At 36.5% G+C, this 144,179-nt stretch overlaps 5 protein-coding genes across 9 annotated transcripts in view; 4 read left to right on the forward strand and 1 right to left on the reverse strand.

Annotated features, from left to right (window-relative positions):
• Nucleotides 1-11,687: 11,687 nt before the first annotated feature.
• LOC117315084 (aminopeptidase N-like) lies at nt 11,688-54,425 on the forward strand. 5 transcript variants are annotated; one of them, XM_033869229.1, is made up of 20 exons: nt 11,688-12,205; nt 16,694-16,849; nt 20,225-20,342; nt 25,618-25,738; nt 32,241-32,395; nt 33,537-33,650; nt 34,251-34,385; nt 35,381-35,446; nt 35,711-35,776; nt 35,915-36,099; nt 36,577-36,677; nt 37,002-37,135; nt 38,613-38,668; nt 39,332-39,479; nt 40,032-40,108; nt 40,637-40,750; nt 42,401-42,568; nt 43,742-43,882; nt 45,395-45,464; nt 53,650-54,425. In XM_033869229.1, exons 1-20 carry the CDS (start codon nt 11,772-11,774, stop codon nt 53,794-53,796), a joined length of 2,706 nt encoding a protein of 901 aa, XP_033725120.1. In that variant the 5' UTR covers nt 11,688-11,771; the 3' UTR covers nt 53,797-54,425. The 5 variants fall into 5 exon arrangements, with proteins under 5 accessions (XP_033725120.1, XP_033725119.1, XP_033725117.1 ...); XM_033869228.1 differs by lacking the exon at nt 45,395-45,464 and adding an exon at nt 47,066-47,147; XM_033869226.1 differs by lacking the exon at nt 45,395-45,464 and adding an exon at nt 49,673-49,754.
• Nucleotides 54,426-61,201: 6,776 nt separating this feature from the next.
• Nucleotides 61,202-66,256, reverse strand: LOC117314941 (collagen alpha-1(X) chain-like). Its single transcript, XM_033869049.1, has 7 exons — nt 66,082-66,256; nt 65,423-65,512; nt 64,302-64,353; nt 62,997-63,032; nt 62,568-62,782; nt 62,103-62,289; nt 61,202-61,349 (listed from the first exon to the last, which is right to left on the reverse strand). Exons 1-7 carry the CDS (start codon nt 66,229-66,231, stop codon nt 61,294-61,296), a joined length of 786 nt encoding a protein of 261 aa, XP_033724940.1. The 5' UTR covers nt 66,232-66,256; the 3' UTR covers nt 61,202-61,293.
• Nucleotides 66,257-67,207: 951 nt separating this feature from the next.
• LOC117315856 (MAM and LDL-receptor class A domain-containing protein 1-like) lies at nt 67,208-92,701 on the forward strand. Its single transcript, XM_033870261.1, has 17 exons — nt 67,208-67,414; nt 67,871-67,999; nt 68,950-69,001; nt 69,334-69,369; nt 70,039-70,254; nt 71,782-71,868; nt 72,578-72,838; nt 73,749-73,898; nt 74,179-74,336; nt 74,612-74,810; nt 75,483-75,740; nt 79,499-79,642; nt 80,744-80,901; nt 81,568-81,764; nt 83,775-83,912; nt 86,422-86,582; nt 92,488-92,701. Exons 1-14 carry the CDS (start codon nt 67,208-67,210, stop codon nt 81,664-81,666), a joined length of 2,154 nt encoding a protein of 717 aa, XP_033726152.1. The 3' UTR covers nt 81,667-81,764; nt 83,775-83,912; nt 86,422-86,582; nt 92,488-92,701.
• Nucleotides 92,702-108,120: 15,419 nt separating this feature from the next.
• On the forward strand, nt 108,121-118,530 carry LOC117315857 (solute carrier family 23 member 2-like). The gene is made up of 13 exons (XM_033870262.1): nt 108,121-108,126; nt 108,928-109,065; nt 110,042-110,199; nt 111,503-111,597; nt 112,459-112,532; nt 112,789-112,970; nt 113,724-113,844; nt 114,340-114,496; nt 115,065-115,318; nt 115,800-115,929; nt 116,129-116,272; nt 116,673-116,768; nt 117,962-118,530. The coding sequence occupies exons 1-13, from the start codon at nt 108,121-108,123 to the stop codon at nt 118,186-118,188; spliced, it is 1,782 nt and encodes a 593-aa protein (XP_033726153.1). The 3' UTR covers nt 118,189-118,530.
• Nucleotides 118,531-127,346: 8,816 nt separating this feature from the next.
• LOC117315709 overlaps nt 127,347-144,179 on the forward strand; it is a 17,918-nt gene continuing 1,085 nt past the window's right edge. The window contains exons 1-4 of the mRNA XM_033870064.1: nt 127,347-127,636; nt 142,286-142,552; nt 142,857-143,058; nt 143,469-144,179. The exon at nt 143,469-144,179 is cut by the window's right edge and continues 1,085 nt beyond it. Of these exons, the coding sequence (XP_033725955.1) occupies nt 127,621-127,636; nt 142,286-142,552; nt 142,857-143,058; nt 143,469-143,703 (720 nt within the window). The 5' untranslated portion in view covers nt 127,347-127,620 and the 3' untranslated portion in view covers nt 143,704-144,179. The remainder of the gene's footprint in view (nt 127,637-142,285; nt 142,553-142,856; nt 143,059-143,468) is intronic.

Below are 144,179 nucleotides of genomic sequence, written 5' to 3' on the forward strand. Positions count from 1 at the left end.
CTAAGGTTACGGTATACTGGGTCCCTAGTTAAGGTTACGGGATACTGGTTCCCTAGTTAAGGTTACGGTATACTGGGTCCCTAGTTAAGGTTACGGTATACTGGGTCCCTAGTTAAGATCACGGTATACTGGGTCCCTAAGGTTACGATATACTGGGTCCCTAGTTAAGATCACGGTATACTGGGTCCCTAAGGTTACGATATACTGGGTCCCTAGTTAAGGTTACGGTATACTATGTCACCTATAGGGTCCTCAGGTGTGAATCCCTCAGCAGAAGTGACGTTATGTTTTAGTCAAAGCAAAAGAAAAAGGAAAACAACAGAAAAACATTTCGGATAATCAGCTCGGGGCCCAGTATTGCGCGTGCTTCCTATTTTTATCCCGACATGTACGGCGAGTTGATTACTATGTTACGTGATAGACATCTGAAGAATGCACGAGAGCACACGCGTAATTGTGTATTATTTCTGTGTGTTGTTTATGTTTTTGTTCGTGGACTATTATTTATAACGAAGAAATTCGGCGAATAGTAGCGCTACGTTAACTCGTGTTCCGTGCTAAATACCGTCTCGAACACAGGGACCTGGTAATTTGTTGAGTCTATGTGTTTCTGACATTCCCTTGTGTGTTTAACACAACGAACATCGAGGGGTGTCAGTTTTATCGAATTTTAATTTAGCCCCCAGAAAAGTCTGAAAATGTGCAATACTCACTAGTAAAGGTCAGTAAAAATAGACTGTAACAAATTATCAGGTCCCTGTGTTACACACTAGGGGGTCAGATACTCGTAGACTGTAACGAATTCACAGGTCCCTGTGTTACACACTAGGGTAGGTCCAAATACACGAAGACTGTAACACATTCTCAGGTCCCTGTGATACACAATTGGGAAGGTCCGACTACACATAGCCTATTTAAAATTCTCAGGTCCCTGTGGTCCCTAACATTCACTCTCCAAACGAACCTTCACCTCTTGGTACCATATTAACCAATCAGAAATCCTTTCAAAGCCCGCTATCAGCTGTTAAACGTCACATAATGACCCCACTTTCAAAACGTCACATCCGGGTCCCACTTTCCATGTTCCTCACACGTATCTGCCCATTATTTCCGGTTATCTTTCTAAACCCCCTTTCCCATCCCCAAAATTTGAACTCAACCTCTCCACACAGCACTGCGTACAATTCTTCATTCCGTCTCTCATTCTCTAAATCATTGCTCCACAATACTATCCCCCACAGTTGCTTGGTCCTACCATTCCCCGACATCATGTCGCTGCTTTCGACTTCCCATTACCGAAAAAAAAACATTGAGCTGATTTTATATATAGCTTCGGTTGTCATTTTGGTAACATTCTCTTTCAGTACATAAAGAACTCTTATGGCTTATTGAAAGCATGTCATATCACAGCTATGATCACCAGAACTGTCAGCGGCTGTGAAAGTTCAAGAAAAAAGAATATCACGCGCCATGATGTAATGTACTCGGGCGCGTGTCAGAGTAGGGGATTTGTTTTGGAGGAAATAGGAAAAATGTTTACTAATTATTGATTAAGAATAATTAAAATCGTAGTCATTGGTGAAATTGATTTTTGAAAACAAAATCAACGTGAAATGTCATTTGAACAAAAATTGCTGCATAATTCCCTCGATATCACAACTTACGAAACTATGGCTACAGAACTGATCCTCAAAAATAATTAAATTAATTAATTAGATAATTCTTCAAAATTATTTTTGACATGTGATTACCAAACCTCTTCTAGTATTCGTTATTTTTACCGTGTATATGACAGTAAACTAAACCAATCATTATTTTTGCTGCTGATAGGACGTTAAACAAAACTAAACCAATCATTATTTTTGCTGTTGATAGTATGTTAAACAAAACTAAACTAATCATTAATTATGCTGTTGATAGGACGTTAAACAAAACTAAACCCAGAACAAATTTTCTACGCTGAAACTGTACGCTAAGATAGCAGTCGTACGGGAAATGATTTACATATATTTGATATCCCCTGAACAAATGGCGTCTTTCTTTATTTTCATAAATTGTGACGTTCCGGAATGTTTCACAATAACATGTACTTTTAAAATAGTCATCCCTTTAATGCACTAACGGGTCGAGTTTCATCTTTCGTGAAATTATGTAAAAGCCTGAAGTAATAGATGGCGTACATCTGTAATACATCACGAGGCGATGGGGTCCTATGGATGAGTTGGCTATCGTGCACCAATTTGAATATTGTTTCCTAAGATGAAGCTTTCAAGTTTTTTTTTTTTTTTTTTTAAGAACTGCGTGATAATCTTATATAAAATGTTACATGCATATACAGCTTGTTTGTTTAAGTGTGAGTTTATTGTGTTAGGTGCCGCTACAAAGCGAACCTAACCGTCGTTTCAATACAAATAGGACAGTGATACATCACGGGTTTGGACCGGCGTCCCTACTATGTCCCCCGTGGGAAGATCGAACGCTCGCTATGCCATCTATCACACTCACCGCAATCACCTGAATTATTCATGCGCGATCGGTCTGTGCCGCGTGCTCATAGTCAATAGATGTTTGAAACCCGGTAACTTATCGGGTTACGTTGTTATACTCATTCAAAGTGTTGGCAAACATGTAAAACATCTCAAAGACCAAGATAAAAACATTTCAGGAACTTACATAATTTTGCTGTCATTGGGAGCTCTTCAGAAGTCTCGTCAATTTACTGAACGCTAGGCAATAAATGACTGCTCCCTGTTACTAATTATATCATAATTGCATTGAAGTGGGTTGCCTAATAACCCTTATTAAAGGGGAGAAGTTATTGCGTGTGTCTACAAATAATAAAGTAATTTGGGTTAAGAACGCGATATAATTAAGCCCTCGTGTGCTGCCAATGAGCGTGATTGCCATGTGCTTGCACGTGGAATGTGATCACGTGATGTAATATATCACCAACATGACACAGATGAGTATGGTGACCTGTAAAAAGTCAAATTACTCCGGAAGACAAGGCTAACCCTAACCCTGGCAAGCGTTCCTTTATGGGGGTCGTACCAGTTGTACCAGCATTAATCTGCTGTTTCTAATGGAACTCGTCGTACTAGCAGAACTGAACCTATTCGTGTAGTTCGTTTTCTGAAGCGTACAACTTGTATTCAAGATGGCAGAAATATGATGTTTCTTTCGACTGGCAAATAAAATTCTGAAAACCAGACAAGAGATCTTCATTTGCTTTATAAAATTGTATAAAGGATTAAGGTATTGATTTTACATTCGTTCCGTTGTTAAAATTAAAACAAAATTGATTTTTATATGTAAAGAGTGTGTTTTGTTGAAACTGTCGCCATCTTGGGAACTTACTTAAAAGTCCCATTATATGGTTTCGTACTATTTCGGTAAAACTGGTACGACAGCGATAAAGGAATGCTCGCAAGGTTTCGTCACCTAGCGAACTAAAAATGTCAGCAACAGAACAGATATATAAACTCTCTCTCTCAAAAAAAAAAAAAAAATTAAATAAAAAAAAGATTAATATATTAAAAAAATCTATTAATAGAACACAGAACTCGTCATTGTGAACTATTTCCTACTTCGTTATTAGTTCCAGACCAGGTGGTCCAGTGGAAGAAGCGTCTTTTTCATCAACGACTTTTGCCATGGAATTCTTGGTCGAGGTTAATGTTAATGAAATATTTTGGCATGTCATCTTAAATGGAACTTGTCAAGCTCCATATCGCAAAAGGAAATAGAATATTTCCAAATGAATCAGGATGTAAATTATGAAATGTTTTAGTGATTTTTATATCGTCACAGAGTGATGTTATGACATACGTGTTCTTCACGATTTAATCTTCATTCAGAAGCATCACAACGTACATGTTCCCCGTCAGTGAGAACTGTTATGACGTACATGTTCCCCGTCAGTGAGAACTGTTATGACGTACATGTTCCCCGTCAGTGAGAACTGTTATGACGTACATGTTCCCCGTCAGTGAGAACTGTTATGACGTACATGTTCCCCGTCAGTGAGAACTATTATGACGTACATGTTCCCCGTCAGTGAGAACTATTATGACGTACATGTTCCCCGTCAGTGAGAACTGTTATGACGTACATGTTCCCCGTCAGTGAGAACTATTATGACGTACATGTTCCCGTCAGTGAGAACTATTATGACGTACATGTTCCCCGTCAGTGAGAACTATTATGACGTACCTGTTCCCCGTCAGTGAGAACTATTATGACGTACATGTTCCCCGTCAGTGAGAACTGTTATGACGTACATGTTCCCCGTCAGTGAGAACTATTATGACGTACATGTTCCCCGTTAGTGAGAACTATTATGACGTACATGTCCCCCGTCAGTGACAACTATTATGACGTACATGTTCCCCGTCAGTGAGAACTATTATGACGTACATGTTCCCCGTCAGTGAGAACTATTATGACGTACCTGTTCCCCGTCAGTGAGAACTGTTATGACGTACATGTTCCCCGTCAGTGAGAACTGTTATGACGTACATGTTCCCCGTCAGTGAGAACTGTTATGACGTACATGTTCCCCGTCAGTGAGAACTGTTATGACGTACATGTTCCCCGTCAGTGAGAACTATTATGACGTACATGTTCCCCGTCAGTGAGAACTATTATGACGTACATGTTCCCCGTCAGTGAGAACTGTTATGACGTACATGTTCCCCGTCAGTGAGAACTATTATGACGTACATGTTCCCGTCAGTGAGAACTATTATGACGTACATGTTCCCCGTCAGTGAGAACTATTATGACGTACCTGTTCCCCGTCAGTGAGAACTATTATGACGTACATGTTCCCCGTCAGTGAGAACTGTTATGACGTACATGTTCCCCGTCAGTGAGAACTATTATGACGTACATGTTCCCCGTTAGTGAGAACTATTATGACGTACATGTCCCCCGTCAGTGACAACTATTATGACGTACATGTTCCCCGTCAGTGAGAACTATTATGACGTACATGTTCCCCGTCAGTGAGAACTATTATGACGTACCTGTTCCCCGTCAGTGAGAACTATTATGACGTACATGTTCCCCGTCAGTGAGAACTATTATGACGTACATCTTCCCCGTCAGTGAGAACTATTATGACGTACACGTTCCTCGTCACTCAGAACTATTATGACGTACACGTTCCTTTTTAGTGAGAACCATTATGACGTATATGTTTCTCGTCAGTGATAACTATTCCGATGTACGCGTTTCCCTTCAGTGAAAACTATCTGCCCCCATTATGCCATATTCTGATGTTTCTAAGTGACAACCGTTTGGAATGCAATGACTTCACGATTCCTGTAATCAGGAGATAAATATCAATTCCGTTTGAGCAGAGCGGAACATTGAGGAAATAAGAAAACTAATTCAAAAATTACACGAATGTGCACTGGAATTATGTGTGTTGGTGTAGTGATATTGAGAGGAATTTAATGATTAAAAGATTGGTATGAGAGAGAGCAAATATGTTGGAAATGATGGGACATTAGGAGAGATTCTCAAACATTAGAGCTATTTCAGAAATGTCACGAACTTATTCTGAAGCAGACATAATGGCATTCTACGTCATGTTGAAGAAGGCGCTTCTCTGTAGCTTTATGTGTCTTTATAGCCGACGGCCGGTGTTCGAATACCGTTGCTTTTTATAACATGTTCTATACCTCTAATGTACACTTGTCCTGTAGTTGGTTACAGGCAAAAAAGCTCCTTTGTTCCAAAAGCTCTCTATGTGTCTTTCGAAATAATTCGTTAAAGTTATGAGCAACGTCTTTATGGACTGATGAACTGCTATGTAACACGGTTCATGGACTGTTGAACTGTTATGTAACACAGTTCATGGACTGTTGAACTCTTATGTAACAATGTTTATGGACTGTTGACCTGTTATGTAACACAGTGCATGAGCTGTTGACCTGTTATGTAATACTGTTCATGGACTGTTGAACTGTTATGTAACAATGTTCATGGACTGTTGAACTGTTATGTAACACTGTTCATGGACTGTTGAACTCTTATGTAACAATGTTCATGGACTGTTGACCTGTTATGTAACACTGTTCATGGACTGTTGAATGTTATGTAACACGGTTCATGAAATGTTGACATGTCATTTATTCACTTTATAAACTGACGTCAGTAGGTGTAAGACATCTGATATCAAATGTGTTTTTCTTATTTATAGAAGCTTTCAGTTCTTTCTTTCGTTCTTTTGTGTGTTTGTTATTTGTTTGCGTATTTTCTCTTTTTGGCACACTGGCACTTTGGTTTGTTTTGGTTTTGTTTTCATTGATTTGCTTTGTTTTTAGCCCACCATCATCAGATGGTGGGCTATTCAAATCGCCTTGCGTCCGTGGTCCGACCGTCCCTCTGTCCGTCCGTCCGTCCGTAAACAATTCTTGTTATCGCTATTTCTGAGAAAGTACTGAAGGGATCTTTCTCAAATATCATATGTAGGTTGCCCTTGGTGCCTAGTTATGCATATTGCATTTTGAGACCAATCGGAAAACAACATGGCCGACAGACAGCCATCTTGGATTTTGACAATTGATGTTTGTTATCGCTATTTCTGAGAAAGTACTGAAAGGATCTTTCTTAAATTTTATATGTAGGTTCCCCTTGGTGCATAGTTATGCATATTGCATTTTAAGACCAATCGGGAAACAACATGGCCGACAGGCAGCCATCTTGGATTTTGACAATTGATGTTTGTTATCACTTTTTCTGAGGAAGTGCTGAAGGGATCTTTCTTAAATTGTATATGTAGGTTGCCCTTGGTGCCTAGTTATGCATATTGCATTTTGAGACTAATCGGAAAACAACATTGCCGACAGGCAGCCATCTTGGATTTTGACAATTGAAGTTTGTTATCGCTATTTCTGAGAAAGTACTGAAAGGATCTTTCTTAAATTTTAGATTTAGGTTCCCCTTGGTGCCTAGTTATGCATATTGCATTTTGGGATGGATCAGTAAACAACATGGCCGACAGGCAGCCATCTTGGATTTTGAGAATTGAAGTTTGTTATCGCTATTTCTGAGAAAGAACTGAAGGGATCTTTTTCAAATTTGATATATCTGTTGCCCTTGGTCCCTAGTTGTGCATATTTCATTTTGGGACCAGTCGGATAACAAAATGGCCAACAGACAGTCATTTTGGATTTTGACAACTGAAGTTTGTTATTGCTATTTTACAGAAGGTACTGAAGGGATCTTTCTCAATTTACACAGATTAGTAAGAGGAAGGTAAAAAGAGAAAAGATCAATTTGACATGGAACCTATAAAGATCACTCAATGGTTGGCGCCAAGATCTTGTTTATTTTTTGCTTCTAATATTTATTCATCTTTGATGTGGGTTTTCTTTTCAAACCTGCCTTTTGAAGTGGAAACTAATATACATTGTACGATTCAGCCCGCCCTAAATACTATACTACAGGTAACATGGATATCAGGCGTTGAGTTCCAAACACCATATTTCACTCGAGGCCTCTAGAACAATGGGATGGTAAGTGTTTACGTGGCGGGTAATGTCCGACTGATAGGCTGTTTATTGGCTACTTAGCGGCCCTGTGTCACACTTCAAAGGTTTCGCGGGATCTGTTTGGGCCAATGGCTGGAATATGGCGGCCGGGTTCCTCCTGGTATATACATAAAATAATGGGGTGTGCTCGTTACGGTTTGTTTACGAGCTCCTCAATGGTTTAAGTGTCAGGTAATCCGGAATTTATGTTCCGCTATATGACTCTAATTTTGTAAATAAGAAAACTTTATTGCAGCTTAATATCAGTAACATGGCGTTTGTAGTAGTTTTCAAACTGTAATTAGATAAATGTGGATATTTAAAACAGGGATATGTGAATGATCCCATCCGGATTTACACATCCAGACACACCCAATTAGTATCGCCTGATGACATTTTCCCGAGCCGCTCATGCGCCTAATCTCGCCTGTTTCCGATACCCGTCTTCTGCCGAGAATGATAACGGCTGATTTGTTTGGATTGTACATCATTTTATTTTTTTTTTTTTGCTTTAAGTAATTTTTCGTCAATAACATTTTTATGTAACTCGCAGTGTCAGTCATAGAATAATGAATTTCTGGACATTATCCCCTACTCACAAAAAGACGCCATCTTGACATATTGGCAGCTAATCCGGACAATCACGTGATATTCCGTAATATACTTATGAATATATTTGAAGGGATTTCTTTGATCTACAACTTACAGGAGAACATCTCTATAACAGCCCAACATGTCTATATAAAATATTCTCGAAACTGTAAACATATATATATATATATACATAACTGTATTTTTTTGGGGGGTGGGAGGGGGGTGGGGGTCCAAGTGACCTTTAGAGTTGGTGCGCCGTTAAGTATATAAGGAAAAAAAATAAAAACAAATCAAAAGCACACCGATTAATCGAATAAGGCGGTAAACGTGTGGTGTTTATCCATATTGGTGGGATTAAATTTCAAAATGTTTTATTGGTACTTAAGACATTCCGTCAAAAATATTGTGCCTTCGTTGAGAAAATAGTCCGAAGATACAACCACAGAAAATCTTATCATGTTATTGATCAAGTTTTGAGAACCTCAATATTCATCTTCTTTCTTCAACGAAATCTTCGACCTTGAAGTAATACATTTGATTGGAAGGTGATTCACACAACATGGTGCAAAACAAACAGTCACATGATCCGTAAAATTGCGAGCACGTTCGTGCATATCTCAGGTAGACACAAGCCTCTCTCTTCGGCGAACACATTCCCAAATTAGATTACAAAAACAGAAAACTTGTATGTATATATGTATTTATGCAAATTAGTGGGGTCTGTGTGTTGATAGATCGTAGACTTACGTGTCTCGTGACGTCTCGCTCTGACCCGGCATCGTGACCTTCCAACCCAAGGTCACCTCTTGAATAAATTACCATAACCTGTATTGATGTTTTCATTTTTTGTACTTGTTTAAGAGTGTAGAATTCTTAGAGTTGGTGACTTCTGAAGTGTTTGTCTTATAATATTAATGATTTGTACATAATCGCTTTGCTTTTCGACTATAAATATGTTTGAACTTGATATCCCCTGTTTTGCATGTCAAATTCAGGAATGATTAAAGAGAAATGAATGTCGTGTCAGATGTTTTGAAATCAAGTACACGCACTTTCATATTTTGTTTCACATGATTTCGAATCTAAGACATATTAATGGTCTGTGTGCGTGTTAAAACTTTCTTTTTAATAGAATATATTCAATAAATATCGTAGATATCTTTGAAATGTTGAAACACATACCTGTAATTGTCTCGGTGCAACAGAGAAGATGATGTGGGTCTTTAAAAAAAGATAAACGGCATAGTTTTAATGCCGGTGTTTATAATGTAAAACTGCTGATGAAATAAATTAACGAACTAATGCGTTTCAGCACGGATAACACAATTCTATCAGTTTGAATCATTTTTGGTGATAATAAGACTGCATTTGAATCAGGAATATAATTTTATTAATGTGTCATTTGAAAAGATACATCCACTTATTCAGCTTGCATTCAATCTTAACTATGTTTCGTTTTTAACTGCATATCTGCATTTTGCATTTACCACTACATTGACCAATCACATACTTCATCTTGACCAGTAACGCCACCTGTCACGTCATATCCTGGACTAAAAGAATATTATACGGCTTTGCCGAAGAAAAAAAAAATTGTATGGAACATTTTTGTCAGTTCCCTCAGTGCAAAATAATCTACAACGGCATGTAATATGCAAACATCGTCACAAATGGTGATACGATGAATGACAAACAAGGTCACAAACGAGTCCTCCGTTCCGGACCCGCTGGTCACTATAGAGAATACCCACCTAGTATGTTACCATACAAACCCACGTGGAGCAGTTGCCTGGTACTGACTGTAGGTCGGTGGTTTTTCTCCGGGTACTCCGGCTTTCCTCTACCTCTAAAACCAGGCACGTCCTTAAATGACCCTGGCTGTTAATAGGACGTTAAACAAAACAAAAATAAAAAATTAACCAAACCAAACAATGCAAGTTTTATTTTACGAAAGCCGAGAGCACAAGGCTTTATTCTGTATTTCTACAAGTTAACGACATTCAAAACAAATACATTTTCGTTTATGTTAGTTACCTTTCTCGGGTACGAGTAACCCCGAGTGAAGTGCACAGCTACTTCGCGCAGGAAAATATCATTTATTGATATCATTTGTGTGTGAATTTACTACAACGAAACTACCAATGTGCCATTGCCAAATAGTTCCAGGCTTTACATGTAAATCGGAGTTCAATTTGACTTAAACCTGTAAGGAAATATAACACAAATACAAATTATTCCCGACAAATTTATTTTTGGCGATTACGACATAACACTTACTCGCCTTGTTTACGTTCTATTTAAAGTATTAAACGAAAATAAGTTCATTACAGACAGCGTGATTTATAGATGGTGATGCCATTTTGGTCGGCGAAATATTTTTGTTCCTTGACGACAGTTATGACGTCATATCGTACCAGCACTGGATGGCATTCATTGTCCTTTAAACCACACTTCTTGCTATGTAGTTTATATCGTGGTATAGACAAAATTCCAAATATATGCAATATATATGCAACTTATAATACCGTTAAGGGTGTATGGTGGTCTTGATTCCCTCTGTGGTCACGTGGTTTACTGTCCGATACAATGTAGCGACAAAGTGAGATCTAACAATTGTAATGACGTCACCATCAGCACGTGTAAGTAACACACAATGACAATGACGTCACCAATAGCACATGTTTATAACATATAATATTTACATCTCCCTTTAAAACTTAAACTTTAATACTCCGTTATCATAAAATGCATGAAGTAATCTGTATATGTATATGTAAATTATTTTGTCAAATTTTGCATTCGGTTTATAATTCTGACTGTGTGATTATGTCAGTATGTGTCAGTGGTTTATAGATCAGATTAATTTATTACTGACTAAACTGTTTACCACAAAATAACTCGATATTACCGCACAGTCACGACACTTCAATCAATGATTCTTTAGCTGCAGTTCCGGGTTCATCATAATGTACAAGTACATATGTTCTCGTTTAGCGGAGCATGCCCGCTATCAACTCATAATTATTTCAATAATGCAATAAATGGTTTGACGTAATACACAATACTTATATGATGACGTACTACACAACACTATAGAATGACGTACTACACAACACTGTATATGATGACGTACTACACATATGATGACGTACTACATAATACTGTATAGGATGACGTATTACACAACACTATATAGGAAGACGTACTACCCAACACTGTATATGATGACGTACTACACAACACTATAGGATGACGTACTACACAACACTGTATATGATGACGTACTACACAACACTCTATAGGATGACGTACTACACAACACTGAACAGAAATTATATATACTATAGTACACTGATTGGTATCTACAGTCGTTATGAATGACACCGAAATACTGTTCAATTTGCTGTAGAACTTTGTGACGTATCACGCAATATGACACATGTGTTTCCCGTTTCTCTTATTGATATACAATGTATGTTACGTGTCCCACTATAAATGATTAAGCATTACAATTCACTTATTTTTAGTGAGGGTTTCCTCTTCAAAATACATATACAAACACAATTGTTCACTTCCTTTCGTTCTGTCTTTATAGGTTCCGCGTGCCCATCTGTGACGTCATCTCCAGATACAACAATGGCGCCTTCTGTCACGACGGAAGCGCCGTCTAAAACGATTGATGTTCGGTTACCGACTTCACTAAAACCCGAGTTGTATACTGTTGAACTCCAACCTAATATGTACGAGGGCGACCCGACGGCCTTCACCTTTGATGGATCGGTCAACATACGCATGGAGTGCACACAGCCCACGAGGAATATTACAGTTCACATCAACCTTCTCAATATCACGGACGGAAGTATTATGGTTTCAGCGGAAGACACCACTGAGCCTGCGCTATCGATGACGAGGTTTGAGCTGGACACGGAACGTCAGTTTTTGATTGTCCATGTCAATAGGGACCTAACCCCAACAAAGTTTTATAACCTCGCCCTGAGATTCGTCGGCCCACTCAAGGATGACCTTCACGGATTGTACCTCAGTTCCTACAAAAGGGGAAATAACTCTGTGTAAGTAACATTTAATAAGTTACTAAGAATTACGTCCCTTTGATTCCTTAAAAAATGGGGCTGACGTTAGGAACAGTCACTGTTTATCACAATATAAAATAAATAATATTGGTTTCATACAAAACGTCACACCTTTCAATCCTCAGGCTTGTTCTATTCATAGTATTTAAAGAAATCATGAAAAAGATCACAAAACACATTATGTATGGTTATCAATCTCCATAACTGTTAAAAGGAGCAAGAAGGAAAACATTTGAAATACTGCAAACGTACCTATTTTAGCGTACTGAAATTTTCGCGGATAACAGAATCTAAACACATTCGTGCAATGATGAATTATCGCACTATAAGTACCTTCCACAGAAAACAATGTACAGAAAGTTCAATTACTACAACCATAATTTAGCGGAAGGTTTCCAATGTTAAAAGTGCTAAAATAAAATCACCGCTAATACATGTGTGTTAACAGTAGGTTGGTATAACGATAAATACTATACATGTGATTGACAGGTAGAATATTGTTCCAGGAATCTAACCCGTACATGAGTGCATTTATATAACAATATCAGCAACACCATATTCCCTTTCAGAATTTTAACTTATGATTTATTTTTATGAAAAGTTTCAGTTTGTATTGAACTATTCTATCATTTATATTTGTCTGTGGTTTTTGAGACATACAGACACACGCTTTGTGGTGTTGACTCGTTGAATGATTCGCGGGCATAGAAAGTAAGTATGTACGAACGGAACAAAGCCTGTTTATCGTATTGTTGTGTCAAATGACAGACTAAAAGGTGTGACGTTTTGTATGAATGTACTTGACGATTTCCAAATGTGATGATGCAGTCATCCTGAAGCGTTTTATAAGCATTGAAGTATCAACCGCCGCCATATTTGTTGACACAGAGTTTACCACGAAAAAGAAAAGCAAGCGGTAATTGTTTTTACCGTGATGTCAGCGTACTTTGAACATTTGCTTTCACTGTATAAAAAATGAAATTGCATTTTGATATTCAAATGGCGCTGTCTTGCCGTCCAGCGGAGTATCCTAAAAATACAACATCAATGATATATAATATGGTTAACGCGCTTTTTCAGGCAATAGATTCTTCTCCTATTTTGTTGTCTTTGAAAATAGAAAAAAAAAAAAAAAACGAAAATCTTATGACCATTTAATATCACATATTCCAAGAGAACGTCAAAATATTATGCAATTATAGCCCTTAGCAAAGGTCGGTACATGGATTGATCAACCCAAGAAAAAACATATTAACCGAGGGCGTAATCCGAGGTCAATATCTTCTTTTCTTGGGTCAATACATCCAGGTTAAAAGCGAAACGAAAGGCAACAATATTTTTATTATTTTCAAAACGTAATAAAATACAAGACCTGCATGTAATATAAAAGTAGTTTTCTTTAATAACCATTTTAATATTGTATTGATAAAACAATTTATTATATCTTTACGTTTTTTCACTATATAAAAGTGATGTGATAATTTGACTATCAGCCTCGAGAGGATTGTGCATGTGTTTCCATGACTATCACACCGTGTGACAATTCGAAAAAAACTGTCACACGGCGAACTGTCACACCCCTGCTGTAACGGCAGAACGCTTGAAAGACACAACGACATGCAAGCGCTTAATTGACACAGATTGTTTGTTGTTGCAGACGGTAGCCTAACATTTTGTTTTCTCTAACCTGGATCAACACACGTGTTTTCAAAACGCCACTGACGTAGAGATTGAGTCATCATTAATAGACAGAGATAGCCAAAACACTATAAAGGCGTTATACAACAGATTTTAACCTATTTCTTAGAAAATTTTACGCAGATATTCGAAAGGCTAATGGTGAGTTTTATGCCAAGAAAAAACGTAAAGGTATAATTTAACAGTTATCAAATGGGTATGAGGGTGATAGAAATTTTGTCAGCCCTCATTAACAACTGTTGCCCTCGGGCTACAGCCCTCGTGTAACAGTTGTTGCCTCGGAATAAACGGAAATTAAAACAGAAATTCTGATACAAAATTACTATCACCCTCATACCCATTTGATAACTGTATAATAACAATGTTCAGAATTTAGATAATTTTTTTTATTTATTACATTATAGCTTTAGGCCTACAGATATTGTAATTGATTTTTGGCAATTGCAAAAATAACGATGTATCCTCTGTATGGAGGTGTTGTGTCGATGGTCGGGTGGCACAGTGGTAACACACACTTGTCTTCCACCTTGAGGACCGGGGTTCGATTCCCCGATTGGACATGGAAAGGTATGGGGTCACCTTCAAGACCACGTGGGTTTCCCCGGGTACTCCGGTTTCCACCTACAGTAAGACCCCTCACGCGCTCTAATCTAGGCCAACAAGATGGACTAGTTTAAGTTGATATAACTTGTTTCGGAATTTTTGTAAAATAGAATAAAGTGTTTATATGATATTCAATCGGAAACCATGCACTGTTCTCTAAATATTTTTTCATTCTCGTGAAAAATATTTATGTGATGTTCAATCGGACACCATGCGTTCTCTATATGTGTGGTATCAACATTTCCTACCAAAGGTCTGATATCGTAAGTATGAAGATGCCCTTACTACGATGTAGAGGAGGCCGTTTGCATCCTGTACGCAGGGGCTAGCTAAGGTCTGAAGGCCCAGAATGCATTGCTTTCTCTGCCAAGAGGACTAGCCTAAGGTCAGAAGGACCAGAATAGCTTTCTCTGCCGAGTGGACTAGCCTAAGGTCAGAAGGTCCAGAATAGCTTTCTCTGCCGAGAGGACTAGCCTAAGGTCAGAAGGTCCGGAATAGCTTTCTCTGCCGAGAGGACTAGCCTAGAATTCATTGCTTTCTATGCCGTGAGAATTAGCCTAAGGTCAGAAGGTCCAGAATTGCTTTCTCTGCCGAGAGGACTAGCCTAAGGTCGGAAGGTCCAGAATTGCTTTCTCTGCCGAGAGGACTAGCCTAGAATTCATTGCTTTCTCTGCCGAGAAGACTAGCCTAAGGTCGGAAGGTCCAGAATTACTTTCTCTGCCGAGAAGACTAGCCTAAGGTCGGAAGGTCCAGAATCCGTTACTTTCTCTGCCGACGGAACTGGCTTAAGACCTGAAGGTCTCGGAACCATCTCCTCTTCGCAGGGACAAGCTTAAGGTCTGAAGGCCATGAATCCATTTAATCCTTTGCCAAGGGGATAAGATTAAGGTCTGGATGTCCAAAATCCATTGTCTCCTCTGCCAAGGGGACTAGCTTGATATCTATGAAGTGCCGAAATCCATTGTCCCCAGTGCCGAGGATACTAGTTTTATCTTCGATTTCTCCATTTCGAGTGTTATCAATGTATCGTTTTTATAAAGCTATAAACGTACGTTAGACTGACTTTCAACATTAAACAAGCTTGGATTTTATTACTCAAGTATTTATGTCAGAGGTTTTTTGTCATTAAACGACAGTCTTGATATGTTTAAGTAGATAATACAATGGGAAGGACAGCGACCCAGAATGGCGTGGAGTTTTGTACTGTGTATCATCAACAAAACTGTCCCCTAAACGTCCGTCATATTAATTTGACAAAACCATGAAGGATTCACGTAGCATACCTTAGATAACCTAACGAACCCTATCTACTCCGGATAACTTGTTTTGTGTTGAGCCGTCGGATATCCGTAAATCTCAGATTAAACAGACTAGTTACTATCCCGTTATTTTGTGACATAAAACCCCAAGCTATGTGGAATTCGTCTAGTTCATTTGAAGTTTGAGTAAAGTTCTCTCCACAATTACAAATACCTCATTTTTGTAAAATTAAGTAAATAAATGAATAAATAAAGGTCCGGTACGGAGTAATATTTGTGCCTTTATAATGTAAGGAGCGCCGTCAGAACACGGATTTTAGTTGGTGAGACAAAACCTAGCGATAGGCAGAGTCATGAAGGCGGTAAGCAAGTAAGTTAAGTCGACTAAACACCGACTATAGTTGGTGGGGCGAAACCTAAATGTAGCAATACGTGGAGTCATGTAGGCGGTAAACCAGTAACTAACTAAGGTCGACAGAACACTGACTAAAGTCGGAGATAGGTAGCCTAGCAATACGTGGAGTCATGTAGGCGGTAAACCAGTAACTAAATCAGGTCGACAGAACTCTGTAGTCGCTGAGACGAAACTACGGCATAGGTGGTAAACCTGTAACTAATTAAAAAGATATGTAACATATGAAAACAATCATATATGAATGAAAATTCAAAAAAAAAAAAAAAATTAAAAATTAAAAAAGAAAACAAACTTAACAGTTTTTAGTTATCTTGTACCATTCCTGTTCCGTCGAATCTAAACAGAGTGTTCGTCTTTGGCGGTTCCGGAGTTTGCTGTCTCTCGGAGATTATGGTTAATGCTTATAGCTATTGTTGGTTATCTGCTCTTCCTTATAGCGATGTGTTTTGTTTCAGATAGATGTCGGTTCGAATAACTTAGTTTGTGTTTTAGGTATATAGCTACGACTCAGTTCCAGCCGACAGACGCCAGGAAATCTTTTCCTTGTTTTGACGAGCCTGGGATTAAAGCCAGATTCGACATCGTATTGGTCAGAAAAAGTCACATGGTATCGCTTTCAAATATGCCAATTAAGACAACGGAGACTAGGTGAGATCGAGTTGCAAACTGAGTTCGGAACACCTCTGCTATCTTGACCTTCCTAACAAAACAAGATGCGAGATGTTCCGATTGTTACTTGTTGCCTGTTTGTACTGTCTAATTCATACCCGACTATAAAGCATTGCGTTTTAGCTTCTAACAAAACCCTGATCCCAGAAGTTCCTGCCAAAAACACCATGCGACAAACAGGAAGTAATGGAGTTATCCCCTTGTATATACTCTCCTCATAGCCCGTTTTGTGCCTTTCAGGTATCTGTCTACTACCTTCCTTGCCCCAGTGGCCGCTCGAAATGTCTTTCCCTGTTTTGACGAGCCCGCTTTGAAAGCCCGCTTTGACCTAACAATATTGAGACAAGGATCTGTTAAAGCCATATCTAATACTCCTCTCAAATATTCAGAGCAAAGGTAAGATAAATGACCTTGACCTTAACAATTTGACCTTAACCAAAATTCAGTAACGTTTTTGCTTAACCCCATCTTAAAATCGAGGACACTGTGGAAGATTAGCTTTGCCAAAAAAAAAAAAAAAAAACTAAAAAAAAAAAAAAAAAATCGTGGCTGCTTTGCAATGACATTATATTATTTAGCAAGGCTTCAGGCATTACAACAATGAGTTGTCTCCCATGAAGCTATTTTTGGAACAAAAAACAAATTGTTGCATTCCACATAACCAAATAACTTACTATCTGGTCAGGTAGGAATTGTCTTTGTTCAAAGGTCAGAGGGTCAAGGTCATGAATTAATGTTTAAATTATATTTATTTCCTATTTACGCCACTGAATGTTTTTTTGTTGGATTTTTGAGCCGGAGTATTATATATGTGTATTTACGTTTCCTTGAGTTTAATTTCTCAGTTTTATGCACAAGATTCTGTGTACTCATTGTTCCCTTCCTCTGCACTAATACCCAGGATCCACCCATTGTTAGAAAAAATAATGTCAGTCAAACAAAACCATTGGCGACAAAGCCCTGACGCTGTTTGTCTTTCTTTAGACCATTTACGGGGATGTTTGACATTTCTTTCCTTTTGGCAGTCTCTCCGTTGTGTTTTAAAATATTATATGTTCCTCTGACGTCATTATCGATGTTGTCTCCCTTAATATATATAATCAACACTGTAGTATTGTGTTTTTCCTTTTTATGCATATGGATCAATATCGTTTCAAATGTTAAAAATTATTTAAGTTACTAGTATAACAAATCATTTTGATGTATAATGTATGATATATATGCTCATTATCTCACGACATGAGGAGTCAGTGAGCTTATGGTATCGTTGCAGCGTCGGTCGTCTATCGCATTTACTCAATGGCACTTTTGGGTGAATTTGCGATTCATTCCGTCAAAATATCTTCGTCGCCTATAGGAGACGGATTTAAGTTCAAATTAATTTTTAACCACAATTTTTTCACAAAATCTCACTGCACATGTGCTTTCAGGAATGAACGGAAATTAAAACGGAAATTCTGATTAAAATATGAACTGTGACTTCCATGGCTCCCAATACAAAATCCTACACTTCACTAACCAATCTCATCCGTCCATATCAACTTGCTTCATCTTGACAGCCACTCGAATTAATGATATAGGGTCAATTCATCAATGTGGAAAAATTGAAATAGTTAAGATAATTGGATATGTGCAACTTTCGAAAATCTAATAGATATAGATTTAAAAGTTCAATACTTGGAGGTTATTTGGAGGATGAACCAAGCCTATTTAGTGTTGAAATTAAACGTACATTAGGTGAAATTTGACTTATCTATGGAGAAATTTCAGTTTTATCTCGTGAAATCGAATTATATTGGATGAAATTTAACTTATGATGAGTAAAATTTAACTTACATTTGATTAAATTTAACTAAGAATGGGTGAAATTTAACTTAGATTTGATAAAATTTGACTTATAATTGGTGAAATTTAACTAACATTGGATGGAAATAAACTCATAATGTAGCTTCTTTATGCCAATTTAAACGTCACTGACACCAGATGTATTCGTCAATATACCCAAGAAATGTACTTTACATCTAGCCAGAGTAAATCTCTCAGGAACATAAACGCAATATTATATATTATTCTGAAGAAGTCGTTTAAGCTGACGTCTACAAATTTACATAATCATTGGGGTTTACGACATCTGACACATCTCTGGAGAGGCCCAATAATAATACGACATTTATATAACTATTTTTAGTCCCACGTGACCATATCAGTATTATAAAGTGTGTGACAGTAATATCCCCCTCTGTGTCCTGCGATGGAGTCAGCCGATACCGGACACGGCTCACGTTGGTTTTCGAGCAGAAATTGATTTTTTTACTGATTGGGGAGAGTTTAACGTGACAGGGGTACCATTAGTTCCCTCGATTCAAGACAATTAGAGACCATGATCAAATAGTGTGTCAGTAATTAACGGATCGGGGAGTGATAATCAGAGCCGGAATAAGAGGCACAGAGGGGGTATCTCGAGGTGACCAGTGTGTATCTGTGTTAGATAACGGGGATACAGAGGCTCTGTCTGTTACTAGGGAGGGGACGAGACTGGTCTGTAGTATATAACGGGAGGGGACGAGACTGGTCTGTGGTATATAACGGGAGGGGACGAGACTGGTCTGTGGTATATAACGGGAGGGGACGAGACTGGTTTGTAGTATATAACGGGAGGGGACGAGACTGGTCTGTGGTATATAACGTGAGGGGACGAGACTGGTCTGTAGTATATATAACGGGAGGGGACGAGACTGGTCTGTGGTATATAACGGGAGGGGACGAGACTGGTTTGTAGTATATAACGGGAGGGGACGAGACTGGTCTGTGGTATATAACGTGAGGGGACGAGACTGGTCTGTAGTATATAACGGGAGGGGACGAGACTGGTCTGTAGTATATAACGGGAGGGGACGAGACTGGTTTGTAGTATATAACGTGAGGGGACGAGACTGGTTTGTGGTATATAACGGGAGGTGACGAGACTGATCTGTAGTATATAACGTGAGGGGACGAGACTGGTCTGTAGTACATTGTATATAACGAGAGGGGACGAGACTGGTCTGAAGTATATAACGGAAGGGAACGAGGTTGACCTCTATAAAACGACAATATCTTATTATTATCAAACGAATAAGCCTAATGTAAGAGTAGTGTTAATACGCATCGATAGTAACGTGTCGTCCAGTATAAGAATTCTAACAGGTTTAATCTAAATATAAAGTTTAGTGACGCTGTTGTGATATCATCTCTATATATTGTCTTTATATAACACGAAATATGATTGGATATTAGTATGATAGCTGTACTTATAATGTGTATTTTAAAGATACTTTAACAGAGGAAATGATTGGATGACTGTTTATGTTACAGAGATAATGGTTGGATAGCCGACGTGTTCGAAACAACACCTGCCATGTCGACATACCTCCTGGCGTTCATTGTATCCGACTTTCAGAAAACGAGTAATACAACAAAAAATAACGTTCTGGTAAGACTTCAGCCAATGGGAAGCGACATACCAACACAAATCTTCGAGATCGACTTGTTCTGACGTATTTAAAACTACAATCGCATCTTCTCGGCAAATTCCGTCAGCTTCCGGGCTTTGGCGGAATTTACCGAGATGTTACGATTAAGGTCAAGTATTCATTAGGGAATGGAAGCTGTTACGAAAAGTACTAGACCTATCCTGGCCGCCTTTCTGGCGCTCGGCACACAGAGCGGGCTAGGTCACGTGACATGACAATCACACTATTTACATTGCTATTTATAAATCATTGTATGTCACTTGAAAACTAATGTAATTTTAAATAATTGTATTTACCCTTGTACTATTCTCGTTATCTCAAATGTGTGAAATAAGGGACATGGAGCAATTGGCTATATGTATGAAGAGCCGTCTATAGGGGCCACGAGCGGCTTGGAAATAACGTGTTTGTCGACTAATGAAAAGTACAATCCGGTTTCTATATTTAATTATATAGCACCTAAGTGTACTTCTTTGTTTCTTAACGAGCGATTTGTTGATTACCTTGCTAATAAGGGAACTACGGATCAATGGCTTTAATTAACACGTAGTAAAAGCGCACGTGTTCTTTAGGGCACGCTCTTCGGTTCGAAAATAATATCCAAGCACGTGTTCTTTAGGGCGCGCTTTTCTGGTTCGAAAATAACATCTAAGCACGTGTTCTTAGAACACGTTCCCCTGTTCAAAAATAATATCCAAACATGTGCTCTTTAGGGCGCGCTCCCCGGTTCAAAAATTCAGACAAGCTGTGATAGGGGCCGCATGAATGTCCTCTTCTATAAAATGGACGATGGTTTGAAATGTAAATCACAGGCGCAACTGGTTTAATTATCTTGCCGATCTAACATAGCATTTTGATACCACCGCATTTTCAGAAAATCCCTTTTTTATATAGAATTTCAAAAGCTTATAAACGTTATGCTATTTTTCTTACAATTGCAAAACTATTGACATCATCATATTGTAATCACACTTTAAAATCCGTATGAAAGCCAACGAGGGATTTTACTGTGCGATAAAATCTACAGCAGAATACCCGTAGAGAATCCACGTGATCAGGTACATTGGTAGGTGACCCCTTACATTTTACGTCCGATCAGAGAATCGAACCCCAGCCGCCTAGGTGAAAGACGAGAGCGTTACCACTGCGCCATCCTGAATGATTTCGATCGAATGCTTATTTTTGACGCTCTGGTAGACTAAGATATTTTCCTCGTAATCTACTACATTTTTCGAATACAAAATGTCAGTATTTATATACACGTAAATAAAAACACCCGTTTCCTAATTGACGTTAAGGATATAATTCGTCGTCGTCTTCATCTCATCTCAAAATCGAATAGAAAATCAAATTTGATAATTTTCTCAAAAAAAAAAAAAAAAAAAAAAATAAAATAAAAGAAATAGAATTAAATAATGAATAATAAATAAGTAAATAATTATAGATAAATAAATAAAAGATGAAGTCAATAAAAAGTGACAGTAGAACCATTTTCATGAAAAGCGAGACAGACAATATTGATTGTTCTCAGTAAAAAAGGTTGTTGTTTTCATTAATTAATTTCTAAAATAAAGATTACATTTTGTTTGGATTTGACAATTAAATTCTTCTCATCATGTGCCATTAATGACTCTCAAATGAAAAGTTAATTACTTCGTAACGTTAAGATAATTAAGATATGTTACTACACCGTAATTGTGATAAGTTAATGTGGTCGCCCTGCGTTTACGTGAAAACAAGAACCTGTATAATTAATCATTGATTCCTCAAAATGAATCGCAATGACAAATAAATAAATAAACAAATAAACAAATAAAGATTTATTTAATTTTTACAATTATAGATAGATCTATACGGTATATATATATGATGTATTTCATATTGAAATTAAAAAAAAAAAATGCATTCTCCACTAAACGACCGTCATGACAAAATATAAACCAATAAAGATTTATTTTATTTTTACAATTATAGATAGATCTATACAGTATATATAGGATGCATTTCATATTAAAATAAAAAAAAAAATAAATAAATAAAAAAAAAAAAAAAATAAATAGATAAAAACAGATTGAATATTTTCCATAAAAACAGTACCTTTATGAAATATGGCGTGTCAAATGTTGCAATATTAAATAATTTTAAATATATGCGCAACAATTATAGAATAAAAAGTCAAACACAGATCTGCTGTCTCCCTAGTACTTTCGCGGCTTCATCGTGCCGCTCTTTGGGGGATTATGCTGTGCAACAATACATGTATATATAAATATATATAATGTATATATGCAATAAAATATATATATGCAATAAGATATATTCATGAGCAACATTTCTATTTGTGTAAAACAATAACAAATATATATGCAATAAAATATATATATATATGCAATAAAAATATTTACGTGTAATAAAATATATATTTGTGCCATAAAATGTATATATGTGCGATAGTTTGCATTGTGGGATATACTCTGTGACCTCATCTGAGGTTGATGTAACGGCGTGTTTGATTGGATGAGGAAATCATCCTGACGCTTTAACATGCTGTCATAAAAATGTAGCTGGGAAGCGACGGGTAAGACTGGAATCTGTTTCGCCTACTGTCAAGACGACATTCATCTAGAATTTAAAAGCTGGTATTCTTCTGAAAATATCGTAAATCCAGTCAATAGAAACATAAGTGTTTCCGATGAATCGAGTCTGTCCTGTGGAATACCCGTTCAACGCCGCATCACTTCTAAATGTTAACCGTATAATTGCGCAGAAAAAACGGCTTTGATTTTAAACAATAAGAAATTATGCATTTGTGAACAATTTGAAGGATATTTACAAACGTATATGAAATCAAAATCAAAGCCAAATTTGTGTAAAAACCATTTTATGTGTTTGCTTTTAATAACGACATGAAGGACTATATTATTACTTCTGGAAATATCGGCTGTTCCGGTGTTTGAACTTGATGACGTCATTGATAGGGTAAGCGGCAAACTTAAACGCGTCATAACCTACACTAAAAAAACAATCTTTATGAATGTAAGTATAAGCATTGAACTGTTACCAAATGGTAGTATACAGTCGATATGAATACAATTTGGGTGACAGATAAATATTTCATTCTATTTATCTGCCATCCAAATTGCATTCATGTCGACTGTATACCACCATTTGGTAACATTTTAATGTTTAAACATGACTTTAAAACTAAGCGCGAAATTGTGTGATGGAGGAGTCGCGATGGCTCAATGGTTAAGACACAGTAGGCCCAGGTGAAGATCTGAAGTGAAGATCTGATCCCAACCCGGAGCAGTTAATGTTTCTCAGCTGAGATCATGGATCTTTGCTGCTGTGGTTTTGTCTTTCGGCGAGACAATCTTCTCCAACAGCTCTGGTTATTTTCATTGAAGTAGTCACTACCTACTACAATGAAAACCTTGCCTCAAAAAAGTCCCGGATGTTCAAGGGACGATAAGCGCGGCAGACAATCAAAGCGAAAAGCGATTTTGTAATCTCGCTTTAATTATTAACACTTGTGAACGTACAACATCACTTTGTTGTCTGAGATTTTCAAACTGATTATTTCTGATTTAAGTGTCCTATATTTAAACATTCTTGTGTTTATATTATTTTGAAACTTAGATTTGACGTTAATGTATAATGCCCTGTGGACTGGCGGTTCTTATCTCAACAAGGAGAACGCTCAGTAGGCTACGCGTACTTTAGATGAGGGAGATGTTTTGTCCAATGCTCTATAAAAATCACTGTTCATCATGGAAACTTTTATCTCTGTGCTAAATATACAGTTTCCATAGCAAAAGCAATATCTTAGTAAAGTCCGTAATTAATTTCAAAACTTGAAGCAGGTACAGAAAATGATAATATTAAAAACAATCTTGATATTAACACTTGGGAACAACTGTATTTCATAAAACATTTACAGAATAGATTATCGTATACACGTCGTAAGAACGACGGCTAGTTTAGCTAGAACAGCTAAATATTACCGGAAGTACTAGGTGGCGCTGCTGGGAGTGTTAACGACGACAATAGAAAACAAAATAGTTCGAATTGATACAGTTTTTTCATAATGATGTTTTTTATAGTGCATACATTGCAGTTTATCATAACTGCATATTCTAAGATAATACTGCATGAACATAGCGCAGCTACACTCTGTAGGGACGAGTACAAAATGTACAGGTGGTGACGAGACTGGACGTTAGAGGCTCGGGAGGTCACGGGTCTCGGCCGTCAGACTCTAATAGTGCCCTTTCAATAGTCTTCCAGTCACTCGAGCTCTATTCAATGAAACTTCAACATTTCCGGTAAATATCATCTTAAGGCCCTGCTAGCTTAGAAAATTCGTCAACATCTGGATTCACGAAGCCATATAGGTTGCAGACGACACAATGTCTGCTCGGGCGCGTTCATGTGACCTGACGTGATCACGCGTCACACGGGAATTCCTAATGCTGAAAATTGCCTTCTCCTGGCGTCAACTATTTACTATAGTTAGGCTGTTCCGTCTAATGTGATTACATATGTGTATAAACAACAGCCAATCGCTGTCGTTCTTCCAAATGGTGACGCATGCTCAAACGAAGTCTAGTTGCTATAGTCGGACCAAGTAACGGAGCAAAGTCGACTAGACCTGCGCATTGTAACTTCTTGTTTCTCTACACATTACATGTAACCAATGTGAGTTCACTTCTACAATAGTTAGATTATAGTCACTATATAAGACGCTCGAAATAGGCCCATATTTGACCGCATAATTAACACATATGGCCGTGAAATGTTTGGAAACTCAGAGTTAGATTATGGACCGTATGCCCATATACGGCCAGGATGTTGAAAATGTTTCGTTATATGTATGTGTTTCGAACCACACGACTGTATTGAATAATTGAAAACCGACGACAAAGTGCCGACCCGAGGTCGGGCCTTTTTCACTATGGCAGGACTGGAGCGCTGACGTTAGCCAGCCAATATTGTATGTCTAAAAGGCCGAAAAAACATCAGAAACAATCGGGTTACACCGTCATATATAATATGTATCATTAAAATATTTGAGCCTGATAACAAAATGTCAATTAAAGCAGGAGTGTAAGTATATGGTTGTATCAACCTGCTGGTGTAATTCTCCTAGTGCTATTTTCAATAACTTCAATGTGGATCTTTATGTTTTGTTCGGATTTTGATATTTTCTTTCATATTATTTTTTTCCCTTTGCAGTATGGAACCTACGCCCGACCGGAAGCTATCAACCAGACATACTATGCTCTAAAAACGGGCACTGAAATTTTGACATACTTTGAAGACTATTTCAATATATCATTCCCACTTCCTAAACAAGGTAGGTGTTACTGAGGTTGATAAAAACATGTTTCCGAGACTGACTGTGGAATCTATATATCGCAAGTAGTAGGCAGGATAATGCAGTAGGTAGGACGCATTAGGAACGATTCTGTATGTAGGTCACATTAGACAGGATTCTGTATGTAGGACACATTAGACAGGATTCTGTATGTAGGACACATTAGACAGGATTCTGTATGTAGGACACAGTAGGTAGGATTCTGTATGTAGGACGCAGTAGACAGGATTTTGTATGTAGGACACAGTAGACAGGATTCTGTATGTAGGTCACAGTAGACAGGATTCTGTATGTAGGACACAGTAGACATGATTCTGTATGTAGGACACAGTAGGAAGGATTCTGTATGTAGGACGCAGTAGGCAGGATTCTGTATGTAGGACACATTAGACAGGATTCTGTATGTAGGACGCAGTAGGCAGGATTCTGTATGTAGGACACAATAGACAGGATTCTGTATGTAGGACACAGTAGACAGGATTCTGTACGTAGAACACAGTAGACAGGATTCTGTATGTAGGACACAGTAGGAAGGATTCTGTATGTAGGACGCAGTAGACAGGATTTTGTATGTAGGACACAGTAGACAGGATTCTGTATGTAGGTCACAGTAGACAGGATTCTGTATGTAGGACACAGTAGACATGATTCTGTATGTAGGACGCAGTAGGCAGGATTCTGTATGTAGGACACAATAGACAGGATTCTGTATGTAGGACACAGTAGACAGGATTCTGTACGTAGGACACAATAGACAGGATTCTGTATGTAGGACACAGTAGACAGGATTCTGTACGTAGGTCACAGTAGACAGGATTCTGTATGTAGGACACAATAGACAGGATTCTGTATGTAGGACACAGTAGACAGGATTCTGTATGTAGGACGCGGTAGGATGGATTCTGTATGTATGACAAAGTAGGATGGATTCTGTATGTAGGACACAGTAGACAGGATTCTGTATGTAGGACACAGTAGACAGGATTCTGTATGTAGGTCACAGTAGACAGGATTCTGTACGTAGGTCACAGTAGACAGGATTCTGTATGTAGGACACAATAGACAGGATTCTGTATGTAGGACACAGTAGACAGGATTCTGTATGTAGGACACAGTAGACATGATTCTGTATGTAGGACACAGTAGGAAGGATTCTGTATGTAGGACGCAGTAGGTAGGATTCTGTATGTAGGTCACATTAGACAGGATTCTGTATGTAGGTCACAGTAAACAGGATTCTGTATGTAGGACACAGTAGACAGGATTCTGTATGTAGGACACAGTAGGTAGGATTCTGTATGTAGGACACAGTAGACAGGATTCTGTATGTAGGACACAGTAGACAGGATTCTGTATGTAGGACACAGTAGGTAGGATTCTGTATGTAGGACGCAGTAGACAGGATTTTGTATGTAGGACACAGTAGACAGGATTCTGTATGTAGGTCACAGTAGACAGGATTCTGTATGTAGGACACAGTAGACATGATTCTGTATGTAGGACACAGTAGGAAGGATTCTGTATGTAGGACGCAGTAGGCAGGATTCTGTATGTAGGTCACATTAGACAGGATTCTGTATGTAGGACACATTAGACAGGATTCTGTATGTAGGACGCAGTAGGCAGGATTCTGTATGTAGGACACAATATACAGGATTCTGTATGTAGGACACAGTAGACAGGATTCTGTACGTAGGACACAGTAGACAGGATTCTGTATGTAGGACACAGTAGACAGGATTCTGTATGTAGGACACAGTAGGCAGGATTCTGTATGTAGGACACAGTAGACAGGATTCTGTATGTAGGACACAGTAGGATGGATTCTGTATGTAGGACACATTAGACAGGATTCTGTATGTAGGACACAGTAGACAGGATTCTGTATGTAGGACACAATAGACAGGATTCTGTATGTAGGACGCAGTAGGCAGGATTCTGTATGTAGGACACAGTAGACAGGATTCTGTATGTAGGACACAGTAGACAGGATTCTGTATGTAGGTCACAGTAGACAGGATTCTGTATGTAGGACACAGTAGGATGGATTCTGTATGTAGGACACAGTAGACAGGATTCTGTATGTAGGACACATTAGACAGGATTCTGTATGTAGGACACAGTAGGATGGATTCTGTATGTAGGACACATTAGACAGGATTCTGTATGTAGGACACAGTAGACAGGATTCTGTATGTAGGACACAGTAGACAGGATTCTGTATGTAGGTCACAGTAGACAGGATTCTGTATGTAGGACACAGTAGACATGATTCTGTATGTAGGACACAGTAGGAAGGATTATGTATGTAGGACGCAGTAGGCAGGATTCTGTATGTAGGTCACATTAGACCGGATTCTATATGTAGGACACAGTAGGAAGGATTCTGTATGTAGGACACAGTAGACAGGATTCTGTATGTAGGACACATTAGACAGGATTCTGTATGTAGGACACAGTAGACAGGATTCTGTATGTAGGACACAGTAGACAGGATTCTGTATGTAGGACACAGTAGACAGGATTCTGTATGTAGGACACAGTAGGCAGGATTCTGTATGTAGGACACATTAGACAGGATTCTGTATGTAGGTCACAGTAGACAGGATTCTGTATGTAGGTCACAGTAGACAGGATTCTGTATGTAGGACACAGTAGACAGGATTCTGTACGTAGGACACAGTAGACAGGATTCTGTATGTAGGACACAGTAGACAGGATTCTGTACGTAGGACGCAGTAGGCAGGATTCTGTATGTAGGACACAATAGACAGGATTCTGTATGTAGGACACAGTAGACAGGATTCTGTACGTAGGACACAGTAGACAGGATTCTGTATGTAGGACACAGTAGACAGGATTCTGTATGTAGGACGCGGTAGGATGGATTCTGTATGTATGACAAAGTAGGATGGATTCTGTATGTAGGTCACAGTAGACAGGATTCTGTATGTAGGACACAGTAGACATGATTCTGTATGTAGGACACAGTAGACATGATTCTGTATGTAGGACACAGTAGACATGATTCTGTATGTAGGACACAGTAGACATGATTCTGTATGTAGGACACAGTAGGAAGGATTCTGTATGTAGGACGCAGTAGGCAGGATTCTGTATGTAGGTCACATTAGACAGGATTCTGTATGTAGGACACATTAGACAGGATTCTGTATGTAGGACGCAGTAGGCAGGATTCTGTATGTAGGACACAATAGACAGGATTCTGTATGTAGGACACAGTAGACAGGATTCTGTACGTAGGACACAGTAGACATGATTCTGTATGTAGGACACAGTAGACAGGATTCTGTATGTAGGACACAGTAGACAGGATTCTGTACGTAGGACACAGTAGACATGATTCTGTATGTAGGACACAGTAGACAGGATTCTGTATGTAGGACGCGGTAGTATGGATTCTGTATGTATGACAAAGTAGGATGGATTCTGTATGTAGGTCACATTAGACAGGATTCTGTATGTAGGTCACATTAGACAGGATTCTGTATGTAGGACACAGTAGACAGGATTCTGTATGTAGGACACAGTAGACAGGATTCTGTATGTAGGTCACAGTAGACAGGATTCTGTATGTAGGACACAGTAGACATGATTCTGTATGTAGGACACAGTAGGAAGGATTATGTATGTAGGACGCAGTAGGCAGGATTCTGTATGTAGGTCACATTAGACCGGATTCTATATGTAGGACACATTAGACAGGATTCTGTATGTAGGACACAGTAGACAGGATTCTGTATGTAGGACACATTAGACAGGATTCTGTATGTAGGTCACAGTAGACAGGATTCTGTATGTAGGTCACAGTAGACAGGATTCTGTATGTAGGACACAGTAGACAGGATTCTGTACGTAGGACACAGTAGACAGGATTCTGTATGTAGGACACAGTAGACAGGATTCTGTACGTAGGACGCAGTAGGCAGGATTCTGTATGTAGGACACAATAGACAGGATTCTGTATGTAGGACACAGTAGACAGGATTCTGTACGTAGGACACAGTAGACAGGATTCTGTATGTAGGACACAGTAGACAGGATTCTGTATGTAGGACGCGGTAGGATGGATTCTGTATGTATGAGAAAGTAGGATGGATTCTGTATGTAGGTCACAGTAGACAGGATTCTGTATGTAGGACACAGTAGACATGATTCTGTATGTAGGACACAGTAGACATGATTCTGTATGTAGGACACAGTAGGAAGGATTCTGTATGTAGGACGCAGTAGGCAGGATTCTGTATGTAGGTCACATTAGACAGGATTCTGTATGTAGGACACATTAGACAGGATTCTGTATGTAGGACGCAGTAGGCAGGATTCTGTATGTAGGACACAATAGACAGGATTCTGTATGTAGGACACAGTAGACAGGATTCTGTATGTAGGACACAGTAGACAGGATTCTGTATGTAGGACACAGTAGACAGGATTCTGTATGTAGGACACAGTAGACATGATTCTGTATGTAGGACACAGTAGACAGGATTCTGTATGTAGGACACAGTAGACATGATTCTGTATGTAGGACACAGTAGACAGGATTCTGTATGTAGGACACAGTAGACAGGATTCTGTACGTAGGACACAGTAGACATGATTCTGTATGTAGGACACAGTAGACAGGATTCTGTATGTAGGACACAGTAGACAGGATTCTGTATGTAGGACACAGTAGACAGGATTCTGTACGTAGGACACAGTAGACATGATTCTGTATGTAGGACACAGTAGACAGGATTCTGTATGTAGGACGCGGTAGGATGGATTCTGTATGTATGACAAAGTAGGATGGATTCTGTATGTAGGTCACAGTAGACAGGATTCTGTATGTAGGTCACAGTAGACAGGATTCTGTATGTAGGACACAGTAGACATGATTCTGTATGTAGGACACAGTAGACAGGATTCTGTATGTAGGACACAGTAGACAGGATTCTGTATGTAGGACACAGCAGACAGGACTCTGTATGTAGGACACAGTAGGAAGGATTCTGTATGTAGGACACAGTAGGAAGGATTCTGTATGTAGGACACAGTAGACAGGATTCTGTATGTAGGACACAGTAGACAGGATTCTGTATGTAGGACACAGCAGACAGGACTCTGTATGTAGGACACAGTAGGAAGGATTCTGTATGTAGGACACAGTAGGAAGGATTCTATATGTAGGACGCAGTAGGATGGATTCTGTATGTAGGACGCAGTAGGCAGGATTCTGTATGTAGGACACAGTAGACAGGATTCTGTATGTAGTACACAGTAGACAGGATTCTGTATGTAGGACACAGCAGACAGGACTCTGTATGTAGGACACAGTAGGAAGGATTCTGTATGTAGGACACAGTAGGATGGATTCTGTATGTAGGACGCAGTAGGCAGGATTCTGTATGTAGGACACAGTAGGATGGATTCTGTATGTAGGACGCAGTAGGCAGGATTCTGTATGTAGGACACAGTAGACAGGATTCTGTATGTAGGACACAGTAGACAGGATTCTGTATGTAGGACACAGTAGGAAGGATTCTGTATGTAGGACACAGTAGGAAGGATTCTGTATGTAGGACACAGTAGGATGGATTCTGTATGTAGGACGCAGTAGGCAGGATTCTGTATGTAGGACACAGTAGACAGGATTCTGTATGTAGGACGCGGTAGGATGGATTCTGTATGTAGGACGCAGTAGGATGGATTCTGTATGTAGGACGCAGTAGGCAGGATTCTGTATGTAGGACACAGTAGACAGGATTCTGTATGTAGGACACAGTAGACAGGATTCTATATGTAGGACGCGGTAGGAAGGATTCTGTATGTAGGATGCTTTAGGCAGTACGTTGAAAGCAGGACGCAATAGAAAGATCGCTTTGGGCAGGACACAGTAGGTTGTTCGTCGAGGTAGAAGGCAGTAGGCAGTAAACAGGAAGCTGTCTCTTATTGAATTCCATAGACAAAATTCTTTTGAATGTTGGCTTGTTTGAGGGGAGGTAACTCTCACGAGAAATGGGTTATTACATCGACGGTATTACTTCAATCGTATTTCTATCAGAAATATTTAAATACTAATTTTTAACCAAGCATGACAGAGTAACCTGCCTGTTAAATGTCTTCTGGTCTTTTCAATTATATTATTTGATATTGAAATTACAAGTCCCGAGAAGCAAAGGGAAGTCAGCGACCAAGAGGAAAACAACACTGGAAATGTCCAACAACTGACAAGAGCTTCAGCGATTTCAGTCAAAATGACATAATATTGAGGATAGTGTTCGCATAACTTTATATCATTTCATGAAATTCTTCTGACCTTTAAAAATTCCGAAGATTGCCTTAGTGTTTTCGCCAGATTTGATGGTAGAGTGCTCGAATATTATGTAGCGTATGTTCTCTGAAAAAAAAGACATGTTGAACAGTATTTTACAAGATGTTTACCGTTGGTGATATCTGATTCATTATTTTGTAGACATGATCGCTCTTCCTGACTTCGCTGCCGGCGCCATGGAGAATTGGGGGTTGATTACGTACCGGGAGACGGCCATGTTGTATGATCCCCTGGAATCCTCCGAGGTCAACAAACAGAGGGTTGCTGTAGTTGTCTCCCATGAGTTGGCTCATCAGGTAAACATAGGGGGCGCTCTCGTCTCTTTCAACCAGACTCTTTTTGACTGCCATGATTCGCGACACAAAGAACGCCAATCGGAACCCCTCGTCATTTTCTTCGAAACTAGTTCGCAGACGGAGGCGTGGTGTTCCGATTGAAAGAACGCGTATAGTAATCAAGCGTTTGGTTGAACGAGACTGGGGCCGCACCTCTCCATACTTTAGGAAATTGGAGCTACATTTCAGATCATTCGGAGAAAAACAAAGTGAGAAATGTCTACAGGTTATCAATCAAAATCTGATTTATGTTTTTCTGATATTGATCGGATTTACATATATCAGATGATTTAATCATCATACACTTTTCACATGGAGTTGGCACAAATTATTAACCGTCGTATGTCAGGAATCCCTGTCCACCTTTCAAGGTGTTATAGTGACATTATAACAGTGATGGTAAGCTTATCTCTGAATCCATGAACAGCGTAAAACATAGAACTGTTAATTTTCCATTTCTTAGTAGTAACATTCCAGCAATACCTAGTTACATTAGTGGATTTCATTAAAAGTAAATAGCGTGAGTATTGATATATCGTATCTGTGTCACGATAATGTCAGACAGAACAGCAACAATTGGAAATCTTAAAATTGACTGGCCTGAGATCTAACTCAAAATGTTATTAAGACATGTAATGTAAAAGTCTGAAGAATTTCGGGTAATAACTATCAGGAATCTTAACCTTAACCTACAGTGATCTTTCGTAACATTATTTACAAACCAATGCTTTTCTAATGTTCCAAAATTTGTTTTCACATGTACTTAATCATACATAAATGGTATCATATTGAACCGTGTTTTCGTAAATATTGTAATTTACCGAGATGTTTCAGTTATGAAAAATAACACCATGACCCACTTGATTAGGTAAAATCTCATTTCTCCTTTACTTCAAAACCTGTGTGCGTTCCTTAGAATAAACAGGAAGGAAGAAAATGTTCCGTAAAATTGTCAAATTTTGTCAAATTAGGTGTACCAGAATTTTTTTTTTTTTTAAGGATTTAAATTTGTTATTAAATTGAGATTAGCCTCATCACCGTTTGTACAACTGGGCCCAGATGTCTTGTTTTGCTTATTATAATTGCTCTGCGTTTGTTGCAGTGGTTCGGGAACCTGGTCACACCATCCTGGTGGGATGATCTCTGGTTGAATGAGGGCTTCGCCAGCTTCGTGGAGTACATGGGAGTAGATTTTGTCCATCCGGACTGGAAAATGGTATTTATGACTATAGTACACAATCTAATTCATTACATTTTATTTTTGATATTAAATTCTATTGAACACCGATTATGAAATAAGTGATATTATGTCATACCAATCACTTTTGGTTGCTCGACTGGACGCTCACGAGGAACTTTGTCGTGGGGGTAAACCTGATTGCCAAGAGAAATCCCACGTGACCTCATACATTTTCAAGTCCTGTTAAGCTACCTCCATACTATAAAAACAAAAATGTATCTGTAGGGGTATCGAATCACATACCAATATTTACCCGTAATTTTATATTAGGTGACATTTGATGCTATATTTCATTGTCCAATTTGCAATCTTAGAGCGTGCATGTGTGGGTATTTAACGATCTAGGGTGTAGATTTGTTGGTGTATGTCTTTGGCGTATTCGTAAAGATGTGCTAGGTAACGCGATTCATGGGACATGTACAGACGCTAAGGTTGTTATGACATCATGAATGTTGAAAAATAAATTGTATTCCTTAACATAACTGTTACTTTCACGTATATTTACTTTATAAATCATAATTATTTATTTATTAAATTAATGATGTGCTTACCAAACATTTTCTTCTACACTTTCAGTTTGATCAATTTGTCGTTGAGGATATACAGAGTGTTTTCAACTTCGACGGTCTAGTGACGTCACATCCGGTTTATGTTCCTGTATCGCATCCTGACGAAATTAATGAAATATTTGACCGTATATCCTATGGAAAGGTTTGTTATCACAAGATTAGAATTACTTACTGTTGCTCCATTTCTAATACTTAAATATTTGTTTACACACCCGCGTTGCAAGGATAAATGTTGAACGAAATATCTGATAGGTGAATTTCAACACATACATACTTCTGATATTTAAAGCGGTCGATTTCACACTCCATCGCTGTAATGTAATGACTGACGTCAGGTGGTGTAGATACGTAACCTGTAGAGTTGGACGCTAGGTGGCGTGGTTACGTTACTGTATTTTGGACGCTAGGTGGCGTGGTTACATAAGTAGTTGTTGGCGCTAGGTGGTGTTGTTACGTAACAACTAGTGGTTGGCGCTAGGTGGCGTGATAATGTAATTCTAGTGATGGAGGGTAGATGGCGTCTAAATTCAAAACTCGACGCTAGGTGTCGTGATTGCGTTACTGTATTTTGGACGCTAGGTGGCGTGGTTATGTAATTCTAGTGATGGACACTAGATGGCGTGGTTATGTAACTCTACGCTAGGATGTCGTGATTGTGTTACTGTAGTACTGGATGCAAGTTGTCTTAGTTACATCACTCGGATGTATGATTCAGGAATCTGTCGTAGATGTGAGTATAATATGTCCGGCTGTTTTCAGGATGGAGCCTGCAACATAATTGGCTACTCTGACTTGTGGCCGGTCTCCAGCATATGGCCCATATTATTATCAAACGAAAAAACAAACATACACAAAGTATTTTATTGTGACGTCATGTATCCATGACGTCACACTATTATCTCGGTAATGAAGGACATGTAGATCGTCGCTATGTACAAGTACATGAGAAGTCTTGCTACACATTTGTGAAAACAGTTATTGACTTAAATAAAACTAACACTCGTGTTCATGGCGTATCAAATTATCTAAAATTCATTAAAATATTAATAATGAAACTCGTCGAAGACTCATTCATGATAACTCTCCGTTAGCCTTTATTATCTTCCTCCTAAACATGTCAATTCCGAATATTCACAGGGAGCGTCTATAATACGAATGATGCGGTTCTTCCTTGGAGAGGACACTTTTAAACGAGGCCTTACGGTAAGTCTTCACTACTGACAAATATAACGGTAAACTCACTACCTTATCGCACACGTGTGTTGATGTACACGTGTGTTGATGTACACGTGTGTTGATGCGCACGTGTGTTGATGCACACATTTGTTGATGCATACGTGTGTTAATAAACATGTGTGTTGATGCACACATTTGTTGATGCATACGTGTGTTGATAAAGCGTCATCCTGGCATATAGGATTATTGCCGCCATTGTTTTTCACTACCACACTGTTGTCTCTTCCACAGACTTACCTCAGCAGTCTGGCCTATGGGGCCGCCTTCCACGACGATTTGTGGTTTGCTCTTGGAAATGTAAGTTTGCTTTTGTTATCAGCAAATTAAAAATCATTATAAATACATTTCATCGAAGGAGGTATAAAATATCTCTTCAATTTCTATTTTTTTATATTTTTTTTTTTGCTGTTAAAAACATGTTTCTTGTTTCTCTAGCAATCTATTAAGGAAAACAAGCCCAGAAGTGACGTCAAGGAAATTATGGATACTTGGACACTTCAAATGAATTTCCCTCTTGTGACTGTCACCAAAAATGGCGCCACAGGTCTCAAGGCAACACAGAAACGATATCTCAGAGACTATAACGCCGTAGATCCGGGTACCTACCCCTCACCGTACAAGTAAGTAGGACATCCGGGTACCTACCCCTCACCGTACAAGTAAGTAGGACATCCGGGTACCTACCCCTCACCGTACAAGTAAGTAGGACATCCGGGTACCTACCCCTCACCGTACAAATTAAGTTTTACATCCGGGTACCTTTCCCTCACCGTACAAGTAAGTGGGACATCCGGGTACTTATTCCTCTTCGTACAGGTACATAATGTAAGTAGGACATTCGGGTACCTACCCTCACAGTACAAGTAAGCAGGACATCCGGGTACCTACCCCTCACCGTACAAGTAAATAGGACATCCGGGTACCTACCGCTCCCCGTTCAAGTAAGTAGGACATCCGGGACATTTTGGCATTACATTTTACCCAACATTCATGCCTTCATTTCAAAGAGTAATATGACATTGTATTACTTCAGTGTCTTTACCGCTGAAAATGTCCCTCCTACAATAAAGTGAGGTCGGCTTTTATTCTATATTTAGCTACCGTTGGGAGATCCCCTTCACCTACACGACGTCATCGAGTCCCATGTTTTACCAGACGGACGCCGATGTTAAGTGGATGCGGAAAGATTCAGACACAAGTATGTTGTGTAATCTCTACATTTACTTCATATTTCTTCATATTTTTTATTTTCTCTTTGCAAGATGAATCGTTTTGCCTTTCTTCAACGTTCCCTTTCTTTGTCCTGCACGGACAATCTTGATTCTCTAACTTAACACTGTGCGACATATTATAAAAAGAGTCACGGGGATAATTGCTAACGTTAAACAATATATTTTAGCTTACAGTTTACATCGCTAACGCTATTAGCAGTAGCGACACGTGGGTTATCGCTAACGTCAAACAATATATTTTATCTTACAGTTAACATCGCTAACGTCAAACAATATATTTTATCTTACAGTTTATATCGCTAACGCTATTAGCAGTAGCGACACGTGGGTTATCGCTAACGTCAAACAATATGGCTATTATCGAGTTAACTATGACTCGGATAACTGGGCGGCACTTGTAGACCAACTCAAAACTGACCCACTGGTGAGTATGTAGAAGGAAGGAGTAATGGCAAATACCCTGACCGCGTTGGGACTCAAACTATTGGCCTTTTTAATGGGCATCCTTTTACCAGTCTACAGAAAATTTCCTGCTAGCATGGGATAATATAAGCAGACCTATACTGTTTATTCTCATAATTTCCAATATCGCTCCTTCGACATAAACGCGAAGGAGCGAAAACACGATGGCGAAGAAGCGGAAACAAGGTAGCGAAGGAGCGAAGACACGATAGCAAAGGAGCGAAAACACGATGGCGAAGGAGGCAAAATAATGTGGCGAAGGAGCGAAAACACGATGGCGAAGGAGCGAAAACACAATGGCGAAATCGCTCCTTCGCTATCGTGTTTTCGCTCCTTCGTCATCTCGTTTTTGCTCCCTCGCGTTAAGGTCGAAGGAGTGAAGGAGCGATATTGGAAATTTGGCCCTAACGGAACACCATACCTCAGTGTTTGGAAAGAGCTATCCAAATCTTAATGTTATTAATACTAGTTTAGCTACCAAAAATTGGATATATTATCTGGAATTTTAGATCCCAGAGACTAAAATCAAATGTCTTACCATTGTTTATTTTAGAGGCAAATATGTAAGGAGAATTTTCATTTGTTAATGATTATGTATCGATTTCAAACTAACCAATCACTGACAAGGTTCTTCCAATTTCTGCCTCGTATTGTAATGTTAAGAACAAGGATATGTTACTTGTCTAGGACGATATAATTAATTTCCCCTTGAGGCGATATTTATAAACTTTATTTAAGCATTGATGTATTTTTTATAGTTTCATCGGGGTATGAAACAGATTTTGTTTGCAAACTGTATGAATCCGCGTAGCGGATTCTTACAGAAGTTTGCAAACAAAATTTGTTTCATACCCCGATGAAACTAAAAAAAAAAAATTGACATCAACGCTTATAATTAATTTTTGAAAATGATTTTCTAATTTAAAACATGTTTTATGTACAATTTTACTGGTTATAAATGGGATTCTTTTTCTCAAATCAATACGCAACGTCAATTGTCGCATTGTGACGTCACATTTTTGGCGCCATTCTCGGAATTTCTTTCAAAGAAGAATGAAAAGAATTTTTCGACCAATCAGATTCGAGTATTTACCATGAAAACAAAGAAAAAATAATTATTTTCCTATGATTTAATGTGTCTCGATCTACATTTTCATGACGTCACTACGATATTTCGTTAGCAACAACTGATTTAATTTGTCACGTGTCGTATTTATCATTCGACCTGCAGAGTTGACGTTTCTGTATATTTTACATCTCTTTGTATACTGTTAACAATTCAAATTTTATTGTTCTGTCCTATTTTAGAACGTCGATGAATTACATTTGATACAATTTTACTAGATTGACTATTAATCAATTTCGTCCTACATTCAGTATCTGTATGTTTTACTTAATCCATATTTAAAGATTTATTCCTTTTCTTATAATCATTTTAGGTCATAGATCCGGTAAACAGAGCGCAGATTATAAACGATGCATGGAACCTTGCGAAGTAAGTTTGAGAATATCAAATTACTAGATCAGAAAACCACATTTTGTTTAAAAGTTTAAAATGCTATAGTGCCAACACTTCTTTTCATAAAAAAAATAAATGTCACACAAGTAAAAAAAAATATAGACGACTTCAGCAATGATCATGTCAGGGTATCGGGCCGACCATCACTGCGCCATTGAAACGTTCTTTTTTAAGAACGCCGATGTGGCGCAGCGGTATAGGCTGCGGGTACTTCTGGCTAGGCGATTGGGTGCCGTAGATCGTGAGTTCGAGGCCCGGTCAGGGCACGAGTCAAAAAGTTGTCTTCCTTCCTCATTTGTGTTGCTAAGTTATATATATAGAGCATGATAGATGTTTACCGGCAAAATCAATTATGTATTTACGTTAAAAATTTAAACGTAGCGTCTTTGATATTCGGGAATTTTCTTATCCAGCATGCCCAGTCCAAAATGCTGATCGGTAAGCAAGAGTAGTAACTACCACTTTTAAAGACTTGCCAGGGGACAGAGTCCATGGGCTCCCTCCTTTACCTCTTAGGTATTGGTCCGATGACCTCTGACCTCTGGTGGTATAGTGACCTATAACCTCTGTAGTGGTATTGTCCTCACTGGGTATTGGTCCGGTGACCTCTGACCTTTTTTGTCTCTTTGTATTGTATAGATCCGGTGACCTGCCGATAGAGACCGCCCTTAGCACTGTAGAATATCTGGACAAAGAACCAGAATATATCGTATGGGACTCCGCCATTGGGGAACTCGGCTACGTAAAGTCTATGTTGGAGAGGACCGAGTTGTATGGGCCTTTTAGTGTAAGTACACTGTACGAACTATATAGATCATAGGCCTAAGGATGATATTTTCATCAATAAATTTCAAAACAAGATCTTTGATAATAATGTTGTTGCAGACAAAGAACTACGGATTTTTTTTCGGGATAAATTGTTCGATTGTCATGACAGAAAAACACAAAGCATAACAATTATAGAGAACAATTGTTTGATAACATTGGCATGTACAGAGAAATATCTCTCCATAGAGGATAATGCATGTTTTGAGACTAAAACTTTATTTGGCCAGTTGACCATTTTTGGGACGTCATAGAATTCATTATTTCTTGTTGGTCCTGATCAAAGTATGATAGGGGTCTTTACTAAGACAGGAAACCCTGATAAAATCCACTGGGTTGGGTAGGTGAAACTCATACCTGTTCAGGGATAAACACAATACAAATGTAATGAGATGTTCACATACGTTGTATTAATTTCATAGCTCACACTTTCATTAATGACAGGCTCACATCAACAGCAATGGAATTTCCTACACGTTCGTTGCCTTATATGGCTATTGATGTTTTGTTTCAGAAATTTATGAAACATAAAGTGCGTGAACCTTTTACGAAAATAACACTGAATAATACAGGCGCAACACACTTGGAGTCGTAAGTATGACATAGAGACCTGAAATCACGATATGAAATTTACTATGAAGGTCTACCATTGTGAAATAACTTATGCTGATAGGTTAATTTCAAATATCTTTCGACATTTGTTTACATTTATAACTTAACCTGTCTAAATCACATACACCTTGATACTGTGAACGTACATATTTTGGCGCGCTTAAATTTTAGCAAATTCAAATTTAAAAGAATTAGCGGTATGGCGAATAAGCTCACCAACAATGCTTGCCATATAAAGCATTGTAGATGAACAAATCGAAATCCTTAAGCGAAATTCTTCTACCGCGAAAAACGCTACAAAAGATCACCGTTAAGCCTTGTATGTTTACAGTAACTGATTAGATAAAAGTATATTTACATTTCGAGGGACATTTTGATTTCCCTAAATTTCCGTCTGAAAAATGAAATTTCTGTATGATATGGTTTGATATTGATTATAAGATATTTTCTGTAACCTCATAGTTAAATTTGTTAATAACATGTCTGTTACATTTAATCCTTTTCTAGATACTTACGAGCCACTTTAGCGTCCCAGGCGTGTGGGTATGGTATCGACCAGTGTGTGTTGGAGTCTAAACAGTTATTTGCATCATGGTTACAAAATCCGAATGCGCCGAACCCGTAAGTATTTTCGTTATTTTAGACTTATTTTGATTCATACAAGGTACATTATAGCGGCAAAGACTGAAAGATGCAAACGCCGATAGGACACTGACTTAAGATACAAACACTTACAGCACACTGACTCAAAATACAAACGCCTATTACTGAATTCAGCCGACAGAACACTCACTATAGCTGGTCCGACAAAACCTAGCAATAGGTGAAGTCTAGACTGGCCCCCTGACTCTAGAATATTAAATTATGAATAAAAGTGAGCTGGATGATTTTGGTCCCCATGATATGTCTGATTCACGACCAGACCCTAACTTTTAAACTAAGAGCAGATAATCAAGTATTAGAATTTAGCGTGGCAATTATCAACAAAAAAACCTTAGGGTCTCGTGGTCAGTCTAGGTGAAGTCCTGTAGGCGATAAATAAATAGCTACCAGCTAATCAAAATGCAAAATGTCTTTCATATTCTTTCAAAAAAAGAAAAAGAAAAAAAAGAATGGAATTAATGCACGTCACTAGAATGTAATATTTATTCAGGCCCTTTTTTATTTCACGGCTTCACTTATGACTATTCAATGGTCGCCGTTTCATATTTATCTCTGTATCTATGATCTATGTCATATTTGAAAGTGCCATCCATAAACACTCTGAGTAGGGTTTGGAATTAATAGTTTATTCTTGCTTGTTACATTCATTGTCATTGGCCTAAAAACTTATTCTATCAGCCAGTAATGTTATCATATCAGCCCATAATGCAACTAACGCTTTTGATTGGCTGATTCAGCGGCGTAAACATTTCTGAGAGAAAAGAGTCCATCAATAAAAGCGGAATTTTCATGGGAAAATCTGAGTGTACTCTCATCGTAAACTATAACAATTTTTTGTTTGTTTGTTTGTTTGGTTTTTTTTTTCGTTTTATCGCCATAACATTAAAAGGTGGTCAAGTAAATTCTTAACGAACACAAAAGAATACGGTCCTTATCATAAGCTACAGTTTTAGATTTTAGGGGATTTCAGATCTGTTATTTAATAATTATCCAGACTTTTGTATGTAATGCAGTATCAGTGAGACAATTTCCATGTTTGTTTTAACAGTGATGTTTTGTAGTTTTCAGAAGCTTTCCTTTTGTATACAGCGAGATGGTAGCATTTAAAAAATCATATCTCTCGATTATTATGAGACACTTTCGAGTTCACTGTATATTCGGTATAAATAGTCCTGTAACGTAAAATGAAAAGAAGATTAAAATATTTTGAATAATTTTAGTTATTTTTTTTTCTTTGATAGAACGTTGATAGTTGTTCCATTTCCATGATAGAACGCAGGGGATCTTATTTTTTGTCTGAGCCCATCAAACAATTCCGACATATCCGTCAGTGATTATTGTGAGACACTTTTGAGTTCACTATAAGAATCATAAAGTGGAATGAAATGCAGATTTGAAAAAAAGAGTAAACATGCTTAAGTTGTTCCGTTTCCATGATAGAACGCAGGGAGACCTTAATTTTGGTCCGAGGCCATGACACAATTCCAACATTTTGGTCATTGAATCGCTAGACAACATCATGTATCCTCTATGTACAAATCATTGTAAAGTAATTACACTTGTGAATTAGATTTTTAAGTTTATTTGAATGCGCACAATTTGTTTCAGTATTGACGCGTCACTGAGAGGCACAGTGTACTGTACGGCCATAGCCCACGGCGGAGTAGAGGAATGGGACTTCGCCTATCGCATGTTTAAGGCGTCTAATGTGGCAGGAGAACAGGGCCGACTTATGGCTGCTTTGGCCTGCAGCAAAGAGACGTGGATTCTTAGCAGGTAAAATATGTGTGGTCGTTAATTTATATACAAATATGAGTGGGCGTTAATTTATATACAAAAATGCGTGGGCGTTAATATATATACAAATATGTGTGGTCGTTAATTTATATACAAATATGCGTGGACGTTAATTTATATACTAATATTGTTTTAATGACACCTGTATTATCCTCAAGTTGTTATTAAACCGATAGTGTCACTTTATACTGTAACTAATTGGGTTTGCTTGGTTTATCAATTAACAAAACAATCCTGCATTATTTATTTGAATTTCAGGGTTTATTATAATGTTCACCAGTCGTAACAAAGAAATTTCTAGAAGCTGAAGGAATTTGTTGGATTACTCATGTGGCACAAGTGTATGAATTTGGCGTGCATTTCTGTTGTGCGACAAATATTTTTTTAATATTCTTGCATTTTTACTTTGGGAACAATATGTGACGTAACACTTTTGTGTATGGCGTTCATTTATTGTCTTACGTTATATTTTCAGATATTCATATATATACATAGACTTACATTATTCAAATTCCTTAACTTTGCATATTCAAATATCTATAGATAGACCTGTAAAAACTTGCATTAATCAAACGCCATAACTTTATATTTTCAGATATTTATAGATACACAAATGCAGAAATCATGTACCTTTGTATTTTCAGATGTTGATATATTTGCGAATTTGCATTAATCGAATTCCCTAACTTTATATTTTAAGATATTGATAGATTTGCAAATTTTATAATAATCACATTCCCTAACTTTGCATTGTAAGATATTTATAGATTTGCAAATTCATATTAATCAAATTCCCTAACTTTCTATTTTAAGATATTTATAGATTTGCAAATTCATATTAATCACATTCCCTTACTTCATATTTTAATATATTGAAAGATTTGCAAATTTACATAAATCAAATTCCCTAATTTTATATTTGAAGATATTTATAGATTTGCAAATTTACACTAATCAAATTCTTCAATTTTATATTTTAAGACACTGATAGATTTGCAAATTCATATTAATCAAATTCCCTCACTTATATTTTCAGATATATTGATAGATTTGCAAATTTGCATTAATCAAATTCCCTAATCTCATATTTTAAGACACTGATATATTTGCAAACTCACATCAATAAAATATCATGTCTTTATATGTTTTCAGATATCTAGTTTATTCTATAACACCCGATAAGATTCGTAAGCAGGATGCCACAAGTGTAATCGTCTATATATCTAATAATCCAATCGGAAGGGCTCTTGCCTGGGATTTCGTCCGCGGACACTGGGATTTCCTCATGAACGAGTAAGTATTAAAGGTTTAAAACATCTTTCTATATAAGCTATTTAAATTTATAAATTTGATACAAAGTTCATACAATTTCCATAAAAATATTTGTGTAAACAATCTTTCCATATTATACTTACTGTAAATTCACATATTTTAGCGGTAGCTTTTATTTACGCGATAGAAATAATCCGCTAAATTATTGTACAAATGATAGTTTCTGTATAATGTCATCATTTTGATCATAATTGATATGTTTGAATATGGCTATGCGCTTAAATATGAAAGTGCAAAATTTAGTAAGTTTACAGTATCGATATCCAAAACTGAAATCAATTACTTAATTAGCGACCACAACGCAAACATAGTATCTACATATTTTACTGGTTTTAATCGATGTCCCTAATGCGCTACACATCAACTATGCTTTAATATCCTATCGCGCCTATAAACTTATGAAAGGAGCATTACTGTAAACCAGTTATATTTCACTGCGATTAATTTTAAGGGTTTTCCTAGAGTAATTTGCAGTCGCATATTTTCAGGAAGCTAAGGAGTATTCCAAGTTACCATTTGAAAATGCTGCATCGCCGACAAAAGAATGATTATGATTGATTGTAAACAAGAAATGTGTATTGTACATAATGCTAAACGTTACATACATTACCCTTTTACAACCTTCCAAAAGATTGAGTTTCTTTTTTTTTATCTTTTGAATGCAAAGTAAATGAAGACTGTACAGTTGGTACATTTCACGGTGGTAATATTTCGCGGTTTTCTTGTCAAAAATATTTTACCGGAATTGCATTTTGCGCAACATCACCTTGTAAATATTCTACAGTGAACACTTAAACATTAATTTGTATCTGTATACTAGTATTTTTTCGACTTATGTATGCTTACCACGATTAAAAGCGAAATTTAATCTTCAGTGAATATTACCAACATATTAGTAGTTAATTGCATCCGAAATACATCCCCTTTACCGCCTCTATATCTGTGTTATTTTCCGTGTAAAAAGAGATCATTTTAGGGCTCTGTGTTAAATTGTTAATTTGTTTTTTGGTGTTAATTGAAATTGTATGAAATTACATAATTTTTATAAACGCTTTGTATATGGTGTCGGCGCTGTAGCATTTTTGTTAAAACATAATATGATATACCTAAACTTTCCAGCATCAAATCTGTCCTTGTTATGGCCTTGTTGACCTTCACCCGTATTTCGATATACGTTTTAGAACAGATAATGAACAGCCATCTTATCCTTCCCCTGAGCCCATTCATGCCTAATTGTTCTGTTATCACCCTACGGGTTCTCATTGAGATGACGTCACACAACCTGAATTGCTTTAAATGGCGGACGAGGAAGACACATAGGACGCTTACTCTTCCTGAACACCTGAACCTATTCTACTTTATTCATCGGTTTTCATTTTGATTTTATATTTTCTTAATTTCAATTTCCTTTCATTAATTTTGCGGTTCCTTTTTATATCAGTTCCTCTGTTTGTTTTCCATTACGTCATACAGAGTTGCAAAGTTGTCCAAGTTAGTTAGCCGTGTTTTGTCAAAGTTCAACACAGAGATAGAACAACAACAGGTAGGATGACGTCACATATGTTTATGACGTCACATCCGTTAGATGCATGGATAGTTGTTTTTATAGTATAGGTGAATAGTTACTGATGTTGTTGTTTAGCGACAGGTTTTCAATAATCGTAAATACAAATGTGTAACTGTCTTATTTTTAGTGATGTTAGTTAGTGCTCCGTAAATACAGAACAAAAACAAAACGCCGAACGTTTTATTTTATTAAACTGTTTCCGATCCCTTTTTTCATCAGTGTTCCTTAAACGCATTCATTCTGATTGGATGGCATTATTGAGAAAAAAAAATCCTTTTATTGTGTAAGCTTTCCCATAGAGATTTTTAAGTTTAGGATTTTTCAAGATAAGAAATATTAATGAGACATTGGTCAGTTTAAAAAAAAATGGGGTTCAGGATTTATTACGAATTGAAAAAATAATTTTGCTTTAATGCCTCTCTACAAATACATGTCGGTCTTTAAACGTTGTGACACATTAAACAAGTATATTCTTTGTGTAGAAATTAACATTTTGATATCACATACTGTATATCGAAACCGATTGAAAAACGAAACTGAACATGAATGGTCTTTATGTTACTATTCCTTTTTTTCCACTTCTGCTCTTTTTTCTGTGCTTTCTCTCCATGAAACCTTTCCCCAAACATAACTTTTTTCTTCTTTTTTTTCATATTTGCTCTTTGTTCCATGCTGTGTCCACAAGATACTTGTCCTCAAGCATACCTTTGCCGTTGCGATAAGATCAATACAAATCAAAACCATCTCTTCGGATATGGCTATATGACCCTAGCTGATGACGTTATACCCCGGACTAAAATATCCTATATGCTTCAACATGAAACCTATTGCATATGCGCGATTTTTGTTTACAACACACCACTCACGTGTCCAGAGGTTTATATAAATATACTAATGAGAAAATAAACTTAGGTGGTCTGGATTACGTATACCTGAAATGGAAGTCGCCAGCACAGAAATTCATGTCAACGGTTTTCTTAATTGTATGACAATGTTGTAGAAATTAAATTCTTGATTGTTCGACATTATTACAAAAATCTGGTTGAAAATGTTATCAATTGTTTGATATTATTACAAACCGAGTTTGGGTTATTCTAAATTGTTTGACATCGTTGCAGATCTGGTGGGAATAATTCTAAATTGTTTGCCATCATTGCAGCACATTTTTGGGAACTATTCTTAATTGTTGACATCTTTACAGGTCTGGTTGGTATAATTCTGAATTGTTTTGATATTATTACAAAGCAAATTTGGGGATTATTCCAAATTGTTTGACATCAAGACAGATCTGGTTGGTATAATTCTAAATTGTTTGACATTATTACAAAGCGAGTTTGGGGATTATTCTAAATTGTTTGACATCAATACAGATCTGGTTGGTATAATTCTAAATTGTTTGACATCAATACAGATCTGGTTGGTATAATTCTAAATTGTTTGACATCAATACAGATCTGATTAGTATGATTCTAAATTGTTTGACATCAATACAGATCTGGTTGGTATAATTCTAAATTGTTTGACATTATTACAAAGCATTTTTGAGGATTATTCTAAATTATTTGACACCATTACAGAAATTCAGGTGGATTATCTAAGTTTGGAAAATTGATAACTGGTGTAACGGCAAACTTCAACTCAGAGTTAGAATTACAACAGGTATTATGACGTCATTTAATGATATGCATGGCGGACAATCATTTTACCTTTCCATCTCTCATATTGATTTATCAATAATTATTCGTTAATGATTAAATAATGTCATTTTCTTGAGATCCTCTTAAAATCAGCTGTATTTTCCGCGACTGCACTTTGTTAACAACAATCCTATTCAGTTGAATGTTTGAATTATTCATTATTATTCATTTGGAAGCACGTCATAAAAATACACTATAATTGTTAGTAAGGAAAAGTATATTATCAAATGAAAGGTCTATATTATTCAAGACTAGAATATACTATCAACTAGTAAGTATTGAGGGTTTTTTTAATTGAACATGAAATAAAACAAGAATATAATTGGCCAAATTCGGAAATCTACATTCAAAATGTATAAGACAAAGAGACTGTCGCCTTAGTAATTCCGATGAATTATGTTCAACAAATATGAACCATTTGAAGCATAAACCGCCTAGTTATTTACCTTTGTCGTCCCGAACGTCTGAGATACGAAAGTGACAATGAATTTCCTTCCTTATACATAAAAGCATAACCACAAATCTAAAAATAACCAGCGGCCTATAAATAAATGATGAATAATGAATACTATATATAAGAATTGCATGGCTTATTTTAGGAAAAGTTTATTCCTAAGACCGGTTTATTTAAAGATACTCTCCCTGCAATCAGCACATAATTTAGTTTTGAAATCGACTTATTTTGAAGACCGACTCATTCGCTACAAATCAGGGTATGGCCATTTGGAAAATGATAATTTTTATGCAATAAGCATTATGAGAGCTGGATAGGTTTGATGGCTTTTTATGTCGATATTGTAGATATCTTTGTTGATCCGGAAATTTTTCTTTCTTTTTTTTTGGTTCGTTATCGTACAGCTTTATTTTTATATAAAAATGTCGCTCACTAAACAGCTTCTTGCTCTTACAGAACCTTTTTTAATTAAGCTTTCGTAATGCCTCTAACATTAGACTGAAGGGCATCCTCGAAACTCCAGGGAGGTTACGACAAGTTACGTTTACTTTCACTGTGTGCATCCCTGGGGTATGTCCATCCTCGATACGCCGATATTATGCCAGGGGTGTAAAGAGCGAGTGTGAAGTATCCCTTGGAATAACGATGATGGACATATTCCAGGGGTTGTAGTGAGCGAATGTGAACGTATTCTATGGATGTAGAGAGTGGCAGTGAAGTATTCCCAGGTGTGTCGAGGATACCACTAAGAATACTATCACACATCTACACAGAAACACACGATTGAAGCGCCGGACGCTCTATAACAACAAGCAAAGCCTACTGGTAAAGCCCAACTAGGTGTGAGAGTTTATATTTCAGGTTCGGCGGCGAGTTCTATTCTTTATCGAAGCTCTTACGAGGAGTAACTTACGAGTTCAACACAAACGTTGATTTAGTTCAGGTAATCAACACTGGTCAAACTGCATACCGATTAGCTACTAGTCAAGAATGATGGCGTGACACCTTCCTTTCAGTAGCAGTTATCGCCCCTTACACGAATCCGTAACATTTCTGTAATGCTTGAATTGACAATAGACCAGCATTTTGATATCTTGGACAGGTTGTTTTGTTCTACATGTATACCGACATATATATTTCAATATATACCACCCTTCAATACAGAAGGAATAATACCAGAACTTGATTTTCTAAGACCTAATTTATTTAATATGAAATAAAATAAACAAATTGAAAAGCTGTTTGCTCTATATCCTTGTATGATGGGAATCGTGTCTAACCTAGAAAAATAACATATTACCAAACTAAAACTAAAAATGCAGTAAAAAAATGCGGGACGTGTTGTTGTGTAATTGTTACCCAGAACCTCATTTCAATATGTCTCTGAATTGATGTACGCCCGGCGGAAGTAGTAATCTTAAATATAATCCTATACGCTTGATGTTATTTTTAGTATTCTGTTGAACATTTCATTTCATGATGCATGGCTGTTTTATTGAACATTTGGTTCTGAGTGTTCTGTTGAACTTTTCATGATGCATGACCAATCATTGAACATCTGATGATGATTAACACTTGCAGTATACAGTGTTTACAAATGCCTGTGACGTCGCGTTGATATTGTGTTATTCAGTTTTATTAATTCTCGTTTTTTCTTTAGATAATATGATATCGTATTAGATTCACATTTGAATAAGTGAATGAAAGATACTGTGGAGGTATAACAATATGCCTAATTAATGTTAATTAGCATTGGTCTTTCAGTCGTTAATCAACTAATTGATATCAATATTACAGGTACGGAGGGGGATCATTCTCCTTCAGCCGCTTGCTTTCAGGCCTCAGTAGTAAATTCAACACTGATTTTGAAATTGCACAGGTAAAGTTTACCAGGAACTTGAAATATGATAAAAAGCTAGTTAGTTCAGCCAGTTAATGAAGCTAGTCAGAAACATATTACTATGAGACTGTAATATATAAAACAGTATGGAACATTTTTGTCGTTTATCAACGAAATAATCTCAATATTTCAGGTACGGAGGGGGATTATTCTCCTTCACTGGCATGATTTCAGGTCTGAGTAGTAAATTCAACACTGGTTTTGAAGTTGAACAGGTAAAGTTGACCAGAAACTTGGTATATGATCAAAACCTGGTTAGCTCAGCCAGTTAATGAAGCTAGTTAGTAAAGTTAGTTAGTGAAGCTAGTTAGAAATATATTACATAGAGTCTGGCATATATACGACTGTATGGAACATAGTAACATATCCCGTGGAAGCAAAGACATTATATCTGATCTGCTCTTTTCTAGCTTCGCTAGTAACTGATACTCCAAGTATTTCTCGGAATATCTCTCGCTTGAATGGTAACTGAAACACCAATATTTTTCTCGGATCTTTTGTCGCTTCGCTGGAAACTGATACTCCAATAGTATTTACCTGTATCTCTTTCGTTTGGCTGGTAACTATGATAATCTAATATTATATCTCGGAATATCTCGTTTGGCTGGTAACTATGAAAATCCAATATTATATCTCGGAATATCTCGTTTGGCTTGTAACTATGATAATCTAATATTATATCTCGGAATATCTCGTTTGGCTGGTAACTATGAAAATCCAATATTATATCTCGGAATATCTCGTTTGGCTTGTAACTATGATAATCTAATATTATATCTCGGAATATCTCGTTTGGCTTGTAACTATGAAAATCCAATATTATATCTCGGAATACCTCGTTTGGCTTGTAACTATGATAATCCAATAGTATATCGCGGAATATCTCGTTTGGCTGGTAACTATGATAATCCAATAGTATATCTCGGAATACCTCGTTTGGCTGGTAACTATGATAATCCAATAGTATATCTCGGAATACCTCGTTTGGCTTGTAACTATGATAATCCAATAGTATATCGCGGAATATCTCGTTTGGCTTGTAACTATGATAATCCAATAGTATATCTCGGAATATCTCGTTTGGCTTGTAACTATGATAATCCAATAGTATATCGCGGAATATCTCGTTTGGCTTGTAACTATGATAATCCAATAGTATATCTCGGAATATCTCGTTTGGCTTGTAACTATGATAATCCAATAGTATATCTCGGAATATCTCGTTTGGCTTGTAACTATGATAATCCAATTGTATATCTCGGAATGTCTTAGTCGCGTGACAGGTAAGTGGTACTCCAATATTATTTCTCGGAATATTTCTTTATTTGGTTCATTATTGAAAACTCAATAGTTTATCCTGCTATTTCAGAGTTACCTCTATTCTTTCACTATAGTGATTGGTTGACAGCCGTTGGTGGCCAAGAATATAAATTTGAGATTGGCTCCTGTCTGTAGAATATTTCGTTTTTAAATAAAATTGTGCTTTATAAGTGCCATCTCTCAGACTCTAAGTTTCAACATAGGGGTGATAAATCAGCATTATAATTCAACAGAGCTATTCGTTACAATGCGTTAGGGATGGTTGGCCAGTCTACTTCATTTTTTAAGCCAAACAATGTAAATATAACGAAACCAGCAAAAAGGCCATATAAGTTAAACGGGTAGGATATATAAATGTAACATTCATGAAAACTTGACTGGCATACCAGCCAATTTTGTATATGATGTCTCCTTCTTTATTAAATTCTAACCTATTATAATGAAAAGACATGGACTGGCGTGTTCTTTGGCTCAATAACAAGCTTGCTGGAGCGTTCATTGCGCCAAGTGTACCAATACGGTATCGCTCTCGTTGTCCTAGTTCATTAATGAATCTTAGACTTAAAATAAGACAAATTCTAATACACATCATCAATAAAATCTTCCTCTGCTCAAACCAATAATGTATACGAGAAAAGTACATAATTAACCGGTAATCTTATTTCAGTGGGTTTTTTGGGTTTTTTTTTTCAATCTAGAATCATTTGATTGAAATATCATTGCGCTAAGTGCAGTATCTATATACTGTTTGTATATACAACAATCTTGGCGCACCAATTCAGCAATGCCCTAATCTGTTAAAATTCGCGAATTCGCTAAGATTTGTTTACGCGAAATTAAGTACATTTACAGTAAAAGATCAATCGCGAATTCGCTAAAATTTGTGTACGCAAAATAAAGTACATTTACAGTTAAAGATCAATCGGGAATTCGCTAAAATTTGTGTACGCGAAATAAAGTACATTTACAGTAAAAGATCAATTGCAATGTATCACTAAGCCTTATTTGATAAAACCGGTTTGAAACGGTAGTAGCATATGACCTACAATTTTAAAAGTCCAATGACATTACAATAATGTCGAAGAGAAGATCGAAACGATGGTAATGGAAGAATGCAAAACTTGTTATCCGATTTTAATGTTGGTCGGGCTTTTAATGCAACCATCACTTTTTAAGTTTCAGGCTTTATTCAACAATTCATGATTAGACACTTGAGTGCATGAAGGCATACACAGGTGAACTGGGAAAAACAAGAGGTGGACACACTTTTAAGTGTTTACCTGTTAATTTCAGATTGGGAAGTGGGGTGTTCCAGTTTGCAAAACTTGTGTCGGGAGCATTGAAAAACTTTAACGCGAAAATCGAGCTGGACCAGGTAGGACGCTATGGCTAAGAAGGGATCTTATAGAGGGTATATGCAAATGTGGTTATCTGGTGTGGGAAATAGACGCTGCATTCACTGTCGCAATATATGACGTCATCATGTTTCGTTATGACGTGTTAAGTGAAGTATTGCTGGTTTATCAAAACAATTCGAGAATAATAATTCATTTTGTTATTAACATAACTGTTATCACATATCGAACTTTTACATAGAAATGTGCTGCTTTAAATGCATACGATATTGTGAGGAAGGGTTGTGGAGAGGGGAGTGATGTACCAAAACGTGTACGCTTGCTTGTGTAACCGTCCGCTGCTTATAACTTTGCATGGTTATCTGATACTTTATGCACCAACTAGCATAGCATGATTGTTGATCTATCATGTCAAGCATGCAATTATATTGACACAAATATAATCAGTATATATTTATAAGAATGTGTTTATTAGTATATATACTGAGACTACTGGTGACCAAGGTAAGAAAGAAAGAGAGGAGTTACCTCCCTTTTTATCAGTGGCATATAATTTTTTCAATAATATCACTGGCTTTCTGTATTTGAAGCCATTCATAGCGGAGTTATCTCCCTTTCTCATCAGTGTCGCTGATTTTAATTTGTCGCGATTTTATCTTCGATATCTGTATTGAGACTCAAAAATAGGTATTGATTTTGTTTGTATTATGCGAACACGTGCAAATGGGACAAATATAATTCATCTAGTATGTTTTGGATTATGTACTGGTACACAGGCAATATTCCTTCACGTGAAATTCACGTGAATTTCACGTGAATTTCACATAAATTTCACATGAAAAATTTCACGTGAAATTCACGTGAAGAAATATTGCCTGTGTAAACAACATTAAATCCTTTCTTGTAGTATATTTGATGCAGTCCCTACATGTTATCGAGGCAATATCTGTATTCGATAAATAATTATGTTAGATCTTATATAAAAAGAAGACTTAGCGAAATTCATTCATAAACCGATATTTACATAATATCTGCATATATATATTTGTAATAGTTAATATAATTTGTAAGAAGATATTAATATGTATTATTATTGTTATTTTCATAGTATTGTTTTAAGTAGGGTGACATTTGTTTGTTGTAAATACATAATTCTGCCAATATTAGTCATACGAAAATATAAAACTTCAGTATTACTGTAATGATTTCATATGTGTGATAATTGGAAAATACGTAATGTTTGCAAATTTAAGAAAGTGAAAGTATTGTACGGTGTTTGATAAAAAAATCTTTCTTGTAATTTCAATAACTGAGTCCTTATTTTTGTCAATATGTAAAATTGGAACATTATCACTGAATAGATTCCGTTTTTATATAGAAAATAATATATACAAATGTTGTATGAATATTCATCAATACTCTAATCTCTTATTAGCTCAATGACTTCCTGGAGAAGAACCCGGATATGGGGTCGGGCACCCGTGCCTTCAAACAAGCCATCGAGAAGACCAACAGTAACGTCAAATGGATGAACGAGAACTACGGCAAGGTCGAAACGTGGCTAAGAGATCAAGGTTACTGAGCCAAAGTTCAGGGCGAGGAAAGGTCAATGGAACTACACATCCGCGAGGAGGATAATAAGCCAAGAGACAACAAACTCTTCATGATGAAAGATGTAGGACCTGAATAAGTCCAGTAAATCTATACTTATCTATAATATATATTTTATAAGATTTTAAAATCGATAGCAACAGTCGTGGAGAATGATATATTAGAGGACTCGTGCAAGTCTATGGCGTTTGATGTCATATTGGTCCGGTTCCTTTCTTTAGGATGATGCGGCTAAAACGCATGGAGGGCAAACTTATGACTGATTGCCATCCGTTTGACCATTGTGAAGTATATTTTATTGGAACTGGACGTAATGATGACAGCGATAATAAAAACAAGCACATGAAATTGTTATTAGACCGGAAGTGAAAGTTAAAGCTTAATAATTTTCACGGAAAGATATTTTACGGAATAATGTTATTCACGATTTACAATTAAATTTTGTGGTGATACAGATGTGTGAGCTAAGGTACACAACCAAACGTGATATTTTGTTTAAATATTTCAAGCTGTCATGAACATTCTTTAAATAAACTGACTAAGAATTAACGTATTTCACAACGCCAAAATTACCTATGAAATTACACACGTACCGATGTGGTTTGCATATCAAGGGAAAATATTACAGTGTGTATGGATTAGAAAGAAACGTATTGTTTTATAAATTGTTAAACAGATGTTTATGTTGATATCACCAATTGTCTATAACGACTAAAACAACATTGCAAATATGTTTTTTTATGATTATCGTTTATATAAGTGTTTGTCAAAATTGGTTTTGAAGACAACAGTTCTTTAGGTGTATTAAATAAATTAGTTAATCTAATTTAATATCCTATGGCACGTGGCAGTGATTGTGACGTCATTCGAATGCGTGATACGTAAATAATTATTATCATAGTTTCATTAGTAACGAGAAATTGTAAGAACACCTTTCTGAAGTCACGCGAGGCAATGATTGTAGGACGTCATTCAAATTCATAATATCGAATTGTGATCTTAGTTTCATCAGTGACGAGTATTCGCAAGAACCACGTGACTGATAATTGTCATCACGCGGCCTCTAACATAACATATATGTGAATATGACGTCAGCCGATTTTCAGTTACAAGTGGTCGCTCAAAATGCTCTTCATATGATGTTTAAGGGTTAACTTTGATATGTTTTTTTTTTGTTATGGAGATACAACACCGAAAAAACGTAGTGTACTTTATATAAATTTAATCCGGATTTTGTGTGAATGCTCCATAACATAAAAAAATTAATTATTCAAATTAATCCTGATAATTTGATATACCGTAAACAATCCCTGTGGAAATCGACGGACTATTTTCTGTAAGAAATTATTACACCACTTTATCAGCCAATGAAAAGCGACGTTACAAACGGCGAAGTCATTTTTTACGTTATGGGCTAAAAATATATAGCTTAAGCCAATGAAAATGCGTGTAACATGCATGCTTAAGCTATCATGAGATAAATCCAGACCTCAAATTACAAGTGTTTGAGGTTAAGATACGGGTTTTGATTATGTTGCTATATTACCTTCAGGTCCCTAATCACCGGGTTATAATTGTACGACATGACCAGCTTGGCATGAATATAATTTTCAAAGTCAAATGATACCTAACATCAATGTTATATACTAAAATGAATATATATGAATATGTATTAGTCTACTCGTACAACAATACATCGCTTTACGTAAACGTAATTTTCTGAATAGAAGATAATCGCATAATTGCGTGAATACAACAATGTTTGGTGAATTTAATTTAAAAAAAAAAAAAAATTGGCATTGGTATAAAGATATCTTGAATTGGGAGAATATAATTGTATAACGTAAACACAATTTTCAAATTAAAAATAGCTTTAAAGGTTTTACATATTGAAAAACGTGAATACAAGTAGTATATGCCGTAAATACAATATTCAGCTAAAAATAGCTTTAATGTTATTTCATATTGAAATACGTAAATATAACATTCAACATAAAAACATAATCAATATTATTCTTTATTGAAATAGTGGTATTTCTATTTATTATAACATTTTAACTTTAAAGTAATGAAAAAATATTTGAAGGATAAGCAGAACAGTTTATGTCAAATGGTGAGAATATCAAACAACAGGCAAAAATGATCACTTCTTTTTTTCTTTCGGAAAATTGTCTTATTACATGTGACCTGTTCCCAAAGTATCTGAAAAGGTTTTTTTTTTATTACGATTGGGAGAAAATACGTTTTATTCTCCTCACGTATATTTAGATGTAATAATCTAAATACAACCTGAAAGTATTTCTGCCTTAATGATCACTGACACAAGAAATAACTGTTTTCCGGAATATTAAAGGTCCATCGTGGACGGGTTGGCGCTAATGTTCTGTGTGAACTATACACTGATTTACACCTTCCGACAAAAAGAAAAAAAAGAAAAAAAAAAAAAAGAAAAAAAAAATCAGAAAGAGAAAACATGCAAATCATTGCTGGCAGTTGGACTGAACTATAGGCTATAAATCATTACAACTTTTGTTTAAATATGACATCTAAAATATACACAACGAGGAAACATAAATGAGAGTTTCTTGTATTACCTTCTGAAATGTGGATGTTCATTAACGGTTTAGGACGATTGGAACAGCTGCCAGTATTGAGAATTTCATGCGTAAAATTATAAATAGATTTTGATATAAATATTTTGAAATCGTGATCTTAGAAAATGTTTCACTATATCAATAACTAGAATTTATATGTCTGGCATATCATTATGTTTATTTAATCAGGTGTTGTTTACGTTTTTTCATTGTGTAAAAATAGAATGTTATATATTACATTTATACATATATCATATCTATATTGTAAACAAAGTCATATATTCCTGAGAATTTCGAAAGCGATTTGTTCTTCATCGTTTTTTTTTTGTTTTTTTTTATTTCGGTTTTAAACAATAGTTTTCCACTATTAGAAGTGATTGAAATGGAATATCCTGGGAACGGAAAAAAAGAAATCTCTTTTCAAAATGATTTTAATTCATTATATTTTAAAGTTACTATTTTATGAGGTTACGATAAGGAAGGAAACGGAAAACATATTCTTTTCATTTTTTTTCATTCCGGTTGGAATCACTGTTCCGATGACCTATTACAAATTACAAATTATTAACCAATCAGTTTTTCCTTTTGTTTTTACCCTCGGAATATCAAAAAACAAAATGGCGACAAAATGTCTACATATTCTTCTGAAGTTTGCATTTCTTTTTGCAAAAACATTTGATGTAACATGAGCGCTGTCCTGTAAAATTTTCCTTTTTAACAAAAATAAAATTTGATCATGCATGTCATGAAAATCAAAATCTAAAATACCTATTTTCGTTGGTGTTGAACTTGGGTCATGCAAATGGAATTCTACAGGTGCTATTTCAGATCTCTAAGATAAGTGAAATGTGAGATATCGTTTTCATTATTTTGTTTTCAAGTGTTGGTTTCCAATGCCCGGAACGTAACATCAGAACTTTGAATAGTACGTTTTTAGTGTTAATCATTAGATTTTTCATGATATAGTCTTTTGTAGAAATATTATTTTTTTCGGTTTCTATATACAGAATATTGTATTCTCATATATCATTAAAAACCATTCTTATCTGTGAAATCCACTTAAATAAACGGAATTCTATTTACAAGTTCGTTTCCTTAGTTGTTTCATCAGATATCATAAACAATTATTGTATTGTTTAACCTATTGACAGGTACGGTCGTTAAGGACGACCTTTTAGAAGTGGAGAGTGTATGTGTTTTGTACGGTGGCTGATTTGTGCCATTTCGTTATTTCGTCTTTTCGCCCCGAAAAGACGAAAATGAAATATCTAAATTCTCGTTCTTTCGTCTTTTCGCCCCGAAAAGACGAAAACACGACAAGTCATACGCGAAAAGACGAAATTAATGCACGCTAATTAGTGACCTTAATTCTCGTCTTTTCGACTCTTCGCCCCGAAAAAACGAAATTTAACAAACCTTCATTCTCGTCTTTTCGTCTATTCGCCTCGAAAACACGAAATTTAACTAACCTTCATTCTCGTCTTTTCGCCCCGAAAACACGAAATTTAACAAACCTTCATTCTCGTCTTTTCGTCTATTCGCCCCGAAACACGAAATTTAACAAACCTTCATTCTCGTCTTTTCGTCTATTCGCCCCGAAACACGAAATTTAACTAACCTTCATTCTCGTCTTTTCACCCCGAAAACACGAAATTTAACAAACCTTAATTCTCGTCTAATCGTCTTTTCGCCCCGAAAACACGAAATTTAACAAACCTTAATTCTCGTCTTTTCGCCCCGAAAACAAGAAATTTATCAAACCTTAATTCTCGTTTTTTCGGGGCAAAAAGACGAAAGAACGAGAATTTAGATATTTCATTTTCGTCTTTTCGGGGCACAAATCAGCCACCGTAGTTTTGAGAAGCTGTGGTATGTTCGTATTGTCTTCTTGTGACAATGCGGAACTGATTGCAACTTTATAGTGTTGCCTCACTGAAGGATACTGCCGAAGATACGCAGCAGAACATCTCATGTGGTCAAATACCGAGAACGGACGAACCAGTCGTCCAACTCCTAAAATGCTGAGCGCTAAGAAGGAGTGGTTTCTACCATTTTAAAATACTCAGGTATTTCTTGGCCAGGGAACATATCCAAGAACTTCCCTACAGGCCAAAAAACGAGGTGATGTCAATCTAAAGTGGGACATCAGGAAGAAGGAAGTTGTTTAAAAAAAAGATTGATGAGCTACTAGACGTTAAACTGAGCATCATCTCTGGAACATTTTATTTATTTCATCTTTATGCTTATCACTCTTGTTGGCATAGACAGAAGAGCGTGAGAGAAGACGCAAAACACATGGTTGGACAGGTGAACCCCATATGCCTTTTCATATTAATGCAGAAAATCGAAAACATGACGCCTAGATGTAAGGACTGTGCCAATTGATTACCAATGAAATGTAAGAAGGTTGGATACAAAAATACTGGATTATTTACAGCATGTCGGGTATGCTATATAATGTATAACACGATAGAGTCACAAAATGCCCAGCCAGTTTGTTTACTTTTGATACACGAGAAGTTATGGATTTCGATACGATACAACCTTCTACCCACACTAACAACTCGAAGTGCTGCTGAAAGAAGTCTTCAGTCCACTAAACAGCAAAAGGCAAAACAAAAAAGCAAAGCAAAACAGAAATAGAATAAAAAATAAACAAAAACAAATAATAATAATAAACAAAAGCAAAACTAAACAAGTTAAAAAAAATAGGACTCCACGTCAGTCGCTTAATATGTGAATCCTATAAAGCAAATTGTCACTAGATAAAATATAGATATCTGGTCAATATTACGACACCTGAGCACATAGATATCTGGTCAATATTACGACACCTGAGCACATAGATATCTGGTCAATATTACGACACCTGAGCACAGAAAATCTGATTAATATTACGACGCATGAGCAAAGATATATCTTGTCAATATTATAACAAGTGTGCAAATACATATCTGTACAATATTATTACAACTGGACTAATAGATATTTGGTCAATATTACGACACCTGAGCACATAGATATCTGGCCAATATTACGACACCTGAACACAAAGATATATGTTCAATATTACGATACCTGAGCACAGAGATAGTTGGTCAATATTACGACACCTGAGCACAGAGATAGTTGGTCAATATTACGACACCTGAGCACAGAGATAGTTGGTCAATATTACGACACCTGAGCACAGAGATAGTTGGTCAATATTACGACACCTGAGCACAGATATATCTGGTCAATATTACGACACCTGAGCACATATATATCTGGTCAATATCACATTTGAGCACATAGATATCACACAGTATATAAATAATTGAATTGGAAAAAAGACCAAGCAATGGTTAACAAGATATATAGATACATATGATAAATTTAAGGTTTGAATATTTACATGGAAACTAATATTATTTTGTTGATATCTAAATATTTTGAGTCTATTAAAATTAAGGTTGGAATTCAATTTATCGAAATAAATATTATCAAGTTCAGTTTTGAATTATGTATATAATTATGAAAATAGATATTATCAAGTTAAGATTTGAATTAAGTATATCCAAATAAATGTTATCAAGTTAAGATTTGAGTTATGAATACATAGAAATAGATATTACCAAGTTAAGATTTGAGTTATGAATACATCGAAATACAATGTAGATATTATCAAGTTAAGATTTGAGTTATGAATACATAGAAATAGATATTATCAAGTTAAGATTTGAATTAAGTATATCCAAATAAATGTTACAATGCTACGATTCGGAAATAATATTATCAAACTAAGATTTGAATTAAGTATATCGAAATGAATATAATCAAGTTAAGATTTGAACTATGTTTATCGAAAAAGATGTTATCAAGTTACGATTTGAATTATGTATATAGAAAGAGATCAATATAAAAATGTCGAACACGTCCTACCTGCAACTTTTTATTTTTTTATTCTTCTCAACTAAACATAAAAACAACTTCCGGTGATGGACGGACACAAATTACGGAACAATATACTAACATAGAAAGATGACATTGTATAATTCCGAATACACACTTGATGGTTAATATTATATATATATATATGTATGTGATGAACACACATTTGTTATATATATAACGGACGAGAGTCTGAGTAATAACCCAGGTCATTTAATGTCATACATATGGATCTAGCTAGAACCCTAGGCACGAGTGATATCATGGGTATGACAATATTGTTGTGAAGACGAGTAATGTGATATGACCAAAATGAGTTATTGTATCTGTATGACGATCATATCAGACAGGAACAACCGATAATCTGAGGGCTAAAACAAGGGTAATATAAAGGCACGAGGCCTTCCGGAGGATATCTACCCGGAATCCTCGGAACCGTACCTAAAATAAAATGATGTTTCACAACATTATCGTCATGTAGATATAAACCCGGACGGAAGGAAAGGCATGACCGAAAATGACGTGATTCAGGCCTGTACGTGTCAGATATGGTGTATGCATGTTCTTATGACGCCATTTTTAGCCAATTAGCTGCTGTTTCACATTGAAATCAAGTCCAGAAAGAAAATGGCAATTCTGAAGTTTACATCAATTTTCATAGTAATTAGCATTTGAGATCGGTATTTCCTATATGCAAGAATAAAGAGTCAGCTCTTAGATAAAAAATAATTACATTTGTTTTCATGTTCTTTATCGCAACAACGAATAAAATATTACTTATCTCTCTGGAAAGTGCTGGTCTGATAAAACGACACCATTACTAGTAGCAGACATAATTTTTAAGACATGTTATTTGATAAGACTTTATTAAGCAAAGTGTAGAACATTTGTTTGTGTTTTAGTCAATATTTAGATATCGATGTATTGCATATACAAAAGTATCATATGATATTGAAACGCTTTCGGTAATTCGTAACTAAAGGAGGTGGATTTTGACCTGAAACGAGAGAACAAATATAAGCTGACGATATTGTAAGTAAACATGTACGTGCCAATATAGCAAATGCAGAGAGCGTCTATAGCCTATATCGAAAATACTATGAAAACAGACAATGTCTTAAACAAGCACTCATTTTTGTCCTTTTTTTGTTGTCTTTTTTGTCTTTTTTATCCACTTTTTTAAAGACAAATGTCATTATTGTATTTTACCTATTGTTTGTTTTAAAGCGATAAATAATTCGCAAACGGCTTTCGAAGGAATGATGCAGTTCAGAGGAAACATTGAATTTGGTATTGTTGTACTTCACTGTAATTTCGTTTTTAGATTTTCCCTCTAATTTTGCAGGAACAACGAGACCCTGCAAAGGAATTTCAAACTAGAAGTTTTATTTTTGATTTTATCTATTTATTTATTTATTTATTTTATTTATTGTTTTTTTTTTGTTTTTATTTGTTTTATTTTTTATTTTTTTTTTTTGCTATTTCCTATGAGATATAATTGTTATTATATATATAACAAGAAGTAAGCTCTTTTAATGCCAAAGGCGGCAGAGCTAAGTTTTCCGGAAACATGTACGAACATGTTACTAGAAACGATTTTTTCTCGTCGTTGGCTTCACTGACGTGGACTGCTCTCGTAGTAACAAAACAGCCAACACATGGAGAACTGTTTTTTTGTAAATCGAACTTGTGAAAGTGTGAAGCAAAATTTTAACAAAACGGTATAAAATTAGTACAACAGAGTGCTTACGTAAGCAGGTGCATCCAGGCTGCAGCATTCGTGCGTCACTTCCGGCGGAACCTTGTACTCCTGGCGCTCCTTTAGAACCAGCAGGGCCCGCAACTCCAGGCTGCCCTTTATCTCCTTTCGCTCCAGTTTCACCACGATCACCATGACTACCCTTAGCTCCGGGTAAACCTGCACTTCCGGTCTGTCCCTACAAAGTATTATTTCTGTTTTAATATTAACATAAATTGATAAAAAAAATTAATTGACATACAATAACAAACAACAACCAGTGCTATCGACATTGTGTCATTGAGAAAGTCACAATTCGCTCGTAAGTGATGTAGCCATCAGCATCAGGGGGACCCCGCTTCAAAATTTCCCAGTAAACGAGCAAATATCATATCGAGGAAACCATCAGTTACCTTCAGGAAGCTTCAGGACGCTCAGCCAATATGAATTATGATTTACATGAAGACGTCAACTTACCTTAGCCCCTCGAATACCATTTTGACCTTTATCACCGGGTTGACCTTTTTGACCTTTGATTCCGTGAATTCCTGGTAATCCGGAATCACCTGGTAATCCAGAGTCTCCCTTCATGCCCTTTGACCCTTGCTGACCCGGATTTCCTTTAGGCCCTTCTAGACCCGGCTGTCCCGCCAACCCAGCTGGTCCCCGGTCGCCTTTTTGTCCATGGTCGCCTGCATTATATGAAAAATGGCTAACGTGTGTATATGTGAGCGCAATTCTTACGCCCTACCCGGAAGGAAGATAAAATGGGAAGCTCTTCTATCAAACAGCAATATTGTGAAAGAAAAAAATGTGAAAGATATAGAAAAAAAAGAACATTGGTATACAATTGGTAAAGTAAACATTTAGATTTAAAATTCAGTGACTTTTTTCTGGAGATCTTACCTTGTTCACCCTCGGCACCTGGCCGACCAGGGGCACCTGTAACAACAATCATAACAAACGCTTCAGACTACAAACATCCGTCAATATATAATTCTGGTTTATTTTCTGTTGTAATCTAGATTAACACAACCGGAAGTACGTCATAATAACTTAAAAACAGAGAACTAAGTATGACAATATGACTGCCAGAAAAAGAAATGAATCCAGTGAGACGAGTGGTCTAATTAAATGGATTTAGCAAAATTCCCAAACCTGTATTATATAGAAAGGGTTGTGTGGAGAACGAAATAAGAGTTGAAGATTTGTTTTTATGTTTTATTATTCAAAGATTCAGATTATTAAGTGTAAAGCCTCCTTAGAGAAGTCAACAAGACCTTTGAGATATGTTCAGAGATTTTTAGTCGTAAATCCGACATTAACACACTTTGCATATAAATGTAAAGAATTATTTTTTTTTATCACCTCAAGAAATCGGACATAATTTGAATGAAATAAGGTTATGTGTATATTTGGATGACTACGTGACCGGGTCGTGGGTTGGGGATTTGTGCCGATTCCTCTAAAATCAAATTAACATCTGACTAACCCATGGCTATACACTGTGTCTTACTCAGATACTTAATTAACGTAAGTTGGTAGAATGTAGAGGAGTTTTCACTTCGTCTGCATGAACATGGATTGCGAACAAGCAGGGGAAGTACACTGCCCGCTTGTTTCGCTTGTTCCTGCCAACTTCTGACACCAATTGATAGTTTACACATGTGTATACATAGGAATTCTGTTGTGTCTACTACTACTGGGTCAAAGTTATATACGGGTGAGAGAGGAACGGTCTACTCAGGAGAATGAACCCCTGCTACCTACTGACTGAATCTAGTTCATGGTTAAAGATAATACACCTCTTACAAAGATAAATAAGTTTGACAGGAAATAATCAATAAAGTTACATAATTTATGATAAACCTTCAAAATAATAATAAGAGCATGAATCGCAAAAATAACATCACCGCTAAAATATACTAGTTACAGATAATATTGGTATTAGTGTTGTAAGTCATTACTGACTGGCTGTGAGAAGAAAAATACAGAACTCCTGGATGTGAGGATCAACGTGTTTTCTCCATTTTATTTAACTAACTTCTAAAACATATACATCGGACCAACGTATCCGGAATCAAGTACAAACTAATAAAAAAAATAAATAAATAAACAACAATATCCGGAATGGAGTTATTTCCCCTTAGATCGTAATATTATAAGATATCTTATAGACCAGTAACATCATGTACATAACAGATGGTTTACCTGTAGGGCACGTCTTATTGTGATCCAGACAATGCTGCTCGAGAACTTGGGCCTGTAAATAAAAAAGGTCATAAGGTCAACTGACGTCACGATGACTAACGTAATGACGTTATATACACCCGGGAAACGGAATACTCTAAATTTCATTTGCAAATTGGCTGTGCTTTAATATAAGTAGCTGTTATTTCTGACAAAGGAGTAAATCATTCGCTATACACGGTGAACAAAATTATGCGTGTAGATATTAATATCATTTGTACCGGTAATCTCAATCTTCGTATAATTTCATATCAAAATAAAAATATAGTTGGTTTGGCGTAACCCGCCCGACCCGGGAAAATGCGCTTACTCAGAAAGTTTTATTGGGAAAAATCAAAAAAAAAATCAAAAAAAATCTGAATGACTTGACCATTCCGGATATTTTTGTCCTGAAAATGTTTTGCAAGTTTGAAAATACGTCTCTCAAACCCAAATAAGCTTGGTATGTGTTTCTTTTGTTTAAGAGCACAAAATGAATAATGATTTCCATACATTTTATATTCTGGTTCGATTTGTATTGAAGGTTGAAAATCTGTTTTCAGGACTGATTGAAAAAAGTTCAGCACTACCTACCTACCCGTATGTAAAACCCCTGGTCGGGTTACAACAAACCAAGATATTTTTTAAGATGGCTTTAGAGAAAATAATCTGCTACATCACGTGATTGTTGCCATTAGACTATTAACTAATTTGTACATCAATTGGAGAAGCATTATCTAAATGATCTAAATGCCAAATTTTCCTGAAGTGAAATGTTGACGATGCCGCCATCGCCGGCAGTAAAGCATCGCCAAAGTATCATTTTCCGGTTTTCATGGCTACAAATATGTTGCATGCGAAACAATGGATATTAATAAAACTGTTAATAGAAATTTGAATTACATATATATTTTTATTGACGAATTGTTTCATAATTCATTAATTATTGAAATATGTCAAGTTGAAAGTCAGTACGTTAAGAGGCTGTCAATTACAAACTGAAAATTTTTTTTTAAAAAAAACAAACAAAAAAAACATAAAAAAACAGCAAAAAACAAAAAACAAAACAAAGAAATCAAATAAAAATTAGGTCAACACTTTACCTGTGAGGTGAGTATATCAGTGACAAAAGATGAGGCCCGTTTGGCCCTAGCGTGGACATTGGGATCCTCCTCGATCTGACTATACAGGTCCTGAATAAAGAAAATACGTTTTAAAAAAAGTTTCTGGAAAGTGTATTCAGATCGTTCACGTTACGTCCATAACTTATCGACTCCGTCTACTGTGTTTCTGACTGGAATGGCAACACATACTGTAAACGTGGAAATTTATGCGAGGGGAAAATTTACGCTAATTACACGGAGTCCTTTTGATCGCGAAAATTTCCCCCACGCTTATTATTATGATATCAATTGGCGTAATCTCGAACTACAAACGAATGCGGATCAATAGCGAAAATTACCCCAAGGCGTAAAGTATCCATATCGAAATCGCGAAATTAACCCCCCGCGAAAATAGGCCACGTTTACAGTATTTTATAGGCAGTTAAGTTCTTTTGTAAAAAAAAAAAAAAAAAAAAGGAAAAAGGAAAAAATCACAAATATATCAAGGTAAGTTAGACAAGGTCAACCAACACGTAATGATTACAAAGCAATTGCTATAAAATACAGCTAGTTTTGTTAATGCTTACATCCGACAAGCAGTCCAAGAATGAAGACTTTTGACATCTATTTCAGAAATGAACACCAGGACAAACACATACCTGAAGTCCAGTTTTTAAAGCGCTGTCCAGCTCATGTATCTCGTGGAGGTTGCTTAACTGGATAACTGTCACCGCTACAAAGGAGAAGGTATGGAGACAAGTCAGAATGAGTAAGGTGGGGAACCATGGAGAGGTTTGGTTGTCCGCCATTTTGATTCCTTATCTTTGAAATACCAAGACGCAAGGACACGCTTATCAATGGACAGGTCAAACGGCGTGCTTACATATATAGATATTACATGACTAGCGTCTTGAAATAGAAGATATATTTTGGCGAGGCAAAGAAAGACCAACATGTCGAGCCTAGGCGAATCAGGGCAAGCAAATCAAACTGTCTTTCTGTCCGGAACCAAAAATACAGCTTATATCTTAAGAGACTGAACATGTATTCTATTTATCCTGCAACAGTCATAAAAAATAAGCATTTTGAAGAGAAACGGTATCAATAATGCTCTAAATATGTTCGCCTTTTAAACGTTGTTTCACTTTGAAGTAGGTCAGTCGAATGGACGCACGTGCTAAGATTCTAAAATACAGCTGTTTATACATATGGTGGGTGTAAGCCGACAATGAGGATACCAGTTGCAGTATAAACAAATTGAGATGTTATGGTGATAAAATTTCTTCTTCGGAACGTAACTCTCCATCGTGTGATACAATGCACATTAAAATGATTGACAGCTTGTCACGTAATTAAATCAAATGCTTTCCTAAATGCTTTGCTAAAGTATATCTCATGTTCTTAGCCTTCGAAACAAAATATCATTAAATCATATCAAGTTTTCGTACAAAAATGAAAATAATAATAAAATACAGTATGCACTGCATCATAAGTACAACGTAGTGTATAATGGTGATCTTATTTGATCAAGAATGTTCTATTCATAACTATTATTTTTTATTCGAATAAACACACAAACTGATTCTGTGACGACAAAATTATTACACAATTAATACAATAAGCGATCTGTAATCAGTTCATGACGTCATCATCGTCATTGTGACCTCATTGGTTGCTATAAATAGATGTAATATTGTGACGGGCTCAGAAGAAGATAGTAATGACCCAGATATGGGACTAGACAGGACGTTCCATAGAGATAAGAATCTACTGGAATACGTCAGGATGACAGAGAAGAAAAGTGCTGGTAAAATTCCCTCAATACTCGCTCTCCTCTTCGTCACGCTTCACGTGTCAGCGTTCGTAGCCGTCACAGTTCTGCAATATCGTCATGTGCTTGAATTGGAGCGTAACTTGTCCGTGAGACAGGCGGACATTTCTGACCTGACGGATTCGTGTGGAAGTAAAAGTCGCCAGAGACGACAGGCTCTGGTACGTTGCACTTTTAATATCAGTAAATCTGATGACTATTTGTGTCACATTTTGACGTCAGGGCAACCAAATTCGACTTGATTCGTGACGTCATGATGCTATCTGAAATGCTTTTCGATTATCCAGCCATATGAAATGTTACATTTGAATTATGTCGGAATTCAGTTCTGACTCAAAGAAACTATTTAATACTTAATGGTCGTCCAGTGATCTGTTGGCGTCTAAAGGGTCACAGTATACTTGTCATATCGTAATGGCGAACCCCATCAATGACATTTATAGTCAGATAAATGCCACTCCTCATTGAGAGATAACAAAGGAGAACTATCATGTGTAGCAAATATCTCTACATGTTGAATAACCCAATGTTTACGACTTCAAACTTTTCAATGCAAACTTGTAGCTACCTCGTATTACTTGGATCAATTTAATGCCTTTTATTCAAATCTTATTTAGCATGTATTCAAACGTTCACTCGACGAACTTGCCAGGAAAAACCCCGACTTCGAAGTCACATGGAAGCTTGTAAACTCAAGGCAAACCTCCTCTGTGTCGTCGTTGATGTCAAGCGTTCTACATGCACAGGTAAGTGATAAGACAACATTGATAAAGTTGTTGTTTTAACTTAAAAAGAGGGAGAAAATAAAATAAAGAACTAGACTGGCATCATGATTAATTTGGAATATCGACACCAATGATGTATTAGTTAATTAAGATGATAAAATCAGAGCAGAGTTAGAAAAATACCTCAGCTCCAAATGTCTATTAATAGTTTAGATTAAACATATTTTATTTGAAAAATTCAAATGAAATTTTACACGAGTTATACAACTTAGTAACGCCCTCTTTCATAAACTATTATACAATGGTAAATACATGGCAGCATTTTATGTGGATATTTGATATATACATATATTTAGATAGAGCAGGAAGCTATTTATAGTTAAGCCTCGTTGGCATTAGTGGTTGGGATTAGTTAATTAGGAAAATTGGTAAAAGCACAGTGGAATTAGTAAAAGAGCATAATTGCTAATAACTGTTTATAGTCAAACTTCCTAGTCAATAGGATAATTAATAACCTTGAGATCTCCCGAGTATTCGAGGTATCCGAGCACATTTTATGTGTAAAGACTAGTTTGTTTTTATTGATACCGAAATGGTTAGGGAAATAACCCACACGATCTCCAACAAACCTTATCTAACTGATATCCCTAATTCTACCATTCTCATCTAACCTATTCTTAAAAAACATAACAAATGTGTTGACATTTGCATGAACAACTGATTTTGTACTAATTAAATTGTAATAACTTTTGTTCATACAATTTGTGTAATTGAAATAAAAGTTGTTTAAACTAAACGAAAAAAAAACACAAAAAAAAACCAGAAAAAAACTTATTTTAATAAATGAATCGGATGCTATGTCATATTTCATTTATGTTTCTAAAAACACTTCCGCAATGCTAGTTATCCGCTAGTCGATTTAGAATTTAAAAAAAAGTAACGTTAATGATAATTGTGAATTTGTGTTTCAGGAGCAACAACTACTTCAGAAATGTTCTGGAGATGTGAAAATATGTCTTTCTGGTGAGTAGAGCAATTCATTTTGTTTTTTGCCATCGTTAAATGACTCTTTTCTCAGAGAAATCACTACGCAGATAATCTAGCCAATCAAAAGCGGCGTTGCAAACGGCAAATCAATTTTATGTTACGTAGTGAAATAATGAACTTTAAACAAATAGAAATGTTAGAATTTTTTTTTTTCTTTGAATTATAACCTTAGAATAACATTTTCGTGTAAATAGTCTTTGATGAAACAATTTGTTTGTAATAAGAACTGTAATTTATATTAGTATAATATATTATTATATTTTTTATATTTTATTATATTATTATGATATATCATAATTCTGATTCAGGTATTGTCGGAGATCTCGGAACGAAAGGGGACAAAGGTAATATACACATAATTAATCACAATACCTATATTCATTGTTTTCTAAATAAGGGAACACTTCATGTATCCTATGCCAGACTGACAAGAATTAATACGGCACAGTTTTCAATAAAACGTAACCAATTTGCCGTCCCCTGTGAAAGAAAGGAACCATGATGCAACACAATTAAATGTTTTACATACATATACACATATATATTACAGAAACGTAAGTACAAAACACCAACTGACCTAATGATAAGTATTTTTAAGAAAAAAAAGAGTAAAAACAATATATGCATACTCTTCCCGTTGTGTCGTCTAATACAACCGTGTCTTGCTGCGAATTGGTCGGATTGAAGAGGGATGTGTCAATGTGACCTTCCAAATATGTGTAACTCTTTAAGGAGCCGTGGCTTTATTCCGACTTGTTTTTTGTGTGAATTCAAATAATATTTGATTTAACTCTGATTCAACATACAACACGACCGTAAGGCGTTTATTAAATAGTTCAATGCAAAGCAAGTACAAAGTGCCACACCGTAACCTTAACCTTGTCGATGACCTTGTCCTTGATTTTCAAATCACAGGCGTTCCTGGGTCTAAAGGCGATCCCGGAGCTCAAGGCCCTGCTGGCTTACAGGGGCTAGTTGGGTTAAAGGGGACCGTGGTGTCATTGGCACTCCAGGTACCAAGGGACTCCATGGAGCGAAAGGTTCCGAGGGACCTCAAGGTTGGAAAGGAGAAACCGGAAACAGTGGGCCGAAGGGACTAACTGGTCCCTCTGGGGCTCAGGGTCCAGCAGGTGGAATAGGTGACGCAGGTGACCAAGGAGAAAAGGGATCAAAAGGTTTAAAGGGGAATCCAGGTCGGAAAGGGGAGCCGGGAGCTGACGGCGGACAAGGTAATATATGGAATTCATCAAGATATCGACTCAAAATGCAATGTAGGTAATGATGAAAACACCAATATCTAAAAAAAAAATGCACTGTAAGTAGTTTAAACATTGAGGAGTTGCCTCCCCTTTTGTTGCACCATTGTTAATCTTAATTCATGTGTGTATATATGTTTGTGTTTGTTTGCCACCTATTATATAAGGAGAGGACTAATATAGGCAATGCCTGATGTCTAATCCTATTGACAAATTACATCTTATGTCAATAAAATATGTTGAAATTGAAGTAGTTTAAAATTTTCCGCCTGGATCATTAAACTGCGCAAATGCCTAAGCATACATACAAACTCTCAGTACACAATCATCACTCTTGAACTCATTAATAAAGAATGAATCTGTTAATTAAATCAGAAGGCCACAAAAAGGACGTATACAAAGTTAGGCACTTAAATGGGTTAAAAATGCCAACAAATGGTCGTATATGAACCCTAAGGAGTCATGAAGGCCCAAAATCGGCCTTATACCCACCTAAAGGAGTCACGAAGGTCCACAAAAGGCCGTATAGACACACATTAAGGGGTCATGAAAGCCCATAAACGGCCATATTGGCATCCTATGAAGTCTTGAATGTCCCAAAACGGCCGTATATACATCCTAAAGAGTCATAGAGACCCCCAAAACGACCGTATTGGCACTCTAATGAGTCATAGAGACCCAAAAACGACCGTATTGGCACCCTAAGGAGTCATAGAGACCCCCAAAACGACCGTATTGGCACCCTAAGGAGTCATAGAGACCCCCAAAACGACCGTATTGGCACCCTAAGGAGTCATAGAGACCCCCAAACCGACCGTATTGGCACTCTAATGAGTCATAGAGACCCCCAGAACGACCGTATTGGCACCCTAAGGAGTCACGAAGTTGAGGCAAGGTATGTGTATAGTCATACGGCGGGAAAAATAAACACTAGCATATGATCATCTCATATGTTGACTCATGAAATGTACTGGTGGTATTTCGTTATCATCACAGAGAAAGAGTGTTTGAAGTTTCATTGTCTGTGTATATATCTAAACTAGTTCCCAAAAATTCAAGCTAATCTTCGACCAGAAAGGTCGGGAAAATGTACGGCGTCCATATATAACGTCACTGAACTATATGAAACATGAAATCTCTTGATAGAACAATGTCGTCAGGAAGCTGTCATTGTTATAATTAAAAATCAAAACTTTGCAGTAAAAAGAGCGAAATAACAGACAACCCTAATGCGACTTCGTATCGTTGTTTGCACACAAAAGAAACCGAAACTTAAGTTTGAATCTAATATTTTATCCAAGCATGGTGGATACGGTCGACATTTCCGGATCCCCGGGAACAAATCTGGCGGACATTATAACACCTTTTAGATCAGGACTCAAATACAAAATTTCTTCAGAATGAACAAAATAAATAGATAAATAGATAAATAAAGTATTATCTCTAGACACCACAGGAGTTCTATTGAGAGTTTTGTTTTGAAAATCAAAATCGTTTCAGGGCCTGCGGGTTTGAAAGGAGAGACAGGAGACTCGGGACCCCAGGGAGTTGCTGCGGTTTACACTGGACCAGTATGTGACTGTATAGGTACGTCCTAATCCCAACTGTTCATTATCAATATGTCGGTAGGGTTATATTAGATTGATCTCTGAGATTTGTATAAATATTTGGAAGTTTCCCATCCAAAGTTATATAAGGACAGTTGTCAAAAAACATCAGGAGACGAAACGTAGAGAGCAGAAAGGAAAAGACCCCTAGTATTTCAATGAGTATAGTGACCGATTTAAGAATCTCCAATATCCCTTAAATAGGAAAGGCTAAAAAAAACATGTTTTTTTTTTTTTTTTTAAATAAGGCTGGCCTTATTGAAGAGCTCTCCCAAGTCCCTTGAACAGATGACGTCATACACAATCCCTAGAGTTAAATAAGACTTTCCAATGTCCCCTAAGCTGGAAACAAAATCATCCACGGTTTTGCAAGGATTTTGTCATTGGTTACCTTTTACAGCATATAATGAGATACAGTTGGGACACTGTCCAGGTTAACTACAATGTCGTGTAATATGTCGCATTTACATTATAATAATGTCACATGAAACAGTTCTTAAGATTCGTGGGCATTCGCCAAAGTATTGTATACATTACATCGTACATTTATATGACTACTTTATGTTTCCATTAAGATATCCCGTCACTTCTCCTAAACGTTTGAACTTTATGCTAAATCAGCTACTCGAGTCAAGCACATTTTAAACTACGATTTTTCACTTCAAAAGTTCTGTGAAATTTTGCTTCAGATAAACCGTACCTATCTTCGTCACCTAGCGTCATTTCCGGTGACATCGGAGCAAGCCTAAATCTCTCTTGTCTAGCAGACGGAAGTCCACCTTCCACTGTCACATGGTACAAGATCAGTGAGCCCGGATGTAAATTTAACGGTACTTCCGGTAACGTGCTTTCGATAGCAAATCTTGAGCCGTCTGACCTCGGACGGTATGTTTGTGTTGCCTCAAACAGCCATGGTAACGCATCAAAAATCATTGACGTTACAACAACAGGTGGGAATCAACAATACTTTTAGTTATCTTATTATAACATAAGTTGATTTGCATTCTTTATGTAATTGATTGGTAGGAAAATTCAATTAGTATATACGATGATTTGCAAATTCTCTTGAATTTAATATAATTTAGATTTGAATTGCATATTTGTTGGATGGAACTTGAATTAAATAAAATTTGAACTTTGTATGTATTAGATAAGATTTTAAATTTGTATATTCATTAAATCAAATTTGAATTTTGTCATCATCAGATCAGTTTTAAAAGAAAATTTTCATTGGATCAGATTTTAAATCTGTTTTTATCACATCAGATTTAAATGAAATTTCCATATTGGATCAGATTTTAATCATAATAATTCATGGACAAGATTTAAATTGCATATTTATCAGATCATGGTTTAAATAACATTTTCATTGGGTCAGATTTGATCAATATTTTCGTTTATTAGATAGTTCAATGCAAAACAAGTACACCGTACCACACCATAACCTTGACCTTGTCGATGACCTTGTCGATGACCTTGTCCTTGATTTTCAAATCACAGGCGTTCCTGGGTCTAAAGGCGATCCCGGAGCTCAAGGCCCTACTGGCTTACAGGGGCCAGTGGGGTTAAAAGGGGACCAAGGTGTCATTGGCACTCCAGGTACCAAGGGACTCCGTGGGGCGAAAGGTTCCGAGGGACCTCAAGGCACATCAGATTTAAATGAAATTTCCATATTGGATCAGATTTTAATCATAATAATTCATGGACCAGATTTAAATTGCATATTTATCAGATCATGGTTTAAATAACATTTTCATTGGGTCAGATTTGATCAATATTTTCGTTTGATCAGATTTGAATAATATATTTACTTGGTCGGATTTAAACTGTTCATTCATTAGATCAGATATTTACTTACAGATTCACTGAACGTGTTAGATTGCAACTTTGAGAATCAGACTTTTTGCCATTGGACACAGTCAGGTGCAAATAAGATGAACATGTTGATCCAAAGTGGAAATACTAACACTCCACTATCTGGCCTAACTGTTGACCATACGCTCGGTACAGGTGCGGCCTATCTCTGTCACATAATTAAATTTATATGCTTTAATGAGAAATACAAAAATAAATTTATTTGAACTAATGATTTCTCAACAATAGACAATTTTACTGCTAAAGACGCCTAAATGAGCAGTCATCATATCAAAATATTGGCATCGACATCTGTGTAAGTTTTAAATAAAATTTGTCATTATATTCAAATGCGCCTTAATAGAAGGCTGTATTTAACGTTTCTGTCTATATTCAGTGAACGTTTTCAAATATAATGATGTATTGGTTGTTCCAGTTTCGGGCCGGTATTTATATTTTGACACATCCCTGACCTCAGCCAATCAGAGCTCTCGTATCGAGTCTATGACCGTACCAGCCAATCAGGACCATTGCTTTACAGCTTGGTACAACATGTACGGCAGGGACATAGGAAGTCTCCAAATCTACAAAAAGGTACAGTCGTCTTAGTGACGTAAATCTAGGTACACGTATACTGATGACGCAAATCTACATTTAGTTACACATGTACTGATGACGTATGCGTAGGTACACTTGTATTAATGACGTTTAAGTACGTACATATGTACTGATGACGTATCCTCAGGTACGCTCATATGTATGACGTTTACCTACATGTAAATACACATGAACTGATGACGTATCCCTAGGTACACTTGATTTTTAAATGTCATTGTATGATAAGATAATTATAAAGCCTTTTGTTTCAGAACTGTGATAATAATGTAGAACAGCTTTTGTGGAATAAGGCCGGAAATCAAGGGAAAGGCTGGCACAAAGTCTCATTTTCACTTCCGGCGGAACCCGGAAATGGTATCAAGCTCGTCATACAGGCGACTGCTGGGGTCGGTATCCAGGGGGACATCGCTATAGACGATCTGTCACTAACAGACGGCCCTTGTGCTATCCGTACGTCCTGATTTACCTTTACAAGTTGAATGTTTTTTCTTGGATTTTAAAGTTGTAATTTACGTACGAAAAACCGCGTTTGTCACATTACTCAGTACATAATAACATATTAATGTGTTAAATATAAAAGGTCATCTGCTGATAGTTTTTATCGGCCCAACCAGTTCATCTGTCACCAAGAAATGTAGAATATGCCTCTTATTTCTGTCATTTGTAATCTGATGTCCGTTTTTGTTTGTTTTTGTTTTTGCTTTTTTGTTTTTGTTTTTTTGTTGTTTTTTTTGTTTTGCTCAGAAAATAAAATTCAAATTTTCAATTTTCTTAAGTATCAAAGAAAAAAAAGCGCCAGTAAACTCAAATTAAATTTTAAACATTTGAAAGCAATGGTCCTTATTTTATTAGAAAATAATAATATTTGCTAAAACGGGAAATTATCAAAATGCCAATTCCTCAACTTTTTCTGATTTAGCTAAAATACCCAAAACCTCTTATCTTAATTTGTGGATTAACACAGATTTTACGCTATCAAATTAGACACATATTCACACGCAGAAGCAATGCTAATCTCGTCAAATACAAGAGGATATGAGACAGGCTCTACTAAATAGTGACATTGTGTCCAACTTGAATAAAAATCTAAATATTAAATATTTTATTTTTGTCCAAATATAGCACTTCCTGTTATTGTCGGACCTCCAAGCGTCTCGATAACAACGACGGTTGGGTCAGACGAACTCTTGAAGTGTAACGCCACCGGTGCTCCGAGTCCAACTGTTGCGTGGACCAAACCAACTTCCTGTCGCCCTTTTACACAGGCCGGGACCTCACATTCCATAAGTCATACTACATTTGCTGACGGAGGAAAATATACTTGTACAGCGACCAACACAGCGGGGAATACCACGAAGGAGATCATACTAAAAATAAACGGTAACCTCATGTGACGTCACGCTTTCCTCCAACCACAAGCAAGATGGTATAGTTGATCACATAACAGAGTGATGGTGTTTTAGTTTAAACATATTTTATTGTATCAAATATATACAATAGGATTGGGCACAAGTTTTCCAACTTATATCAAGCCCTTTCCATACAATATTATATAACACATACAAAATATACAAGATGACATTAACAATAAAATAATTATTTAGTGTGGGAGTGTGGATAAGTGAAGGGTAAGGATGGGGTGTAAGAAGGTGCAAGTATGTGAAAAGAATGTGACATCTCCTTCATTTTAATTCTTTTATGAAATAATTTAGACATTTCCACTAGTAATTGAAACATCTTTTTTTTTAAGACTGCGTGAATGATTTTTCTCGACCCAGATGGCACAAGTACACAATCCACTACTCGTAACTTTCGGCTTTTCAATGTTCATCATATCCCCTGCCACGGTTTTCTTTCGCTTTGGTCTTTCCTTTCCTTCTGATATTTCCGTTTCCCAAGTGCCATATGAGTCGAGAAAGATAAAAGACGCAGACTTTGATAGAGTTAAAGGGGTTAAACAATTTACATATATATATATGATTTTTTTCTTTTTCCCTTTTTCTAAAAACACAATATATCAAATATATTAAGTACTGAAGAGAGATATGTTGAAAATTTTTTTTTTTTTAAATGGGGAGACTTGCACGAATGGAGTGATAGAGAGAGGTAGGTGGTAGAGAAAGTACAAATGTAAAATCAAAATCTATTTGTATCGTGAATATATTTCTGAGTGTGCAGAAATATTTTTTCGTTGTCTGCTTTGGATAATTCATGACTGCCATGTAGAATAAGCTGTAGGTCCAGTGGGATGAAATCATTTAACTCACGGTACCACTTTATTCTCTGATCTATGTACTTGTTGCAAATAAAAAAGAAGTGAAATGCATTTTCAATAGAATGTCCACAATGACAAATTTGAAAATCAATTAAGTTAGCATGAAATAAGTCGTCGTTTAGAGTACTTGAATTAGTTCTTAATCTAGCATGCAAAATATTAGATTTTCTGTCACCAAACAAATAATAAGAGGGGATATTTATGTCATTAAGCTTACGAAGAGAGTTTTTAAAAGCTGGGGCTGACCTACTCTGTCTTATGCCAGGGTCTAAATTATTCCAAAGTCGAATAGTAGAGGGGAAAAAAGAACTATTAGAAAGTTGAAGTCTGAAGTTAGGTAAGGAGTAATGGTTTGCATTACGGAGGTTATATTCTACATTTTGTGACACTAAAGGAGGTAGTAAAGCTGAAAGATAATTCGGCGTGAGGTTAGCTTGAATTTTGAAAAAAAGTTGTAGTTTTCTGTTCTTTCTTCTATTTACTAGTGGTTCGAGTCCACTTTCTGAATATAATGAAACCCTACTTGCATAAGATGGTAAACCTGTTATAATACGGATAGACTCTAACTGTAGTTTTTCTAGATTGTCTGCGTCACCGAGGGTACATCCGTCCCAAACTTCACAACAATATTCTAGTAAAGGAAGAATATATGCTCTGTAAATTTTGTCTAAAGTTCGTCTATTTAACAAATACTTCAGTTTTCGTAAAACACTTACCTGTTTTGACACATTTTTACAAATATTTTCTATATGCATACTCCATTTACAATTTTCACTTAATACTACTCCAAGGTGCTTATGATTTTCTACAAAGTCTACATTTACATTATTAAACTTAATTTCAATTGCATATTCAAGTTCAAAGTTGGAAACAAGTAATGCCTCTGTTTTAGAAGGGTTGAAATTTACTAACCACTTACTAGCCCAGTGTTTAATTTTATCTAAATCGTTATTTATTTTTCTTACAATAGTTTGAGGAGATGTATCACAGTATAATAAGGAGGTATCATCTGCGAATAATTTACAAAGACTTTCCAGGTTATCAGCTATGTCATTAATATATAGAATGAATAAAAGAGGGCCTAATACAGAACCTTGAGGAACTCCGGCATTGGTAGATTTAACCAAAGACTTCGTATTTCCCACAAAGACTTGTTGTTGTCTATCACTAATATAATTTTTGAACCACGCTAACAATTTTCCGGAAATGCCATAATTTGCTAGTTTAACTTCCAATCCCCTGTGCCATACACGGTCGAACGCCTTTGAAATATCACAAAAAACTATACATGAAGGACGTTTTTTTTCTAAGTTTTCGCATAAAGTGTGATATAATTCAATCATTTGATGTACTGTCGAATGACCTGGCTGGAAACCAGACTGATATTTATATATTAATGAATGATCTAATAAATAGTTGTGCAAATATTTCACTACCAATCTTTCAAAAACTTTACCAACAGTGCTTAATAGTGAAATAGGTCTATAATTTGAAACTACCTGTTTATCCCCCTTTTTGAATATAGGCATTACTAATGCTTTTTCCATTGTTTGGGAAAGATACCAGTTTCTAAAGAAGATCTAAAGATAAGAGAAAGAGGAAGAGCTACTGATAGTGCTGTGTTTTTTAACATATGATGACTTATGGTATCAATACCTACAGCTTTACTAATATTTAACGATTTAAGGATGTCGATAATGTCGTTCAAATTGAAAGGTATGTCAGATAGAGTAGCGTCCGTCCTAAGTTGTACAACAGGCACGTCGGTATTGGAATCGTCGATAGTAGAAATGGAAGCAAAGTAATCATTTAAAGTGTTAGCTTTACCGTCTTCTGTAATTTCGATTTGACCAAATTCATTTCTGAGAGGAGGTATAATGTTGGCAGTATCAGTTGTTTTAATTAGCCTGCGGACAATTTATTTTCCAAAAATTTTTAGGGTTCGAAACAGAGTATTGATCAAGAATGCCATTTATGTCCGCATAAAACCTTTCTTTAGTGCTTTTCTTAAGATTATTCACATGATTACGTTGTTTCCGAAAGTTAGTGAGGTTAGCGGAGGTTCGATTTGATTTGAAAAATTTTAAAAGTCTGTCTCTTTTTCTAATTTCACGTCTTAAGTTAGCGTTAAACCAAGGTTTGTCATTTGGTCGTACTGTCACTATTTTTGTCGGTATACACTCCCCAGCTATATCTAAAAATCTAGATGTAAAAATATCACACATGGTGTACTATCAAATTTATTGAATTAGTTTATAAATTTTACATGAAACTAAAATTATGCATGTAGAAGCGTGGTAGAATGTCATATAAACGTATTATCTTCTATTCGCTTTATTACAGCGACACATTCTACTTCAATAGTACCGTGACGTCACATATATGACGTCATTAAAGCGTTTTTATAGAGATAAGTGTAAATCGCAGTTCATTGGTACGTGTGCCGCATGCAGAGTGCCATAAATACACGTGCAGTCTTTGCATTGTCGTAGCTTCTCGTATCACGTTATAATGGGTTGTTTTACAAAGTTGATTATATTTCTGAAAGAAAGGAGAACATTTTGTGCCACGCAGTAACGCATGCGCACTTTGTGATTGTTCTATATACATGTGCAGTGTCATTTGTGTGCTTTGTGACTGGTTGACACTGAGCGACGTCGATCAGAAACTTTCATAGTTATAATGTTACTTACGTAGGTGAGAACAGAAACAAAAAGCGACGATGCGCATGTCTAATCTATTATAACTCACCCAATGAATTTCTTTGGCCCGACGACAGCAACTAGACTTCATATGCGCATGCGTCGCTTAAAAATACGTATGCGCTTCTGACTATAATACGAAGTATCTTTTCTTTTTCCAGGAAGTCTGAACTGTGACTTTGAACAACATGACCTTTGTGGCTGGACATCTGAAACAGCAAACCATCCGGATACCTGGCTCTTCCACTCCGGAAACACAGCCTCCAGTCACACGGGACCGAACAACGATCATACGACGGGCTCGAGTAAGTCTACCATGTCAAGTATATATCACCAGACGATTCGAGTAACTTTTGCTTAGTCGCCGAGTGTTATATCATTTACATGGAATGATTGGTTTATATGAAAGAATGTGACTGTGGTCATATTGTGTAGACTAATAATATACTCAAAATAAATCTGAGTTATCATTTTCAATGACATTTTCTCGTTCACCATCTAGAACATTGTGTTTTATGAAGGTAACACGGCAGTACCGAACACGTCATTAATCCGGCTAAAATTCCCCGGGGGGGGGGGGGGGGGGGGGGGGGGGGTATTATTTGAAATTTGTAGCTGTATAAGTGTATAGAAAGTAACCATGTCATTCACCTGAAGCAACCTTCTGTTGTGTTGTACAATGACGTAGTTTCCAACTACTACGAGGACTTCTTGTCTCGAAATGACCCTGGCTGTTCACGCGAGCATAAACACAGCAAAGAAACAAACTGTTATGCTGTGATCGTGTATGATTTTTGAAACCCTACTCCATTTTTTTTATCCACGTGCGTCTTTTCCTGGTTAATTTTATAGTGCAGCAGGCCGGGTTTTAATTGTAAATACTGTACATAGTTGTATGGTCGCCTTCTAGCTTCCGACTAGGGGGATTTCCCATTAGCTCAGTCGGTAGAGCGGCGGACCTCCCTTTAGCTCAGTCGGTAGAGCGGCGGACCAGTAAGCCGAGGGTCGCGGGTTCGATCCCGACTGGCTGCACACTACTACTCCTATTAGGCCCTACTCCTACTACATCAACAAGGTGTAACACTTGAAAATCGTACGTTGCATCGCCGGCTATCAAAACCGATTTTGATCCATTTTCTCATATTAAACTAATTGTCAAAAGAATAACATTCGTTGACAGTCAAATATTCTTTACCAAGGTGCGTTATTGAAGTTTGTGTGCATTTGATTATGTAGTCGGATTGAACTAACGTTCAAAGTGAATTGAAGCTCATCCCACTTCCGGTTTTTCGAGTGTTGCACACCTTGTTGATTCAGTAGGAGTAGGGGCTAATACTTTTGTTGATATATCCTAACCGGAAGTAGACGTCTGTTACACAACTGACGTCTTTGATTGGTTTATCTAGGTCGTGGTGTTTACCTATACATGGAAGCATCTGGCAGATCCCCGAACGATACAGTGGTGATGGTGTCACCAAATCTCCCGGCTTTGAATGATGTCTGTCTCAAATTTTGGTACAACATGAATGGTCAGGAAATTAACAGCCTAAACGTATATACCAAGGTAGGGGGCGCTACATGTATACCGTCACCACAGGCCCTCGCCTTGTCTGTCAAAACATCCGATATAATTGTACAATCAAGATTAAGAACTCTATTGGCCTGGTGAAACGACCCATTTTCAAGAAAAATGTGATTGTCGATAAGCTGTTCAAAAATATGTCATTGGGAATGGTTTCAATGGGCAGGCAGGTCATTATTCTTTAATTTGGTATATGATGCTATATATATCATGCCGTTGATTTGTCGCTTGGCCTGATGGAAAATCGGAAAGTAGCTAGAATTCTGTAAGTCGTATACCTTCATGCCCGGCGAATAACATGCGAAGTCTCTAATGGGTAGCTTAAAAATACGGCTTGTCAGCACCTCAGCATCGTCACGATGAAACTTTGGTAGGAAAGAAACTTACCTGTACATATTAGTTGATATCTGTAGATTATTCTGTTGCTCGCCCCTGCCTATCGAAATCGCTAGTCACTCTCAAACTTGGCCTTATTTAAACCAGTATAACACATTTGTAATCTAAAAGCTGATTGGCTTAGGGAAATAACCAATCAGCATTTTGATAACTATTACATATTCATAAACAAATTTAAGAACGTTAGAAATATATGCAATACATTAATGCTATGATACTTTGTTTTGCGGTAATGTGCTTTCGTTGTTTTAGGACTGTCACGGTGTAAAAAAGACAGTTCTCTCGTACGTCGGTGACAAGGGCGAGGCATGGCAAGAGAGTTGTACCAAAGTACACCCCTCAGAATTATGAGTACAACTTAGTCATAGAGGGCGTTGTAGGCTCCGGTTACCTAGGAGATATCGCTATCGACGATCTAGAGATATCAACAGAAGACAGTTGTGCTTGTCGTAAGTATTTCTTATAATGCACGTTGTTGTCATGTTGTTATTATGTTGTCATCTTGGTCATCATGTTGTCATCGTAGTCATCATGTTGTCATCATCATGTTGTCATCATCATGTTGCCACTTATAATCATTGCTGCGTCAACACTCTACTTACTCATAAACTTCATGATGACGTCAACGCTCTTATCAAATATAAATGTCTTAGTAACGTTAAAGGGACAATTTAGTCAAGTTTGTTTACTTTTTTATCATTTCACACATTATTTCATGAAAGTGTACTTCAGTTCTCCTTATGAACTATCCTTGGTCATATATTGATACAAGTTTATGTTTTCCATGCGTTTTTTAATTAATTGTAAGGGGGATCATAATCGTATAACCGTACGATTCATATGCAAATGAGCAAGTCGTCTCTACACACTTTGTATACATGTGTGCAAGCACATCCCCGTCTCGTGACTGTAAACAACATTGGTTTGCATTTGAAGCTGTTAGCGGATATTTTAACTATAGGTTGCGGGTCTCGTACCAAACGTAGACAGTGAATGGATCAACAAAATATATGGAGAATTACTGTTAGGTCATGAATATAACAGTTGTGATTTTTTCGAACGAATGTGACAACAATGAAGAAGTTCATACAGTTGCAAGCGAGTTTGCCGAGACTTGACCTAGATCGGCTTACGGAGTAATGTTGAGTGCGATATTTTTGTTCTGTACAACTTTCATTATCATAATTCCATTCGTACTTGTTATAAGTATTGTTCTGATTACATCATGGATGAAATAAATCACCTAGATTGGTGTTAGCGTGTGTTTGCATTCGTACACAAATGAAAAATACAATCTTTTTCTGCATACGTATCGGCCATATACATGCATGTGTGTACACAATTACATGAACACGAATTCCCGTTCGGTGACCCTGGAATAAACCTGTGTTTGGTCGATTTGAATTGTCAAAACAATAAATCATTATTGAATCTATCAATTATAATACATGTAACAACTGTTTGCCACGCAATCCAAAGAAATAAGTATACATCGGATCTACCGTGTCGTCACTTACAACCAACTCTGTTCCCGCCAGAGGGCGCAATAAGTTGCACTATATTTGGAGTATAGCTATATTTGACGTGGGCTTTCCCCAAACTTAAACTGACCATAATGGACATTGGCTACGGAGAGATGATTATTGACCGCAAATGTTTTTGTCTGGATATATGTTTTATCGTTTCTGTCTGAATTATAAAAATCATGCTTGACTAAATTGTCCCTTTAACATATCGTCACTAAGAAAACTTCATTTCAGCAATCTCTGATATTTGTAAACGCTAACAATGCCTGCCATTTGATCAAAAACATTCACTAAAACATTTATTGCTGAAATAAGTTTCATACAGTACGGTTTAACTTGATCATATTACTCTGCTAAAGACAAGTCATATCAAAAGTTCTTGAAAAGCGAAATTTAATGATGCTCTCACTACTGTGATTTCTAATTATCATAGTGACGTCATCATTATTGTCAGTTCCAACATATACAGAATACAGCTTGGTACAATTGTTTTGAAAAACAATAAAACTTTACAACAATAGTCTTATTTCTATATGAAACTTTCTATGAAATATGTTGTTTTTTTCGTAATGCGGAGTTTTCTTCTCTTGTGAACAACTATTGATTGTTACGTCAATAGCTTGCAAGGAAAAATTGTGTCATTTTACCAGAAATCCACGACGTTACTCTCACAGACAAATGACGTCACAAACGGCACCTGCTCAGGTAACTCTACAACAAGAAAAGACGGAGTAACAAAAACAAACAAAAACCACGAAATTGTCATAATTATTTTATTGTTATGTGATCTTTGTGTATCTTATTTACATGTCCAGACTTTGTTACATGTCACAGAGCTCTTATTCAGCTTGAGAGCCTCTGAGCCATTTAGTTGTTTTCTGAACCTCCTCTGTGTGTTAAGATTATCACTAAACATTAGCATTGCATTCTAAGGCGCTGTCGACGATCCTTGCGACTTTGAAAAGGATACTTGTTCCTGGGTACAAGACAAAGCCGACAATTTTGATTGGGCGCTTCACCGTGGCTCTACAACGTCACTCGATACAGGGCCGAGCGGGGACCACACGACAGGTACAGTAAGGACGGGGTCAATAGGTCAATTTCTTATAGTAGGTTTCCTGTAGTCACAGACAACACAAATGTTATCATCCGGGGTCAATAGGTCAATTTCCTATCATAGATTTCCTGTAGTCACACGAATGTTATCACCTGGGGTCAATAGGTCAATTTTCTGTAGTAGATTTCCTGTAGTCACAGACAACACAAATGTTATCATACGGGGTCAATAGGTCAATTTCCTATCATAGATTTCCTGTAGTCACACAAATGTTATCACCTGGGGTCAAAAGGTCAATTTCTTATAGTAGATTTCCTGTAGTCACACAAATGTTATCACCTGGGGTTAATAGGTCAATTTTCTATAGTAGATTTCCTGTAGTCACACGAATGTTATCACCCGGGTCAATAGGTCAATGTTCTATAGTAGATTTCTTGTAGTCACATGAATGTTATCACCCGGGGTCAATAGGTCAATTTTCTGTTGTAGATTTCCTGTAGTCACAGACAACACGAATGTTATCACTCGGGGTCAATAGGTCAATTTTTTATAGTAGATTTCCTGTAGTGACAGACAACAGGAATGTTTTCATCTGGGGTCAATAGGTCAATTTTCTATGCACAGTGAAGAAGGTTGACGGACTAAGAGGGCGCACGACTTGTGTCCCCTTGTATTAGGTGGCGCAGCGACGCACTCGGAGGGAGCGCGAAGCGTAAATATTGCCAGATCCGATAAAGGAGAGAGATATCAATAGCTAATTTAATTAATTTGCACGTTCAGTAATAATTAATCTATTGGTATACAGTGTTGATTTCAGCGAACGGTTCGCTATTTGCTCAAGCTAATTAAGGCACAGATGAAGTATCGTTGTTTACGTTTTCACTGCTAACAAGAAATATCTTTAAAAAGATAAACGGCATAGTTTTAATGCTGGTGGTTATAATGTAAAACTGCTGGTGAAATAAATTAACGAACTAATTAATAAATGCGCAGTTTAAGCACGGATAACAAAATTATATCAGTTTGAATCATTTTTGGTGATAACAAGACTTCATTTGAATCAGGAATTTGATTTTATTAATGTGTCATTTGAATAGATACGTCCACTTATTCAGCTTGCATTCAATCTTAATTTCGTTTCGTCTTTAACTGCATGTCTGCATTTTGCATTTACCGCTACATTGACCAATCACATACTTCATCTTGACCAGTAACGTCACCTGTTGCGTCATATCCGGGAACAAAAGAAAATTATTCGGCAGCCTGTCTATGACGGCCTCACATACTGTATAAACTTTGTATGTGATATATGTGGCTAGGTCGGTCTCCGGAATATTTATATAGTTTTATTTGTCGGTTTTCTTTGTTAAAGCCACGAAATAGCGAAAAAATGGGGGACGGTGTTATGGAAGAGAATTTCCTATAGCTGCGTACTATACGGCAGGTGATCAAAATCCTATAGTCCGTTTCCTAAAGCTGCAGACTATACGGCAGGTATCAGTTTGAGCAGAAGTTAATTGTGATCAATATCCTATAGCCCGTTTCCTAAAGCCAAGAGGAGACTGCATGTATACATGTATACGTATCCCTACACTGAGGTCAGGAGGTCAATAAATTATAGTCCGTTTCCTTCATCATGGTATCATTCGATGCCACATGATAGCAATGAGGATTAAACTCGTATGGTTATCAATTGAGATGTAAGGACTAGTCAGCATATCCATGTACCAAAATCAGATTTTTTTTCTATTTTGATATGCCTCCTTAGCCAATACAAATCGAAATGGTATGCGAACCCTGTTTTTGAATAATAATAATAATAATAATAATAATAAAAAAAATAACAAAAAACAAACAAACAAACAAACAAACAAAAAAAAAGAAAGAAAACCCAACCAAACAAACAAACAAACCGAAAAAAGGTTCAATGTGACGATAAAGTACTCGATTTGTTTTTAAATCTTCATTGTTTAGTATGAATTAATTTTGACATTGCTTTGAAATGAGTTCAATAAAGTTTAAGCAACAAATGACATCAAAAAAACAAACTTATCATCAACAGAGAAGGAGTTAGTTTATGTGAGATAAACACATAATTTCAACTCTGTGGCAATAACGTAGGTGTGATATCAAAAGATAATATGTATGTCAGAAATTATACAGCATATACAGCCCCCCCCCCCCCCCCCCCCCCCCAAACATAATAATAATAATAAATTTGATTTTTTTTACCTCAGGTTCTGCATTAGTTTGTAGTAACATATACAGGACCCCACCCCCCCACCCCCCCCACCCCCCACCCCACCCCCCCTCCCCGCCTTCTTAAATAAATGTATTAATTAATAAAATGAATGAGTAAATAAATGAAAATATACAACCCTATGAAACAAAGTAATAGTCAATTTGATTTTAACCGTAGTTTATACATTAATCTGTAGTATAAATATTGTGGACTGAGTAGTTTAGTCACGAGTCTGAATCACTAGAGATGCCTTCGGATAATAAGAATATTTTGTACAACAGGAAATGGGAATTATCTATTTGTTGAGGCGTCCAGTCCCCAAAGAAGTGGACATCAAGCCAAGCTAGTGTCGCCTGTCCTCAACCCAGGTCAGTCGTACTGTCTGGACTTCTGGTATCACATGTACGGCGCCAACATGGGAACCCTGACTATCTTCACACAGGTGGGTAATCATACATCAAACTAACATAAGGTTACAGGTGGGTTATAACATTAGCATCCGAGGACAGGTGGGTTATCACACTAACATCAGAGGACAGGTGGGTTATCATACTAACATCAGGGGACAGGTGGGTTATCACACTAACATCAGAGGACAGGTGGGTTATCACACTAACATTAGAGGACAGGTGGGTTATCATACTAACGTCAGAGGACAGGTGGGTTATCATACTAACATCAGAGGACAGGTGGGTTATCACACTAACATCAGAGGACAGGTGGGTTATCATACTAACATCAGAAGACAGGTGGGTTATCATACTAACATCAGAGGACAGGTGGGTTATCATACTAACATCAGATGACAGGGGGGTTATCACACTAACATCAGAGGACAGGTGGGTTATCACACTAACATCAGAGGAAAGGTGGTTATCACACTAACATCAGAGGACAGGCGGGTTATCATACTAACATCAGAGGACAGGTGGGTTATCATACTAACATCAGAGGACAGGTGGGTTATCACACTAACATCAGGGGACAGGTGGGTTATCACACTAACATCAGAGGACAGGTGGGTTATCACACTAACATTAGAGGACAGGTGGGTTATCATACTAACGTCAGAGGACAGGTGGGTTATCATACTAACATCAGAGGACAAGTGGGTTATCATACTAACATCAGAGGACAGGTGGGTTATCATACTAACATCAGATGACAGGTGGGTTATCACACTAACATCAGAGGACAGGTGGGTTATCACACTAACATCAGAGGACAGGTGGGTTATCATGCTAACATCAGAGGACAGGTGGGTTATCATACTAACATCAGATGACAGGTGGGTTATCACACTAACATCAGAGGACAGGTGGGTTATTACACTAACATCAGAGGACATGTGGGTTATCATACTAACATCAGAGGACAGGTGGGTTATCACACTAACATCAGAGGACAGGTGGGTTATCATACTAACATCAGAGGACAGGTGGGTTATCATACTAACATCAGAGGACAGGTGGGTTATCATACTAACATCAGAGGACAGGTGGGTTATCACACTAACATCAGAGGACAGGTGGGTTATCATACTAACATCAGAGGACAGGTGGGTTATCATACTAACATCAGAGGACAGGTGGGTTATCATACTAACATTAGATGACAGGGGGGTTATCACACTAACATCAGAGGACAGGTGGGTTATCACACTAACATAAGAGGAAAGGTGGTTACCACACTAACATCAGAGGACAGGCGGGTTATCATACTAACATCAGAGGACAGGTGGGTTATCATACTAACATCAGAGGACAGGTGGGTTATCACACTAACATCAGGGGACAGGTGGGTTATCACACTAACATCAGAGGACAGGTGGGTTATCACACTAACATTAGAGGACAGGTGGGTTATCATACTAACGTCAGAGGACAGGTGGGTTATCATACTAACATCAGAGGACAAGTGGGTTATCATACTAACATCAGAGGACAGGTGGGTTATCATACTAACATCAGATGACAGGTGGGTTATCATACTAACATCAGATGACAGGTGGGTTATCACACTAACATCAGAGGACAGGTGGGTTATCACACTAACATCAGAGGACAGGTGGGTTATCACACTAACATCAGAGGACAGGTGGGTTATCACACTAACATCAGAGGACAGGTGGGTTATCATGCTAACATCAGAGGACAGGTGGGTTATCACACTAACATCAGAGGACAGGTGGGTTATCATACTAACATCAGATGACAGGTGGGTTATCACACTAACATCAGAGGACAGGTGGGTTATCACTAACATCAGAGGACAGGTGGGTTATCATGCTAACATCAGAGGACAGGTGGGTTATCATACTAACATCAGATGACAGGTGGGTTATCACACTAACATCAGAGGACAGGTGGGTTATTACACTAACATCAGAGGACATGTGGGTTATCATACTAACATCAGAGGACAGGTGGGTTATCATGCTAACATCACAGGACAGGTGGGTTATCATACTGACATCAGAGGACAGGTGGGTTATCATACTAACAGAGGACAGGTGGGTTATCATACTAACATCAGATGACAGGTGGGTTATCACACTAACATCACAGGACAGGTGGGTTATCACACTAACATCAGAGGACAGGTGGGTTATCATGCTAACATCAGAGGACAGGTGGGTTATCATACTAACATCAGATGACAGGTGGGTTATCACACTAACATCAGAGGACAGGTGGGTTATTACACTAACATCAGAGGACATGTGGGTTATCATACTAACATCAGAGGACAGATGGGTTATCATGCTAACATCAGAGGACATGTGGGTTATCATATTAACATCAGAGGACAGGTGGGTTATCATGCTAACATCAGAGGACAGGTGGGTTATCACACTAACATCAGAGGACAGGTGGGTTATCACACTAACATCAGAGGACAGGTGGGTTATCACACTAACATCAGAGGACAGGTGGGTTATCACACTAACATCAGAGGACAGGTGGGTTATTATACTAACATCAGAGGACAGGTGAGTTATCACAATAACATCAGAGTACAGGAAGGTTATCACAATAACATCAGAGGACAGGTGGGTTATCACAATAACATCAGAGTACAGAAAGGTTATCAGAATAACATCAGAGGACAGGTGGGTTATCACACTAACATCAGATGACAGGTGGGTTATCATGCTAACATCAAATGACAGGTGGGTTATCACACTAACATCAGAGGACAGGTGGGCTATCATACTAACATCAGAGGACAGGTGGGTTATCACACTAACATCAGAGGACAGGTGGGTTATCACACTAACATCAGAGGACAGGTGGGTTATCACACTAACATAAGAGGACAGGTGGGTTATCATACTAACATCAGAGGACAGGTAGGTTATCACACTAACATCAGAGGACAGGTGGGTTATTACACTAACATCAGAAGACAGGTGGGTTATCACACTAACATCAGAGGACAGGTGGGTTATCATACTAACATCAGAGGACAGGTGGGTTATCACACTAACATCAGAGGACAGGTGGGTTATCATACTAACATCAGAGGACAGGTGGGTTATCATACTAACATCAGAGGACAGGTGGGTTATCATACTAACATCAGAGGACAGGTGGGTTATCACACTAACATCAGAGGACAGGTGGGTTATCATACTAACATCAGAAGACAGGTGGGTTATCATACTAACATCAGAGGACAGGTGGGTTATCATACTAACATCAGATGACAGGGGGGTTATCACACTAACATCAGAGGACAGGTGGGTTATCACACTAACATCAGAGGAAAGGTGGTTATCACACTAACATCAGAGGACAGGCGGGTTATCATACTAACATCAGAGGACAGTTGGGTTATCATACTAACATCAGAGGACAGGTGGGTTATCACACTAACATCAGGGGACAGGTGGGTTATCACACTAACATCAGAGGACAGGTGGGTTATCACACTAACATTAGAGGACAGGTGGGTTATCATACTAACATCAGATGACAGGGGGGTTATCACACTAACATCAGAGGACAGGTGGGTTATCACACTAACATCAGAGGACAGGTGGGTTATCATACTAACATCAGATGACAGATGGGTTATCACACTAACATCAGAGGACAGGTGGGTTATCACGCTAACATCAGAGGACAGGTTGGTTATCATGCTAACATCAGAGGACAGGTGGGTTATCATACTAACATCAGATGACAGGTGGGTTATCACACTAACATCAGAGGACAGGTGGGTTATTACACTAACATCAGAGGACATGTGGGTTATCATACTAACATCAGAGGACAGGTGGGTTATCACACTAACATCAGGGGACAGGTGGGTTATCACACTAACATCAGAGGACAGGTGGGTTATCACACTAACATTAGAGGACAGGTGGGTTATCATACTAACGTCAGAGGACAGGTGGGTTATCATACTAACATCAGAGGACAAGTGGGTTATCATACTAACATCAGAGTACAGGTGGGTTATCACACTAATATCAGATGACAGGTGGGTTATCACACTAACATCAGAGGACAGGTGGGTTATCACACTAACATCAGAGGACAGGTGGGTTATCATGCTAACATCAGAGGACAGGTGGGTTATCATACTAACATCAGATGACAGGTGGGTTATCACACTAACATCAGAGGACAGGTGGGTTATTACACTAACATCAGAGGACATGTGGGTTATCATACTAACATCAGAGGACAGGTGGGTTATCATGCTAACATCACAGGACAGGTGGGTTATCATACTAACATCAGAGTACAGGTGGGTTATCATGCTAACATCAGAGGACAGGTGGGTTATCACACTAACATCAGAGGACAGGTGGGTTATCACACTAACATCAGAGGACAGGTGGGTTATCATACTAACATCAGAGGACAGGTGGGTTATCACACTAACATCAGAGGACAGGTGGGTTATCACAATAACATCAGAGTACAGGAAGGTTATCGCAATAACATCAGAGGACAGGTGGGTTATCACAATAACATCAGAGTACAGGAAGGTTATCACAATAACATCAGAGGACAGGTGGGTTATCACACTAACATCAGATGACAGGTGGGTTATCATACTAACATCAAATGACAGGTGGGTTATCACACTAACATCAGAGGACAGGTGGGTTATCATACTAACATCAGAGGACAGGTGGGTTATCACACTAACATCAGAGGACAGGTGGGTTATCACACTAACATCAGAGGACAGGTGGGTTATCACACTAACATAAGAGGACAGGTGGGTTATCATACTAACATCAGATGACAGGTGGGTTATCATACTAACATCAGAGGACAGGTAGGTTATCACACTAACATCAGAGGACAGGTGGGTTATTACACTAACATCAGAGGACAGGTGGGTTATCACACTAACATCAGAGGACAGGTGGGTTATCACACTAACATCAGAGGACAGGTGGGTTATCATACTAACATCAGAGGACAGGTGGGTTATCACACTAACATCAAATGACAGGTGGGTTATCACACTAACATCAGAGGACAGGTGGGTTATCATACTAACATCAGAGGACAGGTGGGTTATCATACTAACATCAGAGGACAGGTGGGTTATCACACTAACATCAGAGGACAGGTGGGTTATCATACTAACATCAGAGGACAGGTGGGTTATCATACTAACATCAGATGACAGGTGGGTTATCACACTAACAGCAGAGGACAGGTGGGTTATCACACTAACATCAGAGGAAAGGTGGTTATCACACTAACATCAGAGGACAGGTGGGTTATCACAATAACATCAGAGGACAGGTGGGTTATCATACTAACATCAGAGGACAGGCGGATTATCATACTAACATCAGAGGACAGGTGGGTTATCATACTAACATCAGATGACAGGTGGGTTATCATACTAACATCAGAGGACAGGTGGGTTATCATACTAATATCAGAGGACAGGTGGGTTATCATACTAACATAACAGGACAGGTGGGCTATTACACTAACATCAGAGGACAGGTGGGTTATCATACTAACATAACAGGACAGGTGGGTTATAATACTAACATCAGAGTACAGGTGGGTTATCACACTAACATCAGAGGACAGGTGGGTTATCACACTAACATCAGAGGACAGGTGGGTTATCACACTAACATCAGAGGACAGGTGGGTTATCACACTAACATCAGAGGACATGTGGGTTATCATACTGACATCAGAGGATAGATGGGTTATCATACATCACATTATATCGCCGTTTAATGAACCAATCAAAATCGACAATATTTGGCTGATAGCATATTTTAAGCCAATGAAACTGCTTGTTTTCAGCAAGATAAGATTAAATATTTAAACTAGATATTTATTTTGCAGAAAACGGATAACCATGCAAAATTACACAGCCTGGATTTGCAGTATGGTGATCAGGGAAATACTTGGAAACACAGACGGTTGACCATTCCCGCGGAACAGTTTCCTTTTGAAGTAGTTTTTGACGGAACTGTTGGAACCGACTATACAAGTGACATGGCTCTGGATGACGTGAAATTGTCAAGCGGCTCGTGCTAATAAAGAATTGTGTACAGTAGATAGTATTTGGTGTTATTTATAGTATCCACCTGCCGGCACGTGCTAATCAAGAATTATGTATAGTAGATATTATTTGATGTTGTTTATAGTATCCACGATGGGTTTTTATTTGAATTTAAAACAAAAATATGAACCTTTTAAGGACATGTTGATATCTTAATACATAGTGTAGAATATATTTTTCAGTTTTGATATTTATTAACCGAAAGAAAATCGGTTTTCTAGGCCGCTATAGTATATCTGAGTTATTTTCAATCAATTTTATTTGGTAAATCCCTATTACCTTTGCCCTAACAAAGCAAATTTCCACCCTGTCTGCGTCCACGTGTCCGTTATTGATATGATAGAGAACTAGTACTAAATATGGATAAATATCTAATCAAAATTTCGTGGTTACCGGTCAAGACCCAGGGGTAAAAATTCACACTTGACATGTTCTTAACTTAAATAGAATGATAAAAAGTTTTAAACTGAGTTTTTGAATACAAACCTTAAATTTGTAACACATAAATGGTCTTATTTACATAAGAATGTTTTTTTATTTGCCATTGATATTTCACTATATGACCGTGAAGTCGCATCATTGGGCTGTATGCAACTTCGGAGGTTCTTACCCCGACTTGTGTTTAAAGCGTTTCGGATGAACAACTTTTGTCTTATTTTATTCTATGTACTTTTTACGTGAAGTTTAATGAGCTCAGATGGCGTTTGCCAGCCTGAAGGTTTGGGGTTTGAATAACCAAGATGTCGCTTTTTTGATATTTATTTTTTTCTGGTCAAATTTTAATATTAATTTTTTTCCTTTCTCAGGCTATCGCTGTGTATGGCTTAAATCAAAATAAAAGAAAAACAAAATCTATTCTTTCATGTTATCATTGTAGATTTATTATATCCATAGAAAGTGTATTCTGTAAACGTCCTTAATTTAGCGGTAATTTATTATAGCGGTAAGTGATCTTAGCGAAACTTATCTTAGCATCAACTTATCTTAGTGGTTACCTATCTTAGCAGCAATTTATCTTAGCAGCAACTTGTCTTGGCAGTAACTTACCTAAATGATAAATGATCTTGGCGATAACTTATCTTCGTGATAACTTATCTTAGCGACAAATTATCTCATAAGAGTAACTTATCTTAGCGGTAACTGATCTTAACATAAGTTTATCTTAGTCAACTTAACTTGGTGTTTAAAGAAGTCTGCTAAATTAAGATTCCAGATTTTATTATTATTTTTTTTTAAATATTATTTTCTACGACCAATACTGCGAATGTGACAATCACGCTTATCTGTTGAACTTTATTTTTGCGCGGCAATCTGAGTGCGCCAAAATAGTAAGTATACTGTAGTTTGTTTGTACTCTTGAACGGTAAATACTCCACTCCCCACCTACGCAGTCAGCTTCTGTAACAAGGCCAGCGGTTACGATAACTAGAACTCGTGAACCTACTACGTCAGAATTACTGGGTTGTCATGTTTTGTGTCTGATATATGGCCAGTTCAGTAACCTTAGAGGGGGAAATGGGGCCATCGTCATTCCAATAACCTCATTCCTCTCTGAGGACTGACGTATGAGCGGGATACTGCTTCAGTGAAGCTTATATTTTATACGGGTCTCCAATATTACAAGGAGGTAAGTAATTTTGCGTAATTTTACAATAAACCTCCCATTTTGTTTACATCTGAAAACAAAATATTTTATAATGCAATGCTTTATCTGTATGCAATATTGTTTGGGTAATACTAGTATGTACATGCATTTTATTTTTTTTCTTTCTATTTATTGATTGATTATTTAGTTATTTATTTTTACTTACGCATTTCTTATTTATCTTTTTATGTTTATTTTCCTTTAAATTCCCTGCATTGAAGCATTATATGATAAGGATAATGAAAGTCTTCGAGGATTATATTGCCAACTTATAATTTTAGTTTTTATTTAATTTAGTGTGTGTGAGTGTGAAACAGTTGTTTGTCATTTATGTTTAATAAGATACACTTTAGAATAAAATAAAATAAATAAATAAATAATAAAATTACACACACACATACACACACACACACACACACACACACAAAAGAAGAAAAAAAAAAACAAGCAAACAAAACAAAACAAAAATAAGATACACGTTGAAAAGAAAAACAAAACAAAAACAAAAAACAAACAAAAAGTCAACTTTACCTTACCTGCAGCTGAAAGCTTTTTCAAGTGAATTTCTAACCACTTCGAGGGAAATGGATTAATATAAGCTTTAAGCTTGTTTCTAGATCCCTCACCAATGTACAATTTGCAATGTATATGTACACTTGTAATGAATATAAATAAATATTGTTTAAACTAACCACTAAATACTAATACTATTTCTCAGCTCTTCACACGGGTATTTTATCAAATAGATATTAAAGCTACGTGATCCAAGATATTCATCGGAAAAAAAACTTCCATTTTTTTTTTCATTGCCATCATCGTAGTTAATGATACATTGACGGAAGTTCCCGTAAAAAAAGATATCGATGTTGATTTTTAGATCCATCGATGATATCCCAGAATTAAACGCGCTGACCAATATTTCTAACTAGATATATAATTTATAATAGTATTCAGTTGTACCCGCGAAACCATATGATTGGTATTCAATCGTAACACCTCGCCTCCATCTGCAAACGTAGTTTCACAGAAAATGACGAGGGGTTCCGATTGGAGTAGCATTTATTCATTCGGAATATTTCTGAATGAAATATGTTTTACATACGAGAATGCAACATAATATGGTCGGTTTCGAGACATATCCTAAATACAATGAATAGTTTGTTCTAAATCATATCGACGAGGAAACCAAGTAGCTTTAATTTTGCAACTATTCAACTTTTGTCGCCAAAGCCGTATATGATATAATACAGTGTCGAAGAAAAGACTTGTTTTGTTTCCAATTAGGCTATCAGACTGGTTAAATTCATTGAACTATGTACGTCATACAATATCGAAGTAAATCCAGTAATTTTTGTGATTAGTCAAAACGTGTTTGCTTCCAATTACACGTTTTGACCGATTCAATCACACTGTAAAATCTACGTCATACAGTACCGAAGAAAATGCAGTGTTTTTAACGATTGGTCAGAACATGGGTTTTTTTCCAATCATGGGGTTAGACCGGTTTAATAAGACAAAATACAAATTATGATCTAGATATATTTTCTTAATCATTATGAGACAAATTACGATAGTAATGTGTCCCTGTGCTCGATATAGCATACTGCTGCTTCCAGTATGTTGTGTGTTGTTAAATAGTGTTAGAATTGAGGTTTATTTTCTGTGACCACTAAAATGGTATCAAGCATGGCATTCGAGATACAGCTAACGTTAGACCTACTGCACTACGTAGGTCATGAGCTCGGTGCTATCGAGAGTGTCAGTGTTCTGTCAGATCCTGTTTTCTAAACTGTCTGCATTATACTGGCATTTTTATTAGTACATAAAGCAGCTCTTCCACTTGTGTTTATATACATTTAAAACAATGTTACACATTTCACAAAATGAAAGTTATATTATATGCACAACGTATGTACAACGTTTGTGTACTCGTCTAACCGGTTTGTCTTGTCCACGTGTCTTAGCTATTTGTTACCTGTGTTATGTGTTGTCCTTGTCACGTGATTGCATGTTCGTACGTGTACCTGTACGTATCTCGCACCGTCACTCGCGCACTGGACAGCGAACTATACAGACCTCTAATATAGATTGTAATTACAAGGTTAACTGTCAGAGTGATACATTGTAGGGGTCTTCTGTTGTTCCCGTCGAATAAAAGATTGAACCGAGAATCGCATCTGTAATGTTTTATATAGCATTGAACCCGGCTACACTTAAATGCCAAATGAAGCAGATGGCGGCCATAACCCCCTCCCCAATATTCTAGACCTAGATTTGCATGATAGGTGTCGTCAATGCAGCAGAATACGCTTGATCTTCCGGGACACCTGGTCATGTATTCCTTACCTATATATTTTGTTTGCTATTGTGTTTGTTTTCCACATTTTGAGTTGGAGTTATGGACGATGTTTTCTCCCATACTTAACAGGGTTATCCGGCGGTTGCTAGGGAAAAGATAAATCGATCTTACACAGGGTGGGTAAAGACAGCCGACACGCGCTATATGACGCTGCTCACAATAACGTAATGTTATCATTTTACGTTGAGTAACCAAGTCATAAATGATGACGTAATCCATTTTGACGCACATTCCAATGAGCATTGAAGATGGTGCGATGAAAAACTTTCATAAAAACTTACGTTTGGTTGTAAGTATGTGAGAAAAATAATCAATCATGGGTCTGTTCCGCGAACAAGGATATCTCAACCCTCGTGTAAGAGTACTCGGCAAGCCTCGTGCTGACTGGCCAAACTCTTACACTCGGGTTGAGATATCCCTGTTCACGGAACAGACCCATGATATATTCTAATATGAAACAGGCAATGCCTGAAAAGAGCGAAGCTAGTTAGTATGCCAATGTATAACATAAAAATATAGCGGTTATTATTACTTTCTCGTTATTAAACGGCGAAACGTTTCGCCGTTTAATAACGAGAAAGTAATAATAACCGGAAACCAAAAAGACTTTTCTGGAGATGCTATTTCTCAGAAACTTGTGAAATGCTTTGTAGTATGTATGGTCAATATCAACATGCAAAGGATTTTTTGAATTTGCAGGAATGCTTGTGATGGTTATCTCCATTGCTTTGTGCTGACTTTCAAAACACAACATCTTTTTTATTTTCTGTTTTGGGTTGACTATTTGGAATTATTGTCGCCCTTGGTTTTGCATAGTACAGTATGTGTGATCATTACCAGAGACATATGAATGATTTATTGCATATAATGTGTTTATATACCAGACATATATCTCTGAATATACCTAAAATGAGAGTTTTCTAAACAGCAGTTCAACTGTAGGTATATGGCCCCATGTAGTTGAAGGATCAAAGCATGACATTGAATACATGCCAATTATTTCCATTGCTTCCTTTCAACCATACTTTTATGTGAATGTCCAAATGAATTGCTGCTGCTTTCACTTCAGAAAGTGTAGCCCAACCATTATTGAATAGCTAGAGGGTACAATTTATGTGTCCTGTATGTGGAATTAGAAATTGATGTGTTTTTAACCACTTTTAATTATTTTTTTTAATCTTCCCAGAAAATCCAGTTTTTATACATATCTGTACAGATGTGCTTTCTCAGTCTTTGAGAAAAATCAACATAAAATTTCATCACTTCAACACCAATGGTGAACATGTAAATTTGATTCACAGGGGCATGTCTAGTCTTATATTTAAAAATAAATACATTTTGTAGCCAGAAATAGCTATATGTTAATTTATACAGGTATTTCTAACTATTTTTTTGATATAAGACAAGACATGTCCCTGTGGTTGATTAGAGGAACAATTGTTATGTTCCAAAGTAGACAGAGCTATAACCAAGACACTGGACTGTTAATTGTCTTTGATTATTTTCCCCTTATTACCCTTGATACAAAGTAGAATAATCAGTAAGCTTAAATGAGTAATTTAAAATATGTAATATCCAAACCTGTATAGTAATTAAAACTATAAAGTGCAGTACAGTACAGGTCTAACAATGTTATGTCTAGTTATATGGATATTATATGGATGGATAAAAAATCTAGACAACAGTTACAATTCAGGATGTCAATCAATTTTATTTCTGCTTAATTTCACTATCAATTGAGAAAAATGTAGTATTGTGTTGTTCATAGTGCAAATTCAGCAGCTCATATCTATGTAGTTGTTGTTCTAGCCTCTTTATTTCGGCTGCTGCTGACAAAACTTCCAAATCTGTATCTGAAAAAATACAATAGTTTTTTTCATTTAATGACAACACTCTTAAGCTAAAGAATTTATTTTTCTACATGTCCGGAGTATGCTTTACAATATCTCAACAAATAGGATGTATATATTCTATGTATGTGCTATTCCCACCCTATACATGAAGTCTTTTGACATGCTTGCTGTTTACTTTATAGACAAGAAAATAGAAAACATATGTACATACATTTTACATGTATTTTAATTAGTAAATTAGAAAGCTCATGATTCATATCAGGCAAGGTCATGGATGTTAGAATACTCAGCGGGTGAAGTCGGATAGATATGTTTACTGATGGTGGACAATGTCATGGATTAAAACACTCTGGGATTAGATTAGACAGTTTCAAAAATGTCACTTGTATTATATTGTAGTTACCGATGTTTATTATAGACGAAGGAAAATCAAATGCATATAATTAGTCAAGCTGTCACACCATTATGTTTGACTGGTTTATAGATTTTCATTTTCACTCAATGCTAATATGATAATCAACAGGAAAGTGTTCCATTCAAAAATATCACATCATCATTAGATACCCCAAATATTAGTGCCAAATGTAAGCATTCCAGTAATATACACATTTCATGTGGTAGTACATTTAGTAATCTGTGAGGGGAAAATAAGTGTATCATCTTTTAATTAAAACTGGTATTGGGCACCATTGATACACGTATAAGGCATGATCTAAACAATATTTTAATTATACATATTTATTGAAAAAAAGCTTAAATTTATGGTACATCACTACAAATAAAATCTTACTTTCAGTTTTGAAATATCAAGATAGACTTAGAAATCAATGGAAACAAATATTTTGGCATACTATTGAAATTAATAGCTAATGAATTTGATATAACCACATGGACATGTCTCGTCTTATATTTTTAAAACAGCCAGAAATACTTATATATAAAGTATTCATATAGGTATATCTGGCTATTTTTTTAATATAAGACTAGACATGCCCCTGTGGTATAAGTTAACTGTAATAAAAGCATGCATACATGATGAATGTGTTTCAAATGGTATCAGATAGCCCGAGTTTCCTCTGGCCCTAACACTACACCAGACATACATATCAGACTGCAGTATAACGTTAGGCAAACCTCGCCACGAGAAAGTGAAAGTATACTGTTGATGACTAAATACATGAAGACAAGATTCCAAACTTTCACAGTAAATACATGGTTGTACTACACATACATGTACTTCGTTACACTAGTCTTACTGTACAGTACACAACGGTGACATTACCTTGTTGCTTCTACTTTCGTTTTGACATGCTTTTGTACGCCTTCACCCTCCTCAAGCTCATTTTTATGTCGCTTTTACCTACGTTTTAGGTTCCATGAATTATAGAATATACAACAACGCCCTCCAATATTATAGGGCACCGACCGTAACTGTTGCCAGTTCCCCACGAGCACGTTTTTACCATTTTCTGTTTACATATGTATTCTCGTGGTGTTCAACTGAGGTCCGACAAGTTGACGGAGGTAATGGCGGACAATCGACCTCGCGTTCTGATTGGCTAGATTTATATTATGGCAACCACGTTGCCTAGGAACGATATGGAGGGTGCAACATCTCGGTACATTTTCGGCAATCATCGGAAATATGCTTAATGTTCCCAGTTCCGTCCTCGAAACCATAACTCGAGCTACAGTTTATTCGCACACTATAACAGATATTTAAAAAAAAAAAAATTAGTCAGCATTATAAACACACCAACTGGATTTACGTAACGTTCGACTTTTTCTACAGTTTCTGCAGACAACTGGAGCGGGTTGCTCACGCTCACTTCCGGCAGAAAATTTCAGGCTGTACCATCCCGTACGACGTTATGCGAAGCTGGACTAGAATACTGTACATACGCGCACGTTAACGGTAAATAATATGAATGAAGGCAAAGCCTTGGGAGAGCGCAGCTAGTTATAATTAATGACACAAACTTAGTAATAACATTAACACTAGTAACAGGAGTGTGACATTTTCTACTTATTAAAATGGTTTGGTTTGTTACATTATATTTAATTCATGATCAAAACAAGTCGTCAAACTCCTGTGATTGAACTGTGAAACACGAGCATTATTTGTTGTACCGAGCTGATAATGTATGCCCAGTTTTCTGCATTTGTACTGCAAATCTTCTAGCAATGGGTCATACAGGGTTGCATTGCTACTGTCAGAACCAGAAATACATGTAGGCCTACCTGCTGTTTTTGCCTTTTTTGTACCGATTTTATCGTTTTTCTGTAATGCTGGCCGTTTCCTTTCGTTATGGTTTATGGTTCTACTACTTACAGTCCGAGTCTGAGATGTTTGTGTGTTTTCGTTCAGATTGCTTTCAGGTATATCTTGTCTTGTCATGAGCATGTAATGGTTGTTTGAAAGTAGTATGTTGATAGTGCTTGAATTGCCATCTACGGTGTAGGACTCCGTGTTGTAACATGGAACATATTGACCTGATATTTCGTCTAACTTTGTACCTTGTAGATGCACCTCTATGTTTGTATTTAAAATGATTGATGCAACTTTGACTTCGACTGTTGTTGCCCATCCATTGTTTTGTATCATTTTTTTGTGGTATTGGCTAGGGTGTATAACCTCAGAGCCATGGCAAATAGACACCAGATCTTTCCATTGTGTCCAATTTGAAATGACATATGTACATATTTCATGCCTGTATGTATGAGGGTAATGATTGGATGACAAACCCAGACAAAGGCAATGGAAAAAACAATTCCCATCCCCAGGAACATTTTGAATTGTAAATCTACTGTCTTGTATTTGGACGATACGTTGGTCATTTTGTCTCTCAGTGGTAGATCTATTACTATTTTTTGCATTTCTTTGTATAGATATTATTTGTCGCTGTTCAGATTCCACACTCGACTTTACATAAGAATGGTCGTTATGAGAATTCAACCTGAAATTCACTTTGGACAGAGTTTTGAAATAAGAATGGTCACTTAAAAATCCGGACATTTTCAGGCAATTGGCGCCAAAAAAGTCTAGTAAACACACAATGAATATTTACATGTTTAAATCTGCCTGCTTGAATTTAGAATTAATATTATACCCGGTTTTAAGTTTAAGACAGACTGGCTTTATTTCATAATCTACCTCTAATTAGATCAAACATCTAGCCTACATTGCATTTTTTTTTCAAATTAAAAGGGAGGCCTTGTTATTATTTTAAATTCAACTTTTAAAAGTGAAAATTACAAATATTTTTTTCGACAATAGTCTATTCTGGGCAAATGATCACGTGAATTTTCATCTTTACGTACAGTACATAGGTCCTACATATCTTATAGACTAGCTACACGCATTGTAAGCTTAATCTCCAGCCGTCCGCGCGATCGGCAGTAAAGTTAGTCTAAAAATTTTAAGCTTTGAAAGTGAATATTTTCTACTAGAATTCTATGCCATTTCTCCTGATAAATTTGGCAAAATAATTGTTGTTATTATTGATTTAAACTGTATTGATTGTAAGTTAAAACTCCATTTTGTTTACATGTACGTGTATATAGACACCTTGCATGAACTTACTACACTTGATATGCTATGGGATAGGCCCGACGTAGATTTCTATGACGCTGGGTTAACCTGCAGTCGTCTGGCGAATATTGTCGTCTACGACAGGAAATTTAGTGTGCAAAGTAAAAATAAAAGTATAGAATGTATCTAAGTGTTTTAAAATTTCCATTCTATCATAAAATTTATTTTTGCGACAATGGCAGTTCAAGCGCATCACAATTTAGTCGTCTGCACTTAGCGTTCCTATTTTTGGTAACAAACCAAATATTTTCATCCAATCAAATTCGCCGATTACATTCATGTCATCAGTCATAACAGAAATGGAAGATAGTCGGTATACCGGCGGTTAGGCAGTTTTTATATCAATATGTAAAGAATGAGGTAATTTTTAGTGAATATCGGTGAGGTATGTCGATCAGAAAGAAATGGATCAAGTCTCACCATACAGGTAACGAGAATTAAAACATGGCTGCCTGCATGGAGGCGCGAGACTTTTCCCGCGGGACACAATTTCAAAGTCCAAGGGGTATAGGATTGTATTGGACTGTATTGCTTACACACGTGTTATGGTTAGTAGAGCTTCGCTCTACGCGGCCTTCGGCCGCGTAAGAGCTGCGCTCTTATTAGGTGTTATTGAATTTATCCCCCAACAGATACAGGTCACACAGTCCATATGCATAACACACTGGCCATCCACTGATGAGGATTAAAAGCTGATTTCAGCAATAGATATATATATTTTTAAAGTAACGACAATGTCTTAATCCGTTTGAAAGGAGTTACTGTGTACTGCTATATCATTAAAATAAAGTCTTTATGGAAACCAGTTTTTATCTGATGTTCAGTCTATTTGCTTACCATATTGTTGTGAATGTACGTGACGAGCTGACTTCTCTAAGCGAAGTTCCGAAGGGGCGTGTAACGCTCAAACAGTTTTTTTTACATATATTCTAGGATCAATAGATTAAAATTTTAACCACTGAAGAAATATTGAAAATGTGTGTTTAATGATATCATCAGCAACACAGCTGTCACAATATGGCGAAGTGATATGTCTGTGGTTGTGAGTATTGTTGATCGACCTGTTCAAGTAATATCAGCAATAAATATTGTTTACAAACATCACAATCGATGTTTTATATTCAATTGCGGTCATTATCACGAAATTACTTGGCGCGCTTGTAAGGCGATCTCTCTCGTTTAAAATTGATTTTGTCTTTTTGCGCAGTTATTAAGACTGTTAACATGTTTGTTTCAACCGATTTTGGACAGAAAGTTGAAGAAGGCAGACGACAAATATTTTTCAGTATTGAGTAAACGTAAAGTTGAAAAATGCAGACGACAGATATTTTTCAGTATTTGGTAAACGTAAAGTTGAAGAAAGCAAACAACAGATATTTTTCAGTATTGGGTTAGGGTAAAGTTGAAGAAGGCAGACGACAGATATTTGTTCAGTATTGAGTAAACATAAAGTTGAAAAATGCAGACGACAGATATGTTTCAGAATATTGAGTAAACGTAAAGTTGAAGAAGGCAGACGACAGATATTTTTCAGTATTGAGTAAACGTAAAGTTGAAGAAGGCAGACGACAGATATTTTTTCAGCATTGCGTAAACGTAAAGTTGAAGAAGGCAGGCGACAGATATTTTTCAGTGTTGAGTAAACGTACACTTGAATATAGCAAACGTCAGATGTTTTACAAAACGTTAAAGAAAGCTAAATAAATGGATAAATATTTTGTTTAAAAAAAAGTTTAGTTTGTGTTTAGTTTGTGGTCAACCCATTTCTTTATCTCATTATTTTATTATGACACGGGGAAATTCAAATGCCGATTTTGTTTCAAGCTAAGACAAAATAGGTCTAAATGTAAATTGAACAGTCCCATAAGATGTAGTCATGTCGCTTGTAAATTAGCAACATTTAAAAGCTTAAATATTCTCGGCAAGAGTGCAGAGAGCAGACGTGAACATTTCCCTTTGAGTGTCGATGATGAGTACTGACCACGTTTCGCAGTGTTAACTACCGTCTGTAATACTACTGACTAGAGCTATCATGATAAGGTTAAGGTGTCCCGACACTTTATCACTAGCCCTCCACCTCTGGGTTGCGAGTTCGAAACCTACGTGGGGCAGTTGCCAGGTACTGAACGTGGGCAGGTGTTTTTTTCTCCGAGTACTCCGGCTTTCTTCCACCTTCAAAATCTGGCACGTCCTTAAATGGCCCTGGCTGTTAATAGGACGTTAGACACAAACAAACAAACTATCCTGATACAAATATGGGCCTAGTGCTGCTCTTCAGGTGATATCCATGTGTAACGGTACTATGATATAACGAGTGAATGTCCTTGTCGGCTATTGACAATGGATGACGAAGTTCCCATACTGATGTATTTATGTAAACGCCGACTTCGTGATAAGGCATGGTAGCTTATGAATTATACATAGACGTTGTATCATTTCCGTGATCTACTCCAATTTAGTGACCTGAAACAATCAATAAGGATATTGTGTCAAATATAAAATTAGTTCAAAATCATATCAGCAAAAGTAACGGGTATATTGCACTGTCTGTCTGTATGTCCGTACTCACTCGACATCCGTGTGGGGTGCATTCACCAATTCATTGCGTCAAAATATCTTCGTCGCCTAAAGGAGACGAATTTTAAAGTATGTTTGTTTTTTACCCATAAATCAACATTAAATCTCACTGCGCATGTGTGTTTTTAGCGACGAAATGAACGGAAATAAAAACAGATTTTGAAATAATGATCGACTAGTGCCGTACACCCCACAAGTTGACCGACAAAACACTGCACCCCACTAGTTGACCTTGGCCGTTCGTCCGTCCGTTTGTCTGCCTGTCTCAAATTACTCCTGGTCTAATATTCGTATAATTGTAAGCAGTCTAACAAAGACATTTGTCTTTAAATAATAATGTAGGTCTGCGTTGTACTCGTACACACGAGTGGATATTCTACACATGTAGTTGTCTTTTCCCCCATTCTATAGAGTTTCATTTGCCCTGTTAAGTATTAAATATTCAAGAAATCTTTGATCGCGAATATTCCGTGTATCACATTTCCATAGATTAGTTTGGTTATTATGCATGGCGCAACAGTATTTCTTTGTTATGAAATGTCGTTTTTCTGCCTTTGGATGTTTTTAATATATATACTGACAGCTGTCCAAATACCAGTAAAATCTTGAAGTATGTAATTACATGGCATATTTATCTACAAGTACTTCGGGAGTCTGCTCATACATAAACAATTAATTCATGTCAACGATCCCGACTACCTGTGCTATATGATACCCCGGCCAGGTCTAGTCAATAAGCCCTTCCTTCTATTTGTAATATCGGTCATTGACTGACTTGTTATTTAATAACTTGTGTTAAACAGATGAAAGTGCAGTTTTATTATATCTGTATCTGAGGATGTATGTAAGTACCTTAATGTCATATTATATATAATCAATATGTATATAATTAATAATATATGTAATTAATTATGTATATAGTTCATAATATATGTAATTAATTATGTATATAGTTCATAATATATGTAATTAATTATGTATATAGTTCATAGTATATGTAATTAATTATGTATATAGTTCATAGTATATGTAATTAATTATGTATATAGTTCATAATATATGTAATTAATTATGTATATAGTTCATAGTATATGTAATTAATTATGTATATAGTTCATAATATATGTAATTAATTATGTATATAGTTCATAGTATATGTAATTAATTATGTATATAATCAATAATATATGTAAATAATTATGTATATAGTTCATAATATATGTAATTAATTATGTATATAGTTCATAATATATGTAATTAATTATGTATATAATTAATAATATATGTAATTAATTATGTATATAATTAATAATATATGTAATTAATTATGTATATAGTTCATAATATATATAATTAATTATGTATTATCAATAACACAAATAATCAATAATATATGTATATATATTGTCAATAATATACATATAGGGTCAAAAAGATGTCTTCCTTCGTCATTTGTGTTGCTAAGTTACACGGTATATCTATTTATTAGCACAATGTATCATATGCACTATGTGTTGGTGATCCAAAGGATAAGATTTGAAATTCCTGTCGTAGTTGTACCGAGAGAAATACATATATATAATATGTATATATATACTCAACAATTTATATTACCAACAATATATAATTAATAATAATTTATAAGGTATATATATTCCTAATATACATTTGTATGTAATTTATGATATATAAGCATTATATAGACAATCAATTCGATACAACACACTTACGACAGGAAATTTAAATCTTCAACTCTACCATCGGATCTACAACACATAGTGCATATGATACATAGTGTTCATACTAAGATATATAACATAGTAACAAAAATGACAAATGAAGACTATTTTTCAAACAATAATGTATATGATAAATAATATATTAGATTGGCAATATATATTCAATGATATATGTAATGGATAATGACCTCAACCTGGGATTTCATCTGAATACAACCCAGAGATGAGGGCGTTTCTTCTGAATACAATCCAGAGATGAGGGCGTTTCTTCTGAATACAACCCAAAGATGAGGGCATTACCCTCATCTCTAGGTTGTATTCAGAAGAAATCCCAGGTTGAGGTCATTATCCGACTTAAGCCAATGGGCTCTTTTGTATAAATAAATGCCAGTTATAAGATAAATACGAGTCGCCACGGTTAACCACTGTTCAACTGTCTGTAGCGTACATTATCTGTCATAATGTCGCTGTATTTTCATGCCGTGGTTGAAGTGTGTATTATGTTTACCGGGCTTTATTAACACAATAGGTTGTTTGACCCCAAAAACTGGGCATCATCAACACAATGGGGTTTTGTTTGTTGCCAAAACTGGGCATTATTAGCACAATGGGCCTTCCATGTAACTGAATGCAGGTGGGCATTATTAATACAAAGGCCTGAATAAGCAGATTATGTAACTGACTGCACACTCTCATACATCCATTGTAAGTAAATATTCTGGACATTGTGTGACAAATAACCTAAAGTGTATAAATTGAAATATGTCAAAATAAATACATGCGCAGTAGATAATAAAACAAAAAACAATACAAAAAAAAATAATCATAAACATTATCTACAAAAATCAAATTAAAACACTTGCATGGTTAAACTAATCAATGAAATAAAAACAGTGGTATTTCATATAACGGAAATCATCTTCACCTCAGAAAAATGTCCTGATGATAGGGTGTGCTGCACGAATGCGCATGAGGCGACTAAATTTTGGAACAGATATTTTCTCTTCTTTCTGAACAACTCACTTCTGCCTAATGTCTCGACTGGCACTGCCTCACTTTTGGCCTTTAGTTGAGAGGTCACCCCTGTGAGAAATAATTTGTGTTCTGCCCCCTGGCCGAGATGTATAAGAATATGTAACAACTATAGTCTCCGCTCCTGTTTAGCAGTCAGCATTGTTTGGAGTGAGACGACTAGTTCACCCATTGCGATTATATTGTAACCAGTCGGGGTGTCCAGCTGAATATCTGCTTCAGAGAGATAGCACTATAAAGTCGGCGTCAGTTTCGTGTTATCACGTGCAGCGAAAACATAAATATCGAACAACCTTACCACACAAGCATATCCAAAGAGGAGAGGTCGTCCCTAAATGACCATAGCTATATACATGAAGAAATGCTAAGCAAAACCATATTGTACCAACATCTATTTACATTTGCTCCGCATTTCCCAATTGACACAATGCTAAGAGGCAGTTGCCACCATACGCCTATAACACCCAGTGCCTCAGGCTATAACACCCAGTGAGTCATGTGACATTAAAAAAGGCGGGGTTTTTTATGTTAGTTTAGTTTTTTCAAAGTTGACGAAAATGGTAAGATAATGTAAATATAAGAATTTAACAGTGGTTTTAATGTTGTTGTAATCGATATGGCAGTAAGATGTATGGTGGGCAAATGTAGCATGGGAACCCTAATCTTGCAGCCATATCGACTATACCAACATTAAAACCACCGTTCAATGCTTTAATAGGAGACCATTACTAGGATGGTGTATGTTGATGACCAGGGCAGTATGTGTTGATGATGTTTAGCTCTAGTTCTTAATTTATGGCCATACCTCTGTATATGTGACCGGTAAAGGTTCCACTGCCTTACTTTTATCAACCTTTTAATGCTCCAAATGTATACTACCATATCGCTGTACCTCTGATTGGTCATGGACCATAAACTTGCTTCTATCAACCTTGACCCACATAGCGTGTTATAGTATCTATATCTGAAAGTAGAACGGGCCATCATCAAATACGTAAGTACGTTATGTACTTTTGAATCACCAGCTATTATCATAAAGTATCGCTTTAATTTATTAATTCTATTACACTAAACCTAAAACCTTACTTGTTGCCCTTAAATCGATTATTAATGAGGAGTTCACCATCGTATTCTTTATAGATGGGTGCATTTTGGATCGCCATAACATCACTGATACAGGGTTTTAATTCGGGATTAATAAATCGAGTTAAGGGATAAAATATGGCTTTATTGTTATGCAATTATAGCCTTTAGCTGAGACTTGTACCTTGATATTTCGACATAAGAAAAATAATGTATAATATCATTTTTTTTTCAAATATATCAAATACGTATCAAATTTCTCTTTAAAACCTTTTATTTGTGAATTAGCACCGCTTATCTTGGGATCAATAACTCATTAAGGCTATGTTGAAAATTACAGTCTGAAATGCAAGTTCAAACAAACTCGGACGATGATCAGGAATCAACGCCAGAGGCGAAGCCAACACGTGCGCATCAGCTTATCTATGACGTAGAAGAATGGCCGCCAATTCCTATATCGATATCTGTAGCATTTCAGGTGAGAGTCAATATGAGGCTATCGTTTTATTTGTAGTTTTATGTAGAGGGATTAAAGACAATTTGTATTGTTTTATTTTCTAGGGTTTAAATGACACGTTTTTAATTCCGAAGTTTTCTGTTTTGTCGAGTTGGTTTTTCTTGTAATTCACACCATTGCATTAATCTGAATTATTTTATATTGATCATGGCATATCTGCAATATTGAACTAGATTCTTTCGTTCAGACCTTTCTGACGTTGCAGTTCTCAATGAGTTTATCTTTCGGTACAGACCTCTCTGATGTTGCAGTTCTCGCTGAATTTATCTTTCGGTACAGACCTCTCTGAGGTTGCAGTTCTCGATGAATTTATCTTTCGGTACATACCTCTTTGAGGTTGCAGTTCTCGATGAATTTATCTTTCGGTACAGACCTCTCTGACGTTGCAGTTCTTAATGAGTTTATCTTTCGGTACAGACCTCTCTGAGGTTGCAGTTCTCGCTGAATTTATCTTTCGGTACAGACCTCTCTGATGTTGCAGTTATCGCTGAATTTATCTTTCGGTACAGACCTGTCTGATGTTGCAGTTCTCGCTGAATTTATCTTTCGGTACAGACCTCTCTGATGTTGCAGTTCTCGCTGAATTTATCTGTCGGTACAGACCTCTCTGACGTTGCAGTTCTCGCTGAATTTATCTTTCGGTACAGACCTCTCTGACGTTGCAGTTCTCGCTGAATTTATCTTTCGGTACATACCTCTCTGAGGTTGCAGTTCTCGCTGAATTTATCTTTCGGTACATACCTCTCTGAGGTTGCAGTTCTCGCTGAATTTATTTTTCGGTACATACCTCTCTGAGGTTGCAGTTCTCGCTGAATTTATCTTTCGGTACAGACATCTCTGAGGTTGCAGTTCTCGCTGAATTTATCTTTCGTCGCTGACCTCTCTGACGTTGCAATACTCGCTGAATGTATCTTTACTGACCACTCTGACGTTTCAGCACCTCCTTGGCTGTCTTGGAGGGATCGTAACACTAACGTACACTGTCAGCGACGCTGTTTGTCTCACCAACATTGACCCGATCCGTTCACAGATATTCTGCTCATCATTATTTATGATTGGACTTTCAACTGTTGTACAGAGTCTGATTGGAGTACGGTAAACAAAAATGATCCATTCACTCTGGTATATATTAATTTACAAGCTTCTAAAATGTTCATTAACTATAAAATTAACTTAAAATGACACAAAAGTGGGTGTTCGGGTGGCAGAGTGGTAACACTTTTACCTCGGCCGCCGGGTGTACGATTACCCGATCGGATATGAAAAGGGGGTCCCCTGCCCAACCACGTGGGTTTTTTCCTGGTACTCCGGTTTCCTCCCACAGTAAGGCCCCTCACGCGCCTCCATATTGACAAACAGGTGCGAATAACATCAGTTAATATAACTTGTTGCGCAATTGTTGTGACATCATCATTATAGGTGTACATTTTTAGGATGCTACTATAGCATGTTTCAAAATAACCTTACATAGAGTGAAAAATCTGACAAGTGTATATACCCCTGTGCGATGCTATAATGTCATACACGATGCCATGAAAATTCATTTGGTTTTCAAATTGCATTGTCTATTGCTTTCATTAAAGGCCTGATAAAAGGAAGCAGTTCATGTACCATTTGTACGAGGTTAATTTCCCTTCATCAGCCCATGCAAGCAACAAAACTGACAATCCATCCTTATATTTACGTTACCAGACATTAAAACAGGCTTGCCATCAGATTGCAAAAATTAGTGGAAACAATATGACATAAAAGTGTCCTTTTGTAACAGTATTCTACTTATCGTACATTTTTATTATTTTGATGCTGATAAACATAAATGTTACACAAATAACAAAATGATGGTGCATTCAAGTCTGAGGCGGTACAAAATTAGATCGCTAATACAAACAATGACTGTATTCATACGCCGGCAGGAAAGTGATTCTAGTGTCAGAACAGAAGCACGCGACCAAAATTCTTCATCGAGAAATAAAGTGAATTGATATTACTTGTTTCATTGAGGCAGGCTATATTGAATATCATCTATTTATCTCATTTCCTACTTAATTCATACTCATTATTTAACTTTTTGAAAAAGTGAATAAAGAAAAACATGTAAAGGGATTACTTTTATGCCTGATGCAGTCAACCAAACAGTCGTTAGATTGAATATCATTTATTCATACTATTATCCTATTTACATCACAATTGTATTCATCATTCAAATTTTTGGAGGAGATCGGAAAAGGGATTATTTCAAATTTCCATGTCTTATTAATTCAACCAAAAAGTCATTAAATTGTATTTTCAATAATTGTGATATAACTATTAATGGATAATTCACTTGTTCAGTAGTTGATCTTATATCACTGTTTTTAGATTAATCTCGTTTTAATTATGTTTTGTGTTGAATTTCCAGGTTACCCGTGTTTCAAGGTCCATCATTCACCTTCCTGCCTCCAATCATAGCCATGAAAACCAGTGGGGAGTGGCTATGTCCAGAGCCCATTCAAGGTACTGTACTGTGTAGTCGTTGTAGTTCTCTGACCTCTCTGACGTTGCAGTATTCGCTGAATTTATCTTTACTGACCATTCTGACGTTGCATCATTTACTTAATGTATCTTTTCGGAATTATATGCCAAAATGACACAAGCTGCTTTATTATAACATTGATTATCTTTTTCAGTCATGCTCTTCATCAATTTCCACGCTACATACAGTTTTGCTTTTTCATTATAAATGTTGACCTTTCTTTCTTCAGGAAATGTGTAAAGAAATTATCGTAGACATTATCATCTCATTTGACAATATTCTATTTCCAGTACCCGATATGAAATCTGAGGTTTTCAATACTTGTGGATATGCCTAGTGGTTATATTTTCACCAAACCAGTACTCACGTTGAGAAAATAACGCATGCTAGCTTTGACCTTGATTTAGGGGGTGTCGTCTAAAAACAGAAGACGCATACAACCCTGAAACACATGGTCGTATTCTCGTTGAGATTTATATAATGATCAAATGAATATTTGATGTTCGTGATTTAAACTCGCTATTTTTTTATCTATTTATTTATTTATATTTCAGTTCATTTTATCATTTTATTTCTTAATTTTTTGTTTTGTTTGTTTGTTTTTTGTTTGTTTGTTTGTTTGTTGTTTTTTTGTTTGTTTGTTTGCTTTTGTTTGTTTGTTTTGGGGTTTTTTTGGGGGGGGGGGGGTTGTTGTTGTTGTTGTTGTTGTTTTTTTTTTTTTTAGTTAGTCTCTATTATTTGATAGGTGTGTAAGGGAAAAGATTGGGTCCTTTAGCTGTATATTACCTGGAAATAGTTCAATGGGTTCAGTTGCCTAGTATTGTGTAGATGTGTTGTTACAGGTAATAATATGACGGTCAACAGTACAACAAACACATCCAGTTACAATGAGTTGGTGTACTCAAGAATGAATCAAGTAAGTTAATTCACCGTCCAGTTACAATAATGTTTATTACAACATGTCAAGAATAAAGAAACTGAAAAAATACGACAAAATAAAATAATGATAAGTAAAAGTAAATAAAAAAAGATAAATAAATAGATAAATCGATAAGGAAGGTTTTCATTGCCTACTTTGATGAATATAAATTGAAACACTCGTTTTACATTCTGAATATTATGCAATGATTTCAATATATATCAGACACATCACGTGATCATGTTTGTTTCAGCTACAGGGGAGTCTCATGCTAGCGTCTATCATCGAGGTAGTGCTAGGAGGAACGGGTGCCGTGGGAATTTGTCTGCGATTCGTTGGGCCAATCACAAGCTCTGTGACAATTTTCCTTCTTGGATATTCTCTGTATCCCGTACCCATATCATACAGCAAAAGTTATTGGCCGGTTGCTTTAACGTAAGTTGTTTTCTTTCAACTTAAGTGTAATCCTCGTTTTCTTGTTGAAGTGACATCACGGAAACATATCTTTAACATTCCATGTCAACACTAAAAGCCTCTGTTTTACAATTAGCGGAAATCAAGAAATGGTGAATTCATGTTTTCCCCATTTGCTATATCACAAAGAATAAGATTCATAAAGTAAAGACTGTAAGTAAATAAATGACCAATCAATATTTTTGTCATCGCTTTTTTGTACCCGTGTCACTCATGTATAGATTCAGCAGTGTACTATTTTATTATAGACATATATTGTTTAGACAGAGAGAGCAAGAATGTATCGTTGTAAATCCATATCCTTCCCTGATTTCACTCTAAATCCATATCATCTCTGATTGGTATTTAAATCCGTAACCTTCTCTATTTGGTCTATAAATCCATGGCCTTCTCTGGTTGGCCTGTTATCAGTGACCTCTGATTGGTCTATTATTCTGTAACCTCCTCTGATTGGCCTGTAAATCCGTAGCCTTCTCTATTTAGTCTATAAATCCATGGCCTTCTCTGGTATGCCTGTTATCAGTGACCTCTGATTGGTCTATTATTCTGTAACCTTCTTTGATTGGCCTGTAAATCAGTAGCCTTCTCTATTTAGTCTGTAAATCCATGGCCTTCTCTGTTTGGCCTGTTATCAGTGACCTCTGATTGGTCTATTATTCTGTAACCTCCTCTAATTGGCCTGTAAATCCGTAACCCTCTCTGATTTGTCGACAGGAGTGCCTTTATTGTGATTGTCTGCGGTATTTACCTGGCCCATGTGCGGATTTCTCTACCCCGCTGTTGTAGGAGGCGAGGTGTCCCCTCTAAAGGATACTCAATCTGTGACGTATTCGCGGTAAATACAAATATATCCTCTATATCTCTAAATTTCAATCTCTCTTAACGTGATTATGTCAGCGCACTCATATCTATTGTTTAGAGGAACAGGGACGAATCTCCAACATATATTCTCTAATTCCTTCGTCTAAACATTAATGATTTAGCACATTCGCAATATTTGCACAATCAGTGGTATAATAGTTTAGCGGAATATTTTTAGCACGTAAGGCGCTAAAATAAAATTACTGCTAAATATCTAAGTTTTCAGTAGAATGTCTGTTTTTCAAGTAATCTACCTGGAATTTTTATACCGGAAATTCTCCTTCTGGATCAAGTGTAACAAGAGCGATAAGAAGAAAAAATGATCACTGTAGCTCCGTCTAATGAAATTGACTACCAACACAATTGCTATATTCCCTGCCTTGTGTAGAGCATGTTTGCATTAGTAGATTTTTCTGATGGTTTTTATCTTGATGACAAGCGAATTGATATTCATGTCCATTTTATCCAGATTCTGATCAGTATAATTATAACCTGGATCCTTTGTTTCGTGTTGACCCGAGCTGGCGTTCTCCCGGACGATCAGACGGAGCCGGCATACAAAGCACGGACAGACACGAGGACGGTTCTAATTGAAACAACACCCTGGTTCTTTTTCCCGTATCCGGGTGAGTCATGGTACGGTCCTCAAAATGAAACCCTGATTTTCTTTCCGCATACGGTTTAGTCATGTGATAATTCTCAAAACGACACCCGGATTTTCTTTCCACATCCGGTTAAGTCATGCGATAGTCTTCAAAACCACACCCTGATTATTTCTGAATCTGGTTTAGTCATTTGATTGTCCTCAAAACAACATATTGGTTCTTCTGTCCATCACCAGGCAAGTCACGTAAATGTAACACAGCATGTCCTGCTCCGTCTTTTCCTGTCTGCTTAGGTCATATGACACTTTTCAAAGTAACATATTCTTGGCTCCGCCCCCAATCTGCGAAATTCAAATGGCAATCCTCAAAAAACGCAATTGCTGGTGGTACTTCTCTTTATCCTGGGAAACCGAAATTCCTGTTAACTATATAACGGGAACTGGTACCAAGGCACACTGATATCGTATCATCTTTTATAGAAACTATAATGATCAACGCAAAGGCAATACATATTCATTAAACTTTCAATGGGCAATAATAACCAAGACTCAAATCTCTTGTTTGTACTGAAGTTTAGAGTTGTTTGCAGGTCAGTTTGGAGCCCCTGGTTTTAACATGGCTTTATTTATCGGATTCCTGTCCGTGGTCATATCATCAGCCATGGAGTCTGTTGGGGACTATTTTACCATAGGGAAGACCTGTGACGCATTTCCGGTTCCGTCGCACGCTGTTAACCGCGGCATTCTCATCGAAGGATTGATGAGTGTCCTCTCAGCATCTCTAGGAACTGGCCATGCCACTACTTCCTACACTACGAACGCAGCCGTGGTAGCCATTACAAAGGTGTATACTTTCACTAAAAAAACTCATGCCGTGTTGCCTTAAAATACCGTAACAGTTCGGCAGGTAGGGTGGTAGAGAGTTCAGTGATTTTCAGAGCATGATGCACGAACATTAACTTGCCAATATTTAAAACAAAAATCGCGGAAATCCGCGTTCAACATCCATTTACAAAGTCCTACATGATTTAAACACAATCTGTAAAGTCCCGGTCTGTTAAATTGTTATTGTATTCACAAATAAAGGGCAAAAAATAAATAATTTTGTCAACCTAAACATTTTTCAATAGTGCTGTTATTTGAACTGTTAGGTAGGAAGCATATGGTATACATACTAAAAAAGAAGCCACAGAACTAGCAGAAGGAGTCTGGATGTACTGCTCATTTGATATAAGGAGATAAAATGTTTTACATAAGGCTTTTTGGAGAATTTTGTTTGCTTTAAACTACATGACAACTCCTTTGTAGTATTCTTTCATTTGTAGGTAGGAAGTCGTTACGTTTTAGCCTTGGCGGGAGTAATGGGCATGGTGCTAGCGATATTTGGAAAGCTCGGAGCCGTTATGACGTCAATGCCAGATCCGATCATAGGAGGAATAACTCTTGTTAGTTTAGGTAAAATACAAACATCTACATGACCGTGACAAGTTAGAGGATCTTAATTTGTAATGAAGTACTGTATGAAGTAGACAAGTATAAAACAAATTAGAAAACTGAATCAGAAATTACATTAACATTATTATTATTACTATTCATCACTATTTTCAATGTTGAAGTTTTCAACTAAATCTCTTAAAGTACCTTATCTCTACAGGAATTGTGTTGTCGCTCGGAATCGCGGGTCTACGGGTGGTCGACATGACATCCTCCCGGAACATCTCAGTTGTTGGCATGTCAATATTTATACCAATAATAAGTTCCGAATGGCTCAACAGAAATCCTGGACAAATTCAAACAGGTAAGAAATTTCAGAATATACCTGAATCGTATTTGCTATTTATCAATGTAGACTGTTTTCCTCTGACCTTCTTTTCACCTTACAATGAAGCATACTTGGTTGCGTAACAATTGAGTATTAGATTTATATTATGTATATTATAATTACATAATCACCCTGTTGTCTAGTGAATTCGCCGATGTTTTTCTTCTGAATTATACTCTGGGCTATTTTTCATTGACATTGTCTTTCAGAAATCGATTATGACGTCATAATATGGACAACGGCGAAACGATAAACTCCATTTAATTTACTTTTCCAATATTTTGTCAAAATGTACGTTTTCTGGCTTATGTGATAAACAGTATCTTAAACTTTTTCCATTCCATATGAGGTTTTATGAAACATTTTACATTTCCAGGAAGTTACGAACTGGACAAGGTGATTGAGATCATTATAGGATTTCCAATGATATTAGGAATCATTATCGCCGTTTTTTTGGACAACACAATAAAGGGTATGTAACTCATCCATTATTATACAAAAGGAAATTATTCTCTTATCTTTACCTCAAGTCTAATCACACATAGGTAAATGACTTTTTGTTGCAACCTTAAGAATTATTCCAAATATAATTCCCGAGATTATCACATACAGTAATGACCTATCTGATCATTTTAACCCAGTATGACTAAACATCCCGAAATAGATGTCACCTCCAAAGTCTTACATTTTATGTTTGACCATGCCTATCACTTGGTAGCATCACATAGATCAGGATCGGGCCTCATTCTAGTTTACTTTTCAATTGTCGTTATGCAGTTTGCTTTCGATTGTATATATTTTGAGCTATACTTGATTGTTTGATTATCGATTAACTAGGCTTTATTTTTTCAATATATTTTTCGCCATTCTACATCCTTGCAGTGTTTTATTTTCTGGTTAGCTTATGTCCACTAAACAGAGTTTGGGAACATATTGTTTTTGCTCTGTTATGATGCTCTCATTATTCTTATTTCTTCCACCTGCCTTCGCCGACAATGTTTCCGAAATGTTTCTCGAAAACGGTCGGGCGGAATTCAACGAAACTTTACATGAATGTTCCGGTATGGTATATCGTAGTATTTTTGTTTTGCGATCGTTCGAAATTAAGATATGTCCGATTTTGATAGAAAAAAAATGGTGTATAGATGAAATATGACACAAAGAACAATATTTATTGCGACGTCAACTTCTTTATTTACAACTGCGGGGGGTAGTTTGGGGGAATATATGTAACAGTGCCCTTTACAATAAGTACTTGCTTGTTAAAGAAAACGTAGATAATGACATCGTGAGGTCTGCAGACAATCAAGTATCAAAGTATTAACTAAGAAAGCTGGAGGGAAGGAAATAGACAATGACAGTCTTGGAAAGAAAGCAAATTGTGTGGTCGTTACTTAGGAGGTATTGGCTACCTCAAATGTTGGGGGTTTTGTTTCGGACATCATCTGAAAAATTGCGTATTTGTTTGAATTCTGCACATGCCCATAACCCACAGGACAATGAATCATTGAAATCCTAGTCATTATTTCAGACATTCAACAATAAAATAATACTTGAGAGATAACACAGCCCTGTCGCTTGATTTTATATTTATTATTCAACGTTTGGCAATATTTGGGCTTTCATTTTTAATGTGTCCAAATAAGTTTGTATCGTCTTTTTCAGGAACTAAAAAAGAGCGGGGATTTGAACTTGTGACAGCTGATGTTACCACCGTTGTCAATGGAAACGATACTGGAACTACATCAAAGTCGAGTTTGACTATGGTGAATAAAGGGAGAGATATCTTTGATTTACCGTACATTAACCACTTGTGTAGAAACAATTCGTGCTTAAAATATCTACCTTTTATACAGACGAACTTACATACTAAGATTGACTTTGTCGCTTGAATAGTAAGTAATCCTTAAAGATTCTACTTGTTCGGCGCAGCGGTGACCGAGTGGTAGGGTGCTCCGACACTTTATCACTAGCCCTCCACCTCTGGGTTGAGAGTTCGAAATCTAACTGGGACAGTTGCCAGGTACTGACCGTAGGTCGGTGGTTTTTTTCTGCGGTTACTTTGAGTTCTCTCCATCTCCAAAACCTGGCACGCCCTTAAATGACCCTGGATGTTAATAGGACGTTAAACAAAATAAACCGACCCAACTCTTCTAAAACAAATTCTTACTATTTATTGAAAAGAAGAATAGTATACTACATATGCAAGCATATTTCTTATCTATAATTGTGTGTTTAATAGTCATAAAAACAATACTTATTGTCAAATATAGAAATATATATATATATATATATATATACTGAAACGAAAAAGAAACGCAACTTCAAATTGTAGGTTTAATAAAATAATACTTGTGAGCATTATGTTTAAATTTCATATGTAATAGTTAATATTGAATATTGATGTAACATCCTTTAAATGTTTAGAGATTTTTAAGAACAGGTCACTTTGCTAGAAGGTCATGATTGGTAGTACCCTACGTGAATCCAAGTTGAAATGGCAGTTTTGAAACCGTGCCCTAATATCGTGTGTGTCCTCCTCGAACAGTTATCACATCTCTAATTCTTTGTTGCATTGAGTTCATCAGGGCATTGACTTTCCGTATTGGAATGTTATTCCATTCTTGGACGAGTGCATTTGCTAACTGAGGGAGGGTATTTGGGGGGTTACGGCGATTTCGAATTCTTCTGTCTAATTCATCCCACAAATGCTCGATTGGGGACAGGTCGGGGCTATATGGAGGCCAATCTATAGGAACAATGTTCTGTGTCGCAAGAAAGTCTCTACAGACTCTTGCAACGTGTGGTCTCGCGTTATCTCGCTGAAAGGTTAGATGATGCTGCCTAACAAACGGCACAACATGGGGCCTAAGGATCTCATCCCGATAGCGTACGGCCGTTAAATTCCCATTGACTATCACCAAAGGCGTCTTCAAACCATGGGAGATTCCCGCCCAAACCATAACTGATCCACCCCCAAATCGGTCGTGTTCCAAAACACAGGCGTCAGCAAAACGTTCGCCTCGACGCCGGTACACACGTTGACGGCCATCTGCTCGAAATAACGTGAATCGAGATTCATCGGTGAAGAGCATAGACCTCCAACGTCTCATAGGAAAACGTCTGGGCATATGTGCCGTTGCCCATTGCATACGACGTGCTCGACGTTGCGGTGTTAGTGGTAAACCAACGTACTGTCGCCTTGCACGCAAATTAGCCTCACGCAGTCTGTTGATCACTGTTTGGGGATGAATTCGACGGTTATGATTACCAATCGTATTCCTTGCCGTTTCAGCGGCCGTTAATCTCCTGTTACGCAGGTGTGCCAACCTAAGAACCCGGTCTTGACGTCGCGACGTTACGCGTGGACGTCCTGATCTCGGCTGGTCATCGACTCTTCCTGTTGCGTTAAGACGTGAAACTAATCGACTAATAGTCGATTTGTGAACTCTGAATTGTCGAGCGACGTGAAGTTGCGTGTTCCCTGCCAGAAGCATCGCTATAGCACGTCCTCTATCAACCTTTGATAACCGTGGCATAATTGTAAAAGGAATTATTGTTTGCAAAAGTATTGGCGATGATGTGGCTCAATGTTAGTGATGAATTGATACTGGTTTGAATGAAAAAAGAACGCATATGTTTGTACAGGCACGGTTTTTGATGTTTTTACCGCGCCGGAAGTGCATAGGTCTCTAGTCACACTTGGGTGATTTTGAAGATTGGTATGGGTGTTAGGCAGGGTGCATGTTTATTTCCGCGATTTTTATACAGATATGTATATTTAATACAAAATTAATCACAATTTTCCATGTTGCGTTTCTTTTTCGTTTCAGTATATATTTCCTGTTTAATTGCTCATTACTTTTATAAAATGTATGATGTCTTTTATAGGCTTTATTTGCTGTCTTATACATTTTTATCAAAGATCTGAATAATAAAATTATTCTGAAATTAGAAAACAATATTTCAATAAATATGATGAACCAAACACGTATTTTCTTTGCATGTCCAGTAGAAACACCTCAGCTGTAAATTCTTATTATGATCAACATTAGTAAAACAAGTGATTTTGCAATATTCACGAAATTGTGTAACGTTTATGGATACATTTTAGTTTGAACACGTGGTGAAACTTTGTCGCTGTCGACATAATGGTATAGGGTTGTATTATTTGTAATGCTTTTCTTTATTCATGGATGATATCAAGGGGACATTACTCGATACAAAGTACACTGCCTTTAGTGTGCGTTCAAAGTAAGGTAGTTAACCCCCGTAATACATGGACAGCTTTAACAGTGTCGATGGAGTTCTGCATAAATGGTCCGACGGAAGAAAAGAGATAAACATGAAAAAGACGGGCACAGTTGTTTTCATTGCATGCTATTTCAACGGGTTACACCATGATTTTATCTCATAATAAGGTTACATTTCACTTTTCAAGACATTTTTTAATGGTGGCATAGATGTTAAATGATCGACCCGCAATGTAGTATGGACAAGGGGATGCAACTCCTAGCGTCTACTGAAACGATTTTGAATATAACGACAGAAATTGAAGGAAAAGTTATAAAATACGCCGAAATGTAATCACGCATTTCGATGATATTTAGTTCTTTCTTGGAAGGGTCTTGGTAACGTTCACTTAAGCTCTTGGACAACTTGTATATGTCATGACAAAATCTAAGGCTTCATGCTCTCCATCTTATTGATACAAAAAAAACCAGTTTGTTCCTCCAATGAATATTGAACGAATCTCAAATCCATCTCCAAAAGCAAGTCATGTGTTTTTCGATTTTCAATTTTTAACATGTCTATGTGGTGTATGGAGAGAAAGTGAACTTTACCATTGGAGTATCGAGGATATAAATAGTCCAGGAATCCAGAGACCGAAATTAACGAAACCTCTCTGAGTAATCAAGGATGGACATTTTCCAAGAGCGAAAATTAACGAAACCTCTCTGAGTAATCAAGGATGGACATTTTCCAAAGGCGAAAAGAGCGAAAATGAACGAAACCACTCTGAGTAATCAAGGATGGACATTTTCCAAGGGCGAAAAGAGCGAAAATGAACGAAACCTCTCTGAGTAATCAAGGATGGACATTTTCCAAGGGTGAAATAAGCGAAAATGAACGATACCACTCAGTAATCAAGGATAGATATTTTCCAAGGATGAAAAGAGCGAAAATGAACGAAACCTCTCCGAGTAATCAAGGATGGACATTTTCCAAGGGAGCAAAGAGCAAAAATGAACGAAACCTCTCTGAGAAATCAAGAATGGACATTTTCGAATGGTGCAGAGAGCGAAAATGAACAAAACCTCTGAGGTTTCAATGATGGACATTTCCAAAGTGTGCAAATGGTGACAGTGAAATTAACAGCTCAGGTATGAAGGATGATTCGGCTCGAACTGATTATATCTAATTATGTAAAGGAACAAGGTCACAACTCATTGTTTTCTTAAACATAAATTAGATTTTGTCTTTTAGTATATGTTTAATTAAAACATGAACAGCAGTAACTTGTAAGATAAGTGCAATTTTCTTTATTTTGTATCCGACACACGTAACCGATATATTCCGTCATTGAAGACGACTCACTTCTGTTGAACATTTGCGTTTGGAATCAGATCACATTATATTCTGTGGAGGAGATGGGAAGGGTCATGTCGAAACATCACAATTTCGTTCTGTCGACAGAGCGACAACACGATGGTAACAGAGCGAGATTAGTTACATAGTGTCGCTATCGCAATGTCGCTCTGTCGACCCTCACATAAAAAAATATGTACACCCTTGTAATGATTGTGTTCCGAGCGAAGAGGAGATAAATTCCGATTAAATTAAAGTAAATGTGCGAAGTTTGAAACCTACGTGGGGCAGTTGCCAGGTAGTGACCATAGGCCGGTGGTTTTTCTCCGGTACTCCGGCTTTCCTCGACCTCCAAAACCTGGCACGTCATTAAATGACACTGGCTGTTAATAGGACGTTAAACACAAACAAACAAACAAAAACAAACAAAGTGTGCGTCCAATAAATACATTTTTCAGCGAAATAAAGCTGTTTTTATCATTTAAGATATACCAGGGATTGGCGCGCTGGCTTAATCCCTCTTACAAAAGCCACCTCTCGAAGGATGCCTCTTTCTCACCAGTGCTTGTTCTTTCATTTATATCTTCTTGATTCTTCCTAAAGCATGTCAATCAAAGGGATTATTCAAAATAATTCATACAAACGACATATACGTATTCGCCTCATAAACAAATGCATAAGACAATTATTATATGTTTTGATATGTTGGTGAGAATAACATTTACTTTATTAATACATTATTAAACGTGTGTGTTTCACTCCTTTACACGAGTGTGGGCCTGAAATCATCGTAAATGTCAGTGAAATGTTCTCCCTGACGGCTGACAGATTATTTCTGACGTTAATTAACGTCCAGCCCACAGACAACACATTATTATGTTTACGATTGATGATTGACGGAATATCGATCATTTTTATGGAACTAATACATTACAGTGTATATATTATACATTTTCTCAACTGTATTTAGTGTTTTAAGTAGGATTTGAGTTGAAGGAAAATGATTTATCATTAAAGAGATAATATGTGTCCTAGTGACGAATTTCGACAAAATACAATTATGGCTTCATAATGAGGTTCACTACTGGGTTGATCAACCTGTCTGTTCTCGCCGTTATTATGCAAATATAGCCTGATATTTAAGTTAAATATATAGTTTATCATCCTGTCTCCTCATGTACTAGTGGACATTATACAATTACAACCACTTTAGGTCAACTAGTTTATCATCCTGAACGCTCCTGTTCTAGAGGATATTATACAATTATAGCTAACTAATGAGGTTCACTTGTAAGTCTATAAACATCCTACTCCCGAGTAAACATTATAACATAGCTTTCTGACAGCATTACACTAGCAGAACGTGTCCAGGTTTTTTTTAAATTTGCTGTTGAAACTTAAGTTACTGTTCTCGCTTTTGTTTCGGTGTCTCGTCCTAAGATTTTTTTTTCCTTTTTCTGCGTTGTTTTAGATGAAATGATATCCAGATCAGTTGGACTAGAAGCTCTGCCCTCGCTTTTTAAAACTTTATTACTCCCATCTATTTACCATTTAAAACACGATCTACGTTTACATTGCATTCCTTTCAAGGTGTGACCAAACGCATGTATCTGTCTTTGATTGACGTGCTTTAAATTCACTGTTATTCCCCACCTGCACAGGTAGTATTCACGTTATCAGTGAAAAGGGCGGTGCTTTTTAACTTAGATCAAGAACAAACCAAATTTTAATTAAGTCAAGCGAATAAATAATGGTGATTTATGAGAGCGCGTGACATGGTTGGGATCCTTCGTCATTAATCATGATATGATGCATATCTTTATAATCTGTGTACAGATGTGTTACACTTGTTACACTTCCATGTATTAATGCATAATAACAACATGCACATGCGCGTATATGTTTTGTTTTCTAGAGAAAATATGCACGTGCAGCCCTTTCCAAATGCCACCTCGCATTCTAAAGATGATAAGTGAGTTCAACGTGTCTTGTTTTGGGAGCAAAATCTTAGTCATAGTGTCACTTTCTAGATTGTTAAACATTGAAACCCACTTCATGTAATATGTACATATCAACAGCCTTTTTTATGTTTATGTTTCCGAGTGCTGGTGACGTCATACCCCCTGGAATCACCTCTGCGGTTATATTTAACAACCAATCACAGCGGATCTTTATCAGCAAATTTTAGAATTTCATGATAAAATTAATTAATAAAATGAGAATTATTCTATCTTCCATTTAAATTTTAGTTTTCCTGTACAATAAACTGTTTTATTGAAAATTAAGTTCCTTGAAATAAATTTTAACTACATTTACTTTATTTCATCGACCAGACTAATTCTATAATCCTACAAAGGGGTAGGGCATTATCTTAAAGATGCCCTGTCCCTTTGAAGGTTTATAGAATAAAAACGGTTCTCTTGTTTTCTGATTTTCCAAATGTCAGAAGTCTTGTCGATGAAATAAAGCAAATAAGTAAATGTAGTTATAATTCATTTCAAGAAAGATCTGGAAAATGTTTGGAGAAAGAAGATCTAACAAAACTATACCTGCTTTTGCTATACCAATGCCCCATTACATGATTCGGAAGAGGTTATTAAAGCTTTGGAGCATTTCTTTTCCCTAAACAACTTCCCCGTTTATAATGTCACCCTGGACATTGCATTACTTTTAGACTCTGTTGAGAATCCATCCCTGTAAGGAAGGCTTCAGGTCTTCAAAAATGGAAGTTGGTACTCTTCTTATCGTTCAGCTGTATGGGACCCGGACGACTTGTTCGCCACTTGCCAGTATAATGTGACCGTGTGTGTTATCGTGCTGGTTGTCTGTGGTAGTATTTCGCTTACCACAGCCTTCAATACACCCTCACTACACACAAGCAGCTCGTTCGAAGTAGAGACCGTCTTTAAATGACCGTATCAGGAATGTCCTATTGAAAATAATTCCTTTAATGATAGGTTCATGTACTAGTGTGTATCGTCTGTGTTTTGTGAGGTGCTTTATTCTGTATGTCTTTTGTACAAGTCTTTGCGATTGCAGATGGTTGACTCCTGGAGAATGAATGTGTAATCTGCATGTCACTTAATTATACTTGATAACAAAATCAGTCACAGACTTGTCTTATTGTTGATCAGGTGTACATAAATATACAGTATATATAAATTGTACCTATCACAGAGAATCACATAAGAAAGTCAGAAATTTAAGTATAATAAAATAAAATATTATTCATTAATTTCAATAGTGACACGGTTCAGAATACTATAAAATATATACATATGTAGTTAAATTTAAGTCGGTCGGTATATCAATGTTAATGAGAAAGGTACGTATATCTGAAGTCTTTTTAAAATTCTTACAATTGACATTTCAGGCAATTTATCTTAAAACGGAGAATTAAATAATAAAACCTACTACTATTATTATAACTATCATTCATGTTACTCATCAGTAACGTGAATGACGATTACCTTGCCAGCTAATTTAAGCATGAAAGCTATTTTAACGTAATATGTTAAACTTACTTGGTAATGATACGTGAAGCGGTTTTTGAGGGGAGTAATCAACGGTTTTATCTGAGGGTACTCGAACGTAAAATATGAATCCATTTTAAATCTGAATCCGTATATCTTTTCTTTCTTTAACGGGCTCTTTCCTCTGAGAAGTTACAACGCAGTTTTCCAGCCAATCAAAGTCGACGTTACAAACAATACTCTGTACTCTGTCCAAACCGGACTCTGTCCAATCCGGATGTTTGCCAAAACCGGTCAAATAATTTGGTCCCGAAAATTCCCTTCTTTATTTATAGTAAATAAACTTTGCATAATCCGGACTCTGTCTATTCTGTAATCCGGCCATATATTCCGGCCCCATTCCTTCTGTATACTAGTAAATCTACTCTGTATAAACCGGCGTCGGTCCCATTGATGTTTCCCTGGTAGCGGTAGCTTCACAGGCTCCCGACGAGTGTTTATACAGTTGTAATTTCCGCACAGGTATATTATTAATTGACTATTAAATGTCATTGTCCACAGGTGGCTACGGCTGGATAATCACCTAAACAGTTGTTAGGTAGAATAAAGAATGCATTTTTGTCAATTTATACCAATAATGTTACGTGTTTGTAAATGTATCGTAATTCAGAAATGTTTCATGCTGGCTGGCTTCCCCTTCGCGGACCTCACTACACGAACGTACCCGGATGAGGAAGTCGGAGATGATGGCGACTACATACCTTTTGTATTACTCCGTTTCAATTATCAACAAACATGGCTCTCATGACAGCCGCCAACATTAAGGACCAATTAGAAATTGAGGCTAATTCCTCAGATTGCGAATCTGCACTTATTGAAAGTGTCAGATCGGTTGATTATTAGGACTCAGTCAAAGGCTTTCTTAAAACAAACAATCAGTGATTGTTTTCAACCAATGTAACGTACACATAGTGTCATATTGCCAGTGTTGAATTAAACTATGTTGTTCAATTCAAAGTTTGTATATGCATGAATAATGCACAATGACATCTTCTTTGTAAAATATCTTTAATTATTATAATTATTATTATTTATTTATTTTACATTCAACGACGATATCATGTAGAATCTCTACAATCCGGAACTCTCTACAAACCGGCTTTATTTTGTGGTCCCAAAGGTGTCCGGTTTAGACAGAGTACACTGTATATACGAGTGACCTCAAACATGTTTAACGAATATATTTGTTATAATCATGTTAAAATTATAAAGTAATCGTTGTAATTCTAATGAATGAATGAAAACTTTTGTTTATATGATATGCTAACTGTGTTTTCAATAACATTTAACAATAATAAATAATTTTGGAATCAAATTGATTTTATAAGTTAATATAGCATTATCAACTTCATGGAATATGAATATATCCAATGATTACTGATATAATAGACTTTCTCGAAAAAGCAAATACTAAATTTATTTCGTTCAGAATTATTTACACTCAATTTCCAGAAAAATTCTGTTGTGACGTCATATAGGACAGTCTCTAGTCACGTGAACGGTTCGTACCGATCTCATCTCTATTATTTATCTATTTTTTTTTATTTTTTTGTTTATTATTTATTTATTTTTATTTTTTATTTATTTTGTTTTCCGCTACGTATGATAAAAAAGCCAAAATCACCTTCAATCTTAAGATCAAAACCTCAGTTGTATACCATTCATCCCATTCACCTCATTGATGTCAAAACTTAGTCTCTTAGCATTACTGACGAGTCCTTGATCGTAGAACCACTCTATGATGCCGTTTGACTTAATTTGATGCAAATTTATACTAGAATATATCTGGATGTGTATACTCGTGTAATAATTTTGTCACGTTACATATCCCATTGAGTGCCAAACACATGTAAATGAGATAGTGTTTTTATTAATACAAATGAGCGTATTGTGATATGTACAAACATGTATAGTGGTGACAACTGGCTGACAGGATTTGAGTACACACTAGCTAATTTGATAGATTTATAGAAAAAGACAAAAACTCGCTCTATCTTAATCATAGCTGTTTTAGTAAAAGAGAGTCTCGGATCTCCTTCCAGTCTTGTGTACGGAGACGGTTCACAAACATGTTGTTTATCCGAGGAAGGTAAAATGTGAGATAGCAGAGGCCAGGAAATTTGTGGATGTTTCGAGATGTGTGGATTACACCATTTAAGAAGATCAGTGATGATGTAATTTTTTGTGATTTTTTCCTCCAAAATGTCAGCTATGAAAGGTAGGTGATACATCTTTCCTCTGTTAATATTTAAGCAATGAACAGTGGTTTTAGTGTTGTTATTGTCGATATGGCAGCAAGATGTATGGTGGGCAAATGGCATTTGAACCCGTTAGGGTTTCCATGCTACATTTGCCCACCATACATCTTGCTGCCATATCAACTATAACAACATTAAAACCACTGTTCAATACTTATATTTACATTGTCTTACCATTTCCATCAACTTTGAAAAAAAAAATGAACCAACAAAAAAAATCTAAAATTAAAAATTTAATGTCACATGACCCACTGGGTGTTATACATGTAGCCTGAGGCACTGGGTGTTATAGGATGTATGGTGGCAACTGCCTCTTAGCATTGTGTCAATGGGGAAATGCGGAACAAATATTTCATAATGACTCATTAGGTAGTCGGTGATGTCATTAAGACAATCCTTTTCTTCTGACTCAGTGTTATGTTATTAAAGACCGTCGTAAAAAGCTGAACATTTACAAAATGGTCCCAGCTTATGTTATTTGCATTTGTGCAGAACCATATGTGATATCTAACCCCATGCATTATTTATGAAACTTGCAACGCTTTGCCAAAATGGTGAGAAAATAAGTGTTTGTGTCAATCTTAATATCCGTACAGATGTATACAGGATCGTATATGAGTTTTAATCTCATAAATTTAGAGATAGATCTGTTTACAAGAAAATGTTTTTCCTTCATTTAGCTATGTTTGACGAAAATGGAAAAATGGTGAGGAATCTAATGACCCTCAGAACTAACACAGAATTATCTTAAATTCTTTTCATTTGAAGGATTTATTTATCTATTTATTTTTATTGAAAATATTGTACAATAATTTGTAAATGTGTGATACCATAATGTCATAAAACATGGTATCATATGTAAAGATAAGAAATAGGAACATGGACTGAAAAGCACAAACTCGTGTGACAACCAAAGTCAATACAGATATGAATGTCTGTTGATGTGTACTCTCTTTGAGACTTGGTTACCGTACGTTTGTGGAATATAGTATACGATAAGGTTATTCTATACCAACTGGTGTCATTTCAAACCAGTAAACATTTTATTGGTAAGATATTTTCAAAAGATGAAGAAAAATTGTGAAGTAGGCAAACCTTTTCTTCATGGGGTTGACGATAAGTCAATAAATCAGACAGTTGTGCATAATAATAATTAAGATCCTTGATTTCTTCGTAAGATAAGATAAGTTAATGATTTTTGAAAAGCATTGACATAATAAGCTGGTTGGTAAACTTTGATAGCAGGTTTTTAACTTTAAGGTTACGGTTAAGACTATTTTGGTAGATGGCGCTACTGAAAAAAATGGAGATTTTCTTTTGTAAGAGCTTGATATGACTAGAGTTGATAGGATTTGTTTTATTATTCTAAGAGAGTATAGTAATTTTATAGTAGATACATCATGTGGTTTACAGTAGGTCATTAATATAAGACACATAGAGCTGTAATGAGAAGACCATGTGTTCTGGATGAGTAACCGTCTTCTACCGCATCGACACTATCCGCAATGTTAGTCTAGGACGGATCCATCTATCGATAGGGCTTCAAATCGAGAACATTAGTGTGAGCGATAAAACCAGAAGATAGCTTGCTTCCGAAGGACAATATAAGGCATCGAGATATATGAGGTAATGGCGGGAGCTTTGTAACAGTTACCTGCGTTATTTGATAATGTCGACTTCGCATAGAAAATAATAATAAAAGAAAGAAAAAGAATATTCCCGATGAATTTTCTGGGTCTCCACATAATCTGGTTTGTATTGAACCCTCCCCCGTTTTTGAGTAAGAATTACGGTTTTGTTTGTATTCGTTATTTCCTTGTTTGACACAAGGATATATGTTCTTGGTAAAACAGAATATTGGGCTTTAGCCTTCATTAACCTGTATTCTGAAGCATGCTCGACTAGTACACACGTACCTGGATTATCATGGGTGATTCATAGTATTTTATATTGGAAGTAAAGGTTCCTTGTTGGCGAGCAAGTCTTGTATGTACAAATGTTTCAATGTAAAGATAATGCATTTATACGTTTTACTTATTGTTCAAATATGTACTCAAGCAAATCATTAAATGTTGTAAATTTTGTTTATTTTTCAACAATTGCGAAACAAGTAATATTAACTTATATCAGTCACTATTGTTAGCCCCAATGGAAGCGTACGAGGGGTCTTACTATGGGAGAAAACCAGAGAACCCGAGTAAAACTCACGTGGTCGGGCAGGTGACCTCCTATTTTCTCACGTCCGGGAATCGAACCTCGGTCGCCTGGGTGAAAGGCAAGTGTGTTACCACTGTGCCATCCGCCCATCCTAAGGATAACAAAAGATGCTTAAGATCCGTTTATTGTGTTTTCGGCATCGCAGCAATAGATACAGCCTTTGATTTTCAATTTGGTCTTCTAGAATGATAAAGACTTTGGGAATAAAAACCTGATATTATAGATTTGATCTAGTGTGGATAGGAGTATAATTCAACATGATTTCATCTTGCTTACAGCCTTCTTAACGGAAGCAGTATTTTGATACTTCACATCGTTAATGGACATTTTTCGTGACCTTATCTTATCATACAACCAATCTTAACATCCACACAAGGATAAGGGCGATATCTGATATATAAGTGGATTGTAAGATTTAATTATCACACAATACTTTCTTCATAAAAAAATAGATCGAATGTATTTTATGATAGCATTCCTTGAGAAAGGCGTAGACAGTACAGATAGTAAAGATAGCAATCATGTTATAAAACATGTTCATTTTTCTATTCATTCATCTATTACGGTTTTAGTGATTCTCTGAAATCTGAAATCTACTTACTAGCCAAACACCAGTACATATCAAAAAGGATTGCTCAAAATTCAAACAAGATATTAGTTCCTTTCTAAACAATTTAAAAGTGAGATACGGCAGAGCTCTTTTGTCCTTCTAGGACTATTCAGTGATACTAGGCACACCATACAACTGTTTCGTCCTTCTAGGACTATTCAGTGATACTAGGCACACCATACAACTGTTTCGTCCTTCTAAGACTCGTCAGTGATACAAGGCACACCATACAACTGTTTCGTCCTTCTAAGACTCGTCAGTGATGCCTCATGACAACATACAGCTGTTTCGTCCTTCTAGGACTATTCAGTGGTGCTAGGGGCACCATATAACTGTTTCATCCTTCTAGGACTCGTCAGTGATGCCTCGGCACACCACATAGCTGTTTCGTACTTCTAGGACTCGTCTGTGATGCTTCAGGACACTTACAGCTGTTTCGTCCTTCTAGGACTCCTCAATGATGCTAGGCACACCATACAGCTGTTTCATCCTTCTAGGACTCATCTGTGATGCAAGGCACACCATACAGCTGTTTCGTCATTCTAGGACTATTCAGTGGTGCTAGTGGCACCATACAGATGTTCCGTCATTCTAGGACTCGTCAGTGATGCTATGGGCCTAAAGTGTTGATGACAGGAGAACAAAAGTTCAAGATGGATCAAAATAAATGAAAATCTGAATGGGTTGATGGCCCATAATGAAAACACAGAAAATATTTTCACAAATCATCCTTGCAATAATATCTTTCAATACTATTTCAGACATTTGAAATGCAAATAGTATAGAACAATGTTTACCTCTTTTAAGACTATCTATTTATATGTTTATAGAATATAAGAATTTATCAAGTTAAATTTCATACTCCCCTATTTATTTATCTTCACTAAATTCCCTTCAGATCTGCTCATTGACGTCAACAATTCATCAATAAAATAATGTAATAAAGAGCTAAAAATAGAACGTGAAAATACGTAGGCCGAGTTACACCCCTAAGTGATAAACACAAAAACCTGGGTTTGTTTATCAAATTCATGGAAGTTTCACAGCAAATTCATGGTGGCTTTTCACATATAACTTATTTTCAAATTTAGTCTAACAGACTCATTTTGACTATGAGAGACGTTTATGATTATAACATTATGCCCACTGTTTTTTTCTGCCTTCACGGCAGCAACCAATTCGTCTGACATTGGGATTTTAATGAATGGTTTTGATCGCCAGTCCGCATTTCTTCAAAATAAACCACTGCGTAGTCTCCTAGTTTTAATCGCAGTTATGAAAAATATACGGTATTAATTATCATATAATATCATCATTAGGGTCTAGAGGATATCTAACAGTGTCTTCAGTAATACCAAATATATTTCACGAGTGGGGCTAATATTTTGATATTTTTCACGAGTGCGCAGCATTTCTCTGCAGTGACACCCAGCCAATCAGAACTTACCTGTTCTGACACCCAACACGTCAAAACATTTGTCACCAAAACGACCTGAGCATCCCTCCTGTGACATCCAACCAAACATAACGCCCCTATTATGACACCAAACCAATTAAAACTTCTCTGGTGTGACTCCCAACCAATCAGATCTTCCCTGCTGTGACTTCCAGCCAATCAGAACATCTCTCCTGTGACACCAAACCAATCAGAACACCCCTCCTATGACACCAAACCAAACAGAACTCCCCTGCTGTGACACCTATGGCATCCATACATTGCTCATTAGTCATTATGTCATTTAACAACTGACACAGGAAAATAAATCCTATCTCCAGGGGTTTGTTACAAAAAGTCAATAGTAAAGGCTGAATAACGTAAATTCTCGTGACATTATAGCATGCTGTAAAAATAGCGCTGTTTTAAAATGTGTATTTTTTTTTCTTCAATTTTTTGCCTATGACGTCAAAATATAACAGCAAATGAGTATATTTTCCTGTAACGACTTCATGTTTTGCCTTTGCAATGCAATTTACTTGTCTCAAGTTAAAAAAAATATTTTAAAGATATGTAATATAATTATTAGACACCTCCATTTGACTCGAGCCATACTAGGTCTTCCGCTTGTCTAACAGATTCCATTATATGATTGTGATGATGTTTTAAAAGAGAACTTCCGGGTGATATAATCCCAGATTTTTCATTCTTTCTTTCTCTGTGAAAGTGAATATGACAGCGTAATGCATTGTGTTAGGTTGTGATATTATTTCTTATCACGACAATAGCTTCCTAGTGCCCTTTCCAAGCCGCTATATGTGTAGTCTATTTTAGGATCTATTAATACCTATGGCCTCGACGTGTCCATGCAACGCGGAGTTTACAAACACAAAAAAAAAAAAAAAAAAAATAGCAAAACCAAAATCAATACTTGTAAAACTGTATGAGTTATAATGAGGGCTTGGAAAAGGTGTTACTTGAGTAATAAACATCTAAATCTGTTTTGAATCCCAGTTCGTCTATTTAATATACGATAAAATGTGTCAATAGTCAGTGATATGGCTTAATTTTACAAAATAATATGCTTGTAATGTCTTTATGTTCGTTTGCTTGGTTTATCGCCCCGTGAACAGCCAGGGTAATGTTAGCTGTAGTTTCCTTGTAGTAGCTGGTGACTACCTCACTGAACAACATACAGAATGTCCGTCGCATGTCATCATGTGCGATTGGGTTAATATGTTTTGCCCAAGGACACAACCACGGCATTACAAACGGGCCCTTTATCAGCGTCCCGAGAAACACAATCCGACACGGGTAGGGAGCGACCAACCATGCACCCGGATCTTCACCAGAGGTTACGTGGTCGGCGCTCTAACCGATTGATATATTACGGTCCCTTAACTTGCTATGACGTCATGACAAATTTCATAATTTCTTATGGAATAAAAAAACGAACGTGAAATATTGTTTACAATGTAACATGGAATATTTTACCAATACTTAATTGACATTTTTACTTCATTTTTATGTCTTTGTGACGAAACGCAGTGATGACGTCACATTTGCAACAATTGGCATGTGTTACCAATCGTAACTGCGCTATCGACTTTGTGACAAAAAACATGTAATGAGATGGTATTGATAATAGGGTCAATATGATTAATAGAAAGTCAAGGTAGCCTTAAATAAATGATAAGTAATATTCGTAAGCCCCAATATAAACATTGTTTCGCGATTAGGTCACAAAATCTCATACAAGTTCAATATTTATTCTACAAAAAATGTCTGTCACAACAAAACAATGAGATGCCTATATAAGGAAAGTTATGTAGACGGGTCTTTGATGTGCTGCTATTAATACTGAACTTTAAAAACCACCATGACAAGAGAGTGTTGCCTTGTGGGAAATATTAGTGACATTTAACATGTTAATGGGTCGGCATGACAGGTATGTAGCCAGGGAATAGCGAGGCTATAACTCAGTGAGCATTAATGTACATCTGATAAATGCTAAGGGGGTAATGTCTTCATGGAATAATGTGCGAAACCGAGTAGGCATTACTGTAGAGTTGATAAATGTTAAGGGGCTAATGTTTTCACGGAATTATGTGCGGAACTTAGTTTGCATTACCGTAGAGTTGATCAATTTCAAGGGTCTTATATTTCCAGGGAATAATGTGCGGAAATCATTTGAAATTACCGTAGAGTTCAGAAATTTCAAGAGGCTTATATTTCTGTGCATAATGTGCGGAAATCAATTTGGCATTACTGTAGAGTTGATAAATTTCAAGGGCTTATATTTTCGCGGAATAATGTGCGGAAATCATTTTACATTACTGTAGAGTTTATAAAGTTCAACAGGCTAATGTTTTCAGGGAATAAAGTACATAACGCAGTTGACATTACTATAGAGTTGATAAATGACTTCCCTTATATCACTTACGAGTCCAAGAGGGGCGAAACGTTGTGTTATCCCCCAAACAACACTGACAAGTCCTAGGCCAAAACATCTGTATGTTGCCCCTAGCAGCACTGACGAGCCTTAGGAGAGCGAAACAGTTGTGTAATGTCCCAAACAACACTGACAAATCCCAGGCGAAAACAGTATGATGTTCCTAGCATCAATGACTAGTCCTAAACGGACGAAACAGCTATATGATTTCCTTAGCATCACTGACGAGTCCTAAAATGAAAAAAAAAACGCTGTATGATTTCCTTAGCATCACTGACGAGACCTTAAAGGACAAAACAGCTGTATGACGTTCCTAGCCTTAAAACAGTGTTATATGACGTTCCAAGCATCAATGACGAGTTCTAGAAAGATGAAACAGATGTATGATGGAAAGGATAATTTGCGATATTATCCTCCATGTAAATTAACGGAAGCATGTAGTTTTATCTATAAACATATAACTGAATGCATAAAGGTGATACACTTTTGTGAGTTGTAGAATCTTTTCAGTAATATGGAATTATACCAAGCCAGTAATGGTAACACTATAGTGACGTTATAGCCTATTTAATATTTATAAGTTTTCTTAAGTATGGTATAATTTTGATATTTATACAACACCTCTCTTATCCATAAAACGTCCGAAACGTTCTGATGTGTGTTTACAATTAATGTTAATTCATCTTGGCTTTGAAATATGAATGGATTAAATTCTATTGTTTTATGCTGCGTAAATTAAAATTATTAAAATTTATGAAAATATATGTTAAGTAAATTGTTGTATTACACATTTATGATTGATGTAATTATGTTTTAACCTGCTTATTCAATTTATGACATATTTTTCTTCATGCATAGAGTTATGACGGATGCAATATGACAAACTGCTGTCATATCCATTGGGGCCTACAGAGCAGTGTAAGAATTACAAAACCAGACGTGTATAATGCAGTGTAGTATAATAAAGAATCCGGATCACACCGCTGTTGACATCCGAAGGTTTGCCATAAACTTTATGCCATATTTAATTCACTGGAATAGTGGCACGATTTAAAAAATACACAAGTGCTTGACATTCGTTTAAAATATAATATCTAAAATTATGAAGCAGTTTAAATTATTGGACTTTTTTATATCAACATCAATTATTTGACTTTTGACGGGCAGGGTGCGATTCTCCGAATGGACGTGAAAATGTGGGTCACCTTTCTGAACACGTGGGATTTTCTCCCACATTTAGACTTCTCGTGCACTTACATCCTGGCAAACAAGAGAAATGAATAAAGTTGGCATCTTTTGTTTCGCAATTGTAAGATAAATAAAGTTGATATATTTGTTTAATTATTTATTGTTACTGAAAGATACTAATATCTTATTTGTATTTTGTACATTCAAGTTATCATTACATGGGTATGGGTAAAACACCTGAAGTTAGGGGGCAGTAACTATTAGTAATATGACGGCGATATAATTATCATTAATTAGTCGGTTAGCCAACTCTAAATTTTTGAAAATCTATCCGATAAGCCTAGTCTTATGACGTCACAACATAAACTTGTTTACCAACGGAAACCTAGAAGATTAAAATTTAACAATGACAGATATAATGATTTAGCAAATACATGTTTACTTCAAAATATTTCTTATGATTCATAAATCATTGTTTGACGAATTATGTGACATAATTCTGAGAAGTTAAAAGAACATCCGGGAAACTAAAAACAATACATTAATACACAATGAATTAGCAAAACGTATTTAAAATATCCAATTCAACGTAAAAGGTTTTTTGGGGTGTTTTTTGTTGTTGTTTTTGTTTTTGTTTTTTTTTCTCTTATTCTGAGAAATGATACGGAAATCCTAGCAAATATTAACACTATGAGAAAAACACAATAAATTGGTAAAACAGTTTTGCTTTTAAAATATTCCATTTTATTTTCAATTTATTTTCTGGCACTTTTGTGATCTTGTTCTGAGAAATTATACGGAAATTCATGCAAACAAATATACAATGAGAAACACAAATGAAATGAAAAAACCTGTTCTGAAAACTCATAAAATTATATAATTACCTGGTATTTTTTAATTATATTTTCAATTATCAATTGATAGCTTGTATATGACTTAATTATTTAATTGTAAAAGAAACATACCTTAATAGATCAGACCTCAACGATACCATTCGGATCAAACATAGGCCAGAAAGCCTATACGTCTTCTCCCTTAAATAAAAAAGATAACTGTTGTCATATGACCTCAAAGGGAAATGTAGCCATATCAAAATATTTTAATATTTAAATATCCTCCACATTTGTGAAAATGAGTGGTATAACTGAGGACAGTGTCAGATATCGTATAAATGTCACTTTTTGATATAAATTAAGAACATGTTATGTTTCTACCAAATAGCTGGCATACAGCATCATAACATTTTTGTCGTCCTTCTAGGACTTTTAAATAATGTTAGGGACATAATGCTGCTGTTTCGTCCTTCTAGGACTTTTAAATAATGTTAGGGACATAATGCTGCTGTTTCGTCCTTCTAGGAATTTTAAATAATGTTAGGGACATAATGCTGCTGTTTCGTCCTTCTAAGACTTTTAAATAATGTTAGGGACATAATGCTGCTGTTTCGTCCTTCTAGAACTCATCTGTGATGTTAGGGACACCATGCAGCTGTTTCGTCCTTCTGGACTCGTTAGAAATGCTAGGGATACCATACAGCTGTTTCATCCTCCATCAGTGATGCTGGGAACATCATACAGCTGTTTAATACTTGTAGGGGTCGTCAATAATGCTCCTGGCCTCATACAACAATGATACTAGGAACATCATACAGCTATTTTGTCGTTCTAGAACCATAGAATGATGCTAGGAAATCGTTTAGTTGTTTTGTCGCTCAAAGGCTGGTCAAGAGTGGTAGTAACATTATACAGCTGTTCCGTCCTTCTAGGACTCGTCTGTGATGTTAGGGACACCATACAGCTGTTCTGTCCTTCTAGGACTCGTCTGTGATGTTAGGGACACAATATAGCTGTTTTGTCCTCCATTGGCTCATCAGTGATGCTGGGAACATCATGCAGCTGTTTTGTCCTTCTCGGGGTCGTCCGTAATACTCGAGACATCATACATCAATGTTTTTAGGAACATCACACAGCTGTTTCCTCGTTCTAGAACACGTCAATGATGCTATAAACATCATATAGCTGTTTTGTCTTGCTCAAGCGATGGCCATTAATGATAGGAAGATCATACAGCTGTTTCGTTCTTCTAGAACTAGTCAGTGATGATCGGGCCAAAGGGGGTAAATCCAAAAAGCGGAAATGAACCTTGATGATGTATCAATATATTTGGATAAGATTTAAAGGACGTGTGTTGGATCCGGAACTCATGTGGCATGTACTACTGAAGACGCTTAAGCTTCCGAAACTCCTGCTCTTTATTCCTTGTATTTTACAAGGGTCTCCACTGAAATTATATATATTTTAGATTTTTAATCACTTTATTAAGGTTTTATTTTCACCTAAATATTCAAATATTTTTCAAGGGTCTCCACTGAAATCTATATATTTTTTATTTTCAATCTCTTTAATAAGGTTTTATTTTCACTTCAATTTCCAAATATTTTTCAAGGGTCTCCACTGAAATCTAAGTATTTTAATTTTTAATATCTTTATTAAGGTTTTATTTTCACTTCAATAGCCAAATATTTTTCAATCTATATATTTAAAATTTTAATCTCCTTATTAAGGTTTTATTTTCATATCAATATTCACTTTTCAATTTGATTAATTTCTACAATTGTTCTTCAGTTTTTATAAACATAAACTATTTTTGAAAATATTTAAATATTTGCTCGTTGAACTAATAAGAAAGAAGGGCGTACTCCATATACTTTGTGTTATACTGGTCGTCCACCGTCCGAACATATGGTGTATGATAAATAGGCAGCTGAGACATTATGACAGGTAAACGTCGTCTGTATAGGGCGTTTACGAGCGCGGACATAATCACTAGTGATTGTTATTGATTAGCGCCCTCTACCGTCATTCTAGCATAACTGTGTCGCCACAATTCAACCTACATACTGTCAAAACCATATTCTCATTAATAGCTTAATCGATAATGTACCGAACGTAATTGATCGTCTCTATATCATGGCTATTTATAATCGCACCTGTCGAAAATTAAGGATATTAGCATATTTCCGCTGATAGCTATGTCAATTTACAACAGTAATAATTTACTGCTTTCAACTGAGTGCAAACGTATTGAAGAGTTTCATCTGGTACTTCCAAAGGAATTGACACCGACGGTTATTGTATAAACTCAACCTATCTGGAGGGAAAAGTAGCCAATATCACTAAAATAAAATCAACCCCTATCCCCAGCCGAGGGTAATGATACTCTTACTTCAAAACCACAACTACCGAGGGCTGTGTCACTCAAGCTTACTTAAAAACAACTTCAACTTCGTAGTGACCAACGGCAATGTAACCCAAGCTATCTAATAGATAAATTCCGGTGAGGACGTTGACATCCAATCTTACTGAAAAACCTCAGCCTACTGAGGACGATGCTTCTGAAGATTTAAGACCAAACACAATAAAAAATACTTTTATAACGACAGTGCCACAATGGTTTAAAACAAAATGCAATGCAAACTGCTTTTAGCGACAGTAACACAATAGTTTAAAATAAAATTTAATACAAACTATTTTTAACGACAGAAACATAATTGTTGATTACAAATGCAATACAAACTACTTTTAACGACAATAACACTATGAGTATAAAACAAAACACAGTATTAACTACTTTCTCCGTAATTTTTTAGCTTACTAATCACATTATGCATCACTTACTACAAGATTTAGAAACTGTAGTGATATATATTTTATTTAACTTCCATCAATCATTCCATTTCTGTAATTATCATAATGACATTTTATTAATTGAATTATTCATGTTTCACAAGCTCGATAGACACCTTATGTAACGGAAATACATCTGTTTCTGCTATTTTATCATTAGTTAGTTAATATATTTAACATTTAACTTCCCGTCTACTAAATCTTCTGTCAGTATGACATACCTCAGGCAATGACATAAACATTTTATCAGACTCATAGGCACTTACTGTTTCTTGCGGATACAAAGCCCTTGTAGATTATGTAGCAGCGACATCAAAGAATGCTGGCATTAAAATGAAATCGTAATTCAAACTCAGAATACATAAAACAATAGTATAATACGACCAAAACATGGATTTGAATGGTGAACTTTGTAAAGGTGCAAGGAGATTAGGACCAGGTGTTCCGGAAGAGTAAACGTCTTATGTGACACCAGCCATCGAAGCCAGGCTAAACCAGGGCCAGGTACATTCTCAACATTGAGAGACTAAGGTGGTGACAACAGAACAACCCCGGTCATCAGGCATCGAGCACATCTGACTTCAAACCATCCAAGGATATTTAATATGTCTAAATGAGATCACAATTTAAACTATTATGTTATCAAGTAAAGGATTCAGTAAAACCTCGCGCCTCCTCACTAGCGGCATCATATCAGTCATGACATTTCAAAAGGTCAAGGTCATGGTACCAAAAGTTGTTAATATCTTATCCTCTTTTGTCTTTTTGTATTTGCAGATGGTAGACTCTGTTGGCAGACTTTAGTTCGCATGGTTTTCCGTACAACATTTTTAATTCATTGGAATAGCTGAAAGGTTCATAACTTACCTATCATCTTGACATTCCTTTGAAATCCAATATTAAAAATTATAACAATTACTGTATAATGAGCTATTGCACTCATTGTCAGTCATGTTCAGCTTATTTTGTGGTCGTTTCCTGTCTGTGTGACGAGGATTGTAAGAGGACTCGTATAAAACTTTTCCTGGCGACCTTTGGAAACTAGCTTGGAGATTTATTGAGGATATGGTAAAAGATCACCACTACCTTCAGGATGTTTGCCATCTCTAACGAATAATTCCCCATCTGAACTTCAGGTGACATTAATGTTTTTGAACTGCGGCCGACTTTATAGTCCTATCCCACTGAAACATACTGCCGGAGACACCTATAAGGACAACCTACCCGGTCACATTATACTGACAAAGGGCGAACATATTCTAAGCATTAAGCAGGAGTAGGAACTAGCGTATGGAAAAGACTCTGTTGGTATATCTTGTTCACGGGGGAACGCTCAATTGAAAGCCAGATTTGAGGCATTGTCAAGACCGGCAGTATGAAAAAGAAAGTTGTTAAGAAAGAAAAAAAAAGAGAAAAAATGCCAAATTTAGTCGACTCATACTGTCATGCAATAATATAGGATCAGCAGGTATAAGTCTTACACTCTGTGTGCAGAAAGTACTAAGAAGTTGTCCAAAACGAACAATTCTATTATTGATTTATCCCGACTTTAAGTATTTAATTAACACCAGAGAACGAAGCTGTAATTTTACCAAAAAAAACAAAAAACAAAAAAAAAACAAAAAAAAAAATATATATATATATATACAGTCAAATCTCGATGATTCGAACTTCGTTGATTCGAATTTCTCGCTGTATCGAACTTTTTGCTTGGTCCCGAATTTTCTCACTATATAACACTACTAACGAAACTATGTATGATTCGAATTTTTATAAATCGAAGTTTTCGATGTATCGAACTTTTTTCATGACCCGTTAGCTATGATATTATAGGTAATTGACATTTCATGATTCGAACAAAAAATTTACCTGTACTGACCACTGGACAGGTGTTTGTCGTGACCCCTGCGGCAAGATTTCACACCTCTCCCCCAAATGCCCTGACTGACAATAGCGATAACGATAGCGTGTGTTGTCACTCCCGGTCATGGGGTTAATTAATAATCAGACCAAATTGGTAGATAAAAGGTGTATTTAGAAGCCATGACATTTAATCACTCCGGTAAAACATTTCGGTAGTCGTCTCTGATAATCTCCGCCGCCATTGAAATCAGCGGTCGGTGAGTAAATTTTACGGAACTGTAAAACAACCGGACCAATTTTAAACACAAACAATTAGCGATGGCTTCACTCATATTCAAAGTGTCACGTTTCAAACTTATACATAAATATCCAAGTAAATCGATTATTTGTCATTCAATCATGCATTCTCCAACCGATCGGCATTCCGTATTTTATATGCACATAACGTAAACGCACGTGTCTTTAGCAGAAAAGCCTAACGACTTACGTAAGTGTGCATTGTACTTCTTTTGTTTTATCTGTTAAACGCGATATAAGTGTTTTGTAACCGATACATATTTTGTTTAATTAATAAAATGCTTAGGTATAATTAATGAAAAGAATTTTTATTTTGTTGTGTTTGAGGTATAAATTAACTAAACTTTTCGATGTGAGCCTGACAGGCGACGATCAACACGAAGACACTGAGGACATGTACCGTTAACAGATATGGTCATTATCAAGAAAACATCGATCTATTGTCAACCATGAATAATTCGAAGTCCCGCTGTATCGAAGTTTTTCTGTTAGTCCCTTGAACTTCGAAACATCGAAGTTTGACTGTATTTAGATTCACAAAGACCTATTTCACATTTTGCTAAGATTAAATGTGATTAAGACTTGCCATCCCGTGATGTTTAGTACCATCCGCTTCCTCGACGACATCCACCGTGTAAATCTATGTTAAGAATTGTTGATGTCACGCTCTCAAAATGAGAATGGGGGTAGTGGGAACACAATGTTTTGTTTTGTTGTGTATCGAAAATGTATTAGGGATTTGCCTTGACATTTAAGAAAGGAGGTGACAAGTTCGTTTATCGATTTGAGAGTTTTCCCCATCATTTGTCTAAGCCTCAATTATGTAAAGTAATATTGTATTTATACGTACTTCTGTTACAGGGATAGTGATGTGTCCAGAACTGGCAAAGCGCCAACTTTTCATCACTAGAAACAACAAAGATTCGTTAAAGCTTACTTCCTACAGACGACATCCGGGAACTAGTGTCGTCATTTCCTGTATAGCTCCGGAAACACATCGACTGAAGGGCGACCCATTTTTAAAATGTCTTCATAGTGGCAGATGGAACAAACCAATACCTCGCTGTATCCATGCCAACGATTGGGATCGCGCGTCAAAGTCTGAAGATGATAAGTTTTTGATTGCAGGTATAGTTGCTAAAATTAACGTCACATTTAATACGCATCTGAAAGGGGCACAAATGTGTTATATTTTACCATAAGATTTGGAATTATATTCAGTAAAATAGATGAAATACTTTACGACATCATTGTCGTTTCCGGTTCAAAGTTTTGGAAATTTTAAGCGGTAGTAACCCTGGTTGAAATGTACAATAAGTCTTTCAATTCAGGCGAGATATGCATTTTCTTGATGTTCTTGATATTTGTCTCTTTAGGAATTTTATAAATGTTAGATCAGACTCTTTAGATCGTGTACTTTTCCTTCCGACAGGTCACAGTCCTCAGAAATCGGTGTCCGCTGGAGGAATTTCCCAGACCGAGGCTCTACCTTACGTTATAACTGTTTCCGTTCTCGCATTAATGTTCATTGCACTCATCGCAGCTATCGTCTACCTTGCCTATCTCCGGCGGAGACTGGAGACGTCAATTAAGGAGGCAGAGGCCCGTCCTGCGCATGTCAGAGCCGTAGAAAGGTACCGTAATTTATATATATAGATATATATTATACGTAGGAGATACGAGTCGCAACATACCTCTTGGCTTCTCATGAAACCCGATCAATCGATTTAGCATAAAACTAGAGGCTAGTAAACCAAAGATTCCGGGTTGTGTACTTAAGAGCAAATTTTCAATTGGATGAATATAATTTCCAATGCTCTCCGCAATATATCTTAATTTGCTCCTTGTCAATTCGATCTGCGAAATATTTTACGTAACAAAACTTTCAATTAAAATGTTAGTTTTTAACTTTCTATGAACAGTGCATTTTTTCGGCACATTTTACTCTAATCAGCAACAACATTTCCCAAAATGTTTACGATGAACACGAAGGTCTGTATCAATTTGTTAGTTAGATAATTCATCATCATCTTTTCTTCTATAGCTTGATGTCATTACCCACGACGTCATCAACAGCCTATGACTTTTCAATGAATGTAGACGGCGCTGCGTACGCCACCTCTTCCGGAACCAGTTCTCCTACGTATGGCCCAGAATTAGAATACCCTCCGTGGAATACGTACCCGCGACTGCAGCAATCCAGGTTAAAGTTGGAGACTGAAAGCACGTGCGGCTCAGTGCGCTACACTACTTTTTCGGACTACCTCGTCTATAAATAGCTCCTTGGATAAGGGATAAGATAGGATGCTAATGCCGAATATTGTGTATTCTACAACCAGTGGAGAGACATTCGCAATAATCATGGACACGTGTTGGACAGATGTATACTCAGTGGTTTTTTCTTGGATAATAGTTTGACAAGGACAAAATGTGTGGTTCCCATGGACATTATTTTGCCATGGACATAATATGGGGTATCCATGTATATCAGATGAACAAAGACAATATTTGGTATCAATGGACACCATTTTGACAAGGATATAATATGCGGTCATCCATGGAAATCATTTTGATATGATCTGATATATCCATGGATGTCTGATTGACATAATAATCATTATATTGTCAACTACTTTCGTAAGTGATGAATATATTTTCGAAGACAGACTCTTGCTCCCGGTACGATCTGTGTCAGACAAGCTCTTGATGCCGGTTTGATTTACGTCAGACAGACTCTTGTTGTCAATATTATCTA

The sequence above is a fragment of the Pecten maximus genome, chromosome 17, assembly GCF_902652985.1.
Source record: "Pecten maximus chromosome 17, xPecMax1.1, whole genome shotgun sequence".
In the NCBI taxonomy this organism is placed as follows: Eukaryota; Metazoa; Mollusca; class Bivalvia; order Pectinida; family Pectinidae; genus Pecten; species Pecten maximus.

Coding starts and splice junctions, on each gene's coding strand:
- LOC117314941 (XM_033869049.1), bottom strand. CDS start 66,231: ATGGCGGACAACCAAACCTCTCCATGGTTCCCCACCTTACTCATTCTG. Junction 63,033..64,301: donor CAATAAGACGTGCCCTACAG/GTAAACCATCTG, acceptor TTGTTGTTACAG/GTGCCCCTGGTCGGCCAGGT. Junction 62,783..62,996: donor AGGTGCCGAGGGTGAACAAG/GTAAGATCTCCA, acceptor CATATAATGCAG/GCGACCATGGACAAAAAGGC.
- LOC117315857 (XM_033870262.1), top strand. Junction 109,066..110,041: donor CGATATCTGTAGCATTTCAG/GTGAGAGTCAAT, acceptor CTGACGTTTCAG/CACCTCCTTGGCTGTCTTGG. Junction 115,319..115,799: donor CCGTGGTAGCCATTACAAAG/GTGTATACTTTC, acceptor TTTCATTTGTAG/GTAGGAAGTCGTTACGTTTT.
- LOC117315856 (XM_033870261.1), top strand. CDS start 67,208: ATGACAGAGAAGAAAAGTGCTGGTAAAATTCCCTCAATACTCGCTCTC. Junction 70,255..71,781: donor GGGAGCTGACGGCGGACAAG/GTAATATATGGA, acceptor AAATCGTTTCAG/GGCCTGCGGGTTTGAAAGGA. Junction 73,899..74,178: donor TGACCATACGCTCGGTACAG/GTGCGGCCTATC, acceptor TGGTTGTTCCAG/TTTCGGGCCGGTATTTATAT.
- LOC117315084 (XM_033869228.1), top strand. CDS start 11,772: ATGGCGCCTTCTGTCACGACGGAAGCGCCGTCTAAAACGATTGATGTT. Junction 25,739..32,240: donor ATTCCCACTTCCTAAACAAG/GTAGGTGTTACT, acceptor ATTATTTTGTAG/ACATGATCGCTCTTCCTGAC. Junction 36,678..37,001: donor GCGGAAAGATTCAGACACAA/GTATGTTGTGTA, acceptor TTTATCTTACAG/TTTATATCGCTAACGCTATT.